The sequence below is a fragment of the Schistocerca nitens genome, chromosome 8 (genome assembly GCF_023898315.1).
Source record: "Schistocerca nitens isolate TAMUIC-IGC-003100 chromosome 8, iqSchNite1.1, whole genome shotgun sequence".
NCBI classification, from domain to species: domain Eukaryota; kingdom Metazoa; phylum Arthropoda; class Insecta; order Orthoptera; family Acrididae; genus Schistocerca; species Schistocerca nitens.
Window position 1 is genome coordinate 110,845,747 of NC_064621.1, and position 144,179 is coordinate 110,989,925.

At 42.0% G+C, this 144,179-nt stretch overlaps 1 protein-coding gene across 1 annotated transcript; it reads left to right on the forward strand.

The window, feature by feature from the left end:
- The first annotated feature begins 2,620 nt into the window (after positions 1-2,620).
- On the forward strand, positions 2,621-116,558 carry LOC126198794 (myogenesis-regulating glycosidase-like). Its single transcript, XM_049935364.1, has 6 exons — positions 2,621-2,667; positions 97,722-97,847; positions 104,385-105,355; positions 108,685-109,119; positions 112,385-112,541; positions 116,246-116,558. Exons 2-6 carry the CDS (start codon positions 97,724-97,726, stop codon positions 116,440-116,442), a joined length of 1,884 nt encoding a protein of 627 aa, XP_049791321.1. The 5' UTR covers positions 2,621-2,667; positions 97,722-97,723; the 3' UTR covers positions 116,443-116,558.
- Positions 116,559-144,179: the final 27,621 nt, after the last annotated feature.

Below are 144,179 nucleotides of genomic sequence, written 5' to 3' on the forward strand. Positions count from 1 at the left end.
TACAAGGCCAGCCCGACACAGCAGCGCATGGCTCTGGGTCGCTGTGATGCGGACCGAGGTGAATGGGGCGCTGCAGTTCTAAACAACAAATCATTTGGAAAGCTCGGACAAGTTTTATTATGGCACATACTAGCACCCATCCAGTACATTTGGTATGTTCCCACTACATTTGGTCATCCTGATACATTCGGTGGCAGAAGTTGTCATTACACATCATAAACTTTAACGGTCACTGTCCTACTGGATGATGTTGACTGCTGTCTGTGGGTCTCGAACTGCAGGAGAGTTCTTACTAGATCGACATTATATTGAGCTCAGCGTTAGGATCCTGATATGCTGAGGAGGCGGCGAGCGCTGTGGTCTTCCAGAGTACCTACCATACAGTACTGTGGATTGCAGTGAGCCCTTGCTGTGTTGTATCGATTCGTGTTGCCAACTTTGGTATTGCAACGCAATCTCTGGACGATACATCCCTACTGGTAGCATCGTGGTACATCTGGGCCGCCATCTACTCAACACTTCCACGTCTATTCGCCCGTACACATCTCTGCAGCCGTCGTACACCCTTGCCCCAGAGGTGCATCAGAGTTGTGTCGGCACCGGTTTTGGATAGGGCCGTTTTGCATGCACAGTATACTTTAACCACTGTGGCACGAGGTCAGTTTATGAACTTAGACGTTTCGGAAATGCTTCCACCCTTGGCCCGAAAGGGTGTTATCACGAACTACTGGCCATCAGGTAAATCACTGAATTTCCGCATTGCGACAGTGACTGCACTGTTGTCCGCGTCACCCGGACGTTTTTTATACAGGATGGTCAGAAACAATCTGAGAAGCAGGACAGGATGTGCCAAGAAAAATTTTGAAAAAAAAAATTAGATGCGTTGCACCGTTTCCGAGTTAATTTGTCATGAACTTAGTCAATCAGGCCTATGAGTGTTCGACAGACACGTTATCGCCGAACGTGTTCGTTTCTGTATGTCCATCTTTTCACAGATGGTTGCGGGACCTCGGCTGCTCAGTATTTTAGACTGTCAAAACGCCTTTCAGCCGTCTAAATTTCCAAATTGTTATTTTATTGAGCTACCATTTTCGGTGATATATTACGCCATCTTCAGGCGCGCTGACCGACATGTAGGAAGATTCCCTCCCACCTCTGGTCCAGTCAGAATAGGGGTCATCATTCAAAGACTGGTAACCGTAGATTTTTGAGACAGTGATCACTTCAAACGTCACCTGCCGAGTCGGAGACTCTGGAGCACCCACCATATAGACTTCATCTCTCCCCATGGGATTATCACACCTTCGAATCCTTAAAAAAGGTTATGAAGGGTCAACGATTCCTGTCGAACGATGAGATGCAGCGGGCAATTACAGATTCCTTCACGCAGCAGGACAAAGTGTATTATCAAACGAATACCTTCAGTCTGGTGCATGGGTGGGATGACTGCCTCAGTGCTCACGGTGATTATGTCTGGGTGGCATACCGTTTCTGAACTGCACGGCCTCCAAACGGAAACTTTTCGATTTCCCCTTATATTTCTCCGCTCTCTCTTTTCCTTCTGTCTAGTTCTGGTCCCCCACCGTGATCAAACGTTTCTCTTCCTTAACATTCTCCATTATATCCTTCATCTCATCATACATTCTTTCAATCTCTTCTTCATCTGTAGAGGCAGCTCGCTTGTAATCTTATACTAGTGTATTGGGTGCTGACCTCGTGTCTATCGTGACTACGATAATGCGTTAACTAGGCTGCCCATAACATTCCTAATTTCTTATTAATTACTAGACATACACGTGCATTGCCTGTATTTGATTTAATGCTGATAACACTGCTCTCACTGGACCATAACACTTCGCTAACACCCACTGCAATTTCGTGGGACCCATTTCTCTTTCCAGATTTCTAGCCTGCCGATCGAGTTAACGGATATAACATTCCATGCTCCGACCTGTAGAATGCCAGTCTTGTTTTTTTCTGATCAAAAAAATTTTGCCGAATTGTCCCCGTACCGTTTTCCAAATGGGGGACTATTTTCGCTCCGCAAAGTTTTACCCAGGAGGTTGCAATCATCATGTAATTTTACAGCAGAGCTGCATGCGCTTGGAAAAGGAATACAGCCGTAGTTTACCTTATAGATGTTTCCAGTAGTGGTACAGCAAGACTACGATGGCTAATGTTACAAAGCTACGTTACTATATCATCCAGACAGCTGGCCCTATAACAGGTGGCTGTGCCTGTTGAGCAACCATGAGTTCGTCAGTCCCCTCCGCACATACCGCCTCTTTGCGGCCTGCATACACTGTACGGTAATCTGTATCACTGAGGCACGCAAGCGACTCCACGTCTGCAAGGTTCATGGTCCACAAATCTAGATAAAGCAATTGATCTCCGTTATACTGCATATCAACTGATATGGATACTATGTCAGCTGTGACAATTATGATGACCTTTGATTACTTTGATATTATTAACTGTCTCATCATACTACTAACAGATGATAATTACCTTGTTGTCGTGCTAAATGTATATGGCAGTAGTAATTAAAGAACTCAACTGATTACCTTTATTTGTACATATATACAGCTGTCTACTAAGGCACCAGCACAGGCAGAGGAACCTCTGCAGCTGCTTTGTGTTCCACAGCGACTGTCGCCGTGCTTATAGGTGAGACATACGTAAATTAATGTAATTCATAACTGTTTAACGTACTTTATTAAGTCATAACGGGATTCTATTGTGACCAGTAACTCTGAAATTTACGAGGCTAGTACTTTTCTATAGTCTTTTAACAACAGCCATGCTGGAAGGGAGGAAAATTATAATTATAATAAGCACTGTGCATGTCAGTATCACACCGAGCCATTAATAACGCAATTGAGAGGCGTTGATACTGCCAGACGTGCGTTCTGTTCTTCTCTTGCAATTTAAATTACTATTACGCCTTTACGTGAATACGACAGTACAGAAATAGAGAATGCGGCCAGAGAGCGTTGGGAAGTTTCACCCAAATCTCTTCGTCGTTGTCTTACGAGTGTGAATAGTGTTCACGGATCAGGAAGGTAGAAAACATCCACGAATAAAAGAAGATTAAAATTTGTGACTGATATACGACAGGTGGAAAAGCTTCTGAGACAAGGAATGGCGTTCCACCACTATTTGACTGCTGAACAGGGACAGTCTGAACCCGACATTGCATTCTAGTTGAGGTAAATATTCGAGGGTGAAGATCAAACACTCTTGCATTACATTGTAGCGAATAGTGACATATTTTCGGCCGAGTGAAAAGTCGCACTGCAACTAGTAGAAAGACGTGGCTTCCACGAAGGAAAACACTATGACGAATTCAACCTGAGGATTCATGAGTGAAAATATTTGGGCAATATCACCAGGGATAGTTCACCACAGATAGAGGTGCAGGTGGAAAAAGTGATACCGCAGTTTATTGAGACAGCCTCTTTCAATAACTGCGTAGAAATTCTGAACAAAATGCGACCTCGCCTATTGTAGGATTTCCCACTCACTCTCAGATGACGCTCACCTTTGTATTGGAAGCCTCGTAGCAGAAACGGTCACTCTGGTACAGTGAAGACGTAGGTCTCTCAGTCATCGATTTATTCCCAAAAGTAGAAAACAGTCTACGCGCCGACATCTTTTTTCGTTAGTAAAATCATTCTGTTCCCATTGCCCTAACCATTGAACATAACACCGGTGCGTCATCACGAGAAGAATAAAAGTTCCCATTCGTTGGATGTCGGCAACTGAGAAGCAGGGATGATAGTTTGAAAGGGTGAAGAAACAGATTATGAAACGAATAACTTTATATCTAAACAGAAAGTGTACAATAGCAAATGACCATTTTCACGTGCAGATACGACATTAAAATTTTTTGGGAAGTTAGAGCCAACAGGGTCTACATTGCCCACATTTTACACTACTGGCCATTCAAATTGCTACAACACGAAGACGTGCTACAGACGCGAAATTTAGCCGACAGGAAGAAGATACTGTGATATGCAAATGAGTAGCTTTTCAGAGCAGTCACACAAGGTTGGCGCCGGTGGCGACACCTACAACGTGCTGACATGAGGAAAGTTTCCAACTAATTTCTCGTACACAAACAGCAGTTGACCGCCGTTTCCTGGTGGAACGTTGTTGTGATGCCTCGTGTAAGGAGGATAAATGCGTACCATCACATTTCCGACTTTGATAAAGGTCGGATTGTAGCCTATCGCGATTGCGGTTTTTCGTGTCGCGACAATGATGCTCGCGTTGGTCGAGATCAAAAAAATGGCTCTGAGCACTATGGGACTCAACTGCTGAGGTCATTAGTCCCCTAGAACTTAGAACTAGTTAAACCTAACTAACCTAAGGACATCACAAACATCCATGTCCGAGGCAGGATTCGAACCTGCGACCGTAGCGGTCTTGCGGTTCCAGACTGCAGCGCCTTTAACCGCACGGCCACTTCGGCCGGCCTTGGTCGAGATCCAATGACTGTTAGCAGAATATGGAATCGGTGGGTTCAGGAGGGTAATACGGAACGCCGTGCTGGATCCCAACGGCCTCGTATCACTAGCAGTCGAGATGATAGGCATCTTATCGGCATCGTTGTAAGGGATCGTGCAGCCACAATCGATTCCTGAATCAACAGATGGGGATGTTTGCAAGACGACAATCATCTGCACGAACAGTTCGACGACGTTTGCAGCAGCATGGACGATCAGTTCGGAGATCATGGCTGCGGTTACCCTTGATGCTGCATCACAGACAAGAGCGCCTGCGATGTTGTACTCAACGACGAACCTGGGTGCACGAATGGCAAAATGTCATTTTTTTGGATGAATCCAGGTTCTGTTTACAGCATCATGATGGTCGCATCCGTGTTTGGCGACATCGCGGTGAACGCACATTGGAAGCGTGTATTCGTGATCGCCATACTGGCGTATCACCCGGCGTGATGGTAAGGAGTGCCATTGGTTACACGTCTCGGTTACCTCTTGTTCGCACTGACGGCACTTTGAACAGTGGACGTTACACTTCAGATGTGTTACGACCCGTGGCTCTACCCTTCATTCGATCCATGCGAAACCCTACATTTCAGCAGGATAATGCAGGACCGCATGTTGCAGGTCCTGTACGGGCCTTTCTGCATACAGAAAATGTTCGACTGCTGCCCTGGCCAGCACATTCTCCAGATCTCCCACCAATTGAAAATTTCTGGTCAATAGTGGCCGAGCAACTGGCTCGTCACAATACGCCAGTCATTATTTTTGATGATCTGTGGTATCGTGTTGAAGCTGCGTGGTCAGCTGTATCTGTATACACCATCCAAGCTCTGTTTGACTCAATGCCCAGGCGTATCAAGGTCGTTATTACGGCCAGAGGTGGTTGTTCTGGGTACTGATTTCTCAGGATCTATGCAGCCAAACTGCGTGAAAATTTCATTACATGTCAGTTCTAGTATAATATATTTGTCTAATGAATACCCGTTTATAATCTGCATTTCTGCTTGGTGTAGCAATTGTAATGCGCAGTAGTATGTAACTAAACACTACTTACTCGGAGAAGAGTTATTATTTGATTTATTTACCTCAATTTTTGCGTAATCTTTTGTTTCATATTTTTCAGAGAAGTAATCAGTCAAATTTTGAATGCTGAATGTTAGATCATTATTCTATTGTTGCATAAAAAACTGTTAAATTCTTATAAATACTCTGCGGAAGTAACCAACAAATATCAGATTGTGACTCTCAACAGACAAGTTACAGGTAGTGCCATCAAAGTAGGTGATTTTAAAATCTGGTAGGTCGCGAACTTGAGAGCCGTTGATTATCTACAACAGACTGTTGCGTCCTGTTGTGTTCTACCTCGTCGGTAAGGAGAAGTAGGCTGCAGAGTGATGCAGAAGCTATGGTCATAAGGTCACAAGAAAGCTGGACAGGAGCAGAAACGATTAGCAGACACGTAAATACAGTAAAGAGAAGTTATACTTAATTTGTAGCTTTCTCAGTGAGTTGCGAAGTTTTTTTTACAAAAGAACAAACAGCAGTAAAGTCCAGCTGTTACACGAAGCAATCTATGGACCTGCTAATGCACGAGCGAACTGTGAAAGGCTGGTCAAGACTGAAGCCCGTCGAAGAGCGCGACTGAGACTGGGGTGTGTAGCCACCGTCGGCCATTGTGTATCGCGGCGGCAAAGGGCGCTCGCAGCCGCTGAAGGGGAAGGCGTGGCTCACTGGGCGAGCATCGTTGCTAGGTCCACCCACGGCCGCTGTCGGCGTCTGCCGGAAAGGTGCGTTTCCGTTACCAACTGTGCGACGCCCGTGGGGGTGCTACCCGGCTACCACACCACACCTGCAGTGTGTAATTTTACAGGTACCAAATCGTAAAGACGTTAGACAAGACGCTTTAATAATCGTTTGTTAACGCTGAACATCGTTCGAAAGTTAGATAAGACTTGTGAATACGTGTTTATCGATGCTGAACAACTTCCAAATGTTTTCTCCGCAATTGTAGAGTTCATTTAATATTTCTCACATTATGGCATGTAAAAAAAACTCTGTAATATTCAAAGATAAGTATTAGTAATATTAGAGTAATATATTTCATAGAGAAGTCAAGTGAGTACTGAAAAATTCAATAAGCAATACCTTTTTTCCGGCTATCTGCTGTTTTTGAAAATTTCTGGCAGTTTCACATATTTTTTGGCACATTATTTGTTCTCATTAGAGTTTTTTGCACTGCAAAATTAACGACAGATCATGGCACTTAATTTGATAATTTCCTAGTAGTGCTAATTTGTTTTGTGGATGTACATAATTAACATAAAACAAATGCAAACGCTGGGAGTATCCCATTCAAAACTTTCACATTAGGCATTTTTGGAACATGACTGCCAACAGGCGTTAAGTATTGTATAAAATGCATATTTGAACCAGCAGCTGATGGTTCAAATATGCATTTGCTACGTTATCTTTAGGGGCAGCACACTCTCTTGTTATCACAGCTAATCTTGATTCTTTGGAATCAGTAAAGGCAACAAGTTCCTACTAGAATACCTGTTTACGATAGCATCTCTTATCGATATGCTCCAAAGGTAAATAAAATTTTCACGTCATTTAAAAATACTGCTGATAGGTTATCAGGCTACTCCAGGTGAATGTTAAGTACATTGGACAAAAATATGAGAAGGTCTCCATAAATGAGAGAATCTGAAAATGGCCGACAATTTGTTTTGCAAACGAATGAAACACTTAATGCATGTGAATGTCATTTATGATAAACGTAATACCATGTCATTCGTGACTTTGTGTCGTGTGTTGGGTGCCTACAGCGCCATCTGTTTTGTCGTCGTCAGTTGAAGTGGTGCGGGACTACCAGTTAATTAGCTTGTATGCTCGTCTGCCGCAGCAATGTGGTCGACCCCGACGCTGCTGCTGCTGGGTGTTCTGCTGGTGGCGCCAGCCGCAACCGCGGCCGGCCTCAACACCCGCTACGACGAGGCTACCGGACGCGTCCTGATACTGACTGACAGGGGTGAGTGCGTGGCGCGCCAACAGCTAGCTGTCGGGCCACCTGTTCAAAGTTGCCTCAGTGCTCACTCTTCGCTACCGACGTCTCTGAACATTTCTAGACAATACATTCACAGTACACGATCAGTGCTGTAGTCCACCACTAGAAGAAGAGGCAAAAGGAGCAGTGTGCTTTTATACAGCACTGCAAATTCAAATGTCTCTGAGCACTATGGAACTCAACTGCTGAGGTCATTAGTCCCCTAGAACTTAGAACTAGTTAAACCTAACTAACCTAAGGACATCACAAACATCCATGTCCGAGGCAGGATTCGAACCTGCGACCGTAGCGGTCTTGCGGTTCCAGACTGCAGCGCCTTTAACCGCACGGCCACTGCAAATTCCTTGATGTTCTTCTAATTAATGTGTATAATAACCAGCGTGAACAGATGTGAAATTTATGTTGTTTATTCTCAGCTGAACAACTTTCTGCTGGAATGGAGTAACCGATGTCGCGTCTTAAATGGCCAAAACTAAAAATACAAAATTCATCGGTAAAAGGACTCACAAACTGCTTCATCAAATCTTATGAGGGTACATAAGTCTTCAGTATTATTACACCGTTAAGTGGCTTTCAGTTTATCATGTATTCCACTGTTATGATACTACATCGTTCTGCAGAATGGTAGCCGGCTGGGGTGGCCGAGCGGTTCTAGGCGCTACAGTATGGAACCGCGCTACCGCTACGGTCGCGGGTTCGAATCCTACCTCGGGCATGAATGTGTGTGACGTCCTTAGGTTAGTTAGGTTTAAGTAGTTCTAAGCTCTAGGGGACTGATGACCTCAGAAGTTAAGTCCCATAGTGCTATTTGAACCATTTTTCCAGAACGGTGAATAAAAACATTTATGCAGCAACCAACTTGACATGTCGTAGATATATTTACAGTCATCCGTTACTTTTGAAAACATCATTTAGGCTACTTGTTTCATTACCTCAGTAGCATTTCTGCAGGACCCAAAATTATAAAAAATGTATTGCAGCAGTCGACCGAACGCCGTTCCACATTACATATTTTTAGGATGGATTTCAAAACATTATAATTACGCCTATCTGACATCGGCTCATACTCGCACATCCACGTACAGCTCCAGCCAATACCTGTTTCGCCCCATATCTATTGGGAACATTTCCAGGCACTTACGCAGAGAAAGTACTCGATACGTTGAGCCTACAGAATCAAATTTTTTGTCTGCCAAAAGTCGGCAAGTAGGACGTGAATTTACGTTAATTGCCCTTGCTTCCAAGCTAACATTCTGTTCTAAATTATTCATTTTTTTCCTAAATTTCTTCCGTTGCAACGCTCTAGTTTCTGGCCGTCATCAGCTATTCGCAAATTTCTTTCCGCTCTTTCAGCGTGTTGGACACCTTTCCTATTTATCTGTTATATTGTTCAGTTCTCTAATGATCATTTCATTTAGCGTCTAATTTCATTGATACTGTGTTCACAATCAGTTTTTACTCCTTTCCAAAACTATATTTAGGTTCCAATATTAGCAATTTAAGCACTTCAGCTTTTCCCCTCAAGCTTGGTAGCAACTACTGTCACTTCTCATTGAACGAACTGATTTTTTATTCGGTCTCTGATCTTCCTTTGAAACCGAAATATCAGTAACCTACTTATTGCCTGCACCATCGCCATTAACTGACTTTTGGTTTGATGCCGCCCGCCACGAATTCCTCTCCTGTGCCAACCTTTTTACCTCAGAGGAGCACGTGCAACATCCCTTTGCTGAGTGGATACCCACTTTGCGTCATGTGATAGAAGGCTGTCATAGTTCCGCCTCTTCGCGTTGGCGTAGCGTGTCTGACATGTGCCGTGTGAGCCCTCGTGCACGTCACGTTGCTGTTCGTCGCATAGTGTCCGCAGTTTGTGCAGCCCTTCCTTACACTGCGTTATCTAGTATCGTGTTGTCCAACATGTTTCCAAAGTTTATTCTACGTACAGGTACTGTCAGATTCAGTTTTGATAAATTCACAAGGCATGTGCAGCCCGGCTCTTTAGAGACACGCGACTGGCTGGTGGACAAGGTCAGTGGTTAGGGCAGATTAATTGCATACTTTGATTAGGAATTATATGTTTCTATCGTTAATTTTCTTGACCATGTTTAGGTACGTTATGACGTCACGGTATTCAGGTCCCCTTTACTCATCGTGCTGGTCCCACTAGCATGGTTCTTTTGGCGAACGCAGAAGAGAAGTGGTCCACACGAGGGAGCCGACAGTTTTCTGTGGTCCATACTGCTTCCTTATGGGGATATACGACATATTCTAAGGGAACGATGGTCTGCTCAGCTTCGTTTACATGTATGTAAAAGCGTTCAGTCAGTGTAAACGGCGATGAAAAAAATACTCGCTCTCACTTACAGGTATGTGGCTATCGGGTACATATTACTTGTGCCGGCCAGGAAGAAACCGGCTTTATTTGCAATAAGAGCGGCTACCTCCCTGCCAATTGTACACTAAGAGCGAACTATGAAAGGCTGGCCAAGACTAAATTAAAACGCACTTACAAACAGTGTAAAAAATTTACTTTAGCGGCTCTTCTCCTACAAGACTCTGCAACTGAGCCAATCCCGATATTTGAGGACCAAAGTGGATCTTCGAGAGATACTGCTCGTGATTTTGCCCTCGCTGCTCACTCGTAAGGTTACTAACGCCGTCACTGCCGCGGTGCTGGTCGCGGTTTTCAAAACAAGAGTGACAGAGCGCAGGAGGATGACGCACTCGAGGAGTGTTTTCCTTTGGCTCACCCTTCGGATAGCCCTCTTTCCAAGGACCCTCTTCTCCGGCATTTTTACGGCCAGGGAAGCCATGGGTGCTTCTGCACCACTTCAGGTGCTTACTGATAACTCGTCTGGCGATTCTCCCTTCATCGCCGCCTCTTAAGGAATCTGTCTAAGGACCCCACTTGTCTTCCCCCGCCTCTGCCTGATACCTTTCCTGTTAGCTTACCGAACTACTTCTGCGCCGTCTGACGCGTCGTCTATGTCACAGTCTGTTGGTGAGCGTAACTTGATTGATTCCCAAGGCTAGGAGAACCCTTTCGTTACCAAACAAATCTCCATATGCGAGCCCCTGTCCTTTGACGAATGGAGTACGAAGGTCTCTCAATATGAAACCGATTTTATGTATGACCAGCCGAAACAACTGAAGCAGATAGAACTGTTGGGAGATGGCGGAGATGTTCACACCCCTTCTACCGCAGTTTCGTTCATTGATTCTGCCATGGATACTGCAACGTACCTCCGTTCGATGACGGTTCCGTAATTTTGTAGTTTCCGTTCCAGTTCAAATGTCTATGCAAGCATAGAATATTAACAGAGTTGGTTCTCAACAGCGGCTCACCGCTTTGCAATAGTTGATATATTACTCTGGTGCAGAAGTGACTAGGTTTCAATTCCTGGGTTCTCGACCGTTTTAATGCTGCTTCCGAACTTCCTACGGGCACTGCCTTGTTTTATGGGGAAGGAATTCCATTACGAGATTTAGAAGTTCTCGGTGGTGGTAAGAGCATAGGATGCACCTTTATGCTTCTTCTGGTTCTGGTCTTTCTACGGAACGTTTGCGCTTCTACAGAGAGGAAATTATTTATCATCCCGTGCAAAGATTCTATTGGGTGGTGATTTTAGTTGCGTTCTCCGGCCAGTGCATCAGTTTCTTATATTTATCTTTAGTAAAGAACTTGAGGATATGGAAAGCTTCTTGTACCTACGGACGCTTGGATTTGTCTGTGTCCTATACTTGTCCGATACACTTATTTTACTGCCACCTCCAGCGTCATTGCTTTTACCTACATTATTCTTTGTACGGGCAGCATTCGGACGTTTACGTAATACCCACCTGTTTTACTGATCATAGAGCTCTAGCCGTCACATTAAATTATGCGAAATCGCCGGCAAAATTTTATTGTCTTTCCTTCATGCTCAGTACAGCATATCCACAAGACAGTTCCTTGGTGTCGTCATTCAGGAAGTACGGGCCCGTTATTCTCGTGGTATAGAACGGTACTCGTCTATTGTGGGATGACGAAAATTGCATACCAAGCCACACATTCGTGAGGCTCACTTGTGTTTTGATGCCGTAGTGGCGGCAGATAGCCAGTGGAGCTAAGAATTTTATTACTGCATATTACGTCAACTGTACGACAGCGCTAGGCAAGCTCCTCTACGGTTTATGGATGTATGGCGAATTAAAGCCAAAATGCTGACGTTACAAGATTAACTGACTTCACTATACCCTATTATCTATATGTGGATGCGCAGGAAACGCGTTTTCATTGCTCTGAGATATTTAGCGAGTCGTGGAACGTATATTCGAAAGATAGATTAGAGGCCATAGGAGAGTCCCACAAAAATGTTGTCTCTATTGAGGTCGAAGTTGAATGGGACAGTGAAGTGACTTGGTCGCTTGTAACTGGCGTAGGTGAAACCAAATTAATTGTTGGATGTTTTTACCGGCCACCCGCTCCCTCTGTGACAGTTGCAGAATTTAAAGAAAGTCAACGGCCAGTAGCGCATAAATATCCAGATCATGCAATACTATTTGGAGGCGACTTTCACCTATCGAGGATAGACTAGTGTCTATGGACACATCGTGGGGGATACAGATACACTGTCATACGAAATACTACTGAACACGTTGCCTGATAACTCTCTTGAACAGCTAGCTCGGCAGCCCACACGCAATAGAAATATGTCATACCGTGTAGCTACAAACAGGCCGGACCTTATTGACGACGTCGGTAAAGAGACGAAAATTAGCGATCATGACGTCTCTATAGCAACTATGATTACGGAAGATAATAAATCAGTCAAAAAGGCTAGGAGAGTATTTCTACTAGACAGAGCAGATAAGCTCACTTAGACAGTGAACTTACATCACTTACTTCTGATGTCCGCCCCTGGTAGCTGAGTGGTCAGCGCGACAGAATCTCATTCGCAAGGGCCCTGGTTCGATTCCCGGCTGGGTCGCAGGGAATGCGTGTTGTGTTGTCCTAATCACTACCATTTCATCCCCATCGACGCCCAAGTCGCCGAAGTGGCGTCAAATCGGAAGACTTGCACCCGGCGAACGGTCTACCCGACGGGAGGCCCTAGTCACACGACATTTACATTTCACTTGGTTCTGATAAGTCGGTCGCTCAGCAATTATGGACAAAGTTTAAGGAGATTGCAAGTCGTGGTCCGGAGAGTTACGCGTAGTAAGTGGATAAAGGATGGGAAAGATCCACCATGGCTTAATAACGAAATTCGGAAGATGCTGAGGAAGCAGAGGCTGTTGCACTCTCAATCAGCAAGTATTCCAAAACTGTAATCAAGAACAACTACAACGATTATCATGTATATACCAGTGTAGTGTAGCACTTTAAGTGAATAAAAGAAAACTTTCGGTCCAGATTGCATACCAGTACCGTTCGTTTCGGAGTATGCTACTGAAATGGTTCCATTTTTACAAGTCATACACAACGGCTTGCTCGGTGGAAGATCATTATGGAAGGAGTGAAAAGTTAACATCGATGTACAAGAAAAGAAATAAAGTAAGCCGCTGCATTAGAGAACTATATCGTTGACATCGATATGTAATAGGTTTCTCGAATATACGGCGTATGTAATAAAACCAATCGGACTGATTTTTGATCTACTGAAGTTTTAGTCTTTTTCAGACAACAACATTGTTTCCTTCAAAGTAGTTCCTTTCGGCAGGTATACACCGGCGGAGTCGTTGTTCCCAGTCCTGGTAGCAGCGCTGAAAGGCTTCAGTTGGTGGGGCGTTTAACATGTCGGTCACATTTTCTTGAATGTCCTCCACAGTCCAAAAATGTACGTTATTTTAAGAATTTTTATTCAATTTCGGTAACAGAAACAAGTCACAAAGACTCAGATCAGGTAACAGGGGTCTATGGAACAAAAGGAGTTCCTTTTGAGATAAAAAAATCCGTAATGGAGGTGTCTGAGTGACATGAGGCGTTGTCATGACGCAGCATCCACTTGTCTGCAACGTCTGGTGTGCTCGATTCACCCTTTTCCTGAGCCTGTCAAGGACATCTTTGTAAAACACTTGGATGATAGTTTCTTCGGGTGCAACAAAGTCTTTTCGATGTCACAAGAGCACGCACACGTGCTCTTGATAAGAAATGTTCCCCAAAGGTCAGTTTCAACTTTTCAAAGGTCACACTCGTAGATTCCCCACGTTTAACACGAAACTTTACGGTATAATGTTGCACTAAATTCCGCTGTTTCATTTTCATAACGCTCAAAGACAGCACAGCTTCACTGATGGCGCTCCCAAAAATCATGTGATGGCAGTTCGGTGCTGAAACACGAACTGAGCGTCTGATGGGAGGGACGCACCGATCTACAAAAGTAGACCAAGATAGCGTTGTCAGATACCTCGCAGTGTTGTCAGTGTCATTATTTTTCTCACAGATCTCGTATACTGCGTTCTATGATTATGAAAAACCTCAAAGAAAACGATCTATTGACGCGTAATCAGTACAAATAAGGAATATATGATGCTTGTGGAACACGACTAGCTCTTTGTTCACAGAATTAGTCAGTATTGTCAACAGGGAATCTCAAAAAGATTCTATATTCCTAGACTTCTAAACCGCTCGCCACAAGTGGCTCATAATCAAGCAGCGTGCCCGTGAAGTATCGTCTTAATTGTGCTAAGGGATTCGCGATTATCTCTCAGAAAGGTCACAGTTCGATGTAACTGACGAGAATTCATGTAGTGCAACCACAGTCAAGTCTGGGGTTCTCTAAGGAATGGTTATAGGTCCTCTTCTGTTCTTGAAGTATAAAAACCATTTAGCAGACGATCTGAGCAACGTCTTACATTGTTTGTGGATGATACTGTCGATTTTATCTAAGAAATCTGTTAAGTGAGAAAAGTTGCATTTTACTGAGAGCAATAAATAGTGTGCGATCTTCCACACAGATATTAAGAAAATTCCTCTCCATTTCGGTTACACGGTAAATCACATCTTATTAGGAGAGGCAACAAACCTAGGAAGACACTATATGCGTATCCGGCCTCTTCTGGAATATTTCGCGATGTGAGGGATCCTTACAAGATGAGGCATCCAGAAAGTTTTTTACTGTAGTGAAACGGGGAGAGAGCCTCTCGGATATGATAAGTGAGTTGATATAGCAATCATTAAAACAATAGTTCTTCTTTGCAGTGAGATTTTTCACGAAATTACAATCACCAACATTCTCCTCCGAAGGCAGAATTATTTTGTTGACTTCTGTCATCGATTTAACGAGAAATGACCTTCGTAATATAATAAGAGCTCGCACGGAAAGATTTGTGTGTCCAATTTTCCCCGCGTGATAATAGAGAGTGAAGTCGCAGGGGAATAGCATGAAAGTGGTTCTGCAAACTCTCTGCCCGCCACAGAAACGTGAAATGCAAAGCAATCAAGTAGGAGTAGATGTAGACATAGAAAATGTCGGAGAATTAAGAGCGTGCACCTGTAACGTTTCGCAGATGAAACAGCGATGTTTGACGCCTGTGGTAATATTTTCTCTGAGGGTATGGCAAAATTACAACTGTACGAAGAATACATGCGAGTTAAATGAAATATTTACTACATAGACTTTACGTGACAAATGGTAAGGTGTTGTATATGAGGGTATAATTGCTATTAACGCTTTTACTGAAACATTCCGAGACGAATATTGTTAAAGTATATAATGATACGACAGAATAATATTGCTGCCCGATTGCTTCCATAAAACGTGGAATTTTGTAGCTAAAGTAGAATGCGTTCCAGTACGACTGTCACACATGGTCACATTCTTGATAGGGGCCAAGGAGCAGCCAACTTCGTGTCCTCTCTCAGATATATCAATGTGTTTGAATGTGGCATGATTTCAAGTAAAGCAAAACGATAGTTTCAGTATATAGTGTGCAATTGCCTTTCTAGTACTGTTTTCTTGATTTATCTTGCAAGAAAACTGTCTAGATAACACGTATGGTAAAGTGAATGAGCTTTTCGTGTTAATGTTACATTCTGTGCAGTTGTATAGTATGAAAAATTCAATCGCCACACACTCTAGAATAATATTCTGAAAGAGCTTCATGTATGCTGCATGACTTGCCTACATGAGAAGTTGTAGTGACTCTTATGATCTAATGTTACCCCAGGCTTGAGATTGAATGAGTGTAACAATAAAAGATATCCAAATGATATTGGCAAGTACATATCAGGGGTTGCTGTCGAAATAATAGCTACTCGGTGCATGCTAGAGAATAAGTGTAGCTTGTCGAACGTTTGTACAACAATGGTATAGTGGAATGTCAGTAGAGGTTACTGTAGTTGTGGCATTATTAGTACATAAAACGCTGAAATAGACATCTAAATCCATACGAAGAATTAAACTTCAGTCATTTGTGGGATATAGCGCGCTACATGTTTCAGATTTTCAGTTCTCCTTAGGGCAATTATAAATTTGTATTCTAGTGAACTTCAGTGTTTCATAATACCTCGTTCATATTATATTCATGACTATAGCAAATTCACTCACAGGAGATAATTACTTGCATGTTTTAGGCGGCCAAGAGGTGGAGCTGGGATACATAGAAGTTCCCGGAGACGAGCTGCCTCCAGTTCCGCGCCACGAGAGACGTATGGATGAGGAGTCCTTCGACTTTGGGAGCTCCAGGGTCGTCTTGCGGCGCCAAGACAGGGCGGGCCGTTGTTTTGAAGGCCGGCTGACGATTGACGTTCCGACTGCGCCCATCAGAATGTGTCAGCGCCACCTTTCGAGTCACATCTACGGAGGTATCGAATCGACCTACCAGAAGTGGCCAACGGAGCAGAACGTGTACGACCACTACGCATACGTCACCAACAAGAGAGACCACGCCGCCATCGCTTCGCGCTACTGGCTCTTCTCCGACGGCAGAGCCGTCCGCGTTCATGCAAACAGTCCTCTCTTCATAGAGCAGAACACCGACGCGACCCTCAACAAACTGTGCTTCATTGCCGAGAACGAGTCTCCCTACCCAGAGAACCGAACAGACAACGTGCTGCAGTTCGAGCTGTGTTCGTACGAGGACCCGAGACAGGCGCACGAGCATGTCGTCCAGACGTACATGGGCAAGCCCGACGTGATCCCAGACGAACGCATGGCAACATATCCCATCTGGACAGTGGCGCCTCCAGAAGACAACGTGAGGGAGAGGGTCGCCAATATAATTGAGCACGGATTCGACTACAGCGTTATCGAAATATCTGACAAATGGGAAACCTGCTACGGCAGTATGACCGTCGACACGACCAAGTTCCCCGACATGCGTGCGCTCACGGATGACCTCCACGCGCTAGGGTTCTCCGTCGCGTTGTGGATGCACCCATTTGTAAACGAAAATTGCGAGCCGTATTTCTCTGAGGCGCTGGCCAACGGGTACCTCGTGCAGAACAGTAATGGCAGCACGACCACCCGCTGGTGGAGGGGATATGGCGGCGTTGTCGACTTCACCAACCCAGATGCAGCAGCTTGGTGGACGGACAAACTTTCGGTGAGTAGCTTCGCCAGCGAATCTCGTATCTATGTGATAGGAATCAGCAACAAAGTATGCCTCTACTTACACACAATCAATCGCTTGCAGAGCTTCTTGCGGTTCCTGTAATCCACATAAAAGAAAAATAATATTCATCTTTGACCAGAAGGAATTAGAAGCACATTCTGTAAAACGCTTAGAGAAATTCTGTCCTGCAAACGAACATCTACTGAGAATATATGTTTTTGAAATGACTGGGTAGCCGATATGGATATATCGTATGATGAGTAATTAGAATATCTTGCATTTAATGTACGCCGCAGGCATGCAGTAATTTTGTCTGTAGCTCACAGGGTCGTAACTTCACTCAAGAGCATAATATAAAAGCAGAACACTTGGGACATTTGTCAGTCAAGAGTATGTTGGTAGGCTTTTCATTCACTTTCATAGATACATTTTTCATCAGTTCATTAATCGTAAAATCAATTCGACTATAAATTTAATTATATGCAGCACTTGGTGCAGAATAAATTAGCTGGGAGCATCAAATTTAATTTTCCTTTTCAATCCAATTCTGCTGTTTCTCTGAAATTATATTTTTTAGCTTAACTTATTATTGTACTTTTCGTATTTTCAAATACCTACTATCGGTTGACATTGCCAGTAAGACTTCGGTGTCTTTTTCAAAGCGACGAGCGAATGAGGTACCTGGTGTATCTCACAGAAATGAGAACTTAGAGACAGTTTGATGGATTCTGATAAAAAAAATGAAGATGATTGACAGAAATAAATATGTGTTAGGGAACAATGTGCTGCCGTGCATTGGGGGTCTAAAACCTGAAGCGAGTTGCGAATAAACTAAATCATCCATTTAACGAAATCTGTGGCACGTTGTTTTAGATTCTTCTCGTTTGTACAAGCATCTAGTCATAACAATATGACTCCCTTGCGTAGTCCGTTAGTAGAAATTTCAGTATTATTTTTAAGTCATCAATCTTATGACTGGTTTAATGCGGCTCCTCCGCCAGTTCTTCACCTGTGGCAACTTTTTTGATCACAGAGTAAAAGTCTGTAACCAACGTTCTCAATTAGTTGTTGCATGTATTCCAATCTCTGCCTTCCCCTACAGTTTTTGCCCTACAGCCCCCCCACCCGCCCCTGGGGCAATGAAAATTATTCCCTGATATCATAACACATGTCCTATCATCCTTTCCCTTTTTCGTATTAGTATTTACCTTTCTTCGCTGATTCCGCGGAGAACCTCTTCATACATTATCTTAAAGTCCGCCTAATTTTGAGCACCTTCCTACTGCAAAACATCTCTCTCATCGATTCTGTTTTTCTCCTATCTTTGTACAGTCCACGATTCCCTATCATACTATGCTGTGCTTTATACGTACATTCTCCATATCTGGTCCTCAAGTGAAGGCCTACCATTGATACCAATAAACTTCTTTTAACAAAGAATGACATCTTTGCTCGTGCTAATTTGCTTTTTACGACTTCCATACTTCTTCTGTCATATTTTAGTTTGTCTCCATGGTTGTAGAATTATTTAACTTTTCTACTTCGTGGTCACCAATTTCTATGCTAAGGTTTCCGTTAATCTCAATTCCGCCATTGCTCTTTACTTCTGTCTTTCATCTATTTACACTCATTCCATAGCGTGTACTCATTAGAATGTAAATTCTAGTCAACATGTTACGTAATTCTCCGCAACATTCACAGAGGATAACAGTGTCATCAGCGAATCTTTTCACTGATATCTTTTCACCCTAAATTCTAATCCCACTCTTGAAGCTTTGTTTTATTTCCGTCATTATTTCCTCGATGTACTGATTGAACGATACGGGCGGAGGATCACATTGCTGTCTTAAACGCTTTATAATTCGAGCACTTCGTTCAGCACTCCATTCCGTATCATTACCTCCTGGTTTTGTTACATACTTAAGAGCAGCCCTCTTTCCAATAGTTTACTTGTACTGTTTTCAGTATTTCGAACACCATGCACAATTTTATACTGTGGATGCCTTTTCCTAGTTCCAAAAATCTTACGAAAGCTTCTTCAGTTTTCGTAATCCTTAATCCACTACCTAGCGAAACGTCAGAAGTTACTCCTACGTGTCCCGTTTCAGAAAGACAAACTGATTGTTATCTAAACGTTCCTCAAATTCCTTTACCTTTCTTATGTGTATTATTATTATCAGGAACTTGGTTGCATGAGATTCCAAGACGTATGTGGGGTCGTTCTCGATTTTAGAAATTCCAAAGGAATGTTGTCTATGCTCTCGGTCTTATCTGATCGCCAGTCTTGTAAAGGTCTGTTAAACTCTAATTCTAATAGTGGAATGCGAGAGCCTTAAATATCGACTCCTGATTTTTCTTCTGTTGCGTCTTCGGACATTTACTCCTAACTTCAACCTACTCTTTCCACATATCCGTTGTTACCTCTGCGATTAACAACGGGATTCCGTTTCCAATCTGAAAATTGACGCCTTTGCTTTTCATTGAAAAAAAAAAGATTGTTTTGACCTTTCTATATCTTGCATCACTCGTTCTGATGACCATTCCTTTTTCGATTTCTTCACATTTTTCTACAAACCATGTCGCCTTGGCTTCACTACACTTCCTAGTTTTTTCTTTCTTAATTGCCACATTTCTGTCTCACACTGATCATTTTCCAACTTCCTTCTTCCACCGATCAACTGAAATTATTCGTGTGTTACCCACAGTTCGCAGTTACCATACTAGTACATACGCTAGTGTGTCCGATTTTTGTGATTGCCCTTTTCAGAGATTTCCATACCTCTTCAAGCGAACTGCCCGCTGTTGCGTTCAGTATTGCACTAACTGCAGCCTTTGAGAGAATAGGACGCTTCTCACCACTCTTCAGTGCCCAACTTCATTTAGCATTGATCCTATTGGAGAATCTTTTAAACTTTAGCCTGCTCTTCATCAGAAGAAGATTGTGGTCCGAGGGTGTATCTTGTTGTGGCTACGTTTCACAACATCTGATATCGGAACCCCTTTCTCACCACAATTTGATCCATCCCAAATTTCGGCGCGTCTCCCGCCATTGCAACTTATAACTCCCACACCTTCCAATTTTGAACAATTTATTCGTAATTACTAATTAACCTTTATTGCAGAACTTAGTTTGCTTTTCTGCCATCCTATTTCAATTTCCAATCCTATATTCTGCAGTAACTCTCTCTTTTATTTCTTCCCCTACTACCGCATTCCAATATCCCATGATGATTACATCATCATATTTCTTTACATAATTTATCAACCGTCCGGTATCCTCCCATACTTTCTCTATCTCCGTACCCTGTTCTGACGTCGGCTTGTATACTCTGCAGAGAACATCATCTCTCACGGTACGCCACTGCATTCTCAATCTCTTTCCAGGCACTTCGCAATGAGACAGGGATAGACACGTTCAGGTTCGACTACGGCGAGTCCAGCTATCTGCCGCAGCCGGCGGAGATCACGCCGGCGGAGAAGAGCCCGGTGGCCATCTCGGACGAGTACTCGAGGGCGGGCGCTCATTTCGGGCCCATGGTGACGCTGCGCTCCGGCGTCGAGAGCCAGCAGCTACCGAACTTCTTCCTCATGGACGTCATCGACACCGCGTGGAGCGGCCAGAACGGCCTCAAGACGCTGGTGCCCAAGCTGCTGCAGCTCAGCATGGTCGGCTACCCCTTCGTGATGCCGGAGCAGGTGGGCGGCGCCGAGAACCACGGTGGCTACCCCACCTACGACCTGTACATCCGCTGGCTGCAGGCCACCACCTTCATGCCGTCTATCAGGTTCCACGTCAAGCCCTGGGACTTCGACAACGAGGTGCGTTGAGCGCTTATTTGGTGACATGTGTCACTCTTTATTTATACGAGCCACGTGTAAGGTAAATGTCGCAACACAGCATTGATATCCTACGTGACACACACAAAATTTCACATTAAGAAAAAAAAGACGTATTTCGAAAAGAAATCTTAATCTACATATAGAGCTACACTGTACGGTCAGATGTTTTCGAGTGAATGGAGAAAAATTAAAAACCTCCACCCGAGCAGGCCATAAAGTCCCAACGTTAGCGACCGGCCGCCGTGTCATCCTTAGCCCAAACGCGTCACTGGATGCGGATATGGAGGGGCATGTCGACAGCACCCTCCCTAGATGTCGCTACTGTGGGCTTGCTTATCTGTAGTCATCATATACGCAAAAATATAATCTGATAAAAGCGCATTAGATAAAATGCATGTAGCAGACTTGTTATAGTTGATGACTATCATAGAAACCAATTGATATACATAAAAAGATGACCTATGTAAAATTAATATATATGAAGATTATAGGTACAACCCTTTTTTATGGTGAATTTACGGTCAACAATTAAAATAGCATAATACATTGCTTGTGGCAACCTATAAATATATGTTGTTTAAAAGTTTTCTGTGGGAGACATGTCACGATGTATGTAAAGCCCTCTATTGGTTAAGTTGTTACGATCGATGCGCGTTTACATAAGATCCTAGCGGCCGACCCAGCAGAGGGCGCTGATCATTGAACTGTCTCTTTTTCAGCTGTCATATAGACATTTTATCTTTCATAAGTAATTAATAGGTTGCCACAGGCAATGTATTATGCTATATTAATTGTTGACCGTAAGTTCACCATAAAAAAGGGTCGGACCTATACTCTTCATATATTTTCTTTTAATAATTTTGCATGGGTAACTGCATTCATCTTTTAATGTATCACAATTGGTTTTTATGATAGTCATCAATTTTAATAAGTTTGCTACATGCATTTTATCTAATGTGCTTTTATCAGATTATGTTTTTGCGTAAATGATGACTACACATAAGCAAGCCCACAGTAGCGACATCTAGGGTGTGTGTAGGCAAACAGGTTTCTGGATGCTACTGTACCTCAGTAGCTAGTTGGCAATAATCACTATGTGTACTATGTGGCCTATTCTACACCACATTTTAAATCTATATGACGATGCTATGCTGATTATATTTATATGTTTTGACGATGCCATTATGGCCGTATCACTTTAGGATATGGTGTAAAAAAGATACGTTATACCATATTTTTTCTGTACATTTCCCTGGTGTATGACTGTATATTGTGATACATATTGCTGTTTTATGTTAAAAGACACACTGCTCACTAGATGTATATATTTATATACATATTTAGATCTGAAGATGGTCATTACAGACTGAAACCGGTCATCGTCTAAAAAATTAATTTGTGATCATTTGACAGTGTTGGATCACTGTTTGATATGGTACTGTCACTTTCAGGGTTATCAGAGTCTGCAACTTGGCAACGATTGTGGTTAGTAGCAATAGTCGTTCTTATTGATTCATTAACCTGTTTATTCTTTTCTTCGTGCAGGTTGCCGCAATATTAACTTTTTTTCCCCTGGAGGAAATGCATGAAAAGTTCATCAAATAATTAGTACTTAATGTCAGAATGTTAAAGTACATTCAACATCACAATCGTGTGGACAATAAGAGCGTTTATTATTAATAGTTATATTATAAACCTAATTCAGGACTGAGAATTCTGTCTTCAACCAGTTCATACACTTGGTTTAGCCGTATCGAAATCCTAATATAAGGCATTTTCTTTTGAACCACTGCAACCAATATAGCGCGTTTGTGTCTTGTATGTTGCGAAAAGACAAAAAAAAGAATCAACATTAAATTATGAGCAGAGAACGAAGTTTCACTCAGCACGTGATATTTTATTTTATGTCGAACAACAGCTGACAAGATTGCAGTCCCCCCCCCTCACCCCTTTGGTGTGAAGTAAATTCGTCGCTGAAAAGTCAGTGCGAGAGATTCACAGAAATGATAAGGACCCTATGTTGAGATACGCGTCGAGACATATGTTTCGTGTCGCAAGAGACCTACCCTAAAATTCCAAGAACCCAAATTCTAGTACGAGACAATATAAGTAGTGTAACACTAATACTTCCTGCTTTTTCTCCAATATATTTACACTACTGGCCATTAAAATTGCTACACCAAGAAGAAATGCAGATCATAAACGGGTATTCATTGGAGAAATACATTATACTAGGACTGACATGTGACTACATTTTCACGCAATTTGGATGCATAGATCCTGAGAAATCAGTACCCAGAACAACCACCTCTGGCCGTAATAACGGCCTTGATACGCCTGGGCATTGAGTCACACAGAGCTTGGATGGCGTGTACAGGTACAGTTGCCCATGCAGCTTCAACACGATATCACAGTTCATGAAGAGTAGTCACTGGCGTATTGTGACGAGCCAGATGCTCGCCCGCCATTGACCAGACGTTTTCAATTGGTGAGAGATCTGGAGAATGTGCTGGCCAGGGCAGCAGTCGAACATTTTCTGTATCCAGAAGGGCCCCTACAGGACCTGCAACATGCGGTCGTGCATTATCCTGTTTCAATGTAGGGTTTCGCAGGGATCGAATGAAGGGTAGAGCCGGCCGGCCGAAGTGGCCGTGTGGTTAAAGGCGCTGCAGTCTGGAACCGCAAGACCGCTACGGTCGCAGGTTCGAATCCTGCCTCGGGCATGGATGTTTGTGATGTCCTTAGGCTAGTTCGGTTTAACTAGTTCTAAGTACTAGGGGACTAATGACCTCAGCAGTTGAGTCCCATAGTGCTCAGAGCCATTTGAACCAAGGGTAGAGCCACGGGTCGTAACACATCTCAAATGTAGCGTCCATTGTTAAAAGTGCCGTCAATGCGAACCAGAGGTGACCGACACGTGTAACCAATGACACCCCATACCATCACGCCGGGTGATGCGCCAGTAAGGCGATGACGAATACACGCTTCCTATTTGCGTTCACCGCGATGACGCCAAACACGGGTGCGACCATCATGATGCTGTAAACAGAACCTGGATTCATCCGAAAAAATGACGTTTTGCCATTCCTGCACCCAGGTTCGTCGTTGAGTACACCATCGCAGGCGCATCTGCTGTGATGCAGCGTCAAGGCTAACAGCAACCATGGTCTCCGATCTGATAGTCCATGCTGCTGCAAACGTCGTCGAACTGTTCGTGCAGGTGGTTGTTGTATTGCAAACATCCCCATCTGTTGACTCAGGGCTCGAGACGTGGCTGCACGATCCGTTACAGTCATGCGGATAATATGCCTGTCATCTCGACTGCTAGTGATACGAGGCAGTTGGGATCCAGCACGGCGTTCCGTATTACCTTCCTGAACCCACCGATTCCATATTCTGCTAACAGTTATTGGATCTCGACGAACGCGAGCAGGAATGTCGTGATACGATAAACCGCAACCCCAATAGGCTACAATCCGACCTTTATCAAAGTCGGAATCGTGGTGGTACGCATTTATCGTCCTTACACGAGACTTCACAACAACGTTTCACCAGGTAACGCCGGTCAACTGCTGTTTGTGTATGAGAAATCGGTTGGAAACTTTCCTTTTGTCAGCACGTTGTAGGTGTCGTCACCGGCGCCAACCTTGTGTGAATGCTCTGAAAAGCTAATCATTTGCATATCACAGTATCTTCTTCCTGATATTTCGCGTCTGTAGCACGTCGCCTTCGTGGTGTACAAATTTTAATGGCGAGTAGTGTATATCCTGAGATGAGAGGTATTTACTCATCCCTGAACACTGTAAAGAGTATCACTTGAGCTGTAACACTGTAACTGCCGGCCGCGTTGCAGACCATGGACATCTGCCGCAACCTGACGCAGCTGCACACCAAGTACGGACCGCTGATCGTCGAGCTGATGAAGAAGGCTGCCGAGGACGGCACCCCCGTCAACAGACCCGTCTGGTGGGTCGACCCAACGGACGCCACCGCTCTCACCATCGACTCAGGTATGACCGGGGCTTCCTATCACATTACTATGTATACAGTTATTAAGCACACTTTCCCGTATTCTGTCATTTTCTGTCTATATTCCAGTTTCGATTATCTTAGTCACGATTTGTCTTACCACTGGGCATCAACCTAAGCTCCTTGCAAGAACCAACCCGTTACTGAAACAACCTACAATTTGAAGAGATGTGGACGACACATGACAGCTCCAGACATCCTCGGTAAACACAGCAGACGTAGCTCGTCACAGTGGTCCAAAGCGAACACAGATGATAAGTTTTCGGAGACGCCATGTAACTATTGACGGCTTTCTCTGAGGAGACATTTTAAGACAATTTAAAAGTTTCACCACTACTCAAGATACAGTACAACTTCAGGGAGCATCACTCAGATTCCTGGGAGGGAACCCGGTGCTCAGGCTGACGTAACATTTCGTGATCCAGTGCGGTATTAGCCTCTCAAGTCAATTTCTTCGAGATAAACTTTGCTTTAAAAGCAATGCAGCATGGAAGAGCAGCTACTTTTAATATTTACATTCACTATGTCCTTAAGAACTGGAAATCCCGTAATTAACCAGGAATTAAATTAGATAAATGCAGTAATCTAACTGAATCACTATTTGCAGATGATACAAGCAAGTTGACTTCCAGTTAGCAACACATACGTTAAACCGAAAATATAAGAAATACATTCTTAAAATTTTATTACATTAAAAGAAAGCTATGACCTTTGAAGCTATATACTCAGCACAGTCAAAATCGTAGTTAACGACAAAGTAATTATACAGCGTTATATTTAAAATATCTGAGATGCGGCCGAAATTCTAATTATGATAAAGATGTAGACGAAAAGGTGCACAACATTCACGTCATTTGTGGAATAATAAAGAACTTAACTAAAAACCCAGAAAGATACATAAATTATATTTTATAGTAGTGTGACAATAGTATTACTCTATGAATTTTACCATAATGGATGCAGTTGCAATCCACGTCTGTTCCGTTATAGGGTGTAGAATAAAAACAGCTACCAGTCAAAACAAAGTTATTTTATTCAATACACCACGAGTTTCGGGCTTGAGCCTATTTTCAGATTGTTAACTTTCAATTACATCTTTCTTTCCATGATGAATTTTCGAGATGACTATTCAAACAAAAGACAAATATTATGATAGTGAAAATATGGAAATAACTGGAACAATTGTAAGTTCCTAAACGAAATGAGTTTTAAAATGTTAAAGGACTTACCTGTAACTGGACTATCCGTCTCGTTTCCATATTACACTCGTTATATTTTTTACAAAAAATATTTCGATTTTTTACACATTAGCTGGATATTACTCACCATAGTAATTAGTGGACTTGCATGAAATGATTTTGATATAGCAGATGTCAATGACTGCGGGAGCACATGCAATTCAACATCTAACGTGTTCACGTAGGAAAACAGTGGTTATGGTCAAAGAGGTTAGAGCTAAGAAGTTCCGAGGTGTTACATATACACATTAGGACAAATAGCCAATATCACATCAAATAAGACGTTTACAAACTTCCATGTGACAATTCCCCACAGCTCTACAAAGGCTAGACAAGAAGAAGTTTCACTTTAAGGTACTCAGAACATGTATACGACACCTAGCTAAATAACTCTGATAAGTCCACGTTTGGAGCACATCTGAAGGAACATGGACAGTCTTAATCATTTAAGACAACCTGAAGGTATTAAACACTTTAAACAAAGGAAAGAAAATGAATCTCCTTGAAGAGCCTGATATTTACATCCATAGTTCCAACTCATACCTCATTCTCAATGAACAAGTAGGCAAACAAGTCATTTCCACATATCTTTAAAGAAACGACTGATAATAATAATAATAATAATAATAATAGTAATAATAATAATTCGACAGTGGCTACAAAATTATATAGTTCGCCAGAAACTTTTCCACATATTATAAATGAAAGTGTCGTTCCATAATCACATAAATTGATTTTCGTTAACTGTAGTATGTGTTATATTTCCTTGTATGTAACGTCTCTGAACTTCTTAAAAAGTCATAACACAGAAGTATCAGCAATTGCCAAGGTAAATACTACACATATTACGTGTAAAAAATTGGGATATTTTGCAAAAATGGTTTTAGTGGTACGTGGAAAGGGAATAGATATTACAGCTGTATGTAAGTATTATAATATTTTGCAACACATGTCGCTTAGCATCTTCCAATTATTTCAGTGGGGTCTACTTAGTCATCATCTCATTATTTGTTCTTAAACTGCCATCCTCAGCATGAAGTGTGGAACATCTAACTGGATGTAAACAACCTGATGATGAGCACAAGCCTGAAACTGTAAATAAAACAGTAAATAAAATCACCCTCTATTGTGTCTGGGGGCGGCTGTTACTCGACACCCTATACCATTATTGTCATATGGAAACGAGTTTTGAATAAATAAACGGAAACAAGGCAGCGGAAATACACGCAGCAGAGAGGAGATTCTTGAGGAGAGTAAAGGGCTGCGCAAGAACAGAGTCTATATAGGATGTTTACACGAGATAGCCGGGATGACCTGTGTGGTGACGGTGTGTGTTTTCCCTGTGTACAGAGTACATGCTGGGCGACGACGTGCTGGTGGCGCCGGTGGTGTCGCACAAGGCGGTCAGCCGCGACATCTACCTGCCAGAGGGCAGGTGGCGCGACGAGGTGGACCCCGAGCACCCTGTCATACAGGGACCCACCTGGCTGCACGGCTACGCTGCCCCCCTCGACACGCTGCCCTACTTCACCAGGGCCAGCGCCTAGCTCGCACTGGCTGAATGTGTGGGCACTTTGTATGACTGCTGGTACAATCCTGTGTCACTGCAGTGGTGGACCTCTGTTAACATGAACGTGCATGGCGCCTGCTGGTAATAAACGTTTGGTTGACACAACTCGAGCAGCTTATTCACAAAATGTACCCTTGCAAACCTGTTTCAGGCTTCCACTTGGTCCAAGCTGGTGGTGTGTTGTATTCGTTAGATATTGTGCTTGCATATAATTGTTGTTCTGCAGACTACGAGAGCATGCTGAAAAACGAAATAAACGTTATTAAGATTTTTCATATTCATTCATCACATCTAAATATTTATTAATTAATTTTTATTTTATTAACTGGTTTTGAGCATCACCCATACAAACAGCCTCAGACAAAAAAAAAAATCCTCCATGCGTTATGCCATCACTGTAGTGTGTTTGACTTCTTGTCGGAGGCACAACCTCTAGTCTGCTTACATCGCTTCATCGCTATCAAAGTGAAGTCCTCGAAGGTGTCCTTTAAGTTTTGGAAATAGGTGAAATTCAGATGGGGCCAAGTCGGGACTGTATGCAGGATGATCGATGACAGCGAACCCACGGCGTCAGATTGTTTGCAGAGGTCACAGTTCTCGTCTGTGGCTTGCAGTTGTCACGCTGAAGGAGAGGGTACTCCACGTGTAGACCAACAACTCTAATTCGACTCTCAATTACAGCTTGCTGTTTCTCACGCACTGACATAGTGACTTTACACACAACCATATTACACGCTACAATTCGGAGTCGGTAGGCGGCAGAGGGCTCCAAATATGTAGACACGAAGAATAAGGTTGTGGAATGTTCAGAATGTTTCTTTTATTTAAAAATCTCTGAGAGTTTTCTTCTAAAAAATTCAGAGGCATTGCTTTTCAGCAAGCCCTCGTAACATTGACGCACAAATGTCGGGAGGAAGTTCATCCATCAGATGGTAATATCCTTCAAAGTTTGTGTAGAATGAGAAAGGAATTACATGATGGATGAACGTGTGCTAAACAAGGCTATTTGTATCGTGATAGCAGAACGAGGAACTGCAGTTACCTGAAGGGGCTTGAGTTTTCCATTTTAGCATCTGACGGTTTGTCCATTGAATCAAAGACATGTCATTAGCAAACCCTTCTAAGAGAATAATTGACTGTACAGATGGTGTTGGGAAGTGTGTTGGCTGACTATGAGACTCCATGTCAACTGAGGTTGTCCTTTAGTGCCTTCAGCTATACTGAGCTTGATTAGAAATAGCGGGTATGAATCTAAGGAAAATAGACATGACTTACTTATTCACTTTCGCACAAAGTAATCCCGACTCCAAGCCATTCACAACAACTGTTTTTATTGGGTTATGGAATTTGTGATGATTATTTCAAAACAGAATCTTATAACATAATCTATCACGAAACACACACGCTAGTGACCTTCTATGTTCCCTTTAAATTTTTATTAATGCTCGCCTTAAAAGCCTTTTCCCCAATGAATCATTTCGGAAAGATATTTTTGCCAAGTGGAACAGTCTTTTTTTTGCATAGTAACCACCTCCTGTTGAAATTACTTTTCCTCATATCCGAAAGAGTGTCATTTATGTAGTGATATATCTGTCATGACAGCAGGTATATTGTCTGTTAAGAAACGCAACCAACGATCAACACTGAACGACAAGTTGCTCGCAACAGATTAGATGAAAATATCTGTTATTACACAACCACTTACATTAAAACCAGTTAATTCGATATTAATTAGTATTTTCCACGAGACATTTCAAAGTTGGTTGGCCTGGACCCCAAAGTTCATTGTTGTTGTTGTGGCCTTCAGTCGAGAGACTGGTATGATGCTACTCTATCCTGGCAAGCTTATTCATCTCCAAGTAACTACTGCACCCTACATTCTTCTGAATGTGCTCAGTGTATTCATCTCTTGATCTCCCTCTACGGTTTTTACGCTCCACGCTACCCTGAAATACTAAACTGAGGATCCCTTGATGCCTCAGAACATGTCCTACCAGCCGATCCCTTCTCCTAAGGTTGTGCCACAAACTCCTCTTCTCCCCAATCCTGTTCAGTACCTCCTCATTAGTTACGCGACCTACCAATCTAATCTTCAGTATTCTTCTGTAGCACCACATTTCGAAAGCTTCTCTTCTTGTCTAAACTAGTTATCGTCCATGTTTCACTTCCATCCACAGCTACACGATACTTTCAGAAAAGATTTCCTAACACTTAAATCTATAATCGATGTTAGCAAATTTTTCTTCTTCAGAAACGCTTTCCTTGCCATTGCTAGTCTACATTTTATATGCTCTCCACTTCGACCACCATCAGTTATTTTGCTCCCAAGTAGCAAAACTCATCTATTACTTTAAGTGTTTCATTTCCAAATCTAATTCCCTTAGCGTCACCTGATTTAATTCGACTACATTCCATTATACTCATTTTGCTTCTATTGATGTTCATGTCATATCCTCCTTTCAAGACATTGTCCATTCCGTTAAACTGTTCTTCCAGGTCCTTTGCTGTCTCTGACAGAACTGCAATGTCATCGACAAACCGCAAAGTTTTTTATTTCTTCTCCATGGATTTCAATTCCTTCTCCAAATTTTTCTTATACCCCTCGACTCTTATAACTGCCATCAGGCTTCTGTACAAATTGTAAATAGACTTTCACTTCCTGGATTTTACCCCTGCCACCTTCAGAATTTGATGAGAGTATTCCATTGTCAAAAGCCTTCTCTAAGTCTACAAATACTTGAAACGTAGGTTCGCCTTTCCTTAACCTATCTTCTAAGATAAGTCGTAGGGTATGTATTGCCTCATGTGTTCCAACATTTCTACAGATCCAAACTAATCCTCCACGAGGTCGGCTTTTACCAGTTTTTCCATTCGTTTGTAAACAATATTTTGCAGCAGTGACTTATTACACTGATAGTTCCGTAATTTTACACCGGTCAACACCTGCTTTCTTTGGGATTGAAATTATTATATTCTTCTTGGAGTCTGAAGCTATTTCACTTATCTCATACATCTTTCTCACCGGATGATAGAGTTTTGTCAGGGCTCGCTCTCCTAAGGCTGTCAGTAGTTCTAATGGAATGTTGTCTACTCCCAGGACCTTGTTTCGACTTAGGTCTCCCAGTGCTCTGTCAAGTGCTCCCATTTTATCGTCATCTACGTCCTCTTCCATTTCCATAATATCGCGCTCAAGTACATCGCCCTCTATATACTCCTTCCACCTTTCTGCTTTCCCTTCTTTGCTGAGAACTGATTTTCTATGTGAGTTATTGGTATTCATAGGAGTGGTTCTCTTTTCTCCAAAGGTCTCTTTAATTTTCCTGTAGGCAGTATCTATCTTACCCCTAATGATATATGCCTCTACATCCTTACATTTGTCCTGTAGCCATCCCGGCTTAGGAATTTTGCACTTCTTGTCGATCTCATTTTTGAGACGTTTGTATTCCTTTTTGCCTACGTCATTTACTTCATTTTTATATTTTGTCGTTCCAGGGATTAAGTTCAATATCTCTTCTGTTACCCAAAGATTTCTACTATTCCTCGTCTTTTTACCTACTTGATCCTCTGCTGCGTTTACTGTTTCCTCTCTCAAAGTTACCCATTCTTTTTCTACTGTATTTCATTCCTCGGTTCTTGTCAATCATTCTCCAATGCTCTCTCTCTGAAACTCTCTAGAACCTCTGGTTCTTTCAGTTTATCCAGATCCCATCTCCTTAAATTCTACCTTATCGCAGTTTCTCCAGTTTTAATCTACAGTTTATAAACAACAGATTGTGGTCAGAGCCCACATCTGCCCCTGGAAATATCTTACAATTTAAAATGTGTTCCTAAATCTCTTGTCTTACCATTATGTAATCTGTCTGAAGCCTTCCAGTGTCTCCAGGCCTCTTCCACGTGTGCAACCTTCTTTCATCATTTTAAACCAAGTGTTAGCTATGAAAAGTTATACTCTGTTGCAAAATTCTACCAGGTGTCTTCCTCTTTTATCCCTTATCCCCATTCCATATTCACCTACTATGGTTCCTTCGCTTCCTTTTCATGCTATCGAATTCCAGACTATTAAATTTTCGTCTCCCTTCACTATCTGAATAATTTCTTTTATCTCATCATACATTTCTTCAATCTCTACGTCGTCTGCGGAGCTAATTGGTTTATAAACTTGTACTACTATGGTAGACGAAGCCTTCGTGTCTTTCTTGGCTACAATAATGCACTCACTATGTTGTTCGTAGTAACTTACCCGCGCTTCTACTTTTTTGTTCGTTACTAAACGTACTCTTGCATTACCCCTATTTGAATTTCTATTTATAACCCTGTATCCACCTGACCAGAAGTTTTGTTCCTTCTGTCACCGATCTTCACTAACTCCCACCATACCTAATTTTAACCTATCCATTTCCCTTTTTAAATTCTATATCTTATCTACCCGATTAAGAGATCTGACATTCAACGCTCCGATACATAGAATGCCAGTTTTCTTTCTCCTGATGACTACGTCACCGTTATACCGTACCAATGTTGGCGCGGCAGCTGAGGACGATCTAGCGCCTGGTGGAAAGCGAGATTTTCTCCCAGGTTGTGACGTTAGTGAGTGATCTTTATTGTTCGTCTCATGTGATCAGCCATCCTAAAAGCATACGCAGTGAGTCGCCAGCTATGCAGCATATTTGTTTAGTGGGAATAATCATGCGAACATAATGGAAGGAGACATCTGGGCCGATTAACCGATAGGCAGTTTCACGAATCAACGATGAGGCTAAACAGATAAATCACAACACAGAGCCTTGAATGCGCCACAGATCTTGACAGATTAATGTTTCCTCTGCTGTACCTTCTAGGACCCAAGTGTCACATGATGACAGCATATGATGAAAGCTGTTACTGCTTGTTCTATATTCTTACTTCCGCCAAGTTTGTTGACAATTCTTCTCTGTGTCCAGAATACGGTAGGTTCAAAGAAAGTACAAATAAAATCAGTTCCTAGCACATTCTGGAATAAGAGACACGGCTCGGTCTTCCATTGATGCCGACAAGTCTGATATCGTTGTATCTGTAATACTAAATAACGGAGTAGAGGGTTAATGAGGACAGCAGAACGTCGGTGGCTCCAATGGATGTGATTTTACGGTTATCTTCTAGGAGCACAAATGTATGGAATCGAGGGAAGGTAACACAATTACTACTTTGTGTACTTCAAAAGATAGATAACGTCGAAAGACCTGGTAAGATATCGACTATAGAATTGTATTAAAATATTCACATCAAATTAAAAGGGTATTGCGTAAAACACTTTAGACAGATACGTGCCTATCAAAGTTTAGTCGGATACCAAAGACCAGTTGTTCTTGAACATCCGTTGCTTCGAAAACAAAGAGAATATCACCAGAGTTGTAGGAGCCAGAAATGAGTTTAAGGAGTGACATGTGCGAATCATTCAACGGTTTTGAAAGTAAAATTCTATTTATTGTAATGAGAAATATTTTCTTAAGTGGATCACAGTCATACTGCAAACGAAACGGAGAATGATATAGAGACGAAATACTAAATAGCTTCTTCCTAACCTGTTATACTGAGGACGATCCTATAATCTCTGCTATTAAAATGCAATTATATTTGGGTAGCAGCTGTACATATAGCTTTAATACAAGAGGCGGTACCCGCACAAATATCTGACATACCAGTATATGAGGCTGCAGTAAACACTATAAGCGAGCTGACAGAGGCCATATTGTTTACTCGAGACAGCCTATAAATCCTCAGAGCTTAGTTACGAAACTGAAGGGAGATGGCAGTACAGAAGTTCAATACGGAAATCATTAACATAGATGGACCTTCGGGCTCTAATAATAAATATCGTAATAAATATCGAAGTGAGTTTTCTATATAGCAAAGGAATCAAGGTATTGTCAGCAGCGCACATTCACTAGTCGTTTATGGTGGTTGACATCAATTACATCTTCGAAAGAAGTAATCAAACACCTAATTTAACTTCTCAAGGGAGCTATGAATCTTATACCAGTATTATAATGTTACGAAATGTGGGGAAAATTCATCAGAATTCCACATCCTTCTGCTTTCGAGAGATGCATCCAATAAAAACTCGTTCCCCAAAAAGTATTTAACGTAATTAGGGGTAGGAGTTTCGGGAGGCTTGAGGAACAGTTGTTTCGGCTTTGGAAAAACTCCTCAAACAATTTAAACGAATATCTCAATGCCTTAAGCAGATGGGTAGAACTAGCCACGCCGAAGACAATCCGCACCTATTAAAGTCGAACGTTTGAGAGAGGCGGCGCAATGGTCGAGGAAAGTGAAAGAGTGTTACTTCCTACCGCTGAGGAAAATCCATGAAGGTGGCACGCCATTAACGACAAAGATTCAAATGGTTAAGGGATACAACGATCGTACTATGGTTCGTCCTTTCAATCATCGAACAATTACCAAAATACAAAATATCCAAATAAGTGACCGCAGGATAGAATATCAACTAAAGTTTCCCAACAGCGGAAACATGGCTAGATCTGTTGTGACATCTTTGCTATTCTGTGTAGATTATGTGAAAGATCTTTCTCCTCCTCTGGTACATTGATGTTGTAGCTTGCTTGAGGAAACAAATGTCTTGAGTAACTGGAAAAATGTGTAGATCATTACTATTTTTTAGGAAGGGTCGTGTAACAGATGCCGCTAATGTCAGTCTGTTATAGAATTTCTGGAACTGTCTGATGCCGATAATTTCAGAGTTAGAAAAAGTCCCTCTAGGAATAAACAGGGATTCTGGAAACGAAAAAGTCTTGTGAAATCCAGCTAGCAGTAGATAACTATGCGCATGTTGATGCTGTGTTCACTGAGCTTAGGAACGTGTTCGATACAGCTGCGCATCGTCGCCTGGTGAAGAAAGAGGAACATCAGATAAACTTTGCAGCAAAAACATTTTTTTTGAAAAATCTGTCAAAAACTTTGTGAAATGGTTTGTCTGAAAATATGAAATAACATACAAACGATGCTGGTAATCAGGTACAACAGGTGAGATGCCCATACATTAGTGATGTAAGGAGTGTCCTGGACAGAAATATCCTTTACCACTCTTTAAAATTCAAATTTTTTAAATTAAAAATTGAACTATAAATTCTCACTCATTGTACATAATTTCGAGCATTCAAAGGTCCGTCAGATATTTCTGTAATCTGTTTTATTTTTACTATTAGACAAATCATTTCAGAAAATACATGATCGACTTTTATTTCATTCCAACAATTATTACGGAATCTATGAAATGTGTAACAATATACACAGAGTGTAACTGGTATAAGAGCAGATATTTTTTGTTGATACGCTAATATGTACACACATCAGTGTGTTGGTTGTTTTTTCTCCACATTGAGCATCTACCCACAAGCACGTCACAAACCTTATGACCCAATGTTTCTTTCGCGGTCACACCCCTAAGTTAAGTATGCCTGCATAGACAGACCAGTTTTCGTCCACGAGTCCACCCTTCAATGACTGACCTTCTGTGCAGGGGAAAATAAACATTAATGACTGGCTCTTGCCACATGTACTTTGAGGTACTACTGAACCTAAAAAACATACGACTTGTGACAGTAAAAATTATAACAGGAGTTATTCCTATTTGTGACTGAAAACAGTCTACCGAACAACATAGCATCAATATTTATTGATGCTATGTTGTTCGGTACACTATTTACAGTCACAGATAGGAATAACTTCTGTTACACCTGTTACACCCTGTATAAATGGAGGTTTGTGTTACTATTAAGAGTATACAGATCAAGAGAAGTTACAAAACTTTCAATTTATGGTGTTATTTGATATTTTTTCATACTTCAGTGACATAGCTTGCAGTTACAGTTTGCGAAATATTTCAATTTTCCCTCAAAACACTAAGTTTTTCTGATTACATTTCAGAAGTTGAATAATTCAATTGCAAAACAACATCATGCTGGTTATTTTGATACCACATCTGTCCGTTTTCCTCTCTTAGTTTGGCTTTAATAATTTGGAAACAATTATTCATGAAATAACTAATTAATTTTTCCTAATAGGCCTGATTGCCTTCGTGCATTGAATTCTTTTCTTTTTTTGCAAATCGAAGCTGGTCTTACCACATTTGTCCATTTCCGTACGAAACTTCATATGAAATCTGTTGTGTAATTTTCCCTCAAATCTCTAATACAGCCTGTCTAAAGTTCGACGATTACTTTCAAGTACTGAATACCTTTCTTTGCAATACTAGACCTCACACTGGAGAATTTTTTACCTAGTTTGTCTCTTTTCCACATTTAATTTTGTTATAAAAATTCAAAAATTGTTTCTCAAATCACAAATTAATTTCTTTTCTTAAACTGTTTATTTAGAAGCACTTCAACACTCTTTTACAGAAATAAGTTTCAGGCTTATCAGTTTCACACCACATTTGTCAAGTCCCAAACTTCGTTTGGCTGTCAACATTCGGACAAATCTCCATATTGTAATTTATAGGGGGTTTTGTTTCGCTCCACTCGAACATTTGACCAATGCAACACTCGAGGTCGTCGATCTTTACGTAGAATTTTAAACGTCTGTGGCGATGTATGTCATGTGGTCACGCTGTTAGACTACGAAGAGGGAAAGCCGCGTTCAAATCTCCCACATACTCCACTATTTTCCTTTTGGTTTCATAAAATTGTGAACTGTTCTTCTGGTCATTGGCGCGTCTGCTCTCTGTATTGAAATTTGTGTCTGCATCGTGGTGTAGCGTCCGTTTGCAACAGAGTCGTGTAACGAAAGGAGCTCCACACCAACATACCTCGTATATGTTCTACACATGTACCACATTTTATGACTCTTGCGTTCCGTTTTCAAAGTTTTGACGATTGAATTCCTTTGTTGTAACACAGTTCACATCCGTTTACTTGTTCTTTTCTTTTGTGTGAGAGAACTATGATGCATCTCGTCTGCTTCTACTATTTATCATATTGACTTGCGACGGTAATATATTCTTACCAATTTCTGTAATCAGTGTATAGTGTGACAATTGCCAGGGCTGCAGAAGGAGAAGGGACTGGTCAATGATCGGTGGGACAGTTCATAAATATGTGAAAGAAAACGGGGCATGAGAGATGTTCGAAAATGGATCTACCGCTGTAGCGTACAACACCGTGACCACAAAACCATGACTCCGTGTTTCTTCCGAGCCGCTCGATGTTGCACGTCTTGAGGTTGGGCCGTTCACTTCTTTTTTCACAGTTCAGTACACCTTCTTCTTGTTTTAATGCTTCATCTGTGTGCAGTTTTTGACGGGCTATCCACTGCGTTATTTTACCACTAAACATAAGGGGAGTGCGACGGTGGGTTTCCCTTGTGAGAACTACAGCGGACTATATCTAGGCTGTGACTCTACTAACGCACAGGCTACTCTAACAGATGTTCTAAGACTCTTACGGAAATATCTGTTGCCCGTCCCATAAATCCAGACATATTAAGTGGCCAGGTAATACTGTGTCATAAACGTGACAGTCGTGATACAGTCACAGTCGAACTGACAAGGTCCCTTTTGAGTGCGACATCGTAAGTCCAGTCTTGAGTAAAGCTCATTTGAAAGCGTTGTGTTAACAGTTATGACAGTAAAAATATAGACAGTAAAAACATCACCTTGGGAATCACGAGGATGACAGCAAATGAATGATCGAGTGACTGGGAAGGCTAGAGATCAACCTTCTACGGCATGTATATATTCACTAATTGGACATCGTCGGCGTTCAAGAAGTGTTCAAAACATACCATTAACACCATGAACACCGAATGAGAAATCGTGACCACAAAGGTCCACACCATCAAGATCAAAGGCGAACTCCTTGACAGCTACAAACCGTGCTAGACGTTCAGTTAGGAATCCGCTCTTAAAGAATGGATATAGAGTGTATTGTGGTATAACGGGGTAATGACAACTGATGGAATGTGACGGCTCGCAACTGAATGCGAAAGTCTTTCGTGGAGCTTATCGTGAAACTGGCTATCCTTCAAGGCGCAGCTGTGCGACAACATGTTGTATAGGCACAGAAATAACAAACACTCAGAGGCTGAATTTGTCCAGTGGTTCCAGGTGGTATGAACAGCAGTGTCACACTATGGGACTTAACTTCTGAGGTCATCAATCCCCTAGATTTTGAACTACTTCACCCTAACTAACCTAAGGACATCACACACATCCATGCCTGAGGCAGGATTCTAACCTGCGACCATAGCGATCGTACGGTTCCAGACTGTAGCGCCTAGAACCGCTCGGCCACTCTGGCCAGCAATATTTGTTTTACAGTACTGCAAATGAACAAGTTCAAAATGGTTCAAATGGGTAATGGCCTGTACTTTCTACAGTTAACTGCCCTGGCACACTGTGATATAGCTTGTACTCTTTTAAAGTTACTGAAAGAGCCAAGATCTGTATGCAAAAAACAAATGCCAAAGTATGCATGGATATATGCTCTAAAAATTCATTAACACATGTATAAACGATATGCAAAATAAAAATCGTACGATAAACATATATTGTCATCAGTTCATCACAAGTTAGTTATCCGTTCTCAGTTACTGTCAAAAAGTATTGCACTGCTTTAATAGAAATCTTTAAGGGGAATGAAATAAAGAATATTTTATATTAGGAACTCAACCTATTGTCCAGTGCTGTTGTTGCAATAGACGAGAAGTGTCATTCAGACGTTTTGTGGGCTGAACCTTCTTCGTTCGCTACTAAAGAAGGTAATTCCGAGTGAAAAAGACCTCTCTACATGACAAGATGTCACCGCTATGTGAGACAAACTTCACGTCTATCGTTTCGTGAGTTCTAGCACTTCGCACGTTTTGTCAACCAGGTGCTTTCCTGTTTCACAAATTGTTTTGTAGCCTCTATCTTTACAAGAATATCCTGTATTTTTACCAAGTACTGCGTTCAACCTATCAAAACCAATTTTTCAACTTCACGTGTTTCGAAGCACAGTTCCGGAAATACGTGATTTACTAGGGAAAAAGATTGCTGCAATGAACCATTCCTATCTGCAGTTTTGTGTCTATATCACTTGAGTTGAAACACTCGTGAACTATCTGTACAAATGCTGCGTCTTCCGGATCTGAACTGTCTATACCACCTTTTCATATGACTGAAATGTTTAGCATAGTAACAAACGGCTTCCACCACGAACCCCTCCGCTAAGGAGGTAACGCTAAATTTGGAATCAATTTTCTGAAAATTAAAACTCTGGCAAGTGGTTTGATGAGAGTTTTCTTGACATTTGATGCAAAATGGTCAGGGTATTACACTGGAGAGCCAAAGAAACGCCGGCCGGGGTGGCCGAGCTGTTCTAGGCGCTACGGTCTGGAACCACGCGACCGCTACGGTCGCAGGTTCGAATCCAGCCTCGGGCATGGATGTGTGTGATGTCCTTAGGTTAGTTAGTTAGGTTTAAGTAGTTTTAAGTTCTAGGGGACTGATGACCTCAGAAGTTAAATCCCACAGTGCTCAGAGCCATTTGAACCATTTTGAACCAAAGGAACGGGTATATCTAATAACATGTAGGGCCTCTCGCGAACACGCAGAAGTGCTGCAATCCGACGTGCCATGGATTCGACTAATGTCTGAAGTGGTGTTGGAGGAAATTGAATCCATGAATCCTGAATGGCAGTTCATTAATCAGTAAGAGTACGAAAGGCTGAAGATCTCTTCTGAACAACACGTTGCAAGGCATCCCAGATATGCTCAATAATGTTCATGTCTGGGGAGTTTGGCAGCCAGCGGAAGTGTTTAAACTCAGAACAGTGTGCCTGGAGCCACTCTGTAGCAATTCTGGACATGTGTGACTTCGCATTGTCCTTCTGGAATTTACCAAGTCCGTCGGAATGCACAATGGACATGAACAGATGAAGGTGTTCAGACAAGATCCTTACGTACGTGTCACATGTCAGAGTCGTATCTAGACTATAAGGGGTCCCATGTCACTTCAACTGCACACGCCCCACACCATTACAGAGCCTCCACCACCTTGAACAGTCCCCTCGTGACATGCAGGGTCCATGGATTCGTGAGGTTGTCTCTATCCGCTCGATACAATTTAAAACGGGACTTTAAGCTAGTTTCCGAAAGAACTTAAATAAATAATCTACATTCGCTGAATATCCAGCAGGCGTGTGACCCGTGACAAATAGGTGGGCTGGCTCTGAGCACTATGGGACTCAACTGCTGAGGTCATTAGTCCCCTAGAACTTAGAACTAGTTAAACCTAACTAACCTAAGGACATCACAAACATCCATGCCCGAGGCAGGATTCGAACCTGCGACCGTAGCGGTCTTGCGGTTCCAGACTGCAGCGCCTTTAACCGCACGGCCACTTCGGCCGGCTGACAAATAGGTTGTATAAGAAGAGATTTCTTCTGTTAAGTATTTCAGGAACCGTTGAAAAATTGCAGGAGATGATGCACATCCGAACGGTAGTCCCTGAAAATGGAACAGACCTAAGTGAGCGTTCAGCACAAAGTATCGCTTGGACTCCTCACCCAGTGGTAAGTGTGGGTATTCCTCTTACAAGTCTATTTTTGAAATTCATATGCCCTGTTCCAGTCTGCACTGGTCTTCCAAGGTGTATAAATACACTGACTGAATGTGAACTCACGTCCACATTGAAATCAGTTTGTGTTACAACCCGGACAATATTCCTGAGCATGTCTCAAGAAGCACTGAGGATATGATTTGCTCCATGAGTTTGGTAGCACACGCCATGTACCGCAATGCTGAAAGTTTTACCTTCTATCGTTCTTATTGTTCTTGCTGGTTATGTGAGTTTTATTTCGATACACTTCGGCAGATTGATGCATTATCAACAACTGAAACACGTGGAGCCTCCAAAGCTGAGACGAGAATTGTTTGAGATTCCACAATAGTTAGAACTAATTTTGAATCAGGGTCTTGCAGTATGAGAATGGCAGTACGAATGCGTGCGTCTTGTACATTTTGCGAGAAAGCATCACGTAACATGATCTCACCATAGTTAATTCCACAAGTACACTTCAACTTGCAAGGACTATTGAGCGCTCTCATTCCATCAGTTCACTGTTTTATTGTCTGAATAAACTGCTGATTCAGATGAAAAAATTTAAATCTCTCAGTTGCTGCATGGATTTGACCATCATAATGTTCGACCAATAACTTAACAAGTTTGTCAAATGTGACTTTCTCCTCAACGGTTTCGGCAAATAACTTGACACAGAGGTGATATACGTCGGAATCAACAGTGGACAGAAAGAAAGCTTTGCTATTTATACTTGTTATTTTGTAGACAGAAAATTGGGTCGCCAATTGAGGCCTATAGTCCGACCATTCTTCATCATGGTAGTGGTATGGGCGAAGTTTTGGAGCAGCTATCAAAGGCGTTTGCTTGTTTCTTTAGCAACGAATTCAACTAGCTGACAGTGAGCAGCAGTCGTTCAATCTGCTGCGCCTGAAACTGTGCAGTTTCGATTGGAGACGCATTCTGCGGCAGTTCAGACATAGTGAAATACTGTAGGATATACTGTAAAGCCAGGTTCCCACGGGGCTTGAAATGTTAGCATGAGGCATACTGTCATGTAACATCAGCTGAAATCAGCTTAATCTGCATTGTTGCCATATGTATTCAAGATGGTGGCTCTTCATGGGAGTTTTGCAACACAGCATGACATCACCTCTCCAACTCCTCTCTTCCCATTTCCCTTCCACTCACCCACTTTCCCCTCACTTTCTGTACTTCTATCTCCCCTCCTAACGTCCCGTCCTTCAATTCCCCCGCCCCACCCTACTTCATCTCGCCTCCCCCTCTTGTTAATTGGCACTAAGCTGCTGGAGAGGGAGGAGACAGATAATGACTTTATTTAGTTATGTGTGGATTTTCCTGCAGTTGCATCCCATCCATCACCTGTGAGTTGCTGGAGAAAGCTCAGTCTGCAATCAGCTTTTGGCGCAGGAGGTACTGTGTGTGCATGTGCAATGTGTACCATTCATGAGCTGTGGGTATCAAGCAGAAAGGAGTTTAATAATCGTATTACATGCAAACGTACAGTACATGACGCAGCATAGGGTACTTCTTGATGGATGGAAAGATGCGATAATGGAGGAGGGAAAAAGAATGCGTTCCGCTAAATAATGTCGATGCAGCAGGATGTGGTGAAGCTGAGATTCAGACCTGTTGCAGATGATTTCTGGTGCTGAAACTGCCGACCTCCTTATGTGAAGTGGCTCGTCAACCTGTCTCTCCCACAAAGCAAGAGGCGACTGCCACTAATCCAGCACTTCAATGATATTATTCCTGCGTGCTACAGTACAGGACGCAGCATAGGGTACTTCTTGATGGATGGAAAGATGAGATAATGGAGGAGGGAAAAAGAATGCTTTCCGCTAAATAATGTCGATGCAGCAGGATGTGGTGAAGCTGAGATTCAGAACTGGTGCAGATGATTTCTGGTGCTGAAACTGCCGACCTCCTTATGTGAAGTGGCTCGTCAACCTGTCTCTCCCACAAAGCAAGAGGCGACTGCCACTAATCCAGCACTTCAATGATATTATTCCTGCGTGCTACATGTTTGTGGTGGGCAGCCCACCGATAGTATTAATATGCTGAAATAATAACGGTTTTCCCTGCAGCCAAACAGATAGATCTGCAGCGAACTATACTCTTCGGTAGCCCGAGACTAACTGGATTAGTTAACAATTCCACCATCAGGGGGCACTCAGAAGTGCGACATCATGGGCGAAAAATTGGCTGAAGCCAATAATAACACAGCATTTCCCCTCCCACATATGAAAATTCGAGGGGACGAATAGGAACATAGGAGTACTACATTTGGTCACATGATTAAGATGTTGAGTGATATAAGGCAGATGCAGTCTCACTCGTATTCAGTCAGTGGAGGAATAATGAATTGCCAACACCAACTGAGATTATCATCTGCCTCTGCCTCGCAGAATAAGTATAAAAGTAGTGCCTTACGTCCATGTCTTTGTTCAACTCCATGTCTTTGTCTGTGGATGCTTATTGTTCAGTGACCTCTGACATGTCCAGACCAGCCAAACTTCCAGTTTTACCTGACCTGTGGTGACCTTCGGTGTGTCCAGACCAGCAGCAGCCACCACTGGTTCGTTGGGACCTGCAGAGACCTCTAGCCTATTGTGTCCAGCAACAGCACTGTGGGATTCTGCAGCACACCTGACTGGCATGTTGGAGTAGGACAGTGAGCTGCTTGCTCGTCAGTTTGTGTAATAAGGGCACCCATCCAGTCCCCAACTCTCAGGAGAATTGTGCTGGTAGTCCTACACCACATGATGCAGACCAGTACTGGTCTCCAAAGTATGAACCATCCTAGAACATTCTCGTGTTACTTCAACAACAGAGTGATGATACAGCAATGAGAAGCTGCTGATTCTTTGAAGTGATCCAGTGCTTTTCACATCAACTTACAATGTAACAGTTAGCATTTCAAAGTTTTTAAATATTGATATAGGAGCATCAGGGGACAGTGACTGACACATTGTGTTAGAGATCCAAAATTCACTGAGAAGTTTTAAAGTGTGGTTTACAGAGTTGGAATGTAATGAACTGTGTAATGCAGAAATCTACATCAGTCAATAAATCACCACCAAGTATACTCAATCATATTTTCCCCTGGACATTAGCTTCGCTGTCCTGATGCTGTGTATGGCATCATTGTAAGACAGCACTGCACTGATGCTGAGATCGACTGGCCAGTCCACTTATTTACAGCACATCACCATTACAAACTTATTCAGCCTGCGGATGGCGCTATTCCTTGTCTTGGAAAGACCAAATAGATGGTTGTCTTATGTTCAAACGATGTACAGACACAATGGACTATCTCCATATGTGAAGTGTGCATGTAGATGATTTAGAACACTGCATCGATATGACGCCAAAAGAAGAAAATAAAGGAATGCCTATTACTTTGACAGAAATACACACTGAATTCTGTGCATACAAGAAAGCTTCATTTGCCGAATTCTTTACAGGTGTGAAGATGAAGAAAGAACCAGCTGATTTTGAATGTGACTATCGAATAAAAACCGTTTGCATACCACAGTAACCCACGTTTTAAATTTTTTCACACATGTTTTGAATTTAAAGCACATTTACGAAGCATATGGAAAAACTGATATGTCATTCAATGAATTTGTAAAGATATGTGGAGATTGCTGGAATCACACACAGAACAGATTTCTTGTTATTGGTAAAACAACAAAACTGAATGATGGAAGGTATAGGCACAATTTCCAGGAGTTTCTATATATATAGCGATGAAAGAGATGAGTACATTAGTATATGTCACACCAGGGGCCAGTTTGCATACTTGCCGGTCACTCCGTCCAAGAGCATGGGTTTATATAGACATAGAATCGTCTACACACAGATGGAATATTTCAGCCTCTCGAATGTAAAATTAAGGTCCTAGACACGTATATCCAGACCCTTCTGAGACTAATCAGTGTGTTAGATGCTAGGGTTAGTCCACTTGAAAAGAAAGTAAATGACATGACTGTAAAGGTTGGTGGATTTGAAAAGAAAGTACACGCCTTAACAGTGAAGGCGAAATGTATACAAGGAACGGCCTCTGAAGAAGCCCTTTTAGCACATAATAAGATGTCGACTAAGCATAAGTTCATCCCTGCACAGAAGGCTGCTAAGTCTAGGACATTTTGATGGAGAGCAGACACTGAGAGAAACCTTAAACCAGTTAATCTTTCGATGATCTCCCAGGACGTCGCACTGCAGATCAAATTTTTGATAATACATGCAAGAAAGGATACTGGCATGTGTCAGCGCACTGAACCATTTGTACTTGATAAAACCATGCATGGTAAAATTAAGCTGGGGTTGCACGTGAATTTGAAGCATGTTATGAACGATGTATGTCATACGCTGAAGAAGACAATGAAGAAGAAGAAGACAGGGCAAGGGTGTTTAAAAAACAGTATCCTGACGGCAATGTATACAGCTAAAAGCGCTCTGAAGCATTAAGGATGGGTTAAAACAACCCGTTTCTTGCCAGTACCCAAGACATCTGACTAAATTGTGCCCTCCCTCATTCCCGCACTTGCAGATTTCTCAACGATTGGTTCACTGACTGGTGGTGCTATGGTTACTGCTGTAACAGTCAAGAACGCACAGAACTCTCAGAAGCAGCTAGAGGAAGCAAGCAGAAAGACCCCCATGATGGATGCAGCACCCATTGTAAAAGTACTATACCTAAAACCCTACAAGAAAGAACTATGTACCTTCATAATTAAAACAAAATGCCCATTAGGCATCCTACAGCATATACCGCTTACAAATACAGATTTTCTTAAGCTTGTTTGGAAAATTTTCAACATTCTCATATTCCATAGTGTGCTTCTGCAGAATACATTACTGAAGACTATGTGAAAATCCAGAGAATGTGAAATTGTGACTGTAGATGTTGCTGGGGAAATGGAATCCACTGGGTTGCGTACGTTACGAAAACAAACAAATAATGTCTACTGTTTCGACTCATTTGGAGACATGCAACTACCAGAAGAGTTACAATGGCGTTTCATCGGCAAAATAAAAGTGTTCAATAATTTTGACACTTGCCTGTGTCGGCATCATGCTCCTCCTAACGTTTATAAAGGAGCACATATAGTAAGGAGGTGCATTAAGCATCCAATCGTCAGTTGAGGCTCAGATACAATGTCGTATACTCTGACTTCGCAACAGAACACCAAGGTGATAACATTTATGAACTGTGAGTTTCTTAAATCACTGTGTTTGAGACCTCATAATGACGTCGTTCGATATAACTAACCTGGTAGAATATGATGAGCATATTATATGTCAGGAATACTTCTCACATATACCTTATGCCTCAATCATGTTTAACAATAATCATCAAATTAGGATTGCCATCCTACAACAAGATGCGTTAACCCTCCTATACAAAAGTTTCATACGCATATTTCGATGGACCATTGACCAAAAAGAATGGTACTACTGCGTTGTCATAGGACCTTACTTACATGTAATGATTTAGTGTTTTTGTTTCTTAAGATACGATATGAATAAGGGGTCGAGATTGGCCATACACACAATATAAGTATAGCATCAACTCTTAAAACATATGCATCTGCTTCTCACACGGATTTGAACGATTTAGAAAACGCTGGACTGTTCATAGAAGAGTAAGTGGGTAGAACAGCGGAAGAATATGGGAGAATTATTGCAGGTATACCTCTAAAACAGCTTACTGAATACTTTGAATACATGTGGTGAATTATTATGAACACTAAAGGGGAACATATTCTGATTCGCATTGCAATGGATAACCACTCATACATTCAAGGAGCTCAACAGGAGAATGAAGTCACCATCCAAGAAATAATATGGGAAATTCCACACATCACTGTATGAGACTAGCAGCTTTTGAAGTTTTTAAAATTCTGAATGGCAGTGTATTTTAACCATTAACTTTCCATTCATGGGAACTTTTCGAGTACCCAGTGCTTCTAACTGCAGGCATACAAATGTGGGCTACTAAAACCTTTGGTCAATCGGATACACCCAGATTCATCATACTTGCGTTTCAGACCAATAGAAGACGGAATATAGCAAATGATTCCACAACTTATTGAAATTATTATTATTATCAATTGTCATTATTATTAACGATTAACTAAACTCCAAATTCTACGCACGTGATAATTTTCACCTGCAATGGGATGAAAATGTATAGAGTTTGACATGTATACGAGGTTCTGTGTTTCTTACTATGAAGAGGAAGGATGGCTACCAAGTCGTCGGGAATCCAAGGAGTTGGGATAATCATCGTAATAGACTTCTCAAAACAGAGTGAGATAGTTAAATCGGAACCTATAGACGTATGAACGTATTCCGGTCAGAATATCCCTGTGTTAGGACGGTGCAGCCTTCTTGCAACATACAAGGGACAAACAAAACTTGTGTCATTTTACGTACTTCGTTCTTCTTCTGCAGTGAACTTGTTCGGTTTAAATTTATTTCAGTTGTTTAACTTGTCTATAGTCAATCAGGTCCTATCATTGAACCAGACTGTGCCTTCAGCCAGTGTTTCTCGTCTATGTGAAGAGTTTGCAGACATTTTTGCACCGGGCCTTGGTTGCGCTACGAACTATGAAGCACATTTGGAACTGAAAGTAAACGCGCAACCGAAGTTTTTCAGAGCGCGCAATGTTCCCCACGCATTGCGTGGTGAGGTCGCAAGAACATTACACGATTTGGAATCACAAGGTGTGATTGAACGTGTGCAGACTTCTCTCTGGGCCTCACCCTTAGTAATATTGCCAAAACCTTCCGGAAAATTGAGACTTTGTGTGGACTTCAAAGCTACGGTGAATCCACAACTAGTGATTGCAACTTTTCCTTTACCCCGCCCGGAAGATCTTTTTGACAAACTGTGCCCGGGTAAATATTTTTCGAAGTTGGACTTAGCAGATGCGTACTTGCAGATACCGGTGGACGAAGAATCCCAGCGCGTTTTGGTGGTTAACACGCATCTTGGTTTGTATCGCTTCAAAAGACTGCCATTCGGGTGTGCATCCGCCCCTGCATTGTTTCAGCAATATTTACAAACTGTTTGTGCATCGATCCCTACTGCAGCAAACTATCTGGACGATATTGTGATCTCCGGAAAGACGGAAGAAGAACATTTAGCCAATCTCCGAACATTATTTCAGGTCTTGCGAGAAAATGGTCTTCGCTTGCGGAAGGACAAATGTGTGTTTTTTGCTCGTGACTTACCCTATCTGGGACATGTAATCAATGCCCAAGGCATACATCCCAGTCCAGAACACCTCCGTGCCATACAAGACTTGCCTTCGCCGCAGAATTTGAAGCAGCTACAGAGTGTGCTGGGAAAATTCAATTACTATAACAAATATGTGCGCCACGCCTCTTCCATTTCAGCTCCGTTTCATCGCTTACGCCGTAAAGGTGTTCCGTTCGTCTGGACGACGGAATGCAAACGCGCCTTTCGCCAGTTGAAATCGGCGTTGCTTTCCACTACTTGCCTTACGCCATTCGATCCCCAGAAACCCCTTTTGTTGATGGTAGATGCATCAGATTTCGGGATCGGTGCTGTGCTTGCGCACAAAGATGGATCGCATATCGCCCTATTGCCTTTGCGTCCAAATTGCTCTCGTCTGCGCAAAGAAATTATTCACAGATAGAGAAAGAAGCTTTGGCTCTCGTATTTGGTGTTACTAAGTTTCATGATTTCTTGTATGGTCGTCACTTTATCATCATCACAGACCACAAACCTTTGACATCGCTTTTTCATCCGATCAAGCCTGTACCTCCACGTACAGCGCAGAAATTCATTCGCTGGTCTAGTTTCCTCTCGCAGTACCGCTACGATATCTTGTATCGGTCCACTGCTACGCAAGGAAACGCCGATGCGTTGTCCCGTTTGCCTGTTGCTGATAGAGCATTCGATTCCTCCGAACTTGCTTGCATGTTCATTGATGCGGAAACCGATGACGTGGTCGAATCGTTTCCGATTGATTTTCGTCGTGTGGCTACAGCCACAGCTGCTGACCGTTCTGAGTTTTGTTGCTACGCAATGGCCCTTGTCGAAGTCACGGATCGAGGATTCGTTGGTTCGCCGATTTTTCGCTCACAAGGAGAGACTTTTCGTACGACGTGGTGTTTTGCTGTTGCGTTCTGATAATTATCAGTCCAGGGTCGTGGTCCTACGTTCGTTACAGTCCTCTGTCTTACGGCTTCTCCACCACGGACATTGGGGTATAGTGCGAACGAAACAACTTGCTCGTCAGCACTGTACTTGGTTCGGAATCGATCCTGCGATTACGAATATGTGCTCTTCTTGCATGGCGTGTGCCGACCAACAATACGCCCCATCGCGGAAATTCTTTGCATGGCCGAAAGCCACTTCCCCTTGGCAACGCTTACACATCGATTTTGCTGGTCCATTCTGGAATGCTCGATGGTTGGCTGTGGTCGATTCTTTCAGTAATTTTCCTTTTGTTGTCCGGATGTCTTCCACGACGTCATCTGCCGCCATCCAAGCGTTATCCGCCATCTTTTGCATTGAAGGTCTTCCACAGATTATTGTTTCCGACAATGGCCCACAATTCATGTCCGCAGAATTTCAGTCATTCTGCAAGGTCAATGGTATTCATCATCTGACATCCGCGCCGTTTTCGCCGCAGTCAAACGGTGCCGCTGAACGATTGGTCCGGACTTTCAAGTCACAGATGTTGAAGTTGAAAGAGTCGCATTCTCGGGAGGACGCGTTATTGCTCTTCTTGACCTCGTATCGCTCTCAGCCCCGAGATGGTCGCTCGCCGGCTGAGTTGCTCCACGGTCGTCCTCATCGAACCTTGATGTCTTTGCTACATCCGCCGCATCAGGTTCCTGTGCAGCGGCAGCCACCTGCTTTTGCTCCAGGCGACGTTGTATACTATCGCAACTATCGAGGTTCACGGCATTGGCTCGCAGGGCGCATTCGTCGCTGCCTCGGCCGCGCTATGTATTTGGTTTTGGGGGCCTCTGGTGCCGCGCTATGTATTTGGTTTTGGGGGCCTCTGGTGAGGTGCGTCGGCATCTCAATCAGCTGCGCCTCTGGCGTCGCACGGGTTCTGCCGCTCCTCGTCTGCTTTCAGCGAAGGTGCCGTCCGGCCAGCGCCCTGGGGACCCATCTACTGGCTCGCCTCATCCCCAGGTGTTACCAACGCTGCCTTCCATTTTGCCCCATGGCGACGCTCCGCCGCCGCCGCCTGTTCTCCCGCCGGCGACGCCCGAAGTGGACGCGTCGCTGCAACCGCCAGGTGCCTCTCTGGGTCACGCGCCGCCGATCGCTTCCCGTGACCAGCTGTCCTCCGACATGGAACTCTTGCCCGCTCCGGACCAGATGTCGTCTTCGCCCGTCGGGTGCACCGCCCCGATGGAGGTCGACCCTTCGGCCCCTCCTGTCTCTCTAAGGGCGCATACACCGCATGTTGGCGTGCACCCTGGACTAGGTTTTCAGGCGTTTCCTAGCACCCCTCGGACCGAATGGCCGGGTGCGGGTGGCACAGCCTCGCCTGTTGTTAGGCTCCCCACCTCGTCGCATACGTCAACATGGGGTCCTCCCCACGGTGGACGGAAGCCTTATAACACGACCGTACGCCGATTTGCGGGGGAGGAATGTGGTGTCACCGCCAGACACCACACTTGCTAGGTGGTAGCCTTTAAATCGGCCGCGGTCCGTTAGTATACGTCGGACCCGCGTGTCGCCACTGTCAGTGATTGCAGACCGAGCGCCGCCACACGGCAGGTCTAGAGAGACGTCCTAGCACTCGCCCCAGTTGTACAGCCGACGTTGCTAGGAATGGTTCACTGACAATTACGCTCTCATTTGCCGAGACGATAGTTAGCATAGCCTTCAGCTACGTCATTTGCTACGACCTAGCAAGGTGCCATTACCAGTTAATATTGAAATTATAAAACATGTACCGTCAAGAGCGATGTACACCAATTATGGATTAAAGTTAAGTATTCCAAGATCTTCGTACTTTATTTGCAATTCTCAAGACATTGTCCTGTTCCAGACCTCACGCCAGTCTGCGTGAGATTAAACGCGTGCCTTTTGGCTACCCGTCACTGTGGATTGGCTGTCTTGCCAGTCCACAACAGTGTGTTGTGAATTAAGTTTGAAATCGATACATTTGTTACGAAATAGGCGCGCTTGGACGCTAATGATACTGCAAGTCACACTCGAAAATTATAGTGTAGTCAGTTGCTTCATCGTCTTCAGGCGAGAACCACTCACAGTCGAAACCTGGACAATCCGGTAAGGGAAGATCATTTCAGAAGTCTTAGTTGATCAAATACACATGGCTAGAATATGAAGCATCTACCGAAAACGTATTTTGCAAATCCTGCAAAGAGGCAGATACTAAAAGTCTATTACACTTTTCTTCAAGAAAAGAAGATGCATTTACTTCCATAGGGTTTTCTAACTGGAAAAAGGCTTTGGAAAAATTCTTCCGTCTTCATGAAAATACATTTACGCATAAAGAAGATATTATGAAACTAAATTCTATCTCTAACCGAAGTATGGCCTCCAAATTGAATGAACAGTTAGATAGTGATATGAAGAAAGGTCGTTTAGCCCTTGAGACAACTTTTGCTACCGTGTAATTTATATGCCAACAAGGACTAGCAATTAGGGGGCACGAAGATGTAAACTCAAATTCTTGTGGGAACTCCAAAAGAATGACACCTCATTTTAAAAACTAGTTAGGGCGTTCGGGGTATAAGTGGACGTCCCACGATACTCAAAACGAGATCAATAATCTACTAGGGAAGTCTGTGTTGAGAAAGGTATTGGCTTCATTCAAGAAGGCTGAACATTTTTCTACTATGGATGATGAAGCAAGTGATTCTTCGATTCATGAACAAGTGTCATTTTGTATTCATACTGTCGATGATTGCTTAATCATCAATAAAAACTTTTTTGGCTTATATGAGACCCCCAACACTGAATCACAAACTCTGTTTGTATTAAAAGACGTCTTTGCTCGTCTTGATTTGTCAATGGATAACTTAAGAGCACAGTGCTACGATAGTACCTTGAATATGAGTGATAAGTTCAAAGGACTAAAAAAGTTAGTTTTGGATATAAAACCAAAGGTACATTATGTGGACTACACTGCTCACATTTTAGACTTGGCAGTTGTAGACAGTCTCCGCCATATTACGTCTGTGAGGGATATTATGGCATTAGCCAAGGATTTAATAAACACCGTAAGGGAATCCAACAAAAGGGTGCGACTTTTCGTAAGCATACACTGTCAGAGAGCCAACGGCCAAACTGGTCTACTACCTCTTTGGCCGACTAGATGGACTATGCGAACTTCTAGTATCTTGAGAATATTGAAAAACTTTGAAGAACTTCTAGAGTTTTTTGAAACAGTTTCTGCAGAGGACAAAACAGAGGCAGGTTACAAATGTGCAGGCTACCTTGAGTCAATGTTACAATTCAAGACTTATTTCTTTTTACTTCTTTATTGCCATGCAATGAACCCAGTAAAGAATGTCAATGAAAAAACTCAGTGCCCTCATCTAGGTGTTACTGACCTGGAAAAAATATATGAGGGCTTGATTTGTATATTGAATGGAAGGCTTGATAGTTTTGAACACTTTGGGAATTGTGTTTAAAAGGAAAACTTTCACAAGTTTATGATCGATCCTTCGCTTCCTCGGAACGAAGCCAGCTCACGCCACACTTTCTTACTTTACATTTTCGTGTCCGGAAACTACAATTTGCTTGCCGAGTATTTGGCAATGTCGAATGCTTCTTCTTTAGCCAGCCATAGGTCGTCGAGGGTGCATCTGTGGGGGCAGGCAGGGCATTGTAGGAGATGCTCCATGTCCTGCCGAGTGCCGCAGTCGCATTTGTTGTCATTTTCGTCCAACAAACCCCATTTGATCAGATTAGATTTCACAGGAGCTACCCCAGTTCTGATGCGGTTAAGCATTCTCCAAGTTATCCAACCACTAGAAACGCCACTTGGTGGGTCCTCTCTTAGTGGATAGTGGATGGGGGGCTCGTCAAAGGCGCAACTTAGGAAACGGCGTCTGGATTTGAGTCTGCTGGGGCCACACTCTAGGCCAAATATTGAGTGACGGGCATCAAAGGTTTGTTTTAGCTTCTCGGTATGTTCATGGGCATTCCTACGTGAGTCAGGGTTTGTGAAACCTGCGGCCCTGTGAAGATTTTCTATGGGGGTTGGTTTCATGCAGCCTGTCACTATCCTGCATGTTTCATTCAAGCTAATATCTACCTTTTTTGCGTGGGCGGATCTGCACCATACCGGGCAGGCATATTCGGCAGTTGAGAAGCACAAAGGTTGGGCTGAAGTTCTAACCACGGTAGGTTTGGCGCCCCATTTGCTATTGGACAGCTTTCTTATTAGGGAATTTCGTGCTTCTACTTTTTTGCGTGTTTTTTCGCAATGATATTTGTATGTCAATGTTCTGTCCAGCACGACGCCAAGGTAGGTGGGAGTATCTGTGTGTTCCAGTAATGTCCCATCGCAGGTAACATTGAGTTTGTACTTTGCCTGCCTCGAGTTCAGATGGAATGCACTCACTTTAGTTTAGGAGGGATTGCGTTTTAGAGAATTCTTTTTGTAGTAGGTTGACATTGTAGAAAGGGCGGTTTCTAGTTTCTCCTAGATCGCTTCAAACCTATTGCCTTGAACTGCTATTGCCAGGTCGTCTGCATATACAAAAGTTTTGGTTTTGTCTGGATTTGGTTGGTCATTTGTATATATGTTGAATATATACCCTTAGGTGAGCCCATTTTTCTGATTGCGCCATCGACTCTTTTTTCCCCTCAAGCATTACGAAGAACTGTCTATTTTGGAGGAGGGATTCGATTATCTTGACTAGGTGGTAGTCTTTGAGGGTCTCGTAGATTTTATGCAATAGTGTCCGGTGATCTACTGTATCATAGGTGGAACTTAGGTCGACTAGTGCCAGCCCGGTGATTGGTTTATTCTCAAACCCATCCTCGATATGTTCTGTCAATACCAGAATTTGACTGGTACAGGACTTTCCAGGTCTAAAACCTGCTTGGTGTGGAATTAGCTTCGAGTCAACGATCTTCTCTATTCTGTTGAGGATCAATCTTTCATAGAGCTTAAACAGGTGGCAGAGAAGGGTTATGGGTCGATAGCTCTTCGGAGACTCTGGGTCCTTCCAGGGTTTAAGGAGAGCCACCACTTTTGACGTCCTCCACAGTTTCAGGATTTGAAAGGTTTCACGGTACACGTTAAAAAGTCCAAGTATCCATTCCCTGGCGCCAAGGCCGAAGTTTTTAATATATTCCATGCAAACATCATAAAACCCAACGGCTTTCTCATTCTTCATGGTATTTATGCCATAGTTCAACTCTCTCATGGTAAATGGTTTCTGGAAGTTGGCGTTTTCCGTTGGCAGTAGGCATGTGATTTTAGTTTTCTGACGTTTGGAGTTCAACTTGCCGTTTAGAAGGAGTTGGTTGGCCACCTGGTTTGGAGTTACGTTGCCCGGGGCCTTGCTTATCCTTGGGTCACCATCCAGGTTCTTAATCAGGTTCCAGGCTATTTTGCTATTGTGGGACATACCCATTCTTTCTAGGGTTGCTGTCCACTTCTTCTCGTGTGCCTCGCTGAGGGCTGACATTAAAGCTGTGCAGCAGGTGATGGTTTCGTCGCTTGAATGGGTCTTCCGCGAACAATACTTGGTACTTCTCCAGGATGTCCTTTGAGGAATTTGAGAGCCCTGGGATATAGTGTTGTCTGCATCCCCTAGGAATATAGCGTCTAGATACCTTTCGCAAAGTCTCAACAAAGATAATTATTTAGTGTTGGGGTCAGACTGGTTAATTCCTCATCCAGCGCTTGGGAATATTCTGACCACCTAGCAATTTTAAAGTTGAATCTCCTACGGAAAGGTATTTTGGTTGTTTTGATTGTTGAGTAGACTTGGATTCCAATAGGTCGATGTTGTGTCTTTGGGATAGCAGCAGGTGTCGTAGATGCTCCGGCTGACGAAGCAAATATCAGGATTGTAACCTCGCTCCCAAATTTTGCTATTGAAGGAGCAGGGGAGCTTGGGGTCGTGGAGAAGTGAGAGGTTATTTGCCTCAGCCCATTGTTCTAGCAGCTGCCCATTGGCGTCTGTCTCGTCGTAGCCCCAGGTGGTGCTGTGGCTGTTAAAGTCGCCCACAACGAAGTGTGTCCTTTGGTTGTTGAAGCTTTCTGGCGTTGAAATGTGTAAGTTTTGGCCGGGGGGTTTATATACGGAGCACATTGTAAATGATCCACTCTGTATGGCTAACACTCAATGTTGTTGGTGGTTGTCTTACTGGTGGAAGAGAGCAGCATCTCGGGTCTGGTAAATATTGCGCTCCCATACCTTCTGTGAGGTACTTCTACTGCCAAGCGCGTTCGTTTGATGTTGGGTCTGTTTGCTGTTTCATCTCTATGCGTTTCCTGCAGGTACAGCACGTCCCACTTTTCTGATTGGCATAGTTTCGATATTACATCCTCTTTATTCTTGGTGATTCCCTCGACGTTCAGGCTGATGATCGTCAGGGTTGGCCTTGAAGAGGACCTGTTTTTGTTTTTGGCTTTTGATTGCATTGGTTTCCGGTGGTGGAAGGTTTGGTCGTTGTCCGACTTTCTTCTATGTAGCAAATAAGTAAAATGCACACGTGGAGGCACCTTCCTTGCTCCCCCGCACACTTTCAAAACCCCAAAGGAATAATACAAAGCTAATTACATTGAAGTTTGTGAAACGGTGCAATCTTGCATTACAGGGCAGTTTGCTTCAACTGGATTCACACAGGTCACTGAAGTTGAACAAGAGTGTTTGCTTTTAGCAAAAACAGAGCTGAAGCAAATTTGGAAAACTCAACTGAGGTGTTCAAAAATGACCTACACATTGAGAGACTGCGCTTACTCTTGAACATGTTAGCCGATATCGCTAATAAAAAACAACTGGTCTTAAAAAACATGCGTGATGCAAGAAAGTACACTACACAAGAGCCTGCAGTTGGAGAAATGTTATGTGAAGTAGTGAAGTGCATTAAGCTTCTCCAAGTGTTTCCAATCACGACAGCAACAGCAGAACGGTCATTTAGCGCCCTTAGATATCTGAAGTCATATCTCTCATCAACAATGGGGCAGAAGCGATTGAACAACTTCGCTGTTCTTCATGCCCACCGAGATGTTGTGAATGAATTGGATGTCCGACTAGTCATAAACGACCATATTCAGTAATCCAGTCATACAGTCGACATTTGCACCTTTCTTAAGATACTCTAGCCCTAATAATGGCATTTAGAGCAATATTAAAAATCTTTATAAAATAGAGAACTAAATACATATATAATGTTAAATTTTCAGTTTCGAAATATTAGTGCTAGTTCAGTAGTGTGTTACTATATCACTATAGTACCGTATTAGTTATTTTCAAATACTTAAATATTTCGAGGGAGTAAGACCAAATTAAAACCCGCTATTTACATTCTTTTTGACTGAAAGTATTAGGCATACTGTATTAACTTTATTAACTGTATTAAAGCATTAACTCTGAGATATTGTTTTTATTTAATGAACCGTGACCCTTACTCAAAAGTAAGCTTAAATTAACTATTTCACTTAGTAATCAGAGTGCTACTGCTGTGCGACAACAGTATTTAATGTTTTATTCTTTTAATGATAGTTTAGGATTTTTAAAATTAAATTTCAGTCTTTTCAGAGCTATATATTCACTGCCCTGTAATAGTCTATAAGCATGATTATTGCTGTAAATTAAATCAGCATTTTACAAAAATAGCGTGCGTGTTTATGTTGTGTTTCTTTTTTCAGAGCCAAAAAATGTGTCAAGCTTGTCGAGTTTCCCGGTGTCGAGTTATCGAGAGTACAGTTTTCAGGGTTCTAATGTTGATCATATGACTCTCAAATGCTTAAAAAAGCTTTAAAACTCACTATTTTTCATCTAAAATTCAGAAAATTCCCGGAGAAGACCCCAAGTATCCCCCCCCCCCCGCCGCCCTCTCCCCACACCCCCAATATTTTTTATAAGTCGGCGCTCCGTCATGGCATCATCAGGTGTGCTAATTTTGTGCTGTGACCCTGGGTGCCATGGTGGAGAATGCACTGCGCTCGACGGTGGTACTCTGTATCCTATACTCTCTACTGTGACGCTTGGGGTCACAGCTCAAAATTAGCGCACATGATGATGGCATATAGTAGACCAAAACAGTCGTGGATTAAATACTGGAAAATTAAAAACCTTACAACTGAAGCGACATTTTCAATCTCTACCATAGTTATGAAGGTGCCTCTGAAACTGTAGTTAAATTCATTTTATTTATTTGCAACATTCCCCATTGCAATATTTTTAGTACTACATGTTTAGATACTAAGGTGCATAAAGAACAAATCTGGCTATAACGAGTTACGATAGTATGGATGAAAAGTATTTGCAATAGAAAACATTAATTATTAATAATATTGTATTGACAGTAGTGAGCTTCTGTATGATCGATATAAGGTTTCCAAGTAAAACCCCATTATTTTAAAACTTTTAGTAAGATAATTATTCATATGCTCGGAAATGCTGTTAATTTTGCAAAATTTCTGAAGTTCGTTCATATATAGCTTTACTACAACAAGCCAGCTCCCCCCCCCCCCCCCCCTTTCACAGGGTATCTTCCTCTTTATTAAGTTTGTGACAGACCAGGAATGGATGATATACTGGTGGAACAGTCCATGGGTAATTTGCCGGTAATAGTGTCCAAAGGGCACCATTGCTAGGTGCGCTGACGAACTGAGCACCTGAGGGTTTTTTCCTGTTTTATGGATTCCTGTTTTCAACCATAGAATTTTACGTCTTATTTTTATCGTACATGTTTTCACTTTCTTGGAAAACTGTTCATATTTCTTTTTGGGATTCTTACAATTTTGCAATGATTCTTTTGTACTTGTTTGAATTTTAAAATATAATGTTTCTGACATTACCATATTAAAATTGTTTCTTGCAACTGTTATAATTTTACAATGTAATCTATTTTACATTATTATAATTTGACCACGATGCAGAGCGCCTCTCTTGCAGAGTCTGCCACTTCAGTTTGCTAAACATATCCGTAACGCTATCACGGTTACCAAATAGCCCTGTGACGAAACGCGCCGCTCTTCTTTGGATCATCTCTATCTCCTCCGTCAACCCGATCTGGTACGGATCCCACGCTGATGGGCAATACTCAAGTATAGGTCAAACGAGTGTTTTGTAAGCCACCTCCTTTGTTGATGGACTACATTTTCTAAGGACTCTCCCAATGAATCTCAACCTGGTACCCGCCTTACCAACAACTAATTTTATATGATTTATGACGTTTATGACGTTTGGTAGTTTGGCATTGATGTGGAGGAGTCTCCTTGCTGTATTGTATAGCCTATTCGCTATTAGTGGGTGTACGCCTCCCAGCGGCGCTGCTGTTTATTCCAGGACCAGTCATATGAAAGTCTTTTATGTATGCAGTGCAGTTCGTGTACTGCAGCCATGGATGCGACCTTGTACTTGTTGGATGAGATTTTATCGGAGTTTTGACTTGTTTAGGATATGAATAAGATGAGTCTTCCAATTAACGTGTTCGTCAGTACATACACCAAGGAATATGGCTGTGTCTTTTAGTCTTAAGGCAGTGTCCCAGAGAGTCAGGCGAGTGAAGGTTTCATATGTTGTATTTTCTTACTCAGATGCCTGTGTCTAAAAATGACTGTGTTTTTGTAGGGTTAGGTCATATCCTTCATTTGGCCAGCCACTTTTGTAGACGGAGGAGGTACGACCGTGACTTGCGTTGTATTGTTGTAGTCTGTAATTCAGTGCATCATTAGGTCATGTCATCTGCATAGTGTCCAACTGGTTCTTGTCACAGTAGGTACCTTAACTGTTAATAGGGTGAACAGTAGTCGGGGCAAGGCACCATCCTGAGGGATGCGATCTTGTGGGGTAAAAACTTCGGAAGCTTGGTTGACGACATGCAATCTGCAGGTCCATTCTGTAACGTATTCTCTGATCAATCTAACGACTTTTGTTGGGATGCTCATATTAACCAGTTTGAACAGAAAGCCCTGGTGCCATAGCTTGTCAAGGGTTGGTTCAGTATCCAGGAACACTACGAGTGTGCAGTGTCTCTAGTTGAAACCTCTGGTAATGCTGTCAGTCAGTTTGAGAAGTGGGTCTTGTTGAGTATTTGGGTCTGAAGTCTGCCTGTGTGAGAGGGAGTATACCCTGGTTTTCACCGTAAGTGTCTAATCTGTTAGTTGTATTCATTCAAAAGACTTGCCTGTTACGTCCAGAAGGGATATTCATCTACATGATCTTGGATCTAGCCTGGGTTTGTCAGGTTTTGGGATCATGACTGTCTTGCTGGTCTTCCATTTCATTGTAACTGTCTCATTGTGTAAGCAATAATCGAATATGGGGGACAGGATGGAAGTTAGGGTGTGAAGGGGAGCTTTTTGGAGGAGGATATGTCTTACTTTATTTTATCCTGGTGCAGAGCTACGTGTAGAGTGTATACCTCTGTGGTTTCTGTGTCTGTGATGTCTTTGGTGAGGGCTTGCTGTTCTTTGCTTTCTGTGGTTGGAGTATCCAGAAGAAGTGTTCATCCAACTTTCGTTGGGGGGAAGGAATATACTTCATGGAAGACTTGTTTGAAGGCTTCTGCCTGTTAAGTCGGTCTGTTGTAGGGTCATTGTTAAGTATTAGGTTAGTGGTGGATGTTTAGCGTTGCCCAGTAAGAGGTTTGAGTCTGTTCCAAAGCTTTCCCCCCATTCCTACAGCCTAGCTTACTGCATGTCGTCCCATTGTCGCTGTCTGTGTTTATTCTCTTGATCCTAGCGTTCAGTCTATTCTTTGTCTCTTAAGGTCCGGGGTGTCAGCTCATCTCATTTGTCGTTGTAACTGTTTCTTTTGTCTTCTCAGGCCTAGTGCTGCTTGGGGGATAGAGGATTTCCAATTTTCCACTATTTTCGTGGGGACTGCTTCCTTTACTGCTTTCTCCATGGCTGTCCCAAGTCTGCTGGTGATTTGCTGGAGGTCGTTATTATCTGTAAGGCTTATGGCATGGAGCGCTCTTCCTTGAGCACGTTTTAGTGCTTGTCCCAGTCTGCATTGGCATATTTGTGTGGTTCGCCTGGTGGTGAGAGGGGAAGGGGGCTGGTTAGCGGATGTGGAGAATAGGATGGGCAGGTGGGCGCTGGCAATTGAGCCTCCAATTCTGGGTGGGTGCATTGGTAAGGCATCGTCAAGATCAGCGCTAAACAGAATGTGGTCTGTGCTGATGTGCCTTGGTGTCTGATGAAGATCGACTGGTAATGCTGGAGTCAAAGAATCGGGTCAGATGTTAGCAGGTCGAATAGTCCTCGTCCATTACTGTTGACCACTCTGTCACCAAACATATGAAGCCTTGCGTTAAAGTTTCCTAGCATTAAGGTGCAGTCAGATGAAGTGATCTACCGAGTGAATTGGTTTCGCAGCACTGTCACTGGAGTTTATGGAGGCATGCTAGTTTGAGATATCTGCTATTCCTATCTGTTATTTGAATGGTATTGGCTTCGATATTGTCGAAAGCGGCTGGTAGGGTGATCTCCTTCGCAGCGATACTGTCGCGAACGTAGATGGCCACGTCTCCACTGCCAACCTGCCTGTCTTTGGCTGCACCGTGGATGTTCTGTTGGTGGAGCGTGGATGTTAGGAGGGACTTTTTTGTTTTGATTGCTTTCGCTTCTGCGAAAAGGAAGTAAAAGTAATTGTACTCTACGACGTTGCCCGCAGTGGAGGGGTGGGGGACGGGGGATCGGGAAGGAGGGGCTGTGGGAGGGTTGTGTGGTACTTGAAGTGTGTCCAATGGAGAGGTTGGCGGTGAGTAGAGGGGGTGCGAGCTGATGGCATGTTCTTTGGTTAATGCTGGGTGCAATTGTGTTTCTGGGTTCCATCTGTCTCTTACTGTAATGTGCAGTGCGTTTCTCGCATGGTTTGAAAATCATGCCTCTTTCAGTGAAGCGACTGAATGCTCTCTCTATTGATTTTTTCACCTTCTCCTGGCGGTCTTGGAATAAATCCGCCAAGACGGTCGTGAGGAGTCTTACTAGGTCGTCGTTGAGTACTACGTTTTCGGCGAAGACTTTTTCCGTTGGGAGGGGCTCAGATCCGACGACCGCTTGGATGGAGGCCCTGTGGTCGACGTTGGTGGCTTCTTTGGGGCACTGTGGGCACTTGTAAACAGAGCCGAGTGGTATCGACTACAGTAGGCGAACTACTGTTGCCTGCACTGCGATGGGCTGTAGCTACAGCCACATTTCGTGCATTTTGCCTGCTCTGTGCACTGTGCCGTTAACTGATTGAAGGATACGCACTTGCCGCACTATGCTGGTTGAGGGGAGGAGGGGGACCATGTGGGGGTTCTGTGGCTCTACGTTTATCGCTACACCCTCCGTCAGCATTTTGTCTATTGTCTGCGGATCGTATGTGAACTTTTCAGAAGGGGCGTTGCTTTTCCTGGATACGAATCTCAAGGCTGTCGTGATGTTCAGTCCTTGTTTTCGTAGTTGGTCGATAATCGATAGGTCGATAGCTACTGGAGGGAAGTTTTTGATGAGGACGCACAGGGAGCGGGTCGTTCGTCGCATGGCGGAGACTGGTACTTTCGCACTCCATCGCATGATTCTCGGACATACAGTGCTCTGCGACTGCTGACTTATTGGGTTACGTCAGTCGAGTGTCTCTCTGCTGTTCTCGGCAACCACCTTCGACGGTGCTCACTGTCTGTCGAATATATGTATTCCCACACTGACATGAAATCTGGTATACTTCGGCCTTCCGAAAACCGGGGTAATTTTTGACATTTCCCAATAATACTCGTGTGTTATTGGGTGGGCAATAGACAGTTTTAACCCGCTCCTTCTTCAGTATGCCTCCCACTTTTCCTGACAGTGCGCCAGTGTACGTTACAAAGGTAGTGGTCGCCGACTCCTCCGTGATTTCTTCCGTATCCAGATATTGTACTGTTGTGGTGGGGCTTGGAGCGCACCTATCTGTCATTCTGGGTACCCGTTTTCTCGGAATACAGTTCTGAGGTGTCCCAGATGGTGCTTGCCCTTTTTAATTGTGTATCCCATTCGTCTGCGAAATATGGTGGCAGCAACCTGCATGCAAATACAGGTCAGTGTGGGTTTTCTTATGATAAACAGTCCGCGGCTCGTGGTCTTGCGGTAGCGTTCTCGCTTCCCGCGCACGGGGTCCAGGGTTCGATTCCCGGCGGAGTCAGGGATTTTCTCTGCCTCGAAGTGACTGGGTGTTGTTTGTCTTTCATCATCATTTCATCCTCATTCATCCGCAAGTCGCCGAAGTGACGTTAAGGACATGTCTTCGTCCTCTAAGTACTCCATAGACAAATTCGCAACCACAGGCGAGAGTGGGCTGCCCACTGCGACTCAATCCGTTTGTTCATAGCGCTCTCTATTAAACAGAAAATATGTGGAGGTTAGGACGTGCCTAAAAAGGACGGTGGTCTTCTCGTCAATTTCCGACCAAAGAGCTCTAGGGACTCCCGCAGAGGTATCCTGATGAGTAACGAAAAGGACATCAAAACTCACCAGGGTATCTAAGTCTTTCATCCTGAAGTTGTCGAGGCATTGTACAAAATCCACAGAATTGTGGATATGATGTGTGCATATACTCACATGAGGGCTTAGTATTTCCGTCAGGTATTTTGCTAGCAAATATGTAGATGACCTTATTTGCTGACAATGGGATACAACGGCCCAGTCGGAAGGCCGGCGTATATCAGATTCCAGGTAAAATTGTAAATACATGTATTGGACAGACAGTGCACACCGTCGAGGATCGTTGCCGAAAACACCAGAGGCACACTCGACTCATGCATCCCAACCAGTCAGCGATCGCAGAGCGTTGTTTCTCCGAGAATCACGCAATGGAGTACGAAAGTATCAGGATCTCGGCATAGAGTTCCAAATGTTGGGACAGTGTTGTTATAGAGGTTATAGAAATTCGCAAGAGGAGCGATCTCATTCACCGAGATTAAGGCTATAATCTTAGCAAGGCTTGGAAACTAGCACTGAGAATAATTAAGAAGACTCTCAGCAAACCGCGGAGACAGGGAACTACATCAGCACTATCACAGCTAGCGTCTCCGCGACCGCCGAGGGGCGGACGGAACGTCTAGTGGGGGCAGGGGAAATAACTCGACCGCGCGCCCTCAGGAGCTCAGTTCGTCAGCGCAACTGACGATAGCGACAACTCTTATCGAAGAAATACTATGCCTGTTGGAAACTATGAAACGACAGTACATCTATGGTCTGTTAGATCAATACGCCAGAGGAACCACATAATATATCTTTACGGAAGGAGGTACATCGCAGCATGAAGAAGTTCGTCAAGCTGCGCAACCGAAGATACGTTTGAGCCTTGCTTCTGTACGTGAGAGAGAACACTTTACCGCCAGAGGCTTGAGTACGACTCTTGGGAACTATGTAGACATTTACAACTAGTCATTCATTTTAATTTATGGACCTTAGATTGGATTGAAGATGGTACCCGGGTGGCAGTCGATTACGCCCATGACAAGAACACAGGACGTCAAAGATAAAAATTCTCACGTCTCTCTGATAAAACAGCACTGGAGGCCTCGAGCAAGACCGTCTTCAATCTCACTGACATGGGGCTGAGTGGCGATGCAGGTTCAGTTCTGGAGAAGGGATTTAAAGATGCTCCCACCTCTAAGTTCACTCCAGTCACGGACATAGCTCAGCTGAACAAGTTGCAGTGCGACTACCGCCTGAAGCCTGTCAGGTCGAACATTATCAGCAGAGAGAGACGGCTAGTCGCGACCTGAGAGGGTGTCCTCAAATTTTCGTCCCACCTATTGACAAAAGTAACGCTGTTGTTGTTCCGTGCCCACAAGGACTACATTGAGAAGATGCAGAGCCCGCTAGATGACAACTCCTACAGGAAGATTAACGTTGATCCCACAAAGCAGGTGGAAAACAAGACTAGGACTCTTCTCAGGGAAGCTGATTTATCAGAGGGTGTCTCCAAGAAACTGTTACCTCAGGGACGTGTACCGCCAAGACTTTGTGCCTCCATGAAATTCACAGGGATGGGGTGTCGTTGCGCCGAGTTCCTAACGAAAAAAAACCATGAACAATCGCTTGCAACAGGAAAAGAAATGAGATGTAAAGAATTACTGATATCACTAACCAACGTATTGTATCTGCCAGGTTAGCCGAGGGCGCTAACGCGCTGCTTCCTGGACTCGGGGAGGCGCTCCAGCCCCAGATCGAATCCGCCTGGGGGATTAACGACGAGGGCCGGTGTGCCACCCTGCCTGGATGTGGTTTTTAGGCAGTGTTACACGTCCCATTAGATGAATACCGGGCTGGTCCCCATTTCCCGCCTCAGTTACACGATTCGCAGACATCTGCGTTCGCACTATTTCATGGCTAACACTAGATGCGGACAGCTGGGGTCCAGTTATTCCATCCTGTTGGTACAGGGTGACGACAGAAAGGGCATCTGGCCACCCTCTGACACTACCATCGACAAATCCATAGTAACAAGCCCGGCCCCGCGTTGAATTGGGACAAAGGCCCAAAGAAAATGATGATGTCTAACCAACATACTGAGGTTTTGTAATTGGATCGCAAACCAACTATGAGCTATACTTTCCCTTGCATATTAGTGTAATACAATACTCAACAATTAAAACGGGTCGTCTGCCTGTGTAATTATCGAGTGTGAAATGAAAATCATAGACTTCTTTGCAGAGCGTCTCTCAAGAACAGGTACCCATTTCATACCATCCAGGACGATGAGCAGTGGTTAACGCTTTCGACAATGGGCGAGGTCTTCGGCGTTCAGACGACAGGCGCCATAAAAATTTAGGCAGGAATCGATTTCGAGCGTCAGAAGTTCGAATCAGTCGACACGTGGTTTACATCTAGGCCACGCGTGTAAACGTAGCACAACCGCTCGAGCATAAGATAAGGCTTCCGCCAGGAACTACCGCGGTTTACTGTGTCTCCAGATGGTGCAGATAGCTGCTCTTGAGATTTTTATATCGTGGCTGCCTTATCTGTCCCACGTCGCGGTGGACGCGGACTCTGTGGCGGCCAGCCGTCAGCCACGTTTCATGTCAAAGAGCGCACCTACTTAGGGTCACTCAGTAGTAAAGATCCAATGACTTGTCTATTCGTTATGCCGGAAGTTACTGTGCCTTTTGACACAAAGAGTGGCGTAATTTCTTGGCTAGGAAGGCTTCCCGCCTATGTTATAGCTGTTACTTTATTCCATAAGCGCATACCTGTTTTCGAGGAAGATGGTGCGGAGCTATCTCAAGCCCTGAAAGAGGAGACCCAAACCATGGCCTCTTCCAACAATAATTGTTTTAGGAGCTGTGATGTCTTCCTCATTATTCTTGGCTTAGGCCCCAGAAAGGGTTCTCCTCCCCATTGTGAACAATATTGGGGCACCAGCTTACTGACTGGCGAAACATCTGACCAGCCTCCTTACGCCGCATGTAGTCGCTGGGTGCATCACATCAAGAACACCGACGATTTTATCAACCCAATTGTACATCTGTGTCTAGGGCAATGTGATATAAGGGTCATTTTTGATATGGACTCATTACTTGTGTTCCTGTCAATGACTGAGTAGATTTCCTCTCCCAGTGATTTGACAGTATAAGTGTGGTATTTTTTAAGCACACGTTGACATAGTGATGCCTGTACGACGGCTAGTGTTTCGACCAGTAGGACAGCTTAGCGATGGGAAATTCGTCAGCTGCATCCGTAGACAACCTTTTTATGGAGAAATTTGAAGACGTAAGTTTGGACACAGCTCCAGATAAGCCAAGCTGCTTTTATCGTTATATCGACCACACTTTTCTCATCTAGCCTAACGGACATGAAAAACCTGGAAAATTCTTGAAACAGCTGAACGGCATTCACGAGCACATTACCTTTACGATGCGGGTACAGATGCATTGCCCTTGACTTCCTCGTTCGCTGGAAAACCAATGGACGTTTCAGCCACAGTGTTCAGAGGAAAGCTACACATACGAATCGGTATTTGAACGCTCTCAGCCACCACTATCTAGCACAAAGACTTGGCGTTCTGATTACTCTCGTAAACAGTGCGAACGTCATAGACACTGAAAATCTTCCACAAGAACTAAGCCGCCTCCGAAAAGTCTACGAAAAAACGGCTACAGTCACCGCCAGGTACCACGGGTTGTTTTTGGTGAGTTAAGCGTAGGTGGTACTGGCGCCTCAGGCAGGAGATTCTCAATAATGACCTCTTCCAATGATGACTGCAGGAAAAACACCAGCAAATTAGGGAACAAGAAACTTGCGTTTTTCGCTTTCTGTGGCACAATGTCTTGAAGGAATAGCCGCCTCCTGAAAAGACACAACAGCTCATTAGTGTTCAGGCTTCCAGAAAAAATAGGACAGCTCATGAGGCCTGTGAAGGACGACACAGGGCTTAGAACTCGTGGAGTGTACAAAACACAATGTCAGGGTGGCTGCTACAACGTTCACCAAAAAGTACGCACTGTGGAGCAACCTCGGACGGGACAGGAGAGCTCCTTACACCTGAAAAATCAGCCTTCGCTGTACACGCTTTAGGAAAAGGACGCCGAATTGTGTCAGAGGATTAAGGAATTCTGGGACAGCCCTAAAGCAAGTGGTAGGAATAAAACTGTCTGAAAACCCCGTAAATAAGTGCATTGCTTTGCACCTCGGCTTAGTCTGGGACCCGGCCATAGCGATGTTTAAGCGGTTGCGGCGGACACGGGGAGAAAACGTTTACCACATTTGGCGACAAGAGAGCACCTGCGACATCACAGTGAGCAACGATAGCATATAACCGCATGGCCGCGGCGACACGACAATCGTTTACGACCTGACATTGGACAAGGAGAGATCGGTCGAAAGCTCGTGGGATTTTAACTACCTGTCGCGGTTGAAAGCTCGTGTAGTTTTTAATTCATATCGCTGCGAGACCATACATTCATACAATCCATGAACGGTTGTTACTCGCTCCCGAGGTGACTCTAAATTGCATCCTTGTTGCACTTGTTAAGAAATAGTTTCCAAACATTCTGACCTGTCAATTGAACATCGGTTGTCATTACTGCGGTAAAAAAAGGAAAGTTCGTATTGCATTATTGGTCGAGAAACGCAACGTAGGATAATTCAGTTGCCCACAGCACGTCTTTCTATTTTACGCAGCTTCGGCGAGTTGCGTATTGATAATGGTGAAATGATAAGGAGAACACGAACACACATTTCCCAAATGAAGAAAATAACCGTGTCGAGTGGGGATCAAACCGAGGGTCCAGCGGTCCACAGACAGCAACGCTAGTGAACGGATCACGATCGGCGGTATGTTACTGTTATAAAAGCCTTTTGACGATCGAGAAGTAGTTTTGTGACGAAATGTTCTAAATAACTTTCGGAGGAGTAGTTACCACCTTTGTCTGTGTCCCACGTGCGAAACGCGTGTCTCCCAGCCATGTCGCACGTTCAAAACGTGTCTCCCAGTCACTGGATACAGAAAAAAAATGTGATCGATACTTCACACGTGTTCCTGAAGTGTCCACGCCCTCGGATACTTAGATGTAGACATAATCATCGACCTGCTAATTTCAGGTCAGCTTTTACGTTTATCTTATCTTACGACTGAGTGTAATCGACAGTACAGGATGTCATCTTCGTTAGAAAGGTGATAATTCAGGTATCAATACCGATAAATTAGTTCGATAGCCATAATGATTTTCCAAAGATTCTTAAGAGACAGTGCACTGAAGAACGAATTCACGTGTCTTCATGAGTGATGTACTTATGCAGTAATGGTTCCGAACAGGAAATCCTCTCTCGCCACAAGGCCTCTTTCAGCTTTGCACCCACATTATACAGGAATCTAATAATCTAGTTTGGCATCGGTGGCCCAATACAGGAAAAGAATATGTGAAGAGCACAGGGCAAAAATGATGATAGTCACTGCTCTAGTCTCACGTATATCATAAACGTTCACCGTATAATTATCACAACAACATTTTTATTGTTCTGTATCTATTTGTTTAGGTAATAAATGTAATACAATAAACACATTTTCAATTTTAAGGTACTTTATTAATTAAGAACTTAAATAGGTACACAAAAAACATGGTAAAAGTGATGGTAGTCATAAAAAACTTCGTAAAAACGATGAAAGTCCACTATCTTTGTGTGCTTCTTCAGTGGATCTTGTAACCTGTAAACAGATTCTGTTTACTGTTTGTTTTATAAAATTTATAATAATCTAGATTTTTAACACATTAGGTCCATATAGATTTTATATTATTACTGTTACTTACAACTTATGTTTTGTCAATGAGGAAGTTCTTCAAAGTATTTCTGAGCAGATGCACTGCAAAACTGCTTCAGGTGCTGCAAGTCTTGGTACTTTCCAGGTTTTAGTTTAATCAGATCCGGAAATAAGCAAAATTTTGGGCTAAAACAAGGGAACCTGCTGGTGGTTTTTGTCATAAAATACTAACCTACCGACTTACATAGCTTATTATGAATTTAACTAATAACCTAACTAAATATCTGTTGTAATAACAGAAAAAAATATTTCCTGTACTGATAAGTTTTCATTACTTTCAAGGTTACACTATTGTTATGAGGTATTATTCTATAACTCATCGTAGGTCTATAGATTATTAAGATGTGAAAGCAAAGGTAAAGTGCTGAGTCATTTTCTCTTACCTTCAGGCAGAATTGGTGATAAAGAGAAGGATGTATTATCACCAGGGTCTTCTGTCTCTCTTGAAAGCTTGGTAAGTTGGTGTTGTGTTAGGATCGGTGACATAAGAAAGTACCCAGTGTAGGATGGTCTGTGTTCAACTAACCTGCAATGGTCTTTTGAAAATTTTATTTCACAAATTGGTCGTGTAGCAAATGGGCGTTTCTTGTGATAGTGATTTTCCAAAAAAACAATCCATTTTCTAAATAGGTTTTGGTCAGCTTTAATCGCAGTGAAAGGCGAAGGCTTTACTCTAGCATTCTTTATTTCATTTACCCAACGTTCTGGTATCTCCGCAGGAAATTTGCCGTTTATCAGGGCCATATCTCTGTCGCATTCTAGGTAAGAGTGGCCGCGAATAGGTAATATGATTGTCATACAGTCTAGTTTTTTTAGGATTTGTACCACATAATAACAGAAGTGAAACATGGTGTAGTTTTTGTTCCGTCCACTACAAGAATCGCAAAATATGTACAAGTTTTTGACATTGGACTGTAACATGGTGAAGATATAATTGTGCAACATCTATACTACTTCGTCTGCACCTTTACCTCCTTCTGTTTCTGGGTGAGCAAAAAAAGTTGCAATGACAATTGACGGTGATAGTAAACGTCATTTGTGGTCAAATTAGGTAAGCTTAATTTTTTTGAAAATCAAAGGTAAGTGCCTCTGTATCCTCCCTTTTCCTAGAAATTTTCCTACATTTTCTCTTTTTGTCATAAAACATGTTAGCTTTCTTCAAGTGTGGTTCATTCTCACATTGTTTTGTCTTAATGCTGCTTAAAATATTTGCTTCTTCCTTGTCATCATTGTTCCAGCTGGAGGTTTAGAGCTTTCATTTCTGCTTGGTACCTGTCGAATGCACTGCAGGTGTCCCTTCTGGGATATCCGAAAGCTATGTTAAACTTAGATACGGATATCTGTCTATAATATTCATAGGAGACAATCTCACCACTAGGCCTACCTGTCTTGTAAAATGTGTACATTTTTTTCAAATTTAAAGTGTCTGGCAAGTATGTTTTTTTTTTAGTTTTGTCAAAACTATAATGGTTTGTACGGCCCTTAAACGATGCAATGTGATCAGTGACACTTGGTTTTACTTCTTCTGAGCTCCTACAGTGTTTGTGGTCATACTTTCCTCTCTTGTCTGTTGGGCTCCCAGTTACACCAAAAATAAACAAAAATGCTTTATAACATACAGGGGTGTCAATAAAACTATCCCCATCCTTTATTCTTACTTCGTAGGTGTAGCTCTTATTATTAAAACATGATTCATTTTCAGGCTTTCTTGGTCCGCGATTTTTGACGTCATAAATATTGATAAGCTCAGCCAAGTATGTGGTCTGAGCATCATTAGATTCTAAACTATTAAAATGAGAAATTAATCTTTTTCTTTCACCTCATGAAATTTATCAAAACACTGTAGTATTTTACATCTGCAATAGGGCCCAGTTTCGTGAGTATCACATCTCTTACCCTTCCATGGGATTTTCGCTTCTTTGTGCTAGGTTTAATGACGTTTTCACAATCTTCATCCACATTTGACTCACTTAATTCACTCATTTTCACAGAAACTACTACCAAGAACACAAGCTATAAACTTTGGCAACTTTCTAACCACAAACACATAGTAAACAAAAGAATGAAGACAGTATGTTGAACTCCTGATCAAGCAGGTTTTACCAAACTTCTGGAATGACTCTCATCATATGAGCCGTGAACACAGATGACATTCATCGTTTTTACCGTGCACAACAAAAATAAAATGGCAAATAACTTGGTAACTGCCAGCATTATTGCCGTGTACACCCGCATCCCCCTTACAAATTCGGCCGCATTTGAGCTACAAATTCCTGTCCTAACCTGAAAATGGGAATAAATTGACTATCATCATTTTTGCCTTGTGCTCTTCATGTTTATTCGTAGCTGTGATCTATCAATACTATTCAGAAATGCTCCCATTTCCCCTTTATAAGAAGAAATGATGCATGTCTTCACTTGCTGTATAGCATCACTTTCACAACTGAACTGTTCCTATACCTTTACGGGCATTCTGCACCAACTATCAAAGAGCAAAATATATTTTACAGATAACTGAGCGAACAATCGAGTGATTCTCTACCGTTTCAACAATAAAAAAAACCACTTCTTATATTACATCTTGACGTATCATTGGTGAAGTCACATGGAAAATAAGATTTCTTATTTGATATGCCAGCCACATCTTACTTTTGGAGTGGGCTACCAGCGAGTTGACTGCACAGACTACTATACCAGGCCTCCTGCAGAGATTCACTACAGTGACTTGGTCGTTGCCATGATCGCTCCGTGATCCCTTCCCTCTACCGACTTCAGCAGTTTTATGACCTTTGATGATGATCTGGATCGAAACTGTTAACAAACGAAGGTCTGTTTTATTATCACTTCTTGGTGTTACACAAAAATCTTTACAACTTTTGCTCAAAAAAGCCTCTTTAAAATTCGAATCACTGATATCCTACGCATACTAGAAGGTAAAATGAGCTGCGTAAATATTACAGCACCGAGAGACCGGACTCCATCCTCACCACACCTAAGCGTCTTTGTAACACAGCCCTCCCTCTTTTATCGACCAGACCCAAACATCAACTACAGAAATATCTTATCCATCACAGTAAAGAATTAGATCCCGAGCCTAAACATTTATCGAATCATAACATGTGAAATTTCAATCATTATAAAACCTACAGGTTCTATTTCCACTTTGTCTTCTTGCATGTATGCTACGTGACAACATTAATTCTCAGCCATCGGTTCATCCTATTGGTCTGTTAAGTTCGAAACAAGGACAACATCCACGTCACCTCAGAGGAGAAGATTCAGTGAGAACACAGTAGCAAACGTGACTTAGAAATGGTAAAGTTATCGAATTTGCAAAAAAAGATATCAGAATTCCCATCTGCTGTAAATCAACCCATTACCAATAGCACCTTAGTTTACTGAAAGTACTAAAATGTACCTTCGTGACAGGAAGCCGAGGCGCACTATTTTCTGGTGTGCCTTGAGTAAAATGGTCATTGGACTCCTAAAAGTAAGACGAAGTGGAACATATACTGTGTTCGAATTTTACGAATTATCTTGCAGAAAACGATTTACAGAAAAACAGCCAACACGGATTCAGAAAATATCGTAGTTGTGAACCAAACTAGCACTTTCTTCTCATGATGTAATGGGTGCCAGCAACATTATATGTCAAACTGATTCCGTATTTTTAGACTTCCAGAAGGCTTTTGACACCATTCGTTACCAGCGACTTCTAACCCACTAGTGTGGCTATGGAGTATCGTTTCAATTGTGCCACTCAGTTCGTTATTTTCTATCAGAAACGTCACATTTCGTAGTAACCGACGGAAAGTCATCGAATAAAACAGATGTAATATCTTTTATTCCCACAGAACTCTTATAGCGCTTGGCTGTTCTGCTGGTCCTGATCGGAGTAAACGATTCAGGAGACAATTCTCAGCAGCTCTCTTACATTGTTTGCAGATGATTCTGACATTTACCGATTTCCAAGATAAGATGACAAAAATAGTGAAAAATCATTTAAACAAGATATGTGTATGGTGCGAAAACTGGAAATTGACTTCAAGTAATGAAAAGTGTGAAGCGATCCACACGAATACTAACGGGAATCAGTTACACTTAGGTTTCACGATAAATCAGAAAAATTAAAAAGCTATTAATTCAACTAAATTCTTAGGGATTAGAATTACGAATAAATTAAATCGGAATCGTGGGGAAATCAAACCAAAGACTGTGATTTATTGGCAGAACACTTGGAAAACCCAATAAATGTACTAAGGAAACTGCTTACACTACGCTTGTCCGCCCTCATTTAGGCTATAGCTGTGCTGTGTGGAATCCGCCTCAGAGAGGATTGACGGAGGACACCAAAAAAGTGCCAGGGCTATGAGAGGCGAATTAAAACAAAGGTGTTTTCCTTTGCGGCAGGATGTTGTCATTACATTTCAATCTCCAACTTTCTCCTTAGAGTGTGAAAGTAGTTTGTTGGCACCCATCCACATAAGGAGAAAAGGTTATTGTTATAAAATATGAGAAAACAGATCTCGCACGGAAAGATGTAAGTGTTCGTTTTTCAGTGGTCTGTTCTAGAGTGGAGCGATAGAGAAGTAAATTGAAGGTGGTTCGATGAACACCCTGCCAAACATTTAATTATGAACTGCAGAGTAATCATGAGGATGTAGAACGAGATTTATGTTTAGGAAACCGAAAAAAGTGGGATAGTCAGTAATTTGCTGAAACTCCCTTGAGGCTCTGGTAAAAAAGTCCTTACTTCATGGTAGGTAAATACGGACAATATACAGTTACTTTGACTTTTGACACAAAGAATGGAGCAATGACTGTTCTTGGCTAAGAAGTTTTCCCGCCTATGGTATAGCTGTTATTTTATTCCATAAGCGGATACTTGTTTTCGAGGAGTTATCTAGAGTTATATATAGTACTGATCTTGGTCCTACTTTCAACTGATTCTGTACCTTATGTATACTGTGGTGGTTCCGTGGAAGAACTTTCGTTTGTCTATAAAACTGTCACCACACAAGTGCACAAAATACTGTTCGTCACACTGCGACTACTTTAAGTCAGGAAGATATACTTTTAGCTCTCAGTATGTGTCTTACGAGCTTTGCAATCACGTGGGACAATCGTTGGTTGCTGCTTTGTAGAATAAACTGTTACTGGCAGGAGATGGACCAGTTTTTCCGCATTTTTGATACAAAATCAAAATGGTTATCTAATCACCGCTAGCGGCTTTACCTCTATCTAGCAGTTCCTTCTGCAACTTCACCATTCGTGCGAATATGGAAGGTAGGATCGATTTTACGATTTTCTTTAATGAAGCACTAATGGCAATCAACTTTTAGTACTGACATTTTTCACCATTTTCTGTTATGATGCCGAATTTGTGAACCAGCATATGGAGCGACGACGTGCGTTATTGGCTTATTGTACGTTGGACCAAAAGTTATTTTTTGTTTCGATAACACAGGAGGTAAGAAATGATTCAGAATCTATTCGATCCTTCTCGCATAGCTACCCTTGTCTCAACTTTTGTTTTGCGGATCTTTCCTAGCCCATATGTTGCAGGTGATTTCGGAGCCTCAGGGAGGAGACCCCAACCATGGCCTGTTCCAACGATAATTGCTTTAGGAGCTCTGATGTCTTCCTCATTATTCTTGGCTTAGGCCCCAGAAAGGGTTCTCCTCTTCTCCCCATTGTTAGCAATATAAGGGTACCTGCTTAGAGACAGGCAAAACATTTGGTCGCTGGGTGGATCCCATCAAGAACACTGATGATTCTGTCAATCGAACTTAACATCTGTGTCTAGGGCAATGTGATATATTGATCAGTTTTGATGCGGACTCATTACTTAAGCGTGTTCCTGTCAGTGAATGAATAAATGTCCTCTCTCAGTTATTTGACAGTATAATTGTGGTATTTTTTAAGCACACGTTGACATAGTGTTCGTTAACGGCGGCTAGTATTTCAACCAGTTGGACTGCGTTGCGATGGGAAATTTGACAGCTGCATCCACAGCCAACCTTTTTATGGAGACATCTGAAGACGTAAGTTTGCACACGGCTCCAGATAAGCCAAGCTGCTCTTATCGTTATATCGACCACAGTTTTATCATCTGGACCATTGGAGGTGAGAAACTTGGCGAAAATTCTTGGAACAGCTGAACGGCATTCACAAGCACATTAGGTTCAAAAATGTTCAAGTGTGTGTGCAAGCTTATGGGAGATAAGCTAAGGTGATCAGTCCCTAAGCTTACACACTACTTGACCTAAATTATCCTAAGGACAAACACACACACAACCATGTTCGAGGGAGGACTCGAACCTTCGCCGGGACCAGCTGCCCAGTCCATGACTGCAACGCCCAAGACCGCTCGGCTAATCCCGCGCGGCAGCACATTAGGTTTCCGATGCTAGTACAGATAGATGATGCATTGCCCTTGACTTCCCCGTTCTCCGGAAAACCAATGGAAAGCTCAACCGCAGTGTGCGCCGGAAAGCTACACACACGGGTCGGAATTTGAACGCTCTTAGCCACCATCATCCGGCGCAAAGGCTTGGCTTTCTGACTACCCTCGTCCACAGTGCGAAAGTCATACACACTGAAAATCTGCCACAAGAACTAAGCCACCTCGAAAAGTCTTCGAGAAAACGGCTATAGTCACCGCCAGGCACCACGGGCTATTTTTGGTGAGTTAAGCGTAGATGGTACCGGCGCCTGAGGCAGGAGATTCCCGATAGTGACCTCTTCCAATGATGACTGCAGGAAAAGCACCAGCAAAGAAGAGAACAAGGAACTTGCGTTTTTGCCTTTTTGTGGCACAGTGTCTTGAAGGATTAGCCGGATCCTGAAAAGACACAGCAGCTCATTAGTGTTCAGACTCCCAGAAAAAATATGACAGCTCATAAGGCCTGTCAAGGACGACACAAGGCATACAACTTCTGGAGTGAACAAAATACAATGTCAGTGTGGCTGATACTACGTTGGCCAAACAGTACGTACTGTGGAGCAACTTCGAACGGAACAGGAAAGGTGCTTACACCTGAAAAATTTGCCTTCGCAGAACACGCTTTACTAAATGGACGCCGGATTCTGTTCGACGAACATCTGTCATTATGAGCATTAAGGAATTCTGGGACAGCCCGAAAGCAAGCTCAAAAATGGTTCAAATGGCTCTGAGCACTATGGGACTTAACTGCTGAGGTCATCATTCCCCTAGAACGAAGAACTACTTAAACCTAAGGACATCACACACATCCATGCCCGAGGCAGGATTCGAACCTGCGACCGTAGCGGACGCGCGGTTCCAGACTGTAGCGCCTAGAACTGCTCGGCCACCCCGGCCGGCCCTAAAGCAAGCGGTATGAATAAAATTATCTGAAAAACCCGTAAATAAAGGCGGTGCTTTGCATCTCAGAACAGTCTAGGACTTGGCCATAGCGATGTTTAAGTGGTCGCGGCGGACATGGACTGAAAACTTCACCACATTTGGTGACAAGAGAGCACCTGAGACATCACAGTCAGGGGCGATGCTATATAACGTCAAGGCCGCGGCGTCACGACAATCCTTTACGACTCTACAATGGTCAAGGAGAGCTCGGTCGAAAGCTCGTGGGATTTTAACCACCTGTCGCAGCTGAAAGTCCGTGAAGATTTTAATTCATATCGCCGCGAAACCATGCATTCATACAATCCATGAACGGTTATTACTCGACGCCGAGGTGACTGTAAATCGTATCCTTGTTTCACTTGTGAAGAAGACATAGATTCCAGCCATTCTGATCTGTCAGCTGAACATCGGTTGTCATTACTGCGGTACAAAAAAGGAATGGTCGTATTGCATTATTGGCCGAGAAACACTGTGTGGGGTAATTCAGTCGCCCACTGCACATGTTTCTACTTCACGCAGATTCGGCGAGTAGCGCGTTGATAATGATGAATTGATAAGAAGAACACGAACACACAGTTGCAGAATGTGGAAAATACCCGAGTCGAATGGGGATCAAACCGATGGTCCAACAGTTCCCAGACAGCAACGGTAACCAACAGAGCACGATCGGCTGTCTGTTACTATTATAACAGCCTTTTGGTGATCGAGAGGTAGTTTTGTAACGAAATGTTCAAAATAACTTTCGGAGGAGTAATTATCACCTTTTTCCGTGTCACACGTGGAAAATCCGTGTCACACGTTCCAAACGTGAGTCTCCCAGTCACTGTAAACAGAAAAAAGAATATGTGATCGATACTTCACACTTGTTGGTGAAGTGTCCATATCCTTGGATACTTAGATGTAGACATAATCATCGACCTGCTAATTTCAGCTCAGCTTTTACGTTTATCTTATCTTACGACTGAATGTAATCCCCAACACAGCCAGACATCTGCGTTAGAAAGGTGATAATTCCGGTATCAATACCGATAAATTAGTTCGATAGCCATCATGATTTTCCAAAGATTATTAAGAGACAGTGCACTGAAGAACGAATAAACATGTATTCAAGAGTGATGTACTCACGCAGTAATAGTTTCGAACAGAAATTCCCCTCTCTCCACAAGGCCTCTTTCAGTTTTGCACATTATCCAGCAGTCGAAGTATCTAGGCTTTCATCGGTCGCCTAACATAGGGAAAGAAAGTATTTATTCGTAGCTGTGACCTATCAGTACTATTCTGTCCGTCCCGATAGCTGAATGGTCAGCGTGATGGACTGGTGTCCTAAGGGGCCCGGGTTCGATTCCCGGCTGGGTCTGTGATTTTCTCCGTTCAGGGACTGGGTGTTGTCTTCATCATCATTTCATCCCCATCCGGCGCGCAGGTCGCCCAATGTGGCTTCGAATGTAATAAGACCTGCACTGCACCAAGGATGCCGGACCTGCCACGTAAGGGGCCTACCGGCAAATGACGGCAAACGCTCATTTCCATTTCCAGTACTAATTTGAGGCGGCACCATTTCCCCTTTATAAGAAGAAACCATTAGGCATGTCTTCACTTGCTGCATTCTGTCACTTTCACAACTGAACAATACCCAGTACTTCTACGACTATCAGAGACCAATATCGAGTTTGTGTCTACCGTTTCCACAAAATAGCACTACTTATATTACAACTTCATAACGTGTCATCGGTGAAGTCACTAGTTCCTATTGGATATGGTAGTTTTGTGACATTTGATGATTATTTGGATCGAAATTATAAACAAATAAAGGTTTGTTTTATTACCAGTTCTTCGTATTATACAAAAATCTTTACAAACTTTGGCTCAGAAAAGTCCGCATAAAAATATTATCACCGATATCCTACGCAAGCCAAAATGTAAAACGAGCTGCTCAAATATTACAGTGCCGAACGAATGCATTCAATCCTCAGCACACCTAAGCTTCTTCTCCGACACAATGGTTCAAAATGGTTCAAATGGCTCTGAGCACTATGGGACTCAACTGCTGTGGTTATCAGTCCCCTAGAACTTAGAACTACTTAAACCTAACTAACCTAAGGACATCACACACATCCATGCCCGAGGCAGGATTCGAACCTGCGACAGTAGCAGTCGCACGGTTCCGGACTGCGCGCCTAGAACCGCGAGACCACCGCGGCCGGCCCGACACAATGCTCCCTCTTTTCTCTACCAGTCCCAAATATCACCTACCAAAAGGTCTCATCCGTCACAGTAAAGAATTTGATCCTAAACCTTTACATTTAGCAGTTCATAACCTCTGAAATTTCAGTCATTATAAAACCTAGAGGTTCTATTTGCACTCTCTATTGCTGCGTACACGCTATGTGACAACTTCAATTCCGAGCGATTCGTGCTCCCTATCGGTCTGTTACGTTCGAAACAAGGGCAACATCCAGCTCACCTCAGAAGAGGACGATGAGCGAGGACACGGTAGCAATATACTTACAAATAAAAAATCTATCCGAATCAGCAAAAACAAGGTCTCACAATTCCCATCTGCTGTAAATCAACCTAGTACCAACGGCACCTACCACTGTAGGTACTAAAAAGAGCCTACCCGATAGCAAGCCCAGGCACACAATTTTCTGGGGAGGATAAGTGAAGTCATCATGGGACCCATAAAGGTAAGTGAAAGTGGAACATATACTGTGTTCGAACATTACGAACTATTTTACAGAAAACTATTTATATAAAAACAGCCAACACGGATTCAGGAAATAGCGTAATTGTGAAGCAAACTAGTACTTTCTTCTCATGATGTAATTGATGCTAGCGACATGGTATGTCACACTGCTTCCATATTTTTAGGCTTCCCGAAGACTTTTGCCAGTGTTCGTCACAAGCGACTTCTAACCCACTCGTGTGGATATGGAGTATCGTTTCCATTGTGCCAGTGTGCCACTCTGTTCGTTATTTTCTTCTCAGAGAGGTCACGGTTCTTAGTAACTGGCGGAAAGTCATCGAATAAAACAGAAGTAATATCTTTCATCCCCACACAACTCTTACAGGGTTCTGCTTTCTGCTGGTCCTGATCTCAATAAACGATTTAGGACACAATTCTGAGCACTTGTCTTAGATTGTTAACCGATTTCCAAAGTCATCAGATGGTCAAAAACAACTGAAAAATCATTTAAACAAGATATATGTATGGTACGAAAACTGGAAATTGACTATAAGCAATCAATGTGTGAAGCGATCCACACGAATACTAACAGGAATCTTTTACACTTATGTTTCGCGATAAGTCACAAAAATGAAAAAGCTGTAAATTCAGCTAAATTCCTAGGGATTAGAATTACGAATAACTTAAATCGGAATTGTGGGGGAAGCGAACCAAGGACTGTGATTTATTGGCAGAATACTTGGAAAATGCAATAAATCTACTAAAGGAACTGCTTCACTACGCTTGTCCGCCCTCATTTAGGCTATAGCTATGCTGTGTGGAATCCGCTTCTGAGAGGATTGACGGAGGACACCGAAAAAATGCCAGGGCTATGATAGGCAAGTTAAAACAAACGTATTTTCTCTTGCGACAGGATCTTCTCGTTAAATTTCAATCTTCAACTTTCTCCTAAGAGAGTGAAAATATTTTGTTGGCACCCATCCACATAAGGAGAAAAGGTTATTATTACAAAAGAAGAGAAAACAGATCTTGCACGGAAAGATTTAAGTGTTCGTTTTTTCAGCAGGCTGTTCTAGAGTGGAGCGTTAGAGAAGTAGCTTGAAGGTGGTTCGATGAGCAGCCTGCCAAACATTTAATTATGAACTAAATTAGATTTAGTTTGAACCACACTATCTGATCAAAAGTTTCCGGACACCTGGCTGAAAATGACTTACAAGTTCGTGGCGCCCTACATCGGTAATGCTGGAATTCAATATGGTGTTGGCCCACAGCCTTGATGACAGCTTCCACTCTCGCAGCCATACGTTCAATCAGATGCTGGAAGTTTTCTTGGGGAATGGCAGCTCATTCTTCACGGAGTGCTGCACTGAGGAGAGGTATCGATGTTGGGCGGTGGGGCCTGGCACGAAGTCGGCGTCCCAAAACATCCCAAAGGTGTCCTATGGAATTCATGTCAGGACTCTGTGCAGGCTAGTCCATTACTGGGATCTTATTGTCGTGTTACCATACCGACACAGGCCTTGTACTATGAACAGGTGTTCGATCGTGTTGAAAGAAGGGAGAACCGAGAGAGGTACTCAAAGTACCCTCCACCACACACCTCAGGTGGCTTGCGGAATATGGATGTAGATGTAGATGTAGATGAAGATGCAATCGCCATCCCCGAATTGCTCTTCAATAGTGGGAAGCAAGAAGATGCTTAAAACATCAATGTAGTCCTCTTCTGTGAGAGTGCCTCGCAAAACAAGGGTTGCATGAAAAATACGACCACACCATAACACCACCGCCTCCGAATTTTACTGTTGGCACTATACACGATGGCAGATGACGTTCACCAGGCATTCGCGATGCCCACACTCCGCCCTCGGATCGCCATATTGTGTACCGTGATTCGTCACTCCACACAACGTTTTTCCACTGTTCAATCGTCCAATGTTTACGCTCCTCATGCTAAGCGAGGCATCGTTTGGCATTATACTGACAGCCGCTCCACCATGATATCCAAGTTTTCTCACCTCCCGCCTCACTGTCATAGTACTTGCATTGGATCCTGATGCAGTTTGGGATTGCTGTGTGATGGGGTGGATAGATGTCTGCCTATTACACATTACGACCGTCTTCAACTGTCGGCGATCTCTGTCAGTCTCTACGCTTTTGTGCTGTGCGTGTCCCTTGACGTTTCCACTTCACTATCACGTCGGAACCATTCGGCCTAATGAGGTTTAGGAGTATGGAAATCACGTGTACACACGAATGAGACAAGTGAATCCCAATCGCCTGACCACGTTCCAAGTCCGTGGGTTCCGCCGAGCGCCCCATTCTGCTCTCCCACGATGTCTAATGACTACAGAGGTCGTTGATATGGAGTACCTGGCAGTAGGTGGCGGCACAATGCACATAATATGAAAAACGTATGTTTTTCATATTAACTTCCGTACATTCTCAAGAATGTGTGTGTATTCAGGTTGATTTCCTTTTTTCGTGTGTGTCATCAGTCTACTGACGGGTTTGATGAGCCCGCCACAAATTCCTATCGTGTGGCAACATTATCATCTCAAAGTATCAGTTGCCGCTTGCGTTCTCATTTGTTTGCTGTATGTATTTCAATCTCTGTCTTCGTCTACAGTTTGTACACTCTGCAGTCGTCCCTGCCCCCGCCCCCTCCCCAGCCTCTCCTCCTGGTAGCAAGACAGTTCCTGTCTGATGTCTTGATTGATGACTTTCATCCTGTCTCTTCTTGTCGTCAGTGCTTCCCATCTATTCCTTCCCTTGACGCTTCTGCTGAGAATCTTCTCATTCCTTACCTTACCGGTGTACCTACTTTTCAACATTCTTCTGTAGCACCATACCTCAGATGCTTTGACTCTCTTGTGTTCCAGTTTTTCAGCAGTCTATGTTTCACTATCACACAATCCTGTGCTCCAAACGTACAGTCTCGTAAATTTCCTTCTCGAATTAAGGCCTATGTTTGATTCTCGTAACCTTCCCTTCGCCAGGAAAGCACTTGTTGCAGGTGTTAGTTTGATTTTTTGTCTTTCTCGCTCTACTCATCATGGGTTATTTTAGGGGCTAGGTAGCAGAATTCCTTAACTTCGTCTATTTCAGGATCCCCAATTCTGATGATAAGTTTCTCACTGTTCTCATTTCTGCTACTTGTGATTACTTTTGTCTTTCTTCGATTTTCTCTCAATCCATGTGCTGTTCTCATTAGACTGCTCATTCCATTCAACAGACGCTGTAATTCTGTTTCATTTTCGCTGAATATGGCAATATCATCAGCGAATTTTGTCACTGATATCCTTTCATCTTGAATTTTAAACTCACTGTTAAACCTTTCTTTTATTTCCGACATTGCGTAGATTGAACAGTAGGAGTGAAAGATCACATTCTTGTCTTGCATCCTTTTTAATCTCATCACTTCGTTCTTAGTCCTCCTGTCTTATTGTTCCCTCTTGGTTCTTGTACATATTGTATATTATCCGTCTTTCCCTGTAGCTTACCAGTCTTTTTCTCAGAATGTCCAATGTCTTATCCCATTTTACGTTGTCGAATGCTTTTTCTAGGTCGACAAATCCTGTGAATGTGTCATGATATTTCTTCAGTCTTGCTTCCATTATCAACCGCAATATCAAAACGACCCTTTGGAGCCTTTAAGTTTCCTAAAACCAAACTGATCATCATCTAATAGGTCATCAACTTTCTTACTCTTTCCTCTGTATATTATTCTTGTCAGCAACTGGGATGCATAAACTGTTAAGCTTGTTGTGCGATAGTTCTCGCACTTATCTTTCATTGCTATCTTCGGAACCGTGTGGATTATATTTTGCCGAAAGCCTGATGGTACGTCACCAGCCTTATACATTCTACAAACGAACGAGAATAGTCGTTTTGTTGCCATTTGCCCCACTGATTTTAGAAATCCCGATAGAATGTTATCTACCACTTCGACTTCATTTGACCTTAAGATACCGAATCCCTCTTACATTCTGGATCTGATATCTTTTCACCGCAGCCTCCTGTTTCTATCACGTCATTCGTCAAGTCCTCCCCAACACAGAGGTCTTGAATGAAGAGCTTATTTCAATAGTGGTACAAGTCCATTTTTGTTCATTGTGAGATACAGAGTCCTAAAGTTAAATGAGCGCTGAAAAATCTGCAGTTGAGATATCAGAAATATTCAACAAATGGCTTCTTGCTAGAGATGAACATTTCTTTCTGTTTGTTTGGATCATTAATTGCAGAAGCATTATAGACAGAAAAGTGAAGGTAATGGACGTGTACCACTATTGAAATAAGCCCTTCAAATGTGCTCTTCCTCCTATCTGCTCTCTCCTCCACTTTAAACAGCGTAATTATCAATGCATTCTCAATGCTACCACCGTTGCTTCTAATTTCATTGAAGGTAGTTTTGACTTTTCTGTATGCTGAGTCATTCGTTCCAACAATGATTTCTTTTTCGGTTTTTTCACATTTGTCATGCAGCCATTTCTCCTTACCTTCCCTGCACTCCCTATTATTTCATTCCTAAGTGACTTGTATTTCTGTATTCCTGAATTTCCCTGAACATTCTTGCTCCACTGAAAGTTTTCTTCGCAGTTACCTTCCTTGTACATATGTTTTTCATTCCAGCCCCTGTCGTTGCTCTATTTATAGATGTCCATTCCTCTTGAGATAAACTGCATACGGAGCTATTATTTATCGCGGTAGCTATAAGCTGAGAGAACTTCAAGCGTGTCTCTTCACTCCTTAGCACTTCCGTATCCCACTTCTTTGCGCTCTGATTCGTCCTAACTAGTCTCTTAAACTTCATCCTACTTTTCATCATTTCTATACCTATACCTGAGTTCGCCTTACAATCGCGGAATCTCTGCCTGACCATGATGTAGTCGAACTGGAATCTTCGTGTATCTCCTGGCCACTTGCAAATATATCTCCTCCTCTTGTGATTCTTGAGCAGAGTATTCGCTGCAACTAGCTGAAATTTATTGAAGAACTCAATTAGTATTTCTCCACTTTCATTTCTACTACGAAGCTCATGTTCTTTCGTAACCCTTTCTTCTCTTCCTTCCATTACAACCGCATTACAGTCCGCCATGACTACCAGATTTTCATCTCGCCTTACGTACTGAATTACCCATTAATTATGCACATATGCTTCCTCTGTCTCTTCCTCTTTCGCTCACAACGTCGTCATTTATACCTGAACTATTGTTTTCGATGTTGTTTTGCTGTCTATCACTCAACTGCTCACAGTATCCCTTTCTCTGACCTACCTTCCTTTTCATAATTAACACTACTCAAGTTATACTATTTTCTGCCGCTGTTTATGTTACTCTATACTAGGCTGATCAGAAATCGTTATCTTTTTTCCATTTTACTTCATTGACCCCCACTATATCTACATTGAGCCATAGCATTCCCATTTTAAAATTTTCTAGCTTTCCTATGAAATTCAAACTTCGTCATTCTAGCCTCCTCGTTGGTTATTCAACCTTTTCTCATGGTCATGTCCTCCTTGGCATTCCCCTCCCGAAGTCCGAATAAGGGGTTGGCCCGGAGACATTTATCAATGAAGAGAACATCACCATGACACCTTTACAATTACGGACCACATGTCCTGGTTTGTCAATGCCTTCTGCATCCTCATTCGTTGATTACTGTTGATTCCTCCGCCGTTTGGACGCAGTTTCCCATCGCAAGCGCAAGAGATTGCCGTTAATCTCTATCTACGACTCCTCCCTCTCTGACAAGGCCGTTGGCAGAACGAGGGTGACTTCTTATGCCGAAGTGGTTCAAATGGCTCTGAGCACTATGGGACTCAACTTCTGAGGTCATTAGTCCCCTAGAACTTAGAACTAGTTAAACCTAACTAACCTAAGGACATCACACACATCCATGCCCGAGGCAGGATTCGAACCTGCGACCGTAGCGGTCTCGCGGTTCCAGACTGCAGCGCCTAGAACCGCACGGCCACTTCGGCCGGCTTATGCCGAAGTCTTCACCTGTCAGACTGATACGCACTGAAACTGGGTGTGAACGATTCTTTGAAATTCTTTTAAATTTTTCTTGTAAGATTGATACATGTAATCCTTGGTGTAATTACATTCGACAATTTCTTAAGCAAATCAGAGAAGTATGCCTTCTTAATCTTCACCCTTTCTCTACCTGGCATCTATTGTGCAAGACGTAAATGTTTTTCTACATAAGTTAGTTGCCGATAATCATCCTAGATTTACCAGATATTGAGTGTGTGATTATTATATCCATATGTCCCATTATCATGATTATTTGTGTACCAGTATTTCTGTTTCAGATTTAATTTTCCGCTGTGGAACTTAAGGTCGGTGATGTGGAGGCTGCGTGCCATCCGCGTGCTTTTATGCAAATCATTACTTTGCCCATTTTAGAACCTGAAGTCCTACATGTTTTTAAAACGAAACCTGAAGAGTTATTTCTGTACACTGCCATGTGTTTCGCGGATTGTACTGCAATTTGACGCGGTCGCACATCACCCGTCTTGCTGTTGTCCAACAACGTGTTTTGCGTCTGCATACAAATTTTCAAACACAAATGGTAACAAGAACAAGGGCAGAAACAGCTGTGGAAGGAGTCGTGTACAAACAAAAATCTCAGATTTTATAAAAAAACTTTCATTAGCCAATTTCACTCCAGATACAACTCCTGTAGTTTGTTTCTGTAAGGAGAACACTAACAATTAATTTGACATTTTAACTTATACAGACTACGGGCAAATTACAACTGGTTCCTGTAATCAGTAAGCGAAAAATAGAAATATATGTCATGTAAATTTTATTTGTCTTTTCAGCACAATGTTGTAATCCGTTTGACTTTGTTACACGAACAAACGACAAATCTACACCCAAAAAAATGAGAATGGAAGCCATGACTTACTAAAAGAGAAAAAATAAAACCAGTAAGATTTATTTGAACCTGAAAAATAATCATAGTACAGTTAAAAGCATAAAGTTTTGCTGACTGCGCTCGTCGTAACGTATCAGGTAAGAACAGCAGTGTCTATTACAATATCTTACGCATAGAACTGTGCTAGTGCAGTCATTACTCATTCAATAGTTTGCTTATAACCGCAGAAAATATTATTTTCACATAATTAAGAATAGCATGTATTACATTTTACAAGATACAGGAACTAATGTCGTGGGAGTGCGTAATGCCGCAGCGATTTTCACCGTTTAGCTTAGCGTTTTGCATTACGAGATCATTCTTGGCTAATGAATCTAATAAGTAAGTGAATAAATTAATTTAATTGGCTTATACTAAAAATACGTATAACTCAATCATATTACATTGTTAAGAAAAAACTGGTAAATTAACTGTAACGGATATTGGTGAATCACTTACTGATGAGAATGAGTATGATGAGCAGCGCTGGCAGACGACCCGTGTTTTCCGGGACGTCCCGTATTTCAGACAATTTAAAATGTCCCAGCGGAACAGTCACTTTTCCGTACATTTTAATCTTGTTCGTTGATTATTGCGAAATCTTTCGCGTTACAGCTGGCAAGTACCTATTATCTCCTCACGTAACGCACGAAGATACAACTAGCTTGGCTGTCAGTCTATGACTGCCCAGCGGGGCCTACATTCATCGATTCGCACGCTCTCGCGCAGCGCCGCGACTCTCTGTGTCTGTTCTACCTTCTTCTGTGTGCTTATTATCCATTCCATTTACTTTCTACAGTTTTGTCTTTATCATTTTTGTTCGTTTTCTAATTCGTTTAAATGCCACGTCAATGCATGTTAACAATACTGGAACGATATTTTAGTTCCATTCTTGTTAGTCATTCTAGTTTAAAACTTCGTTCTTTGTTCTGCCTCAGCTACTGAGTGATGAATGTGTTACGCTTATGAATATTTCTACAACCGTAGACAAAATGAATGAATTAAGGGACAGTGATACTGATAATTCGTCTAGAAGTGGTGGAATACCTTTTAAGCCTCAGCAGAAACCATTCCATTTATACACTACTTTTAGCTGAAAATGATAAAATTGTCAAAGCTGGTTGCCCGTCCATATTCTCCAAAATGCTGAAAAATACAATAGTGATAAGCTGAAAGTGGGTGTGGAAATTTTGATACTGAAAATAAGCAGTCATTCCACTAGATCTGCGAAACGAAGAGCGGACGTGCAACTCCAATTTCAAGCGACGATAGGCAATGGGAAAAAGTAATAAAACGTGTTGCCACGAAACTTTTGTCTATTGGTCTTGCTGTCGAAAGAGTATTAACAATACGCTTGCACTAAAATTTCATTTATTGGAATTCCGCAATGATTGTCCGCGTCTATTGTATAAGATAATCATATGAGAAAAAGAAGAGAAAAAAGAACTTTGATGTGGTCGCCGTTTTTGCATAACGTAACGTTTCCTGTAGAAACAATAATGAACAGATTGAATAAGATCATCTGTGAGTTGTTGAGATGCGTGATGAGCAGCACGGGATTCGCGAAAAGATTGAGCAAGGAATAGAAGACAACTTTTTCGTAAATATGACAAGAGAAGTAACAGGTTAATGAAGCACTAAGGCAAAATAATCTATTCGGAAAGATTTTCAACACAGAAGTGAATTTGTAGGCTACTTGTTAGCACGATATGATTTCTCAGAAAACAACGTCATTCCCATGTTGCTGTTTTCAAACAAAGTATCACCAATATAATAATACAATTTTCAAAATGTTGCAGAACTTTTAAGGATCGATCAACTAAACATGGGTATCTTAGACGAAGAATTTCAAATAATCAAAACTAGCCTGACAAAAATAAGGGTGCGATTGAGAAATGGAAGAAAATCTTGAAAGCATTTTCCAAGAATGAGATCTGTGACATCTTTCGCGCCGTATCGTTCATGGTTAGTATTCATAGTTCCACGTGCTTCATAGAAAGGTTTATTTTTACAGATGACATTACAATGGACGGACGTACGTAAAAAATGTACCCGAATTTGATAAAAGGTGAATTAATGACCATTTTCAGCTGTGATTGTAACTGCATTGATTTTTTAAATATGTGAAATCAAACAAAGTCATGTTAAATTTACACATTCTTCAATAAAATATGATGAAGACCAATAAATCTAAAAAAATTATTTTGTTTTTCATTTGCTCTGGGTAAAAAAATGAAACCCCATTTTTTTGCGCAACTGAACACTTGTGCATTATGGATAAAAAGAATCTGGCAACACTATTGATGACTGAACATAATAAGCTATGAACGCTTCAGCGCTCGTACTTGAATAGCCGGCTAAAAGCGAACAAGCTAATCCTACTGTTCAGGCTCTAGTGAATACTACTGATAACCATACTCCTAGCCAAGTATATGATACAAATACCAAATAGAAATACTGTAATGTACCTAACGTTACAGAATATATTAGAAATTTCAAATGAAACTACTACTTTACGTAATGAATTGTGTACTAAAACGAAACTGCACACATTACGTAATGACGCGTCTACTACAAGTGCTATGTTAAGACAGAAAAATGAAACGTCATGTGAAATACGTACTGAGCTATTCATTAAAGATAGTCAAATGTCAGAAGTAAAAACTGAAATGTCGGAAATGTCAAATCTAATATCTACTCATTTCGGTGGGAGGTCCAATCATAAACTTAGTAAATGTAATGAGAACTTAGATCAATCAATATCTAAGACATTAGATCAAGTTTTAATTAAAATATGTAGTGTATTTTCAACGAAACACAGAAAATGCCATCCACTGTAACTAACATTGCCGTACAACAAAATGTGTTACCCATCGAAATTTAAATTCCGAATCTTTTGTTGTCTAACTTCTTACCTGAGACGTCAGCTAAACTAAAAGAAGTATTTTCAGCTAAGTGTAGGGATGTATCTGCTAACATTAAGCAAATATTTAACTACTGTAAGCGACTGTCCATTGGCACTCGTGAGATGTCTACCAATCTCAGGGAAACGCACACTGTAAGTAATGAAACGTCATCTAACGTAAGAGAAAGGCCTTGATATAAAAGAAGCAATGGATTACGTGAGTGATCAGATAGGCCAACGAAAAGACGCAATGAACTACTCGCTACCTGTACCAGACGTGTAGATTCAGACACAACATACATAGTGCAAACACCAACCGCTGAATTCCCATATCAGACAGACGCTTCAAGGAAGGTTTGAGTCTGAAATAAATCTGATTGAGAATGTATTAGGACAAATTTTATTGCAATCACAGTACAGTTACGACGCAACACTGCACGTTAGTAAAGTGCATCGTGATCGAGTCAACATAGAACAAACAGTACCAGATACACTACCATCTCTCGTTATCGTAGATAGTGAAGCTTCCACTAAACTTCATGAAAAGTTAAGTATTGCTAATGAGAAACTAAATTCAGAACCGACGAAGATAGCGCAGCGTTCAGCTGCTGAGCCCTTAACTCAGTACGACGCGTCGGATAAAATTATTGAACATAATGTGAAAGCATCTGACAGTATATTACACGAACTTTTACCGGAACCACATAAATTACACCAAGAGCCGTCCGATTTGAAACAGACAGCACCGGATGTGCATTCTCCTGTAACTACTACAGAAAACAAAAAAATTATTTTCCTCTACACGGTGAAACATTCACAGACGAAACATATCAAATACGTCCTCCACCCAAGTACTTTATACATGGGGTGGGTCAGTGCCTTTTGTGCAATCAATATTTTTGTTGAATACGTGTGTGACAAGGAAACTATTCAGGTGTTTACGGGCAAAGGAAACATTAACTCGAATAGCGACATCATCAGCTACGTGGAGCATTCCTCTCCGCCACGTGGAAGGTGGTACAGTCATGGCAGGATAAAAACTGACGATGACAATTACGTAACATAGTCGATGACACCACGTGTACACTGTACTCTGCACTTGGAATGCGGCCCACTGAATCTAATTTGATTGAATAGAGATGGTAATAAAGCCGGACTAGATAATGTAATCGAAATAGTGAGCCATGCCACACAGCGTTATAAATAATACGTTTAGCGTAACTACAAATACTAAACCGTGGTTGGTGTGTGGGAAACGTACAAAATGCTACGTTACAATGGAGATAATGATATCAGGGAGCAATTGACCACCAATTAGTTTAAGTGTCATGATCAAAACAAGGCAATTATACAATTATTGTACATGCTCTCGTATGAGGTATACCAAGTGGCTTAGTGACTCACGCACGTGCGGTGGTAAGTGGGCCTACTATGTCTACTGGTTCGTACAGGGTGTCCTATATATTTGAAGAGAATGAAATGCCACGAAAACTACACATCGGATTCACACAATTTAAAATTAAAATTGGTTCGTCTTGAAGGGGCACATACAATTATACCCAAATATACACCCAACCCCACCCAACCCAATGTTTGTGTATGGGGGAGGGGAGTTAACTTCGGAATCTTAGATGGGAACCCACATTTTTTATTGCAGGACAAAAAAACGTCGCTTTTGTCTGAAAAGTTTTTTTCGTTTTGCAGCAGATGGCATTGTAATCGGAAAAATCAAAACGGGTAGAAAATCGAATGTTTCCAATTGCTTTCCAAGAACACCTGAATTAACCCCCTCACCTCCACGCTGAGAGGTTAGGAGGGGCAATTATTTCAGAACTTTTAATGGGAAACCCCATTCTCAACGTTGTATTCCTCCGACATAACGATACTGCTCGACGAAACACTGTCACCGTGTGTCATAGCAGGCACTGCAATGCGAGCAGAGGTCACTTTACTCTCAGAAGTAGAACTGAAAGCATCTCTAAACACTTCGTTATCCCATTAGTTGTTATTGGCTGCACATCTACCTTTCATTTCTAGAAGAGAATTGCAAATCGACGGTGACTGCTGCAGCCGCAGAAGAAAACTTGAAATGGTTCTGATTTATGGGAATGCAGGAGAAATTTTGACGATGCGGTTGTGTTGTATACTGAGCGTTTTACAGATAATGTTCGCTCGCGAATACAATAGCAGCAAAGGTGAACCATAGTAAATACTGCAAGGGATAAAATTTAAGTTAATTCAATGAAAACGGCACCGACCTGTGACACGTCTGCACAATGTAGTCAGTTGATGAAATAGAGAGACAAATAATGAATAAAGTAATTGACTCACCACTACTGACTCGTCACAACGTGATGAATTACAAAGATCGTTGTTGAAGTGTGTGTAAGTCTTTAGTAAAAGCATGGAATCATAAAACTCATCAATATCGTATGAATGTCCGCCCCAGTAAGATTTATAGCTACAACACATATTAAATCCCATAGTCAAAGACAACAGCAGTTACCAACAAAATAAAACAGATATTTGAATTGTAGGGAACTTTATAACAGATGGTAAACTGTCTTCCTTTGTACAACACAAAGTTTACTCCGCTGATCTGATTAGCAAATCCAGGGAAAGCAATTAATGGGTACTAGTACACTCGCTGCCCAGTGTATGCAGAGAAGAATGTTCCTCTCAGGAAAAGGTAAGGTCTCTGTTAACTACAGCCGGCCGAAGTGGCCGTGCGGTTAAAGGCGCTGCAGTCTGGAACCGCAAGACCGCTACGGTCGCAGGTTCGAATCCTGCCTCGGGCATGGATGTTTGTGATGTCCTTAGGTTAGTTAGGTTTAACTAGTTCTGAGTTCTAGGGGACTAATGACCTCAGCAGTTGAGTCCCATTGTGCTCAGAGCCATTTGAACCATTTTTTTGTTAACTACAATCACACAACAGGTGTGGTTACGTAATTACATTATGACACGAAATTACGCCAACTACAGACTTACCAAGTAGAAGGCTACATTATTTTGTGAACACACCCCATACCATCGCTTGTGCACAAGAGATATTGGAGCTATCACGATTTGAGGAAATATTTTCATAAGCAATGAGCCTAAAGTGTTTTATGTGTGAATCTATGTTTGGGTATAATTTTGAAGGTAGTTTATAAATAGTTAAGTCATGACATTTACGGAAAATTCCCCTCACAAGAACTAGCGACATGGCGCAGTGGTTAGAACACTGGACTCGCATTCGGGAGGACGACGATTCAAACCCGCGTCCGGCCGTCCTTGTTTAGGTATCCCGTGATTTACCTAAATCGCTTTAGGCAAATGCCTGGATGGTTCCTGTGAAAAGGCACGGCCGATTTCCTTCCCTAATCCGAGCTTGGGTTCCGCTTCAAATGACCTCGTTGTCGACGGGACGTTCAACACTAATCTCCTCCTTCACAAGAAGGACACTATTACAGGGAAGAAAAAAATATTTAAATAGTTGAGGCAAAAGGAGTCCTGAAGCAAGTTAGTTAAAACTAACCCAAGTATGCTAACTTCAAACTAGGAGAGAACGCTGTACCGAGCACAAACATGCCCTGATTAGAAAAAATATTTACTGATTCATGTATAAGTACGTACACTGTAGAGATAAGCGTAGAATAATCACATATTGGTCACTACTTCAAACGTAAGGCACAGAGAAAGGTGTAGTGTACCCAGTAATTGGTATATCTGCATAACATTATCAGAGCCACTCACGTCAAAGCTTTGTACTATTAGTACGAGAGGTTAAGAAAGCTTTGAATGAGTACTGCACTTTGGTTTTTCGCCAGCATAGGAGCATAACCTCTGCTCAGCTTCGGGCGTTTGTTTTATTACGTTTCTGTCACGTTTTGTATTTTATCCTATGTTAAGGTAACACTCTATACAGAAATTGAATTTAATCTGTGATAGACTGTGTTCTCCTCACCTGAGTACACATGACATTGTTTTGAAGTAGGATTTGCTGAGGTCATGTTCTCTGGAGGAACTTCAGACGATATTGTAAATACAGAAATTAATCGGAAGAATATATGATTATTTGAATGGATGCACATAATCCAGTTGTAAATATGTTGTCTAGAAATATCAGAATAGAAAATCTTGGAATCCGTGTGGCAGAATTTACTACAGCATGAATTATAAAAAGACTTATGATAAGCGATGTTGTATTAAAGTGCAGTTTCAAAGAGTTACTGTGATATCGAATATGATAAGGGACGGAATGGCGATAGACGCTTGTTATGTGAAGTTCGATATTACGGTTACAGTGTCACAGTATTGGAACAACTCAGTACGAACGAAGAATTTTAGTGTTGCGGTATGCATTGTGGCTGCATTGCGCTTACCTTGTACTATGCTCAGAAGTTTGTCATTTACTACTGTTGGCGTGGAGAAATAATGTGTGGTAGACTCCATGAAAACGGCGGCTCATTTTAATCAAGTCCCGAACATTCAATACAGACTTCTATGCAGCCGCGTGCATCAGGCAACTGTGTTCTGTTTCGTAGAGTGAGCTAACCGCTCCACTAAATGTGACGTTAGATCTGACTCCCGGTGCCTTTACTTGGGGTGCTTTCATTGTTGCTCTAAATTTTCAATCTAATTTTATAAGAAAATGTAGGAAGGGTGCTCAGATTACGCAAGATAAGTTATTAATAAAATTTGGTTCTAAAGTGAATGAGATCCTTCGTAACACATGTGACAATGTGAAATGAAAACAAAAGTCATCCTCTAATCATAGTAAATTTAAGTCCTTCCAACAATTAAATACGAATTCATCATGTAAATAGTAATATATCTGTAAATATGTTTTCACCTCTATTTGCGTAAAGTGTTATCTGTTCCTTACTGTGACGATCAGGTAGGACCTTAAGTGGTAGTAATTCTGTAGCACGCCTGTTCCATGCTGTTCCAGACTGAAGCGCGTAGAACCTCTCGGCCACACCGGCCGGCGAAGCGATCGAAGCAGTTCAGAGGCGAGCTGCTGGATTTGCTACTGGTATGTTCGATCAGCATTCAAGTGTTGCGGATATGCTCCGGGAACTCAGGTGGGAATACCTGGAGGGAAGAAGACGTCCATTTCGAAGAACACTACTGAGATAGTTTGGAGAAACGGTATTTGAAGCTGACTCCATCTACGGCCGCCAACATTCATTTCACGTAGGGACCACGAAGGTAAGATACAAGGAATTTAGGTTCAAACGAAGACATGTACAAAGTCGTTTTTCCCTCACTCTATCCGCGAGTGGAACAGGAAAGAGAACGACTAGATGAGGTACAGGATACCTCCCCGCCGTGTAAGTGTCCTGTGGTGGGTTCTGACTTCCTACCTATTGTCGCTATGATAATGTTTTAACTATGTTGCCCATAGTAGCTTACTCGCACTCATGATTTCTTATTCATTATCAGGCATACTCCTGCTTTAGCTTACCTCTATTTAACCCTGTACTCACCTGACCAGGACTCCTTTTCTTCCTGCCACTTAACCTCAATAACTTCCACAAAAACTTCGACCAAACAAATAGCTTTTTAACCAGTCTTGGTTTTCATGATCAGGACTCCGTCCAGGAGTTCCGAATAGGGGACTATTTTCCGTCCGGAATGCTTCATACAGGAGGCTGCAATAATCATTTAAGCTTACAGTAGAGCTCCCTGAACTTGGAAAAAGGAATCACAACCGTAGTTTCGCCTTGCTTTCAGACGTTTGCAGCAGCGGCACAGCAACGCCACGTTGGCGAATGCCACGAAACAACGTTAGTCAGTCATCCAGGCTGTTGGCCCTGCAAATACTGAATAGGCCGCTGTTCCGGTCCAGCAACCAAGAGTTGGTCAGGCCTCGTTGTGGCTACGCACACTGTGCTGCTATCTGCGTCGCTGAGGCCTGCAAGCGACCCCAGGTCCGCACGGTCCATGGTCTGTAGCTCAAGGCTAGAGATAAAGCAAATGATCTCTGCAGTCCAGTTACCAACTTATCTTGGTAACATTTTACGTCAACTATGACAATTGTACTTAACTTTGATTACTTTGATGTCAATAACCTTCTCATCATACAATTAACATACGATAATTACTTTGTTGTCGTGCTAAAGGTGTATCACAGTAGTAATTAAAGAAGTTAATCGGTTAGTTTTATCTATATATATAGAAGTCTGATGAGGCACCAGCACAGGCAGAGGAACTTCCACAGCTACCCTGTGTTCCACAGCGACTGTCATCGTGCGTAGAGGTGAGCTATTACCTTTTCTTCATGACCCATACGTACAGTAGTGTAATTCATAACTGTTTGAGTTAGTTTGTTGTGGATCGTGCGCTCGTGTTGTGGCGAGTAACCATGCAAGCTACAAGAGTTGTGTAGTACTTTTCTGCAGTCTTTTAACTATAACCATGACGGAAGGGAGGGAAATTTAATACTAAGCACTATGCATGTCAGTATCACAACGGATCCTTAATCGCACAAAAGGGACGCGGTGATACTCCCAGACGTAGATTCTATTGCTTCCTTCTAATGTAAATTACTGTAATGATATTATCAGAATACGGTAGTATAGAAATAGACAATGCTGACCGTAAGTCTTCCTTAAGTGAAGTTTGCGGACATTTGTACAGTTTCACCAAATCCAATCGTATTTTACCTCTGAGCATGAAAGAATTTCATACACCAGGAAGGTAGAAAACATCTAAGAATAAATGAAGAGTAATATTTGCGACTGACGTACGATAGGCGAAAAATCTCCAGAGATTGCCAGTGGTGTTCCCTCACTGTTACACAGAAACAGAAAGAACAAGACACTGCATTCTAGCTGAGGTAAATATTCGAGGGTGAAGATCAAATATTCTTCCATTAAGTGATAGTGAGCTATTTGGACCGAACTGGAAGTCATATTGCAGCGAGGAGAAAGGTGTGGCTTCCCCACGACGCAAAACACTTTGACGAGTTCAGTTTGAGGATTCATGAGTGATGATATTTGTCCACGATGAGCGAGGATGCACATGACAGACAGAGGAGCACTCGAAAAAAGTGCCACCGCAGTTTATTGAGGTAGCTTCTTTCAATAACTGCTTAGAAATTCGGAACAAAATGCGACGTCTCGTAATGCAGGATTTCCCACTCATTCTTAGAAGACATTCACCTTTGAAATAGAACCGTGGTAGCAGAAAAACTCATTGCGTCATCACCGAAAGAGTAAAAGTATCTAGACGTTGGGTCATAGAGAAGCAGGAATCACATTTTGAAAGGCTGAAGAAGTTGTTGTTGTTGTTGTTGTGGTCTTCATTCCTGAGACTGGTTTGATGCAGCTCTCCATGCTACTCTATCCTGTGCAAGCTTCTTCATCTCCAAGTATTCATCTCTTGGTCTCCCTCTACGATTTTTACCCTCCACGCAGCCCTCCAATACTAAATTGGTGGTCCCTTGATGCCTGAGAACATGTCCTACCAACCGATACCTTCTTCTAGTCAAGTTGTGCCACAAACTCCTCTTCACCCCAATTCTATTCAATAACTCCTCATTAGTTATGTGATCTACCCATCTAATCTTCAGCATTCTTCTGTAGCACCACATTTCGAAAGTTTCTATTCTCTTCTTGTCCAAACTATTTATCGTCCGTGTTTCACTTCCATACGTGGCTACACTCCATACAAATACTTTCAGAAACGACTTCCGGACACTTAAATCTATACTCGATGTTATCAGATTTATTTTCTTCAGAAACGCTTTCCTTGCCGTTGCCAGTCTACATTTTATATCCTCTCTACTTCGACCATCATCAGTTATTTTGCTCCCCAAATAGCAAAACTCCTTTACTATTTTAAGTGTCTCATTTCCTAGTCTAATTCCCTCAGCATCATCCGACTTAATTCGACTACATTCCATTATCCTCGTTTTGCTTTTGTTGATATTCATCTTATATCCTCCTTTTAAGACACTGTCCATTCCGTTCAACTGCTCTTCCAAGTCCTTTGCTATCTCTGACAGAATTGCAGTGTCATCGACGAACCTCAAAGTTTTTATTTCTTCTCCATGGATTTTAATACCTACTCCGAATTTTTCTTTTGTTTCCTTTACTGCTTGCTCAATATACAGACTGAATAACATCAGGGATAGGCTACAACCCTGTCTCACTCCCTTCCCAACCACTGGTTCCCTGTCATGTCCCTCGACTCTTATAACTGCCATCTGGTTGCTGTAGAAATTAAAATAGCCTTTCGCTCAATGTATTTTATCCCTGCCACCTTCAGAATTTGAAAGAGATATATTTTCTAAGATAAGGCATAGGGTCAGTATTGCCTCACGTGTTCCAACAATTGATAGTTCGGTAATTTTCACACCTGTGAACACCTGCTTTGTCTGGGACTGGAATTATTATATTATTCTTGAAATAGGAGGATATTTCGCCTGTCTCATAGATCTTGCTCACCAGATGGTAGAGTTTTGTCAAGTAACTTTATACCTGAACAAGACGTCTACATTATTCACGAAATTACAATTACAATGAGCGGATGCCACTTTATTTGAAAACACTGCAGTCAACAGTTCCTTAGCTACTAAGATTTTACAACTAACACTATGTTTCTGGGCAAGGAAAACACTGGAAACTGTTTTTTCGTGGTAGTTATTAATTAGCAATAAAAAAATAAAAGTAAGTTAATCTTTCCAGTCACTTCAGTTCGAATAATATTCACGAGCTTTCGATGGCTCCCTCCGCCATCGAAACCTCGAGAATTTTATGCCTGTTGGTGGGGCTTGAAAACTGAAAAGTTTATTTTCAGACATGCTGCCGCGAAATACTCCGAGGGCAAATTACTTTATCTCCGTTATTGTACAATCTTCTGTCATACATTTTTCTGAGAAGCGGTGAAACAAATTTAAATGTTGAGTGTTAGACGTCAACTCCATTTTTGCATAAGAGACGGTTAGATTTTTCTAAATATTCTGTGGGAGTAACCGACGAATTTTAGATAGTGAGGGTGAAGCGGGAGATCTTAAAGTTGTGCAGATCACGAACGTGACAGTCGTTGCATAGCTACAACAAACTGTTGCTTCCCATGTATACCACTAAGTTCCAAATCCAGTAGCTGTTAGACGGGACACTAAAATAATTGTTTGTCAACGATGAAGAGCATCCGAACGTTTTTCTGCAATTGTATGTATCACTTCTTATTTCCGATATTATGAGATGTACCAAATTCAATACTGCTCAGGCATTTGTATTAATAATATACAATTGACAAATCTCATAGAGTAGTCAAGTTTATCACTGAAGAATTCAATGAGCGATACATTTGTTTCGATTATCTGCTGCTCTGTAAAATTCTGGAGTTTCACATTTTTGTGACACACTCAAATATTCTCATTACAGTTTAGTTTCTTCTTCCTTTGGGCACTGATGAAGTGTCCCAACGTGCTGTAAAAATTAGGGACATATTGAGGTATTAAACATGGTACTTTACTAGTATTGGTAATTTATTGTATACATGTACATAATGAACCAAACGCAGATGCAATGACCGTCCCATTCAAAACGATAATGCAGGCTATCATGTTATCCGAGGTAAATTCCATTGACAGAGTCAGTACAGACGATAAGTTACTACTGCTTACGATAGCGTCTGATATCGATACGCTTCCGTGATAACTACGATTATCTTGGTATTTAAAGAAATTGCTGCCAGGTCATCAGGCTGTTCCAAGCGGAACACGAGGGGTTCGAAGCGAAAATATGAGGTTTTTACGCGGTTTACATAAATGGTTGTATGTGAAACCGCGGAAAAATTTATTTTGCAAACGAGTAAATCAGCGTAATCGACGTTTAAGAGCACTTGGCTGTTCCTCATTTGTCATAAATGTAGTGCTCTGTTTAGCCATGTGCTTGATCACTGTATGTAGTGTGTTGGGTGCCTGCAGCGCCATCTGTTTTGTCGTCGTCACTTGAAGTGGTGCGGGACTACCAGTTAATTAGCTTGTATGCTCGTCTGCCGCAGCAATGTGGTCGACCCCGACGCTGCTGCTGCTGGGTGTTTTGCTGGTGGCGCCAGCCGCAACCGCGGCCGGCCTCAACACCCGCTACGACGAGGCTACCGGACGTGTCCTGATACTGACTGACAGGGGTGAGTGCGTGGCGCGCCAACAGCTAGCTGTCGGGCCACCTGCTCAAAGTTGCCTCAGTGCTCACTCTTAGCTACCGACGTCTGCGACCATTGCTAGACAATATGTCCATAGTACCAGATCAGTGCTGTAATCCACCACTAGAAGAAGAGGCAAAAGGAGCAGTGTGCATTTATGGACCACAGCAAATTGTTTCATATAATTAAACCTGTTCTTCGAATTAATGTGTGTAATAACCAGAGTGAACAGATGTGAAATTTATGTTGTTTATTCTCTTCTGAACGACAATGTGCTCGAATGGAGCAACCAAAGTAATGTCGTAAATAACCAAAATTCAAAATACAAAATTTACGTACAAAAGTACTCACTAACTGATTGCTGCAGCAAAATTTTGTGAGGAGACACAATTCCTTAATTATAAAACCTAAAGCATCTTTCAGTTAATCATGTTTTTCCAGTTTTGAGATTCCACACTGTTCTGCAGAATGTTTGAGTGTTAAAAACATATCTATAAGAACCAACTTGATATGTAAGTCTGATGTATAAATACGATTTTCGTATACAGCGACAGTTGTAGTGGTACACGAAAAAATGGTTCAGATGTCTCTGAGCACTATGGGACTTAACTTCTGAGGTCATCAGTCCCCTAGAACTTAGAACTACTTAAACCTAACTAACCTAAGGACATCACACACATCCATGCCCGAGGCAGGATTCGAACCTGCGACCGTAGTGGTCGCGCGGTTCCAGTATGTAGCGCCTAAAACCGCTCGTCCACCCTGGCCGGCAGTGGTACACGAAGAAAGGGGCACTATAGTGAATAGTTTCAGGAAGACACGACATCACTGTGCTGCACGAGATTACAGTCATCTTATTTTACAATTTCGTTAGAACTTCAGCAGTCTAGGTCACATATTTCTATTTCAGTTACAAGTTTCGGCCGAATTAGATCATTTTGCTTTTCCCCATGGACAATGGACTTGGCCCATGAATTGAAATATTTTAAATTTTTAACCAAAAGTTCTCGAATTTACTTCATCGTCTCTCGTGAATAGCGCGGAAATCGCGGCGCATTTTTAAATTCTCGTTCCACATCTCTTTCCTTTTGTTTCGATCATATTTGTTAATAAATTTTGAGACGAAATCGTTAAAGCCTAAGCAGTTTTTCAAGGTTTTAATCTAAGACCCACGTGCATCTCCAACTAATACGTGTTCACCGAATACTTTCGGGAACATTTTTCGGCACTCATCCACAGAAACCAATGGATATATTCCGCGTGCAAGACAAAATATTTTGTCCGCCGCAAATTGGACAGCAAAGCATGAATTTTCGTTAATGACACTTCTTCTCTGTCCAACATTCGATTCTAAATAAGCCAATTTTTCACGAATTTCTCCTGTTACAGCGTTTTTGTTTTTTGTAATGTTATGTTTTCATGGCGTCACCAACTGTTTGCACATTTATTTTCACCCTTTCGGCATGTTGGACAAATTTGCCATTTAAAGTATCTGCTTTGTTATTCAGTTCGCTAATGATGATTTTAGTTTAGCATCTCACTTCCTCGATTCTGCGTCCACAATCAGTTTCTACACTTTTTCCAAAAGTATTTTCAATTTATACTATTCATGAATTTGGCGCTTCAACTTCTTCCTCCATCTTGTGAGCAACTACCGTGATCTTCTCGTTTACCAAATCCATTCTTTTATTCGCCTTCTAATCTTCCTTTGAAACAGAAATATCAGTAGGCTACTTGTTGCCGGGACTCTCGCAACAACTGACTTAAAGCGTTATTTTGTTTCTTTTATTTTCCTGGTTCTATACGTCTTATAAAACTTCAAAACCCTAGGCTAGTGCTGCACCTCCAACAGATACGTCACTATCATATTCAGTTTTAACATCGTACATACCTTGCAACACGAATTGTTGTTGTTGTTGTTGTTGTTTTTGTCGTCGTGATCTTCAGTACTAAGACTGGTTTGAGGCAGCTCTCCATGCTAACCTATCCTGTGCAAACTTATTCAATTCCGAGAAACTACTGCAACTTACATCCTTCTGAATCTGGTTACTGTATTCATCTCTCTGTCTCCTTCTACGATTTTTACCTCCCATGCTTCCCTCCAGTACTAAATTGATGATCCCTTGGTGCTTCAGAATGTGTACTACCAGCCGATCCTTTCTGCTAGTCAGGTTGTGCCACAAATTTCTCTTCTCCACATTTATTCAGTGCCTCCTCATTAGTTACGTGATCTACCCATCTAATCTTCAGCATACTTCTGTAGCACCACATTTCCAAAGCTCTTATTCCCTCCTTGTCTAAATTGTTCGATGTACATGTTTCACTTCCATATTGGCTGCACTCCACATAAATAATTTCAGAAATGACCTCCAGACAAATGTATACCAAGTTAACAAATTTCTCATCTTCTCTTTCTCTTGCCATTGTAAGTCTACATTTTACATTCTCGCTACTTCGGCCATTATTTGTCATTTTGTTGCTCAAATAGCAAAACTCGTGTACTACTACTACTTGGTTCCCAATCTAACTCCCTCAGACTCACCTGATTTAATTCAACTGCATTCGCTCGTCCTTCTCTTGCTTACGTTGAGCTCATCGTGTATCCTCGTTTTAACACAATGTCCATTCCTTTCAACTGCTCTTACAAGTCCTTTGCTTTCTCTGACAGAATTACGTCATCGGAAAACTCCAGAGTTTTCATTTCCTCTCCCTGGACTTTATTTTTCTTTGGTTTCCTTTGCAATTTGATCAGTATACAGACTGAATAACCTCAGGGATGGGCTACAGCACTATATCACTCCTCGATTACTTTTTCGTTTTCATGCCATTCAAATCATAAAACTGCTGTCTGGCTTCTGTACAAATTGCAAATAGCCTTCTGCTCCCTGTATTTTACCACCGCCACCTTTAGAATTTGAAAGAGAGTATTCCAGTCGACACTGTCAAAAGCTTACTCTAAGTCTACAAATGTTATAAACGTAGGTTTGCCTTTCCTTAACCTATGAGAAGTCATAGGGTCAGTATTGCCTTACATGTTCCCACATTTCTCCGGAAACCAAACTGATCTTCCCTGAGGTCAGCTTCTACCAGTTTTTCCATAATTCTGTAAAGAATTCGTATTAGTATTTTGTAACCGTGACTTATTAAACTGATAGTTCGGTATATTTCACATCTGTCAACACCTGCTTTCTTTGGTATTGGAATTATTATATTCTTCTTGAAGTCCGAGGGTATTTCGCCTGACTCATACATCTCTCTCTCCAGGTGGAAGAGCTTTGTCATGGTCGGCTCTCCCAAGGCTATCAGTAGTTCTAACGGATGTTGTTTACTCCGGGGGGCCCTGTTTCGACTTAAATCTATCAGTTCATTATTAAATTCTTCACGCAGAATCACATGTTCCATCTCATCTTCATCTACATCTTCTTCCATTTCCATTTCTCTCAGGTACATCTCCCTTGTGTAGACACTCTATATACTTCTTCCACCTCTCCGCTTCCCCTTCTTTGCTTAGGACTGCTCTTCCAGCTGGGCTCTTGATATTCATACAGATGGTTCTCTTTTCTCCAAAGGTCTCTTTAATTGCCCTGTAGGCAGCATCTATCTTATCCCTAGTGATATATGCTTCTAGATCCTTACATTTGTCCTCTAGCCTGCTTAGCCATTCCCGCTTGACCATGATCAAGCACTATTACATATTCATTCCCTGTCCGTACTTGTTGCGTCGAGACATCAACAGACATGTCACCAACCGAGTCAACGCTGATCCAGGCTCCTTCAGCATTGTGTCCTGATTGGCGACGTCTTAATTTACATTAAATATTTTGATTGGACTTTTAAGATGGGCTGATTTTTTTTAAAGGCCCTTGACAGTATGGAGAATTAAAACACTGTCCTGTCACTAATGGTGCTTCTATGAGCTAGGCATTTCTACATTTCTAAATTTCTTTTCTCTGTCTATTGGTGCATTGAAGTCGCCTTAGTATTGTAAAATCATCTAATTTTGTTTCAGGATGAGTGAAGAGATGGTCTACTTGGGATACTATCTGTTGAAGGGCAGATTTGAAAGCTCCTGTCGCAAATTACTAAGATTTTCAGTCAGTTTCACTACAGGTTGAGGAATATCTGTAATGGTGGTTTTCAAGCCTGAGATCCCGTCAGTTAAGATTTCTAGATCAGCTTGCCAGTCGTTGTTCACGTGACTAGCATTCGCGGTTTTTAACAGCTCAATCTTTTGACCTCGCCCGTTGTTTCCACAACATGATGGGATAAGCTACTTATTGTTAGCTATACTCTCTACTTTTTGTAAAGTCAACGTAATAGGGTCTCTTATGACATTAAAAGGTTCATCAATAGTTTCGTCCATAGCCGGAGACGTAATTTCACTCTATCATGTTCTTTAAATTTTCAGCTGCGAATGCACCGTCTGGTACCCGATTAGACCGAGTCCCTGGATGCGAAGAAGCCGCTATTCTGAAGCGCTGTCGGGTAATTACCACACTAACATGCAATGCGGTTTTTCGAGTCTAATACTGACCGCAGTGAAGTAATTGTACACTCGATTCACAGATGACATTTAAGCGCAGCTCATCCTCACCGATAAACTTTCTTTCATTTTAAAATGAGTGCGGATCACGACGTCAAGCTACACGCCTACGTATTTCCTCCATCCTGTGACTCTTTTACAAAACGTAACAGTAATTACATAATAACTACAAAGTTTGCAAATGGCTAGGCTTCAAACAACTAAATTTTGCAACTGAAGAAAGCAGAACCAGGAGGAATGAGTGGTATATCGTCTTTCATCGTATTGTAGCCTCTAAAAACTTCCCAAGTTGTTACCAGTTTAATTCTAGAGGAGAATCGTGACGGGCAAGAAAGAGATGTTTCGCGAGAAACTGGCTTGGTTTCTTATTCTTCGCGATAGTGTGAGCTTTGAATCTCTCAAGTGTGTGTATATTGGTCACAATATCAAATCGGGCTTCGTAAATTATATAGCAAACAGATCCCGGATAAGTACTACAGTTCGCATCTACCTCGGTGAGATGACCGTAATGGCGGCTAAGAAAAAAATGCCCAAAATGGGGTATTACCATTCATACAGCAAGACCCACCTACATTTCGTTACAAAAGCTGTTACCACCATAGAGCGTGACTTTAGTATAAAAGAAAGACCATGAAACAATGTTTGGACAAAAAATAAGTGATTATTTTCACTTATATAAATTTACATTATTATATACCTCCTAACGCTACCAGGCCAGAAGGAGGAAAGATGAAGATGGAAGTGACAGGTGAAGGATGTCAAACAAAAGACGAATATTGATTTTACAAAGATCGTCCTATCACTCACCCTGTACCTCCTACGTTTAACTGATACCATTTTTATGATTTTAGATTGTAAATCCTTAAGTACTTTGCTTATTGAACGTAACATACTCGGTAATCTACAGTTATGTCTGATATAAAAAAACAATAAATTTGATTTAAACGACAAAGTAAAGGAAAAATTCTGTTGTGTCTCTGTAAACGGCTAATACGTACACAAAAGCTGTAAGTGTTAATATCTCCATCGCTTCATCTGTGTTGTTTATATACAAATTGATAGGCAAGAAATGAATAATATGTAAGTCAGAACAATCGCTTGTTCAGACAGCGGAATTTCGTGGGTCTCTGTCATAGACGGTTTCTTCATCCTCGACCGTAGCCACGAGGTTGCCAACTTTATGTCCTCTCTTAGATGCATCACTCTATTTTGCTTATTTCATTCTGTTCTGATTTCAAATAACAGAAACAATATTTTAAATAGACAGTATGGAGGTATCTTTCTTGTACTATTTACTTGATAAGCAAGCGTACTCTCCACATAATAGATATGGAAAAGTGGAAAGTTATTACTGTCATATTCTGTCCTGTTATATGATAGGAAATGTTTCAAGGATGTCGTCCTCTCGAACAGTACTCTAAAGAAGCTTCATGCGTGCTGCATAATTATTTGTAGTTCCTCCGTATTATCTAAAGTTACACCAGACATGAGAACAACGTCAGTCGAGGTCATTATAGAGTCATTACTTGTGCATAAAACGGTGACGTAGACATTTACGTTGATATTGAGAATATTATTGGTTCAACAATTTATGGAATGTAGCAGGTTTCCGGTGTCTAGATACCGCTGACCACTTTTTCAGTATCCTTTATGGTAAACAGCCGGCCGCGGTGGTCGTGCGGTTCTAGGCGCACCAGTCCGGAGCCGCGCTGCTGCTACGGTCGCAGGTTCGAATCCTGCCTCGGGCATGGATGTGTGTGATGTCCTTAGGTTAGTTAGGTTTAATTAGTTCTAAGTTCTAGGGGACTAATGACCACAGTAGTTGAGTCCCATAGTGCTCAGAGCCATTTGAACCATTTTTTTATGGTAAACATGAATTTACATTCGAATGCACTTCAGAGTTTCATAATAGCTCGTTCATATTATATTTATGACTATAGAAATTTCACTGACAGGAGATAATTACTTGCGTGTTTTAGGCGGCCAGGAGGTGGAACTGGGATACATCGAAGTTCCAGGAGACGAGCTGCCTCCAGCTCCGCGCCACGAAAGACGTATGGATGAGGAGTCCTTCGACTTTGGACGCTCCAGGGTCGTCATGCGGCGCCAAGACAGGGCGGGCCGTTGTTTTGAAGGCCGGCTGACGATTGACGTTCCGACTGCACCCATCAGAATGTGTCAGCGCCACCTTTCGAGTCACATCTACGGAGGTATCGAATCGACCTACCAGACGTGGCCAACGGAGCAGAACGTGTACGACCACTACGCATACGTCACCAACAAGAGAGACCACGCCGCCATCGCTTCGCGCTACTGGCTCTTCTCCGACGGCAGAGCCGTCCGCGTTCATGCAAACAGTCCTCTCTTCATCGACCAGAACACCGATGAGACGCTCAACAAACTCTGCTTCGTTGCCCAGAATATGTCTCCCTACCCAGAGAACCGAACAGACAACGTGCTGCAGTTCGAGCTGTGTTCGTACGAGGACCCGAGACAGGCGCACGAGCATGTCGTCCAGACGTACATAGGCAAGCCCGACGTGATCCCAGACGAACGCATGGCAACATATCCCATCTGGACAGTGGCGCCTCCAGAAGACAACGTGAGGGAGAGGGTCGCCAATATAATTGAGCACGGATTCGACTACAGCGTTATCGAAATATCTGACAAATGGGAAACCTGCTACGGCAGTATGACCGTCGACACGACCAAGTTCCCCGACATGCGTGCGCTCACGGATGACCTCCACGCGCTAGGGTTCTCCGTCGCGTTGTGGATGCACCCATTTGTAAACGAAAATTGCGAGCCTTATTTCTCTGAGGCGCTGGCCAACGGGTACCTCGTGCAGAACAGTAATGGCAGCACGACCACCCGCTGGTGGAGGGGATATGGCGGCGTCGTCGACTTCACCAACCCAGATGCAGCAGCTTGGTGGACGGACAAACTTTCGGTGAGTAGCTTCGCTAGCGAATCTAGTATCTAGGTGAGAGGAATCAGCAACAAAGTATGCCTCTACTTAAATACAATCAATCGCTTGCAGAGCTTCTTGCGGTTCCTGTAACCCATATAAGAGAAAAATAATATTCATCTTTGACTTTTCAGAAGGAATTAGAAGTACATTCTGTAAAACGCTTAGAGAAATTATGTCCTGCAAACGAACATCTACTACGAATATACGAAATGACTAGGTAGCCGATATGGATATATCGTATGATGAGTAATTAGAATATCTTGCATTTAATGTACGCCGCAGGCATGCAGTAATTTTCGTAACTTCATTCAAGAGCATAATATAAAAGCAGAACACTTGGGACATTTGTCAGTCAAGAGTATGTTGGTAGGCTTTTCATTCACTTTCTTACATACATTTTTCATCAGTTCATTAGACGTAAAATCAATCCGAATACATTCATCCGACTATAAATTTAATTATATGCAGCACTTGGTGCAGAATAAATTATCTGGAAGCATCAAATTTAATTTTCCTTTTAAATCCAATTCTGCTGTTTCTCTGAAATTATATTTTTTAGCTTAACTTATGATTGTACTTTTCGTCTTTTCAAATACCTACTATCGGTTGACATTGCCAGTAAGACTTCGGTGTCTTTTTCAAAGAGAATGAGGTACCTGCTGTATCTCACAGAAATGAGAAATGAGACTGTTTGAATGCATTCTGATAAAAAAAATGAAGATGATTGACAGAAATAAATATGTGTTAGGGAAAAATGTGCTGCCGTGCATTGGTGGTCTAAAACCTGAAGCGAGTTGCGAATAAACTAAATCATCCATTTAACGAAATCTGTGGCACGTTGTTTTAGATTCTTCTCGTTTGTACAAGCATCTAGTCATAACAATATGACTCCCTTGCGTAGTCCGTTAGTAGAAATTTCAGTATTATTTTTAAGTCATCAATCGTATGACTGGTTTAATGCGGCCCCTCCGCCAGTTCTTCACCTCTGGCAACTTTTTTGATCACAGAGTAAAAGTCTGTAACCTACGTTCTCAATTATATGTTGGATGTATTCCAATCTCTGCCTTCCCCTACAGTGTTTGCCCTACAGCCCCCCCACCCGCCCCTGGGGCAATGAAAATTATTCCCTGATATCATAACACAAGTCCTATCATCCTTTCACTTTTTCGTATTAGTATTTACCTTTCTTCGCTGATTCCGCGGAGAACCTCTTGATACATTATCTTAAAGTCCGCCTAATTTTGAGCACCTTCCTACTGCAAAACATCTCACTCATCGATTCTCTTTTTCTCCTATCTTTGTACAGTCCACAATTCACTATCAGACTGTGCTGTGCTTCGTGCGTACATTCTCCATATCTGTTCCTCAAGTTGAGGCTTACCTTTGATACTAATAAACTTCTTTTAACAAAGAATGACCTCTTTGCTCGTGCTAATTTGCTTTTTACGACTTCCTTACTTCTTCTGTCATATTTTACTTTGTCTCCATGGTTGCAGAATTATTTAACTTTTCTACTTCGTGGTCACCAATTTCTATGCTAAGGTTTCCGTTAATCTCAATTCCGCCATTGCTCTGTCTTTCATCTATTTACACTCATTCCATAGCGTGTACTCATTAGAATGTAAATTCTAGTCAACATGTTGCGTAATTCTTCGCAACATTCACAGAGGATAACAGTGTCATCAGTGAATCTTTTCACTGATATCTTTTCACCCTAAATTCTAATCTCACTCTTGAAGCTTTGTTTCATTTCCGTCATTATTTCCTCGATGTATTGATTGAACGATACGGGCGGAGGGTCGCATTCCTCTCTTAAACGCTTTATAATTCGAGCACTTCGTTCAGAACTCCCTTTCGTATCGTTCCCTCCTGGTTTTGTTACATACTTAATGACAGTCCTCTTTCCAACAGCTTACTTTTACTGTTTTCAGTATTTCGACAACCATGTACAATATTATACTGTGGATGCATTTTTCTAGTTCCAAAAATCTTACGAAAGCTTCTTCAGTTTTCGTAAGCCTTAATCCACTACCCAGTGCAACGTATGAAGTTACTCCCACGTGTCCCATTTCAGAAAGACAAACTGATCGTTATCTAAACGGTCCTCAGATTCCTTTAGCTTTCTTCTGTGTATTGTTCTTCTCAGGAATTGGGTTGCATGAGATTCCAAGACGTTTGTGGGATCGTTCTCGATTTTAGAAATTCCTAAGGAATATTGTCTATGCCTTCGGCCTTTCTTGATCACCATAGCGGAATGTGTGAGCCTTCTATGTCGACTCTCGTTCTTTCTTCTGTCGCGTCATCAGTCATTTACTCCTACCTTCAACATACACTTTCCACATATCCGTTGTTACCTCTTCGTTTAACAGTAGGATTCCGTTTTCAGTCTGAAAGTTGACGCCTTTGATTTTCATTGAAAAAAAAATTTTTCATTTTTCTATATCACTCGTTCTGGTGACCATTCCTTTTTCGATTTCTTCACGTTTTCCCACAAACCATGTCGCCTTGGCTTCACTACACTTCCTAGATTTTTCTTTCTTAATTGCGATATTTCTGTCTCAAACTGAGCATTTTTCAACTTCCTTCTTCCGCCGATGAACTGAAATTTTTCGTGTGTTACCCACAGTTCCTTCGCAGTTACCATACCAGTACATACGATAGCGTATTCGATTTGTGTGCCCTTTTTAGAGATTTTCATACCTCTTCAAGCGAACTGCTCGCTGTTGTGTTCAGTATTGCAGTAACTGCAGCCTTAGAGAGCATAGGACGATTCTCATCATTCTTCAGTGCCCAACTTTATTTCTCATTGATTTTTCTGGAGAATCTTTTAAGCTTTAGCCTGCTCTCCATCAGTACAAGTTTGTAGCCCGAGACTGTACCTGCTTGTGGCTACGCCTCACAATCCAACAACTGATTTCGGACTCTTTCTGTGACTACGATGTCCATCCCAAATATCGGCGCGTCTCCCGCCATTGCAACTTATAGCTCCCCCACTTCCCAATTTTGAACAGTTTATTCGTAATTACAAAATTAACCTTTATTGCAGAACTTAGTTTGCTTTTCTGCCATCCTATTTCAATTTCCAATCCTATATTCTGCAGGAACTCTTTCTTTTATTTCTTCCACTACTACCGCATTCCAATATCCCATGATGATTACATCATCATATTTCTTTACATAATTTATCAACCGTCCGGTATCCTCCCATACTTTCTCTATTTCCGTCCCCTGTTCTGACGTCGGCTTGTATACTCTGCAGAGAACATCATCTCTCACGGTACGCCACTGCATTCTCAATCTCTTTCCAGGCACTTCGCAATGAGACAGGGATAGACACGTTCAGGTTCGACTACGGCGAGTCCAGCTACCTGCCGCAGCCGGCGGAGATCACGCCGGCGGAGAAGAACCCGGTGGCCATCTCGGACGAGTACTCGAGGGCGGGCGCCCAGTTCGGGCCCATGGTGACGCTGCGCTCCGGCGTCGAGAGCCAGCAGCTGCCGAACTTCTTCCTCATGGACGTCATCGACACCGCGTGGAGCGGACAGAACGGCCTCAAGACGCTGGTGCCCAAGCTGCTGCAGCTCAGCATGGTCGGCTACCCCTTCGTGATGCCGGAGCAGGTGGGCGGCGCCGAGAACCACGGCGGCTACCCCACCTACGACCTGTACATCCGCTGGCTGCAGGCCACCACCTTCATGCCGGCTATCAGGTTCCACGTCAAGCCCTGGGACTTCGACAACGAGGTGCGTTGAGAGCTTATTTGGTGACATGTGTCACTCTTTATTTATACGAGCCACGTGTAAGGTAAATGTCGCATCACAGCATTGATATCGTACGTGACACACACAAAATTTCACATTAAGAAAAGAAAAACGTATTTCGAAAAGAAATCTAAATCTATTTATAACTACGGTTAGATAGATAGAAATAAGGCATGTTTTCGATAGAGTGGAGAAAATACCCAGGAGATTCGATTGATCAGGATCACACGAAATGTTTCACAAATGATGAGTTTCAGAAACAAATAATTCTTGGTTTATTATGAGTCCAGTCGACAGGCAATGACAACTTTAAATTTTCTATTTACTTGTGTTTTCTAGCTGCATAGCTACTAATGGCGTAACAAAGAAAAGAGATGAGTTGGTATTCGTACTTTTTTACTTCCTTGTTTTTCCCCAGTTATGACGGTTGTATTAAACATATATGAAGGGCTTATTTCAATAGTGGTACAAGTCCATTACCTCCACTTTTCTGTCTACAGTGCTTCTGAAATTAATGAGCCGAAACAAACAGAAAGAGAGGTTCATCTCTAGCAAGAAGCCATATGCTTGAATATTTCTGGTATCTCAAGTGCAGATTTTTCAGAGCTCATTTAACTTTAGGACACTGTATCTCAATAGGAACAAAAATGGACTTGTACCACTATTGAAATAAGCCCTTCATATGCAGATCTTCTCAGAGAAAAAGAGTTTTGTGCCTCTACTCCCAATAGGGAAGGGACCAACGAAATAGCGGTGAGAGTAATTTATTATCCCGTGAATGAGTAAATAGCGTGCTGAGTGCTTGTAGCGAGAGATCACCTGTGAAATATGTATCTGTGACAGCACATAGTCTCTGTTGTGATGTTGTCACTGTCGTAGTTGTTAGAGTCTGCAACTTGGCAACAGTAGTGATATTATTAGCAATCGTCGTTTTTGTTTTTTCATTAGCCTGTTTATTCATTGATTCCTGCAAGATGCATCAATATTTACTTTTCTTCCCCCGAAGCTAATGCATCAACAGTTCATCAAATAACTCCAAGTTAAGGATACGTTATTATAATGTATCCAACACTACAATCGTGTGCACAAAATGAGCGTTAATTATTAGTAGTTATACTCTGAACCCAATTCAGGGCTGAGAATTCTGCCATCAACCAGTTCATCCATTGGGCTTAACCGTATCGAAATCCTAATTGAAGGCGTTTTCTTTTGAACCACTCTAACTAATATAACGTGTTTACGTCTCACCTGTTGCGAAATGACAACAAACAGGCTCAACAATAAATTATGAGCAGGGAACGCAGTTTCGCTCAGAACGTGATATTTTATTTTGTTTCGATCAACATTCGACAAATTTTGTTTTCCTTCCTCCTGTGATGAAAATTCGTTGGCCAAAAGTCAGTGCGAGAGAATCACAGAAACGATAATCAACCTATGCTGAGATACGCATCGAGACAGAGGTTTCGTGTTACAACAGATCTAAGCTACAATTTGGAGAGCCCACATTCCGATATGATTCAAGTTAAGTAGTGTCATACCAACACTTTCTGCTTTTTCCCTAATATACAGGGTGTTACAAAAAGGTACGCCCAAACTTTCAGGAAACATTCCCCACACACAAAGAAACAAAATATGTTATGTGGACATGTGTCCGGAAACGCTTACTTTCCATGTGAGAGCTCATTTTATTACTTCTCTTCAAATCACATTAATCATGGAATGGAAACACACAGCAACAGAACGTACCAGCGTGACTTCAAACACTTTGTTACAGGAAATGTTCAAAATGTCCTCCGTTAGCGAGGATACGTGCATCCACGCTCCGTCTCATGGAATCCCTGATGCGCTGATGCAGCCCTGGAGAATGGCGTATTGTATCACAGCCGTCCACAATACGAGCACGAAGAGTCTCTACATTTAGTTTCGGAGTTGCGTAGACAAGAGCTTTCCAATGCCCCCATAAATGAAAATCAAGAGGGTTGAGGTCAGGAGAGTGTGGAGGCCATGTAATTGGTCCTCCTCTACCAATCCATCGGTCACCGAATCTGTTGTTGAGAAGCGTACGAACACTTCGACTGAAATGTGCAGGAGCTCCATCGTGCATGAACCACATGTTGTGTCGTACTTGTAAAGGCACATGTTCTAGCAGCACAGGTAGAGTATCCCGTATGAAATCATGATAACGTGCTCCATTGAGCGTAGGTGGAAGAACATGGGGCCCAATCAACACATCACCAACAATGCCTGCCCAAACGTTCACCGAAAATCTGTGTTGATGACGTGATTGCACAATTGCATGCGGATTCTCGTCAGCTCACACATGTTGATTGTGAAAATTTACAATTTCATCACGTTGGAATGAAGCCTCATCCGTAAAGAGAACATTTGCACTGAAATGAGCATTGACACATTGTTGGATGAACCATTCGCAGAAGTGTACCCGTGGAGGCCAATCAGCTGCTGATAGTGCCTGCACACGCTGTACATGGTACGGAAACAACTGGTTCTCCCGTGGCACTCTCCATACAGTGACGTGGTCAACGTTACCTTGTACAGCAGCAACTTCTCTGACGCTGACATTAGGCTTATCGTCAACTCCACAAAGAATTGCCTCATCCATTGCAGGTGTCCTCGTCGTTCTAGGTCTTCCGAAGTCGCGAGTCATAGGCTGGAATGTTCCGTGCTCCCTAAGACGCCGATCAATTGCTTCGAACGTCTTCCTGTCGGGACACCTTCGTTCTGGAAATCTGTCTCGATACAAACGTACCGCGCCACGGCTATTGCCCCATGCTAACCCATACATCAAATGGGCATCTGCCAACTCCGCATTTGTAAACATTGCACTGATTGCAAAACCCCGTTCGTGATGAACACTAACCTGTTGATGCTACGTACTGATGTGCTTGATGCTAGTACTGTAGAGCAATGAGTCGCATGTCAACACAAGCACCGAAGTCAACATTACCTTCCTTCATTTGGTCCAACTAGCGGTGAATCGAGGAAGAATAGTACATACTGACGAAAATAAAATGAGCTCTAACATGGATATTAAGCGTTTCCGGACACATGTCCACATAACATCTTTTCTTTATTAGTGTGTCAGGAATGTTTCCTGAACGTTTGGCCGTACCTTTTTGTAACACCCTGTATACCGCATCGTTATCCTGAGAGAGCTGTTCACTCATCCCTGAACACTGTAAAGAGTATCACTTGAGCTGTAACGCTGTAACTGCTGGCCGCGTTGCAGACCATGGACATCTGCCGCAACCTGACGCAGCTGCACGCCCAGTACGGACCGCTGATCGTCGAGCTGATGAAGAAGGCTGCCGAGGACGGCACCCCCGTCAACAGGCCGGTCTGGTGGGTCGACCCAACGGACGCCACCGCTCTCACCATCGATTCAGGTATGACCGGGGGCTTCCTATCACATTCCTATGTATGCAGTTATTAAGCACACTTTCCCTATTCTGTCATTTTCAGAGTATATTCCAGTTTCGATTATCTTAGTCACAATTTGTCTTACCACTGGGCATCAACCTAAGCTCCTTGCAAGAACCAACCCGTTACTGAGACAACCTAAAATTTGAAAAGACGAGGATGATTCATTATGAACAGAGATCATACGTTAAATTTTCTCAGAAACGCCACACAACTACCGACGACTTTCTTTGTGGAGACATTTTGGGAGAATTTCAAAGCTTCAGCAATTCCCATGATACAGTACAACTTCAGAGACCATCACTCACATTGTTGCGAAATGACACGGTTCTAACGCTGACGTCACATTTTGTGACTGCCTGCGATATTCGTCTTTCAGGCCAATTTCTGTGGAGATAGGCTTTGCTTTAAAGCCTTTACACCATGTTTAAGCAGCTATTTGGAGATAGTCGAATTGATATTTATATTGACTATGTCCTTAAAAATTTGTAAATCGTATAATTAAGCACGCATTAAATTAAATTTATGATGTAATTGAACTGAATTACTATTCGTAGGTGATATAAGGATGTGAGGACGACATCCAGTTAGTAGCAAATAGACGGAACTGAAATTATAAGGAATATAATCTTAAAAATTTATTTCATTAGAAGAGAGTTACGACATGTCAAGCTAAATACTCAGTACAATTTAAAATCGTAATTAACAGAAAAGTAATTATACATGGTCATATTTTAAATATCTTATTATAATAAAGACATAGACGAAAAGCTGCACATCTTTAAACTCATTTGTGGAACAATAAACAAACCACTTACAGTGCATAAAAAATCCGCAAAAATACAAAAATTAAATTTTATAATACTGTGGCGATACAATTACTTGAAAGAATTTTTTTGGTTATGTATGCAGTTGAACTCCATGTGTTCCTTTATAGGGGGTAGAATATCAATAGCTTAAAGTTAAAATAAAACGTTCTTTTATTTAATGAACGATCAGTTTTGCGCTTGTGCTCATCTTTAAATTGTTTACTTTCAATTACAAGTTTCCTTGCTCGCTGTTGGTGATCACTATTTAAATAAAAATGTGATGCTGACTAAATAGATCTAACTGAAACAAATGGAAGGTGCTAAATGACAATTGTTGCAAAGTATTGTTGTACATACACACATCTGGAGCATCCATGCTCTTCCACATTACATTCATCATACTTTTTAGAAAAATCTCGATTTTTACACATTAACTGTATATTTTTCACCATGGTAATTATTGCTACTTGCATGTTGTGCTTGTGATACAGAGATATCAATGACTTCATGCACTCACAACATCCAACGTCTTTACATAGGGAAAGGAAGGTTATGATTAAAGCGCTTAGATCTAAAAGGTTCAGAGCTGTTACACATACAGAAATACAGCAGATATTACAGATTATGAAAATGAAATTGTTACATGATTATGGACAAAATAGCCAAAGTGGCAACAAATCAGGTATTTACAAACTTTCATGTGACAATAGCCCACTGTTCTACATAGACTACACAGAATTTTCACTATAAGATGCACAGAACACATTGATGCCTTCTGGGTAAATAACTTTGATAAATCCACTTTTGGAAAAAATCTGAGAGAACATGGCCACTTAGCCGCAACCATTAAAGACAGTCTGCAGATAGTAAACACAACTAGCAAAGGAAAAAAATTAATCGTTGAAACGTCCCCTTTGAAAAATTATACAAGACTGTCCTTATACTGACACACAATATTTTGTTAGCGCAACACAATCTGACTTTCAATAATCTCAATAAGAGAATGGCCCTGACTAACATTAACCTGTACTTTTCACAAATCACTTACCTCACAAAAATCTTGGTTACTCCCACTACTGCAATACAGCAAGCGCCACTACTGCCAGCTAAATAAAAGATTCAAACTATGGAAGGCACTAACTACTGATAGGGATAGTTAGCAAATGAAAGATATTAATAGAGAACAAAGAATGTATTTACCTTGATATCATCATATATATAGCAGTTCATGACAAATTACAAAACTCCGCCATCTCTCTCCCCACATCCACCACTGCTGGCGGCTCACCTCCAACTGCCCAACGCTACGCGCTGTTCACAGCCAGCTGCCTAACACTACAATGGCGGGTATTACAACAATGCAAAGCAGCCACAGACTGCACACAGCACAGCCAGTGATTTTCATACAGAGGTGGCGTTACCAATAGAAAAACCTAAACAGCCTACTTACATCGTGTTAAAGTGCTCGGCACTCACATATTTATCTCCAGTTCACCACATCTCAATGAACAAGCAGACCTGACAAAGAATTCATTTCCACTCAACCTTAATGAAATTTTTAAAAAAGAGACTGTAATTCATTGCCCCCTCACAACTAACACCGAAGCTGCATTGGACGGCGCAATCTCTCAAAGTTACTTGCCGCAACAATCCTGCCCACTAGTTGATGCGGCGATGTAACAGGTGTTTCATACACAAGGCCCTTCAGATACTCCCACAGGCAAAAACTGATTGAGGACAGATCGGGTGATCGTGATGGCCAGGCGGCTGGCCCACCGCGACCAATGCAGTGGCTGGCAAAGGTTGCTTGCAGACGTGCCCTCGCTTAGCAGCTGAAATGCGCGGGGCTCCCTCGTGCTGAAATCGAATGCGTCGACGGACAGGCGTGGGAATATTACTCAGCATTTCTGAAAGAACCTCTCGCAGGAATACGAGATACGACCGACCATCAAGGCTATCAGGGAGAATGAACCAGCAAATTAGTCTCCCGCGATCCCAGCCCACACGTGACAGTAGCGTCCTCTCGTGGGGCTTGCGACTCCCAGTTCCTGTGTAATTACTGATTCTTGTTGTATGCCCGATGTACCAAGTCAGTCGGAAGACCATTTTTTAAAAATTTGCCCATATATTACAAATGACTGTGTCCTTCAATAATCATATATCAACTTCATTTACCAAATGTGTAATACTTGTTATGTTTCTGTATATGTAACATCAATGAACTTTTTAGATCTAAGCTCTTTGGCCATAACCACATTTTTCCTATGTAAACACATTAAATGATTTGAGAGCATGTGCTTCTGAAGTCATTAACATCCACTGTATCAAAGGCAGAATATGGAAGTACCAACAGTTAGCATGGTGGGTATACAGTTTATGTATAAAAAGTCATGATATTTTTATAAACAGTGTGATGAATGTAATAAAGACGCAACTGTATGTAAGTAATATAACATTGCGGAACACTCATCGCTTAGCGGCTGGCAATTGTTTCATTTGGGGGTCTGCTTAGACATCATCACATTGTTTTTAATTAAACAATGATCTCCGACACTGATCATACAAACATGCATTCGAAGGAACCTAAAGACAGACACATGCACAACACTGGTAATGCATTGAATAAAATTACCTTGTGTTTGACTGTTAGTGACTATTAATCAACACCCATTACTATTACTGTTGTATGGAAGCTAGTTTTGAATAAATAAAGAGAAACAAGACAGCGAAAATACACGCAGCAGAGATGAGATTCTTGAGGAGAGTAAAGGGCTGCGCAACAACAGATTCTATATGGGATGTTTACACGAGATAACCGGGATGGCCTGTGTGGTGACGGTGTGTGTTTTCCCTGTGTACAGAGTACATGCTGGGCGACGACGTGCTGGTGGCGCCGGTGGTGTCGCACAAGGCGGTCAGCCGCGACATCTACCTGCCAGAGGGCATGTGGCGCGACGAGGTGGACCCCGAGCACCCCGTCATACAGGGACCCACCTGGCTACACGGCTACGCCGCTCCCCTCGACACGCTGCCCTACTTCACCAGGGCCAGCGCCTAGCTCGCACTGGCTGCATGTGTGGGCACTTTGTATGACTGCTGGTACAATCTTGTGTCAGTGCAGTGGTGGACCTCTGTTAACATGAACGTGTATGGCGCCTGCTGCTAATAAACGTTTGGTTGACACAACTCAAGAGCTTATTCATAAAATGTACCCTTGCAACCCTGTTTCAGGCTTCCACTTGGTCCAAGGTGGTAGTATCTGTATGTTGTGCTGATGTTGTGCTTGGAGAGGACTGTTCTGCGGACTACGAGGGCGTGCTGAAAAGTAATACCACCGAGTTCTTCATGTGAAAATTCTTAAGGTTTTTTAAATGAAACATACGTTCTGCATCTTCATTCTTCAGAACTGCGAATTTCTTTCCCAACGTTACCATGATACGACGAGAGACTAGTTTGTTGATACCGTCAGTATAGGATGTTTGACTTCGTTGGTGGAGCCATAACCCCACCTCTGCTGGTACTGCTTCATCACTATCAAAGTGAGGTCCTCGGTGGTGTCCTTTTACCATTTCGTGGGCAAAATTATTGAGCAGTTTTTTTAATGAATGGAGAGCAGATAGTAGTTAACAGATAGGTATATTTATCATACAGAATATCAGATTTGCTCCAACTGTGAAAGTGAGGTCACACAACAAGGTGGGAAGTATTCTTCCCACTGCCCGTCTTTGGAGTTAAATGACAAAAACAACTTGTTCAGTATATGTCATATTTATCTGATAAATTTACTTCTCTTGTTAAATGATTGTTCACAATTACTTGCCATGAAATTCTCTGAGGCATGCGTCTATGCAAAGTGGTATTTGACAATATGTACAAACACAGCGAGTGCTCTTTTCCGCAGCTTTGGTACTACAATGACGGCACGTCCAGTAGGTTTCTCCTAAAATGGGTTGATGCTCCCCTACAGCCAAATGACGAAAATCTTCAAGTACTTTACCCCTTTTTGCCAGAAAGGTTTTTGTCCATGCCTTTTTTGGGATGAGAAGCCAGCGATCAATTGTCTGGCTAGATGGATCCTGTATGTGAGCTTATCATGCTGTCCACTTTCTCTTTTACTTATTTTCCACAGGATAAAACTGTTCACTGCAGCAACTTCCACCAGGAAATAAAATATTCTGTGCCACCATTTTACAGAACGTCTACCAATAGCATACCTTTCTCGTAATTGATCAAACTTATCGACACCACGCATTATTTTGTTGTATTCTGCTACAACTTCAGGACAAAAAAACTTGAAGATGCTCAACTTTTCATCTATAGCACCCGACGCTTTGTCTATTCAATCAGAGACACGTAATTACCAAAGGCTGCTCAGAGAATTACTAACTGTGCACATCGTGTTGAGAAGTGTGGTGGCTGACTGTGGAACCTTTGTCACTAAAGAATGTTGCACATTATGGCTTTCAACTATACTCATCTTGATTTGAGGTAGTAGAGAACCAGAATTCCCGAGGCATAAGACCATAAGGAAAACAAACACGACTTATGGGACACAGTTATTACGTAAATTTCAGATCATGTAATCGCTACTCCAAGCAATTCACAACAGATTATTTTATATGTGTGGAGCTTGCGATGATTTTCTTTCAGAATACAATCTTATAATATTGTCAGTCACGAAGAAACACACACGAATAACTTTTAAACGTTCTCAAAAACTGTATGAATGCTCGTCATGAAGTCTTTTCTCCACTGATTTTTTTTTCGGAAAGACACTTTTGCCAAGTGAATTCTTTAAGGCATAATAACTACCTCCTGTCACGAATTAATTTTCCTGGAATCTGATTGGACGTCAGTTACTTAATGACATTTCTGTCACATCTTCAGGTACACTATGTGATGAAAAGTATCTGGACTCCTGGCTGACAATGACTTACAAGTTCGTGGCAGCCTCCATCGGTGATGCTGGAATTCAGTATGGTGTTGGCCCACCCTTAGCCTCGATGACAGCTTCCACTCTCGCAGGCATACGTTCAATTGTGTGCAGGAAAGTTTCTTCGGGAATAGCAGCCCATTCTCCACGGAGTGCTGCGCAGAGGAGAGGTATCGATGTCGGTCAGTGAGGCCTGGCACGAAGTCAGCTTTCCAGAACATCCCAAAGGTGTTCTATAGGATTCAGGTCAGGAATCTGTGCAGGCCAGTCCATTACAGGGATGTTATTGTTGTGTAACCATTCCGCCACAGGCCTTTCATTGCGAACAGGTGCTCGATCGTGTTGAAAGATGCAGTCACCATCCCCGAATTGCTCATCATCAGTGGGAAGCAAGAAGGTGCTTGTAACATCAATGTAGGTGTGTGCTGTGATAGTGCCACGTAAAACAACAAGGGGTACAAGCCCCCTCCATTAAAAATACGACCACACCATAACACCACCGCCTCCCAATTTTACTGTTGGCACTACACACGCAGGCAGATGACGTTCACCGGGCATTCGCCATACCCACATCCTGCTATCGGATCGCCACATTGTGTACCGTGATTCGTCACTCCACACAACGTTTTTCCACTGTTTAGTCGTCCAATGTTTATGTTCTTTGCACCAAGCGAGGCGTCGTTTGGCATTTACCAGTGTGATGTGTGGCTTATGAGGAGCCGCTCGACCATGAAATCCAAGTTTTCTCACCTCCCGCCTAACCGTCATAGTACTTACAGTGGATACTGATGCAGTTTGGAATTCCTGCGTGATGGTCTGGGTAGATGTCTGCCTATTACACATTAGGAATCTTTTCAACTGTCGGCCTGTACGCTTTTGTGCTGTACGTGCCCCTTCACGTTTTCACTTCACTATCACATCGGAAATAGTGGACCTAGGGATGTTTAGGAATGTGGAAATCTTGCGTACAGACAAAAGACACAAGTGACACCCAAGGGGTGCGCCCCATTCTGCTCTCTCACAATGTCTAATGATTACTGAGGTTGTTGATATGGAGTACCTGGCAGTAGGTGGCACCACAATGCACCTAATAAGAAAAACGTATGTTTTTGGGGGTGTTCGGATACTTTTGATTAGATAGTGTATAGTGTTTGCTATGAGCCGCAACAACGGCGAAAGAGTTGCTGTTACGGAAGCACAAACATTAAAACAAATTAATGTTATATTAATCAGTAGTTTCCATTAAACATTTCAGATTCGTTTGGCCTAGATCCCATTTCATTATGCGTTACAAATGTTGCCAGGACTGCTAAGAATGGTTTTGTCACTGGTAGAAACCGACATTTTCTGCCTGATTGTGGCGCTCGCTACCAGACTTCAGCGGCCAGCTCATGTGGTGAGCCATCATGACAACGGTAGTCATGACGAATGCAGAGGCCTCAGATGACTAATACACAGAAAATTCCGCAAATCAACGATGACGGTTAACAGACAGATAATGACAGAGTTAATTGTAAGCGCAGCCGTTCTTGATCGATCAACCTCTCCTGTGCCTTCTAGGACTTACGTATAACAGGTCAGAAGTACTTGCGCCCAGTTTATTGGTAGTTCTTCTCTGTGTCCAGAGCTTGGTATACTTAAAAAAATAGAAACAGTTCCCAGTTACCGAACACTTTCCGGTCCCGTGCTTCAATCGATGTCCACAGAATATATCTGCTACTGCTAATCTCTGCTGTGTAGGGTTACGGAATTCAGCAGAATGTCGTTGGCTACAGCGGATATGCTTAGCTTGTTGAAGTACAGATGGAAGGAATGTAGCATACGGTAGAACAACTACTCTTTGTGCTTCAAAATATAGACAATATCGAAAAATTGGGTAAGATATCGAATATACAATATTATTAAAATATTCACACTAAATTAAAAAAAATGTTGTATAAAACGCCTTAGACTGGAATGTGCCGATAAAGGTTGAGAGGGATACTAAAGATCCATCGTTCTTTAACAATCGTTGCTTCGAGACCATATGGAATATTATCACAGGTTCAAGAGTACAAAAGAAGCACGCTTATTAGACCGAAATGACCTTAAAGAGAGCCACCGATTCGTTCATCAGTTTTGAAATTGAAATTCTCTTCGTAGATGTGACAAAATTTTCCTTTGGTGGATGACAAGCGTTTCGAAACGGAACGGAAAATGGTAGAGACAGTACCGAAATACTAAGTTCCTAAGTTCTTCCTAAACTCTTTGTCTGAGGTAGATCCTATGTTGCAGTTTCAGAATTATATTTGGGTGGCAGATGCAGATATAGTTTTAGCGTAAGAGGTGTCTGACATACCAGTATGTGAAGCTGTGACCAACACTGAAAGCGTGTGGGAAGACCACGCTTTTTATACAAAACATCCCATCAACCACCAAAATTTTGTCACCAAACTGAAGGGACACACCAGCGAAGCTGTTCATTTCGCCACTCATCAACATGTATTCACCATCGCGCTCCAACAATAAACGTTGTAGGGGGATTTCTACAGCAGGTAATTCCACGAATTTCTGGCAGTGTGACGGTGCTAGTCGTTTTCGGTGATTGAGATTAACTGCGTCGTTCAAAGATGTAATCAAACCCCAATTTTAACTTCTCCGGCGAGGTAAGAATAACAGTGTTACGACATGTGGAATAAATTTCAATCAAATTTGACAACGTACACCTATGCTAATGAACATGCTGCAAGCAGATTGGACAGGCTTCTATACACCAAGACCAATTACTCAAGAAGAAATCTGCATCCTTTTACTTCCGGACGACGCTGCAGATTTCATCCAGTAAAAACTCATCGCCCAAGGCGTAATTTGTGGGAGAGGTCGCAAGACGATTGAGGAACAGGTGTTCCGGCCATGGGAAAACTTCTCAAACTATTTAAGCGAACATGCCAATGCGGTAAGCTGGTGGGTGGAACTAGCCGAACCGAAGACAATCCACCTACTGGAAACAAACGCCTGGGAGACGGGGCCAATGTTCGAGGAAAACGAAAGAACTGTACTTCCCGCCGTTCAGGCAAATGCATGAACATCCCACACCTTTAACTACATAGATTCAAATGGTCAAGGATACAACGATCGTACTATGGTTCCTCCTTCCAATTTATTGTCGCAAGAACGCCAAAGTGACATTCACCAAATGAAATGACGGCTTGATAGAAAGTCAGCTTAAGTCGATCAACAACGCAAAAGTGGCTAGAGCTGACAAGACATGTTTACGATTCTATTTTATGTTCGCTCAGACACTATATTTCACACTAAATATCAGAACTATGCATTGCTCGAGACCATCGAAACGGTTGTCCATTTCATAATCTACACGAATCGACAGCATCAACAGTTATATTTCTCAGCTGTTGAAGAATAGCTGCCATATGTGAGATAACGGCTGGGTATTTTATGTACCCACACATTAAAAATCTCAAGGTGCGAGGTCTGGTGACCTGGGAGTTCAAAGCAGTTAAAAAGATTTAGTTCTCCACCCCTTCCAGTCAAAAGTTGTGAGTTGTTGTTGTTAATAACGCATCACATCAAGTTGTAACTGAGGTGGGACGCCGTGATGCTGTGTCAAAACTATGAAACTTCCTCTATGCAGTGGCATGTTCAATTTGTTTCTATCTTTTATAACTTGTCTGTAATAAACAACTGAATTGCGTTTTTTTAATCACACAGCACAATATGTGAAAGACCTACTACTCTTCTCGTACCACAATATCGTTGGTTGCTTGAGGAAATAAACGTCTTAAGTTCTTAGATCACTCCCGTTTCCATCAAGGGTCGTCTAACAGATGTGCACAGCCGTGGACTTTTGTCACTAACGTCCATTTGTTGTAGAATCTCTGAAACTGTCTAATGCCGTCCGTTCTGGAGGTAGAAAATATCCCCTCCAGGAATCCACAAGGATTCTGCAAACGAAGCTCTCGTGAAATCCATCTTGCAGTAGAGAGCTGCGCGCATGTTCACGCCGTATTCATCGCTTTCTGGAAGGAGTTCGATGCCGTCCCACAATGTCACATGATGAACAAAAAACAGAATATCAGGGCTGTGACTGGATTGAAAGGTTTCTAGTAAAAGAATTTCGAAAAGAAAACCGGTCAAATTTTGTGTGATGTGATTTGTTTGAAAGTAAGAAATAGATTGGAGAAGCATTTGTCGCGTCCTTGAATGATGTTCGAAATCATACACAGCAGCTGAGATGCTCATACGTTAGTGACACAATGAAATCACTGACTGAAATACTGGACCTAGCGCTGGTAAATTTTTTACCCATTTCATCCATTTCTCCCTCTTTGTTAGGCTATCGAAATCTGGACAAAAAAGTTGCCTCAAATCACAAACTTTTTTTTATTACCCGTATTATTTGCAAGCACTTAAACATCTTGTTTTTGTAAACTAGACCTGATGCTTGTCCGTTTCATACTACATTTGTCGATGTCCCACTCTTCGTTTGGATACAAAAATTGTGATATTTATCCTTCACATAAATTATAGGGACACTTGTTTTCACTCTGCTGAAAAAAAGATTTTTATACAGATGAGTTAAGACAGTGTACTGAACAACATTACATCAGTATTTACTTTATTTGCAGATTAATAATAATAGCTATTGTGAGTAGCACGCTTTTAGGTTGGTTAGTACTTCGAAGTAGACGTGACACAAGTAAACCATTATTTTTTATTTTCCCTGGGGCAGCAGGTCAGGTACTGAAGTGAGGACACAAAATGGACAGTCTATAACAGTCTATACTGACAGACGAAGTCCACTTACTTGTTAGACGCGCATTTACGACAGGTAGCACACAGGACAGTAAATTACGAGATGATTTGCGAGAGGACTGTTAGACGCAAAGAAAAAACAAGACACTGAACTAGCTACGTATGAAGGTACCAATGATCACAATATTTGTACATATACCCCTAGTACCATATGTAGCAGGCGATTTTTTTCACCGTTTGGAAACTCTAGGGATTGATCGATGAGAGGATACGGAACAAAAAAGGTGTAATGAAATTGTGTCTGGAAATGCACGGTTTTCGTTCTAGAGGCCATTTACTCAATCATACTTTGTTACAAAGACTGTCTAATACGCGCTGTACCATGCAGAAACAATTACAGTACGTCCTGAAAATGGTTTCCATGTTCCTCAACGCATGCGTGTACGCGCCGTAGCATGTTCTGTCTCACACGTTCATCTACCTCTCTACATCCGCACAGTGTCAAAGGCAGCATGAATACGCCGCTCCAGTGTCTCCACATCTGGAATGGGCTCTGTGTACACGATACTTTTGTGATGGCCTCATAACCAGAAATTTCAGGGGTTGATATACGGTGAACGAGCAGGCCATGCAACTGGACCCCCTCGTCCTGTTCATCGACCAGGAGAGACACAACCGAGATGCGTCCGGACGTTAATGGTGAAGTGGGCTGGAGCACCGTCATGTAGCAGCCACATAACTCTTTAAAATCATCAAGGGCACTTCTTCCAGCAGGGGAGGCAAAGTCACCCGCAAGAAACACCGATAGTTCTGGCCTGCTAGGCGATGTGGAAGAAAAACTGGTCCCAAAATATGGTCGCCAATTATCCCGACCAACACATTTCGTCTACACCCATGCTGATGATCCACTGTCACCATACCATGGGAGTTCTGCATACTATACTACAGATGACTGTTCCGAAATCTGAAGATACCACTTCGCGTAAAGGTGGCCTCATCTGTGAATAGGGTTGATGACACAAATCCCGAAATAGTTGCTGCCTGGTGAAGAAAGCAATGGGGAAACTGCTCCCGAAGTCGTGAGTCTGTCGCTAGTAAGCCCTACACACGCTGAAAGTGATAAGGGTAGTAACAACTGTCATGGAGAATATTCCACACGGTCGTCTGGTTTACCCTGTACTGGCGGGCCAGCTGCCTGGTGTTGACACGGCGATCGCCTTCCACAGTGTTCATCACATTTTCCTCCAAGTGAGGCGTCCGAATATTTCGGGTACGTGCTTCACGATCTCCTGCTCACTGAAACGATCCTGAGACAAACGGTAAAGCATTGTTACAAACAATGAATGCTGTGGCTGTTGTCGGCGAGGAAAAGTCTCCTGATACAACTTTGCTGCCCGCGGCCCGTTTCTATCGGCCTTTCTGTAAGTAAACACCGTGATTGCAAGCTCTCGCGTCCGTCGGCCGTCGTAATTTAATATATTATTATTGTTGTTACTATTTTTTGATTGTTGCCGACTTACGTGGTGGGCCTTAATAAAAATGATATTTCATTTAATTTTGATTTTACGATTAAATGCTTTCCTGAAGTTCTCCTTTTTAACAATATTAATCTTAAATTATTTGTTACGTTAATGAATGTTAGACTCGCTGAATCTTAAAATATTAGCATATAAGTTGTACAATGTAATAAACTTTTCATATTAATTTCCTCGGCTAGTCAGTTCACTTTAAAGCAAAAGATCTTTATAGTCTGGGAGACGAGTCTTTGGTATTGACAGCTCGGTAGCGTCTTTCCGTTGCCTAGCGACCGCAGGCAGGCAGCCAATGACGGCCTGACTTTGAACGGGTAGCAAGGGCCACGTTGCCGCTCTGAAACCCGGTCGCGCGCGCTTATGAAACTTACCAGTGTCTCGCGTGCAGGCGGTGCGGTCGTTCGTCGTTTGTCTGAAGTTGAATTCGCAGTTTATTTTGTTTTTGTTGTTTTTAGTGTTTCTTTGTTTATGTTTCGTTGTAAACAATGTCTAGTGCGGCGGGTAGTACCAGCCCAACACAAGAAGTGAAACGGTGGAAGAAAAGTGTGCTACACACCCAGGCCCGTGAGTTCGTGTGCTCTGTGAGGGATTACTTTGAGAAAGAAAAGGACAAAGGTGGGCCCTTAATTCCTGTTGTTCAGGTTGTGAAGAGAACTGCAGCAGCATTGAAAATAAGTAAGAACACTGTTGTAAAGATAGGGAAAGAACAGTATAGTGTAGATTGTGACGAGAGTGGCACAACAAAACTGCACACACCAGGAAAGAAGCGACCGAGAAATAAGTAGGTGACAGCTTTGGACGATTTTCAGAAAGACGCTATTCGTCGTCATATATACAGCTATTATAAGAGAAGGGAACATCCCACTCTATCCAAATTACTGGTGTCGCTTCAGAAAGACTATCTTTTTAAAGGGAGCAAATTTTCATTGCGTACAGTATTGAAAGACATAGGCTTCAGCTACTCACTGTTTAACGGACGCAAAATATTAATGGAAAGGACAGATATAGTTGCATGGCGGTGCAGATTTCTGCGCAGGATCATGGGTGTGGAATTCGAAGGTATAGTGTGGTTAGATGAAACTTGGATCAATGCCAGCCATTCTTTACGTAGAGGCTGGAATGATGGAACGCCCGAGGGGACAATGGCAGTGCCTGTTGGCAAAGGAGGGCGTATTATTGTCTTACATGCAGAAACATCGAAAGGTTTTGTGCCAAACTGCTTGAAAATGTTTCGGTCAAAAAAGACAGGAGATTACCATGAAGAAATGAACAGTGTAGTATTTCAAGAATGGTTCGAGACATCGCTTATGACGAATCTGACAAGTCCATCAGTGATTGTTATGGACAATGCGCCTTATCATTCCGTTGTTCACGATAAGGCACCAACCTTGGGAACAAAAAAAGTCGATATCATTCAGTGGTTGAAACGGCGAAAAGTAGATTTCAGAGACGATTTAAGGAAGGCGGAACTGCTCGAAATTGTGGCACAAAAGAAACCCCAATTTCCGACATATGTAATTGACGAGATTGCTAAAAAGCACGGGCATGAAATCGTTCGGCTTCCTCCATACCACTGTCACTTCAATGCAATTGAAGGAGTGTGGGCGCAGATAAAAAATTACATTGCTGCAAACAATAAGAAATTCACGATCTCTGAAGTGGAAACTCTCCTTCCAGCAGCTATCAATAAAGTGACAAGCGAGACGTGGGCTAAAATTGTAAACAGCACTGCAAGTGCCATCAGAGAGGCGGCCAAAACCGAAGGGGTTGTGGAAGAATGCATCGAAAATTTAATTATACATCTGGGAGAGAGCAGTGATAGTTCGAGTAGTGCTGAGGAACACAATGTCAAATCAGATTCTGACAGTGATGTGAGTGGTGTTTTTCCATTACAGTAAGTACAACGTATTCAGGAATGTAAGGAGGGAGTTTGCTATCGATCTACAACCAGATCATCATATTGTGAGTACTTTCTTCAGATTATAACTCTTAATACACTGACCAATTATTCTGTAGCTTGTAGAAGAACAAATTAATAATGCTAATACTTAACAATGGAAACCAAAACTGCTAATGTTCAACAACTTGCGAAAATAGTTTTCATTTCAGTTGTGAAGTTTAACAAATAACTTTATTATGTTTCAGCATCTTAGATACTTGTACGAAATAGCTCTTATCAGTTTTCGAGATAATATATTTCAAGCATCAACTTTAAGTAAATTCACGCGTACCAATACAACTTGTATTTTGTCTCGCTTTTATTTCTGCTGCTAGAGAATGCTTGTAGTAGACAGGGCGCCGCGTGCTGTGAGCCACGTTTGGCAACAGCGCCGTCTGCCCGCCGGAACTGTCAGTACCAATCACTCGTCTCACGGACTATAGTTATTAATTACAATTGCGGCCCACACACGCGCGAGAGTATTTTTCTTACCTCCGTTAACCATTGTATTGTAGTCAGAGTCCTGGCTCTGGGTCTCGGCTATGGTACTGAAAATAAGAGTCTTAAAGCTACGTATTTCTGCAACTTCGTGCGGCTGTGGAGAAAAATTAATATCATGTTAATAGCGGGCGAGTATTTCGCTTCCGCTAATTTTCATAAGTTAATATCGCCACGTAATGGCGTCGTTGGCTGCATCGGCCGCTGCGATTGATGAACTGTAAATTACTTGAATGTAGGTTAATTCAAGGAAGGCGGACATGAAATCGGGATCACCTCTTACAAATTAAAAGTGCACAATAATATTAAATCGGTATATTATATGCTTAACTCGTACAAATATGCTTACATTTGCCAGCACTCGCAAGATGTCCGCCTATACACAATAAAGACAAGAGAAAAAGGGAAGACGACTAAAAAAATTAACAAAAGAGCGTATCTTGTCTCTTTAGATCATTTTGTCATAAATTATTTCTTTGCATTGCATTTCTTTGCATTTCTCGACAGAGAAATTATTGTTTTACGGCTACATGATAAAAATATATTATTCAATTTTTGAATGTCTCTTCTTTATAAATATTGTTTTTTAAGTCTTTTCGTAATATAGCACTGGGGACGCTACATTGCCCCCCGAAATGTTTATGTCATAAAAAATGTTCGTGTTTTTTGACATAAATATTTCCTCTTTCATGTCCGCAGTGTCCACACGCAGATTTTTCTTTCACAGTTTACATATGTCACATCGTATGTTGTAATTACTGAGGTGTGTTGCACACAAAGTGTAATACAGATGAAGTTATCTACATAACAATATAATATGCAATTGGTTACGTATACAGTCATATACAAAAGGACATTGAATACAATTAATTTCATTTTGGCTGCTTCTTTTTAGGTTTGCAACTTTTGCGGTGTTCAAAGGTATACAAGCACGAGTTAGTCCGGAATATTTGAAGTCCCAGGGGTGTCAAATATTCGCTCCCCATTTGGCGTGGCCGTACGGAAACCTGGGGAAAACCTCGGCGGAGCGACAGACTAACTGCTTGGGTCACTTTCACTTAAATGTTTCTGGGATGTCATTGGAGTACAAGATGTGCGTACATCACAAATATTTTTTTGTTGCACTATGCAAAGAAATGAGGTCATTATAACAATTGATTGCGGTGTCGTTGATGATCTACGCCGCGACGTTTAGCTCGCAACGGCGTCGGTAGGTGTGTTTGGTGGTCGGCGTTCGCGGTGGCTGCAGAGAGGTCAACGCCCGCTCGACGCCAGCGTGTCTCTCTCCGTCGCGGAACGTCAGAATCAGCTGATCGGCTGCACGGTGGGCGATGCGCTTCTGTCTCGCCCGGGCGTGGTGGAGTGGGATGATATTCGCCCCCGCTCTTGTTGGCAGGAGTCAGCTCTGTTACGCATCTCCGACGTAGTACATGAAACATACACACAACCAACGTAATATTTGTTTCCCGCCGCTGATGGTTACGCTAGTGGGCAAGAAGCATTTATTAGTGCGGCAGTTGTTAAATTTTCGCCAGTTTCCGAGTGTCAAGCTAGCACTGTCTTGCAAAATACATGACATGGATCTTCTCCCGCGAATGATGTTTTGATGCGCCACTGTTTCCATTAGACGTCAGTTTTTGTCTTGATAAAATTATTTATGTTTTCGCCGCACTCGCAGGCACTGGTGAGTGTCCCAGTACGAGCTTAGTACAAACATTCGCCGTTTCTGCGGTCGCTGTTTTGCAACAGTCCACGCATCGCATTCCAATCTCGCATTATTGTGCTCACTGAAACTACAGTCTGTCCCAAAAATATTGACTGTGGGTTCACTTCACGTTAACAGTTTACATTTATAAGCAAATTCACAGTTTTTCGTGCGTAATATTGGCGTTTGGCGTCCTTACCACTGTTGAACGTTCAATACTAGCACTTCACTGTCCATATCACAGTTTCACCTTCACAGTTTTTTACACTGCTTAAAGTAACTGTTTCGATTAGTTCACAAACACTAATGTATTTCATTCAGTCTGAACTGGATTTTGCCTCGTGCTGGATTTTACCAGTCTCTCGCACTATCTTTTTTCATTTTCCACTTAGAGTCGTACTTGCCTTCAGATTTTTTGACTATACAATTGTATTTCCGTCTCATCTGAGGTAAGTCCCCATGTCATGTCTGCCCACTCATTGCGTACTTGCCCTCCAGAGCCAGGCTCAACTTTACAAAACTTTGCCTCTCACATTATTGTAGACATTTTATAATCTAGGTTCAAAATGGCTCTGAGCACTATGGGACTTAACATCTATGGTCATCAGTCCCCTAGAACTTAGAACTACTTAAACCTAACTAACCTAAGGACATCACACACATCCATGCCCGAGGCAGGATTCGAACCTGCGACCGTAGCAGTCGCGCGGTTCCTGACTGAGAGCCTAGAACCGCAAGACCACCGCGGCCGGCTATAATCTAGGCCTAGCGTGCAAGTTCCTAGATTGATGTTAGATTTGTGACTTTTGTTTACACACCAAATTCGTGCAAATCTTTGCCTTAGCAGATGGCAATATATTTTAACAGTGCTTAGCGGTAGTCGCGTTTACTGATTTGCTTTGTACCTTGTCCACAACACATGAGGTACCTTGGGTGATGTACACCCTGCAATCATGTTGTTTAGTAAATTATGATTGGGCATATTTCAAGATCGGTATAAACATAAATACATAGAACAACATATACTCTATAATATTGAATTTCATAAGTTTCATTACTACTACAAAAATATTCATGACACACTAATGAAAAATTCTTTCATCATTGCATGCTGTTGAAATTTTTTTAAAAAATATTTTTTTAAAGCATTTTTAAACATGAAACTTGTAAAATATTCTTAAACCTACGTTCATTTTTTTTTTCAAAATGCAATTGCTTAAAAATACTATTATTCCTTAACATCTACAAAATTGAATCGCACTAATCTTGTGTGCCTTATTGTCTTTAAATGTTACACTAAAATCTGAACATTTACTCCCAAAAGAATACACTATGAACTTAACCTACTACTCATATATGTAAACGTTGCTCTACTGAGCGAACTTCTTTAAGTCTTTGTATGTATTTTTCTTGTTTCCTTCGTAATTGCCTCCTCCTTTGACCACGGGATGGTGTAGTTTGCGAGACAGAAAGTACCGTGAGGTACCACTTCGATGTTATAGGTGTAGTCCTCGATACACCGGGTTTTTCCGAAAACACATGCTCATAATCTATAAGTAGCTGAGTCAATTCGTTTTGTTGTGATTCAGTCAAATGTCCTGACTCCCTGACTTTCATGGCTATCAGTTTCCTTTTTTCCTCTTTGTCTTCAGTAATAAATTCTTTATAATATGCTTGTCTTGTACTTAAGTCAGAATATAAATTCATTACCTGTATTCCTTCGAATCTCGACTGAAAGCTCCGGCAATATTTACCGTGCACTTCCCGTGTCCTCAACAACGGCAAAATTACCCGTCTACCCTCATTCATAAGGCTTACTTCCCCGCACAAGAGGTCGATTTTTGCGTCCCTCTGGCGTAAAAATTCCATCCCCAGGATGCAAGCAACACCTAATCCTTTAACTACTAGGAACGAGCTTTTCATTGCTTCATTTCCTACCGTAAACTCGACTTGCACCTGGTGCTTTATGATATGAGGTTGTGCACCTATTGCACCTGTTACACGACAATTCTTCACTGGCAATACTGGTATTGTATTATTTTGACTCAAGTACTTGTAAAAATTTGCACTCATGACATTGGTTGACGCACCGGTATCGACTATTATCTGCATTGGTGCTCCGTACATATCTGCTTGCAATATAGCCTGCACAACACTTTTGTCGGTTCGATTACATTTCTGCGGTATGTCTACAAGTTCCTTGTCTATTTTTATTCCCTCATTGTATCTCAGCATACAAAGTTTATGGCTGTGATCCGTGAATGTGCCCTCACTACACCATCCTGCAGCCAACAACGGAGAGCGTATTGTGGCTGTCTTTAGTTTAACGGATGAGCATTAGTGGGTTGACAGTTTTCAGTCACTTCCACTAACCTCACGTTGTGGTTCTGGTTGTTGTTGTTGCTACTGTTGGGTTGGCCGCCCTGCCTCCCATTTTGATATTGTGTATGGCCCTGGTTTTGCGGTGGTCGGTTGTAACTCCCTGACATGTTCTGTGACGGACCTGGGTTGGCGTTCCATTTTGGCGCTGCGTTTTGTTGCCACTGTGGTGTCGGTTCATTGCAACCACGCCACTGGTTTCGGTTGTTCCGCCATTGCGGATTGCCGTTACCATTATATCCATTACTCATGCGTCCATCATGATGTCTCTTTCGATTTTGACGATTACAACCGTTGCCGTTATAACCATTGCCATTGTTTGTGCCTCGATTCTGTTGCCGGTGCTCTTGCCTATTCCCGTTACCATTTGGTACTAAGTTACTATCGTTACTGTGGCTGCCATTGTAATCGGCTTTTTGTTTATTACAGCCTGCATGGTTCCACTTGTTTTCGGTTTTCATATCTTCGATCAATAAGTCAACAGAGTCCACTATTTCCATGAATTGTTCTATATCGCATTCCGGCACATTGATGAAATATCTTTTAATTTCACTGGGCAACTTCATTTTTATCAATCTGATTATGTCACGATCGGACATGGGCTCGTCCCAGTACCTGGTTTTGTTTATATACTTTTCGAAATATTTGCGTAACGTTCCCATCTTAGGATTGTACATTTCAGGACTGTATAACTCCTTTGGTAGTCTTTCTTGGACGCTATCGGACCAGAATTTTTGCAAGAATGCACCTTCAAACTGTTGCATCGTTAGACATTTTTCGGACACGTCGGTCGCCCACAGTGCCGCGTCACCTTGAATAAAGGAGACCACGAACTGTATTCTTTGTCTTTCCGTCCATGCCCTGGGAAACACATTCCTGAAGCTCTTAATAAATACAACAGGGTGGACATTTCGTTTTTCGCTATTGAAGGGTTGGAATGTCCTGTGTTTTATTACATTGTCCTCCTTTTTGCACATCTGATTACTACATTCTGTGACATTCATTACTTCGTGATGTGCGCTGCACGGTATCGCATGTTGTTCGTGCTCATAATTCGCATTAGGTTGCGGTTGCGCACTCGCACCCTGCCTATCGTCAGCGTTATTATAGTAATCACTACGCGGAGTCGGATTCATTATCTGTCCACCACTGTTTACATTGCTTTCCAACAGTCTCCGTGCGACCTCCTATTGCCAATTTGGCAACTCCGCAGTCACACGGGATTTGATCTGGTTAATTCGGCATGTAGTGCAGCAGCGCTAGCGTCAATATTTACACTCGCGGCCGCAGTCGCTTGTTCTACAGCTGTTTTTACGTCGCTTTCAATCTTTGCAGATATCTCGCGATCCTTTACTTCTAGCCATTCATTCAATTCTTTTTCTACTTTTTGAGCTTCCACTTCCAAATATGCGTCAATACTTTTCCGTGCATCTATCTCCACATTATTCACGCGGTTGGTTAAAGTCTGGACATTATCTTCAAGCCCAGCCTGTGATATCTGTAATTTTTGCATCTCGCCGGCTAAGCTTTGCACAAGATCGGGTATTTCTTTGCACGCGTCCCGCATCTCGGCAAGTTCGCTTTGTATACGGTCTAGTTTCGCTTCACTGCGCTGCTCTTGCTCACCGAGCTTTTGCATTAATTTTTTCTCCTGCTCATGCAGCATCTGAGCCAGTTTTTCGTCTCTTTCCCTCTGTTCTGACATTCTTTCTCTTTCCCTTTCTTTCTGTTCTCTTTGTTGCTCTTGCTCATGGAGCATCTGAGCCAGTTTTTCGTCTCTTTCCCTATCTCTTTCTTAGAGCCTACGCAGAAATTCAGCAAAAGGGTCTGCAATCGGTGAGCATACTGGTGCCCCGCTTAATCTAGCACTCGATTGGCCCCCCTGCCCAGGCAGTGGAGTTGTTACTCTATTCCCATTCTGCTGTGGAGCGTCATTCACCGTCCACAGATCCTCGCCCCCCGCTCCGGAAATTATGTTATCCGAGGCGGTGGCTTGGGATTCGTTTACGTATTGCAAATGACCCTCACTTTCCATATTAACAAAATTTTGTTCGTCTGGTACGGATGCTTTAGCTTGTCCTATCTTACCCATAATAAATTCACTTTAAGCCACTGACGAATCTTTAACACTGATACACACACGAATAATTATCCCCTCCAAAAATAAACATATAAATACACAAAACGAATAATTATCCCCTCCAAAAATAAACATATAATTACACAAAACACCGAAGGTATCACATGTGCACATGGGTTCGATATTCCGCACAGAGCTACACAGGATGCTTGCACAATAGGCCTTACCTTACTTATTTTTCTTTCTCGCAATCCTTTTTCTTTTCTACACTTTTTCCTCTCCAGACCTCCTCAGGGTGTGGTTTTGTTGTTGTACATGTAAAAGAATTCATATAAGCATTAATATTTTACAACAATTAGACACATACATAATTACATTCATTACAATAGAGTCAGATTTAGTAAATTTCATATTTTCTTTGATCGGGCCCCAAAGTTGCGGCGCCAATATCGCGTCCGTCGGCCGTCGTAATTTAATATATTATTATTGTTATTATTATTTTTTGATTGTTGCCGACTTACGTGGTGGGCCTTAATAAAAATGATATTTAATTTAATTTTGATTTTACGATTAAATGCTTTCCTGAAGTTCTCCTTTTTAACAATATTAATCTTAAATTATTTGTTACGTTAATGAATGTTAGACTCGCTGAATCTTAAAACATTAGCATATAAGTTGTACAATGTAATAAACTTTTCATATTAATTTCCTCGGCTAGTCAGTTCACTTTAAAGCAAAAGATCTTTAGTTATTAATTACAATTGCGGCCCACACACGCGCGAGAGTATTTTTCTTACCTCCGTTAACCATTGTATTGTAGTCAGAGTCCTGGCTCTGGGTCTCGGCTATGGTACTGAAAATAAGTGTCTTAAAGCTACGTATTTCTGCAACTTCGTGCGGCTGTGGAGAAAAATTATCATGTTAATAGCGGGCGAGTATTTCGCTTCCGCTAATTTTCATAAGTTAATATCGCCACGTAATGGCGTCGTTGGCTGCATCGGCCGCTGCGATTGATGAACTGTAAATTACTTGAATGCAGGTTAATTCAAGGAAGGCGGACATGAAATCGGGATCACCTCTTACAAATTAAAAGTGCACAATAATATTAAATCGGTATATTATATGCTTAACTCATACAAATATGCTTACATTTGCCAGCACTCGCAAGATGTCCGCCTATACACAATAAAGACAAGAGAAAAAGTGAAGACGACTAAAAAAATTAACAAAAGAGCGTATCTTGTCTCTTTAGATCATTTTGTCGTAAATTATTTCTTTGCATTGCATTTCTTTGCATTTCTCGACAGAGAAATTATTGTTTTACGGCTACATGATAAAAATATATTATTCAATTTTTGAATGTCTCTTCTTTATAAATATTGTTTTTTAAGTCTTTTCGTAATATAGCACTGGGGACGCTATAAAGCTCTCAACTAGAATACGGAACCGTTGTGTACAACATTGTATCTTATCGAGTGCAAGGTGGTTCAGCGCTAGACGTGAGTCGGACACAACATTACCATTTACTATGGCAGGAGATGACGTCCATTGATCGTGACCGGGCCAAATATCTCACGAAATAAGAGAAGGGGGAAACCAGATGGTGCTATGGTTGGCCCGCTAGATGGCGATGCCATAGATCAAACGGATATCAACAGCGTTTCTTTTTTTAAATAGGAACCCCCATTTTTTTATTACAGATTCGCGTTGTACATTAAGAAATATGAATGTTTTAGTTGGACCACTTTTTCGCTATGTGATAGATGGCGCTGTAATAGTCACAAACGTATGGCTCACAATTTTAGATGGACAGTTAGTAACAGATATGTTTTTTAAATTAAAATACAGAACGTAGGTACGTTTGAACATTTTATTTCGGTTGTTCCAATGTGATACATGTACCTTTGTGAACTTATCATTTCTGAGGACGCATACTGTTACAGCGTGATTAACTGTAAATACCACAGTAATACAGGAAATGTTCAAAATGAAGTCCGTCAAACTCAATGCATTTGGCAATACGTGTAACGACATTCCTCTCAACAGCGAGTAGTTCGCCTTGCGTAATGTTCGCATGTTGCCAGGTGTTGTCGGTGGATCACGTTAACAAATATCCTTCAACTTTCCCCACAGAAAGAAATCCGAGGACGTCAGATCCGGTTAACGTGTGGGCCATGGTATTGTGTTTCGACGACCAATCCACCTGTCATGTAATATGCTATTCAATACCGCTTCAACCGTACGCGAGCTATGTGCCGGACATCCATCATGTTGGAAGTACATCGCCATTCTATCATGCAGTGAAACATCTTGTAGTAACATCGGTAGAACATTACGTAGGAAATCAGCATACATTGCACCATTTAGATTGCCATCGATAAAATGGAGGCTAATTATCCTTGCTCTCATAAAGCTGCACCATACATTAACCCGCCAAGGTCGCTGATATTCCACTTGTCGCAGCCATCGTGGATTTTCCGTTGCCCAATAGTGCATATTATGGCGGTTTACGTTACCGCTGTTGGTGAATGACGCTTCGTCGCTAAATAGAGCGCGTGCAAAAAATCTGTCGAATGTAATAAGACCCGGACCAAGGCCGCCGGACCTGCCCCGCAAGGGGCCTCCTCCATGCCAACGACGCCAAACGCTTATTTTCCCCTGAATGCACGAAGCCCCATCTGCGAATTTTCTTCTATCTCGTATCGTTGCAAATCGTCGTCCTTCCAGTGGGGTTTTCAACTTTGGAAATAAAAAGAAGGCCGTAGGGGCCAGGTCTGGAGAGTACAGAGCATGAGGCAGCACAGTGATTTTGCTTTTTAGGCAACAGTCACGCACCTACAGGGATGAATGTGCGGGTGCGTTATCGTGATGCAAGACCCATGAACTATCTCGCCACGTTTCAGGCCGATTTTATGATATGATCCAACTGAAATATCACATTCTTCTGCAGTCTCTTGGACAGTCAATCTTCCATTGGTACGCACAGTTTTGTTGACATTCCCGAAATGATCGTCGTCGGCAGACGTCGAAGAGTGTCCGGCCAATTTTAAACCGTGTGAACCATCGAAACAATGAGCTCGGCTTAACCGCTCTTCACCGAGGCTTCCAACACACAAATGTTCCGGAATTTTTTGAACAGGCCTCGTGTATGTATAAGGAACAGCAGAGGTCCTACAACACTACCTTGGGCAACGCCAGAAAGCGTTTCTGTTTTACTCAATGACTTTCCATCAGTTACCACGAACTGTGACCTCTCTGACAGGAAATCACGAATTCAGTCGCATAACTGAAACAATATTCCATTAGCATGCAATTTGATTAAAAGCTGCTTACGAGCTAAGATGTCAAAAGCTTTGCGGAAATCTAGAAATACGGAATCAATTAGAAATCCTTTGTCCATAGCACTCAACACTAATTGAGTTTCACAAGAACGATGTTTTCTAAATCCGTGGTGACTGTTTGTGAATAGACCGTTCTCTTCGAGGTAATTCATAATGTTCGAACACAATATATGTTCCAAAATCCTGCTGCATATCGACATTAACGATATGGACCTGTGATTTAGTGGATTACTCCTATTGCCTTTCTTCGATATTGGTTTGACCTGTGCAACTTTCCAGCCTTTGGGTACAACAGAAGAAAGCGAATGCAAGACAGTCTTGAGACACCAGCATTTTTCATAAAACAAAATCATATCGCAAGTAAGTTATAAAACCCATCTTTGATATCAGAGAGCTGTTGTATTACTGACTGGTATTACATAGTCTCCTTGAATAGCGTTGGCACTATTCTTCGCAATGAATTTGACAAAGCTATTCGAACAGTCACTACGTAACGTCTATTTATTTCTTTTGTTCTTGAACGCACGTAACACTCAGTACGTCATATTACATACACAAACTACAAATATACTGATTTCATTTACATAGGTAGAAACCGTGCATTTCTGGGCACAAGTTCATTAGACTTTTCTTGTTCCGAATTCCTAGAGTTCGTCCACGGTGGAAAAAATCGCTGTGTAGACACGAAAATGTTTTCTTTCTTTTGAATGGATAGTTTTTCAGTTCTTATTACATTTCAGTATTTAATTAATTAAATTAAATATTAAATTAACTTTTGTCACTGATTTGCGAAATGATAGACTACATGTCCGGGGAAGTCAGATGACAGAAGGAGACATAGGTTGGCGAACGGGGTACAGGATCCAGAAGAAGAGTTTCTTGTCAGTACTTTTCGCAGATGTCACGACTCGATCAGGACGTCATTAAGGTAGTCGTCAGCTCTTCCACATAGGCCGGGATCATGAAACAGGTTTTTAATATCCTAGGTGATCCGCTTAGTATTATTCAGGGACGCGGGACGCGGGACGCGATTTTCTTTTAATCACACAGCGCTGACACGTTTGAATTTCCATGACGCAGCAGCGCAGGCAACAGTCAAGTCTGCACTGCACAGCTGGGATTGTCGTGAAATTCGCCCCCCCCCCCCGCCCCCCCCCAGGCGAAGTGCGACGAGCAGTTCGTCAGTGCCGGCGCGAAGTGGATAACATGCTCGTGTGATCGCGTTCATATGGAATGCCATGCGGGACCTTCCAAGGACCATCCTCTTCCTCACATTAAGCCACAAGCAGCCAGAGGCTCACAGGATCAAGTCCAGGTAAACGAAGTGTTCACCTTCTTCTTATACATTCGCGTCAGTGAAATGTTCAGGTTATACGTAGTAACGCTTGCCAAACACAGGATTTCACTTACACTTCATGCTTTTACTAGTTTCTCCACTTTCGTCACACATACACTTCGTGGTTCCTTGTTTTAATACATTATAGCTTTACTGTAAATAAAGTCAATAGTTCGTAATTTAGAGCTTTGGGATTTACGTAACACAGTTTAAGCCACAACTCGTCCCTGCGGATCTTGCTGTTGGTCATGAAATAAAACATGTTTTCATGGTATTTACATAAAGAAGTCAGTATTTCAGGTTTATTTCTCAGTCTTCTCCTAGTCCTGTAAGAGAATATTTACATTGGACTTTAAAATTAATGGACAAATTCTCGGGTCAGGTTAAGCCGGCCACGCTTTAAAATTTTCTACTACAAGGGTTTTTTGTCGATTCGGCAACAGTCTTTAACATAATCGCCCGTTAATAGGGATTTAATTTTTTTACTTACAATTGTTATGAAAGTCAATTTGGGTTATGAACTACCTTTTATATTAAAATGAAAAGCAACGGCGGCAACATGAAAGGAAGTTGGGACCTCTTTCATTAAATGACTGATTTAATTTAGAACTTTTACGAAATTAAATGCAATTTTTTCTGGAAACGGTAACGGCCCACAGTCCTCACTTGGAGAGCAAATCTTTTGGTAAAACTTGTTACTGATCGTGAATTTAAATACGTTTCCTTGCGGAAATTAACATTCAACTTATTGTCGAACTTCGTAATATTAAAATGATTGCGGGTTTCGTCGTATTTCACAAACAAAAGACTACGGCGCATGAAATGGCACATGTAAACTGTTACAACCAAAAGAAATGCATCAGTATTTAAGAAAATATACAAAATGATGAATCTGTAAAGGAAGGACAGGTTTATAAATTGAAATATGGTTGAACTTTAACAGTATGTTTTAAAGTGATAAAAGTCAACTTTCACTGTTTCACACAGCCTAGTATTTAAAACAAAGATCCTCTACATGAAACGCTCGGTGTTAAGGATGCGGGCACTTGATATTCTGATTTCTGAGAGCAGTGTCAGTTGTAAATAATTAAGTAACAGTCCAAGACAGATGTACCATGATCATTTCATCGAATCCACAGAATTAATGGCGTAACATGAAGCAAAATAACAGTGAGACAAGCACAATGACAAAAAGAAAGGAGCAAAAGAGAAGACAAAAAAGGCAAGAGAGTGGTGCCCTTGTTTCACTACTATTTATATATAGTATTACACATTATATAGTATTACACATTATGATCTTTGTATGACTATCAATGTATTATCCATAGATGTGTGGCATAGTTACATTACTTTGGGTCAATTTCGTGTAAATTTAGGGACGTTGTAAATTGCCCGCTAAATGTTGAGATTACTCTGTTTTGACTGTTGGATATCAACATTTAACTTACGACACTTCATTTATTGTTTTCATAGTTAATGGGCATAAGTTCACAGCTTTACATGTTACATGGACACCTCTTCTTTCATTTTAGAAAAATGACGATCATTTTAGTGCATTTACATTTACGCTGTTGCCCTTGATATTTGACTGAGGCATGTGCTCTAACTTGTACCCCGACCGTAATTACTCGTCCACCTATTCAAGCGCGGTCCAGAGGAAAACGAGGAATAAAGCCTAGGGATAGACGCACAATCTCCAGTCTATTTCTTCATTGAAAATTATTTGAATATTTGGATAGCAAAGTATAGTGATATTTTACCTGTTATAAGACAGTACAAATATTGAAGAAATTCACGTCAGTTTGGAAATACATTAAATTCTGAAAACCTTAAAATGATATCACATTTCAAAGAGGATTACTATATAAAATGTTCAGTTTCTAAACAATTCTTTCGTGAAAGGGTCCTTTATCATATAGCTTTATTCTTTCCATTTAAAAGTATTTCATTATGTGAGTTTGTCATGAATGTTCTTTCTCACGAACCAAAATCGTGTTTTTACAGAACTGAGTTCGATTAAAAATTTTTCGCAGTTTATAACGTCGAAAACAGTGATTTGTAGATGCGATGATAGATCTTGCGACAGATTGCAGGAATGACGGTTCTTGTTGTTAGATGGTGGTCGACGTCAGGAGCCTCGCCTGCACAAAGGAGTGTGGGAGGACATGCCAGGATCTGCAGCTCTTTATTGTGTACACGTGGTTATGTCTGCCTCTTCCTCAGGACACGCATCTCGTGTATGGGGTGCATGGAATACAATCGATTAAACATTAATATACAAGCTTACAATTTCGCGGTTTGACTGAAAAAGAGTCTACTTGTACATATATTGTCATATGAGTGCATATAATGATTGTATGTTCTGTCCGTGGACATAGTTTACAGTTCGTTTTGTCCATATATTTCTTTTGCCGCAGTGGAGTTTTCCTATCTTTACTATTGTTCATATTGTCGTTTGTTTCCGATTGCATCATGATTGTTACTTGTTTGCAAAGAGCATTGCTGTTTATTTATTGGCATATTACGCTGTCACTTTTTACACTGAAAGAGCGTTCATAGGTTAGAGGTGGCAAATCTAATTGCTTTGAAATGCTGCAAGTACACGGCGATCGCGCGTCTTACATTCCACCGCGACAATCCAGAACTTCGCGCGGAACATTGTCGAGGCGCGTTTTACGTTGTACGCTGTGTACACTGGTTCGTAGCAGTGCGAGGTCCATAGAACGGCTACTTGTGTTTTGCCTGGGTTTCTGCACAGGATGTTGAACCTGCATACGTGATTGAACACTTCACTAGGTAAGCGTCAAAGTTATTATGCACGTTGAAACACTAATATGTTCACAGTTCTTACAGACTAGTTCTGTTGCACTGTTATGCCTATTTGCACACACGGCTGACGTACTACGGCTTTCTCTGAAACTCTTTAATAGCACAGACTTTGGCATTCGTTTCGTTACTCATTTGCAATTACGTACAGTCTTTTGGGTCAAATTGCGCTGATATTGAAGCTACGCGTTTCATCTAACGTCCTAAGTAGCTTCTCTGTTCGCTGTGTGGAGAATCGTTTGATATGACATCACTTGACACTACTTGTTTAATATTTACATTGTAACATGGCTGCACGTCAACATTATTTATATCAGTTTTTGCAGTACCTTTGAAAATTCGCGATGCGAACTGTGTTTGGCCATTATTTTATCTGTTATGCTGCCGTGCCTTACACTATATGTTTCGTTGGTATATAGCACACAGTTTACTTCTTTATTCCAGGAGAAACCCAGTTCAAGGGCCATTCCGAATCTTGTACCATACCGATAAGAAAGCGCACATAAAAATAACACAAAAATGCAAAACTAATGTCCAAGCACATCAGTAAGTGACAAAATAAGCACGTCGTTTAATTGCAAGATATATGACCTCAGCCCCTTGCCTCCTGGCTAAAGCATTGAGATAGGATATCATACCATAGAAAATATGACCTTTAGTATTTATGTAGTAGAAAATATGTCTTTAATATTTATGTACAAGAGTGCATATACCGTTATTCAAAAGTTTTATTTTGAGCTCGTGGGTCATGTACTTCTGACTAGAATAGTGCACAATTACTTACAACTTATCACATATTTTTGAGCCAAAGTACAAATGAATAATCTTAACACCAACACACTACCTACAAATTCTGTTTAGAAAACTGAAATACTGTTTACAGTTTATTACGTGAGATGTCTTTATAAGACAGATTTTGTCTTCGAAGTAAAATGGAGTTTTGGCAGTCATTTTTTAGTGTCCTTTAAATGCGTTTCAGCTTCTCTTTACAATATTCATATAATTGCTTTGCGACTTTTCTTCTCATAAGTATACTTTGTGCACGAAAACTGAGAAATGTTTACACAGATATATACAATACAAATTTTACATTTATGAAATGATGAGATGTTTATGTGGCTATAACCCCCTAATTTTATTTGACAGGATGTTCTCTAGTAAAAGCTTCCGTCATGAGGAATGTCCACAATTTGGTACGGACCAGTGTACTTCACCTGCCACTTGTTACTCCTCTGTTTCAACAAGGAGCGTTTAAAAATTGCTTTTAGTACTAATCTGTGCCTAATTCGGTACCTCTGTACCTTACCTATTCTAGCGTTTCCTTGATTTCTTTGTTTACGGCCTCTCTCTTGGTCTAGGGAGTCGAATAGGTTATCCGACAATACGTTTCATATGGCTTAACTTGTGTGTGATATACGTATCCTTTTATTAAACCTGCTGCAAAAACTTGTAGAAATCTATACAACAGATTGAATAGTTCATTTTGTGCTGCTCAGTTAAGTAACATGATTCTAAAATCTTACCTGGTAATATTACCTCGAGATCTCGCTTGTTGTCGTCAACATAAGCACTCTTGGTCACATCAGCTAGAGCAATTGAATTACCAAACGTCAGTGGAGGTTAAATACCCACAAACTTGATTTTCTCTCGTTGGCAGAATTAGTCTTGGCGAGCTTTTGTTTTGAGCAAATCCGGACTTGTATCTTTTCCATCAACTGTGATATAGCATTTGCCTGCCGAGGAATCGACTTTTGCGTTATTCTCTTGCAGAAATGCTACACCAATATACAGCTGACTGACAAATCTCAACCACCAGTAACGTGCAGTAATATGGCTCCATTTCCTGTCAATATTTGCAACTGAGTCTGCCAACTAACGTTCTTCGACCTGGTGCCTATCGCACCAATAATTCTACAATTCTGGACTGGTAATGTGGGAGGTGTGCCTTCGTCACATATTTCTTTCAACCGGTGTCAACTGTTATTAGTGTAGGTATTTTACCTACTTTAGCTTGAAATGCAGCCTGTACCACTTTATTGTTTTCCTCTCTGCAGGAATTTTCCCCAGGGGACAATTCATCACGTACATCAACACCGTTATTATAACGGATCAGATTTATCTGTTTTTGCATATTGCCCCCTAAATTACTCCCGACCACTATCCGAGGGCTCGATGTGATTGAAATTAGTTTACTGGCAGGCTATTTGAAGCTTGATTACTTCCAGTCACTTCAGCTAGGCATTGTATTTTGTTGTTATTCTGATTACGATACCTTCTTCTTTTCCTAGTGTGCTGTCAGGTGTTACCTTCTTTTGTGTGGTTACGTTATAAACTTGCTGTGGTGTATTTCGGTTATTTCCATTACCATCACCGATACTGTTACTGTTTTAGTTTCCGTTCTGGTTGCCGTTACCACTGTCACTGTGATTCCTATTGTCCTTACCATTAGCCAGCCCGTTGATATGGATACACTGCTTTGAATCCTCTGTAACAAATCTATCGAGTCAACAACAGACATTGACCGCTCAATGTCATTTTCTGGAGCATGCAACAGCTTTTGTCTTAAGTTTGAAGATAATTTTGCCTTTAAAATTCAAATAACTTCCTTTACTGATGTGGGCTCATCCCAGTATTTTTTCTTATTGATACTTATTGATATTTCTCAAAGTACTTGCGTAGAAAACGTTGTTTACTGTTGTAAACTTCAGGCCAGTACAGTTCTTTTCTTAATCTCTCTTGCTGGCCAGCAGACCAGTATTTTGATAAATATGTTCATTTGAATTGTTCATATGTTTCGCACCTTCACCTTGTACATGTGAGGCAACAAACTGTATTCTTTGGGTGTCTGTGCAGGATCTGGGCAGTATCCCTCTGAAATTCTTTATGAAAACAACGGGGTGTTAACCCCCTTTCTTGTCTTGGATGTTCGCCTGAAATTGATAGTGCTTGAGCAAACTCCCTTGCAACAGGATGTTCGTCAAAGCATTTGCCACCCGTGTGACACACGAAGAATACCCTTCATTCGCGTAAGTGTTCTACGGTGTTTCTCTGCACAACACACGCGTAAAACGATGAATGCATATGCAGATTATGTCACGCGTAGGAATATCTCGTTTTAGCATGGTTTTAATTTGTTCTAATTCTGTTTTTACATCAATGTCTACCTTGTTGTGCCGAGACGCTTCAGCACTAGAGTGTTGAATTACGGAGTGCAAGTCAGTCCTAAGCGTTTCGTTAACCTGTGAATCCTTTTGATGGAACCATTCACTGAGTCACTGTTAATTCTGTCACTTTGTGCTGTTAAGCGCTCGGTAACCTGCTTGTCTTTGTCATGCAGCCAAGTAACAAACTCTTCATTCAACTGGTCACTTTGCAACGCGATCTGTTGTACAGTATTCTGCAATTCAGACTGCGTTCATTTTAGCTCGGTCACCTCTGAGTTCAAATGCCTTAGCGACTTGGGTATGTCTTTAC

Bases quoted from the DNA above. Each gene is read 5' to 3' on its own strand.
- LOC126198794 (XM_049935364.1), top strand. From the start codon at position 97,724: ATGTGGTCGACCCCGACGCTGCTGCTGCTGGGTGTTTTGCTGGTGGCG. The intron at 109,120-112,384 runs GTGCGTTGAGAG...GCCGCGTTGCAG, and splicing joins CCTGGGACTTCGACAACGAG to ACCATGGACATCTGCCGCAA. The intron at 112,542-116,245 runs GTATGACCGGGG...CCCTGTGTACAG, and splicing joins CGCTCTCACCATCGATTCAG to AGTACATGCTGGGCGACGAC.